Consider the following 121,896-nt stretch of genomic DNA (forward strand, 5'->3'; position numbering starts at 1 on the left):
CTCTGTAGAGCCAGCACCAGGTTCACATCATTGTGTTGATATGCTAATCTCTCAAAACTGTTATTAGCTTCATATACTAATGTCAGTTTCACCTTCATTCATATTGGTAAAAATAAATATTGCTATTACAGCAAATTAGAGAACAGCTTGAATTCTCACCAATGAGAAACTAAATCTTACATGCTAAAATATACTTCCTAAAATTAAAAGTTGGAATTTTAAGATGTTATATTTGTTCATTTTGTTAAATAGTTTAACATGCCTGTCCAGTATTTCTTTTTTTTTTTACACTTGGTCATCACTTTTGACAGGTGACAACAGTTCATGTTTCATTTGCCACCTCTTTTATATGTTCTGCAATTACATCTTCTTATGTTCTCTGTTTAATTCTTGCTGCTTTTTTCCCCAAAACCTGCACTTTTTCCCTTAAAATCCATTGCTCTGTTGCTGAGAATGTTGTGTTTCTTTGACACATTATATCCTATTTGGCAGCAAAACAGCTTCACTTGCTGTGGATCTTTAATATGTATGATTTCATTTACATGTGAATGTCAACTGGCTCTTGCCTAGAATACAGGGAAAAATACCGCAGCATAAAAAAGACACTGGTGTGCTAATCAACACCACGGTGACTTTATATATAGCTTACTGTGCCACACATTTGCATGATTTTTATGAATCTGACCCAAAATGTGGCATTTTTTTGCACAGGTTATATTTTGTGTCTCTCTTTCCCACCACAGACACTGAGTGAACATGCTCAATCAGCCAAAGGAACAACTAGATGTGACGTGGCCAGTGATGTGGGGACACTGCACGGGGCTACAGCTGGCCATTAATGCTCACCAATAGCGTGTTGGCATCTGATGATTGACACCCGGAGTGGTGTCTCAGGATCTTTAGACAGTTTATACCTAGAACTTAGGAGACTAGATAGCATTACTCAAATACAGTGAGGTCCAAAAGTTTTAAACCACATAGAAAATATCATTTTTGTAATTTTGAAAATATAAAAGAAAGAAAAGCAAAAAAGTAAATAAACTAAAACAATATTCAAAATTCTGCACTGTTTATAGGTCACTACTCAAATTTAAGCAAATTTGTGACACTGACCATGCTAAGACCATTGTACAAAAAGGTCAGTTTTTTGTCATTTTTAGACATTTTTGATCTACTTATCAGAGGCTTTTGCACAAATTTATAGAGTCTACACCAAAAAAGTAAATTGTAAGAAAATTCAATTATGCCACACATTTTCATTGTTACATCAGACAGAAGATTTCAACATAAAATTGAACTGTTGATGGAGCAGAATTGAAACATTTCAGAGCAATTGATTGATTCCATTTAATTGAAATCATATTCTCCTTGGCTCAGCATAAACAATTATAATTTACTGTAATGCACTATCACTCATTTTGGCCCATTTAACATAAATCAGTGACTTAAGGACAACACATTCAATGTCTTTATTGTTGACATATTCTCCTTCTCCTCTCCTTGGATCACCACCTTATCGTGGTGGAGGGGTTTGCGTGCTTGAATGATCTTAGGAGCTATGTTGTCTGGAGCAAAAGCTCCTGGTAGGGTCTCCCATGGCAAACTGGTCCTAGGTGACAGGTCAGACAAAGTGTGATCCATAATAACCCCTATGAAGACACAAAAACAGGACTTGTGTACCCTGCCCGGAACAGGGTTACCGGGGCCCCACCCTGGAGCCAGGCCTGGGGGAGGGGCTCGCCAGCGAGCGTCTGGTGGCCGGGCATTTACTCATGGTGCCCGGCCGGGCCCAGCCCGAAGGAGTTACATGAGTCCCCCCTCCCATCGACCCACCACCAATGGGAGGGGCAGTAGTAGGGGTTCGGTGCGTTGTGGATCGGGCAGTGTCCGAAGGCGTGGGCCTTGGCGTTCTGATCCTCGGTTGCTGAAACTGGCTTTTGGAACTTGGAACGTTACCTCACTGGTGGGGAAGGAGCCTGAGTTGGTGCGCGAGGTTGAGAGATACCGGCTAGATATAGTCGGGCTCACCTCAACACACAGCTTGGGCTCTGGGTCCAATCTCCTTGAGAGGGGCTGGACTTTATTCTTTTCTGGAGTTGCCCATGGTGAGATGCGGCGGGCAGGTGTGGGCTTTCTCATAGCCCCTCGACTCGGTGCCTGTATGTTGGGGTTTTCTCCGGTGGACGAGAGGGTAGCTTCCCTACGCCTTCGGGTTGGGGAACGGGTCCTGACTGTTGTCTGTGCTTATGCACCGAACAGCAGTTCAGAGTACCCAGCCTTCTTAGAGTCCTTGGGAAGGGTGCTTGAAAGTGCTCCTCCTGGAGACTCTATTGTCCTACTGGGGGACTTCAACGCTCACGTGGGCAATGACAGTGAGACCTGGAGGGGTGTGATTGGGAGGAATGGCCTCTCTGATCTGAACCCGAGTGGTGTTCAGTTTTTGGACTTCTGCGCAAACCACAGTTTGTCCATCACGAACACCATGTTTGAACACAAGGATGTCCATAAGTGCACATGGCACCAGGACACCCTAGGCCGCAGTTCAATGATTGACTTTGTAGTCGTGTCATCGGACTTGCGGCCATGTGTTTTGGACACTCGGGTAAAGAGAGGAGCTGAGCTGTCAACTGATCACCACCTGGTGGTGAGTTGGATCAGGTGGTGGGGGAAGATGCCGGTCAGACCAGGCAAGCCCAAACGTATAGTGAGGGTTTGCTGGGAACGTCTAGCAGAAGAACCTGTCAGATTGATCTTCAACTCACACCTCCGTCAGAACTTTGACCAGATATCGGGGGAGGTGGGGGACATTGACTCAGAATGGGCCATGTTCCGTTCCTCCATTGCTGAAGCGGCTGACTGTAGCTGTGGCCGTAAGGTAGTTGGTGCCTGTCGGGGCGGTAATCCTCGAACCCGGTGGTGGACACCCCAGGTGAGAGATGCCGTCAAGCTGAAGAAGGAGTCCTACCGGGCATGGTTGGCCTGTGGGACACCAGAGGCAGCTGGCAGGTATCGACAGGCCAAGCGATCTGCGGCTTCAGTTGTCGCCAAGGCAAAAACCCGTGTATGGGAGGAGTTTGGTGAGGCCTTGGAAAGTGACTTTAAGTCGGCTCTGAAAAGATTCTGGCAAACCGTCAGGCGACTCAGAAGGGGAAAGCAGTGTGCCACTAGCACTGTATATAGTGGAGATGGTGTGCTGCTGACTTCGACTGAAGACGTCATTGGGCGGTGGAATCTGGATTGGCAGACTGGGGTGGTGGTGCCTCTTTTTAAAAAAGGGGACCGGAGGGTGTGTTCCAACTACAGGGGAATCACACTCCTCAGCCTCCCTGGCAAGGTCTATGCAGGGGTACTGGAGAAGAGAGTCCGGCTTATAGTCGAACCTCGGATCCAGGAGGAACAGTGCGGGTTCCGCCCTGGTCGTGGAACACTGGACCAACTCTTCACCCTCTCCAGGATTCTGGAGGGTTCATGGGAGTTTGCCCAACCAGTCCACATGTGCTTTGTGGATCTGGAGAAGGCATTCGACTGTGTTCCCCGGGGTATTCTGTGGGAGGTGCTTCGGGAGTACAGGGTACATGGCTCTTTGCTACGAGCCATTCAGGCCCTGTACAAACGAAGCTGGAGTTTGGTTCGCATAGCCGGCAGTAAGTCAGACTCGTTCCCAGTGAGAGTTGGACTCCGTCAGGGCTGCCCTTTGTCACCGATTCTATTCATAATTTTTATGGATAGAATTTCTAGGCGCAGTCAAGGGATGGAGGGTGTCCGGTTTGGTGACCTCAGGGTCACATCACTGCTGTTTGCAGATGATGTGGTCCTATTGGGGACATCAGGCCGCGAACTTCAGCTTTCGCTGGATCGGTTTGCAGCCGAGTGTGAAGCGGCTGGGATGAGAATCAGTACCTCTAAATCCGAGACCATGGTTCTCAGGCGGAAAAGGGTGGAGAGCCCTCTCTGGGTCGGGGATAGGCTCTTGCCTCAAGTGGAGGAGTTCAAGTATCTCGGGGTCTTGTTCACGAGTGATGGTACAAGGGAGCGGGAGATTGACAGGCGGATTGGTGCTGGGTCAGCAGTGATGCGGGCTCTTTACCGGTCTGTTGTGGTAAAGAAAGAGCTGAGCCATAAGGCAAGGCTCTTGATTTACCGGTCGATCTACGTTCCCACCCTCACCTATGGTCATGAGCTTTGGGTAATGACCGAAAGAATAAGATGGCGAATACAAGCGGCCGAAATGAGTTTCCTCCGCAGGGTGTCTGGACTCTCCCTTAGAGATAGGGTAAGAAGTTCAGTCATCCGGGAAGGACTCGGAGTAGAGCCGCTGCTTCTTCACGTCGAGAGGAGCCAGCTGAGGTGGTTCGGGCATCTGGTTAGGATGCCTCCTGGACGCCTCCCTTGGGAGGTGTCACAGGCGAGTCCACCTGGGAGGAGACCCCGGGGAAGACCCAGGACACGCTGGCGCGACTATATCGCCCAGCTGGCCTGGGAGCGCCTCGGAATCCCCCTTGGAGAGCTGGTGGAAGTGGCTGGGGAAAGGGAGGTCTGGGCTTCATTGCTTAGGATGCTGCCCCCGCGACCCGAACCCCGGACAAGCGGAAGATAATGGATGGATGGATGGATATTCTCCTTCTGTAAGCCCAACAACTGTTGGGTAATTTTTTGACTGTATGCCGGCTCGAGTGAACAGTGTCTTTAAAGTGAAAGAAAGGCAAATTAAATACTAAGAAATTCTGAAATCCATTACATATTTCAAATTGTTATGCTGATCATAGAATTTGTAATGAAAATCTTTCTAATACATTAGAAAAGGATTGAAAAATAAAAGCATTTTCACAAGTAGTCTCAGACTTTTGGACCCCACTGTTTATACATTTTTATAGTACATTTTTAGGAATTGATATTTTTTACTGTGAGTGGGATCAAATATGAGATTCAAAAATACAACAGTAAAGCCAGACTGTCATCTATTGCACATTGGAAAAAGACAAAACCTGTTCATCAGAATAAGATCCATAAGCAGGTCATAGTTTCATTTTGATATGCAAATGTGGAAAATGACCATATATGAGTTACCTTTTTAAATTCTTTTAGATCATGCTGACACGTGATAATAGATAGACTCTATTTCAAGTTTGAATAATTCCATAGCAAGATAAACAGATCAAAGAGGATAACAATCACACTATGGGAATTATATTGAAAGTTAGAGTTTATAGATCTCTAAATCATTCAAATTTAACTTGTATAGTCCATTCTTTAGGTTTAAGTGTACTGAACTTTGTGAGTAGCACCAATGACTGTATATATTTGTAAGGAAACCTGGTAAAATATGGTTAACGGTCACTATAGGCAAATTCACCTGATTTGTTTCAGAATTTTTTCTAATGCGGCAAAGATTTGATCAGATTCACAGATTAAATCAAGATTGTGACTATTTTGTTTTAACCAGGCTTTGCGCCCTAGCCTCAGAGGTTACTTCAGGTTTAGCCTCAGATGTTACTTTAGCTCTAGCCTCAAAGATTACTTCAGCTCTAGCCTCAAACATTGCTCCAGCTCTAGCCTCACAGATTTCTTTAGTTCTAGCAAAGGCCAGGCAAGGCAAGTTTATTCAAAGTGCTTTACGGATGAGGAAATACAGAGATAAATCTAATTAAAATTTTAAAAGATGGAGAAACGAAACGTGGGTTCTTCTAATGCTCTTGGTCAACTGCTTTCCTTCACTGTTAGAAATAAACGTACTATGATTCATTCATCAAGGTTCAAACAGTGTAGGTGTACCCTCAAAGGTACAACAGTGGTTTTAAGGTCCAATGTTGTACCTTACATGAGTTTTTCCTAGTGGAAAAGTATGTATTTGTACCTTTTCAAAACCAAATGTTTTAAAACACAACAATAGAATAAAAGGCATGGAGACCAGACAGGGTGTGTGGAGTCAGTACAGTTGAGAAAATATAATTTCAGTGGATTATGGTATAATTATGTTCCCTGACTAAAGGTACTGGGATGTACCCCTGAGGGTACCACCACAGTGACAAACGTGGTACTGCCCCAGTGACAGTGTTTTTTTCTGAGAATGTTTATGACCAGCATAGGTCCAGTTAGTTCCAGGTCTATCTGACTAGTTCCTAATGATTTCAGAGTTCTGTTCAGCTCATTTCACTGCAGCATATCAGATAAATGCTGCTCCTACACCAGTAAGCCATTAATACACCAGTAATAGCAGCTATGTATCCTGTAACATACAATAGGTATGGAAATAAAGTAATTGACAGTTCGTTATATTCTTTGTTTTTAGATTTCTCTTTACTACAACCCCATTTCCAAAAAAGTTAGGATGCTGTGCAAAATGTAAATAAAAACAAAATACAATGTGGTGCAAATCATTTAAATCCTATATTTCATTGAAAATAGTACAAAGACAACATATCAAAGTTTGAAACTGAGAAATGTAATTTTTTTTGTAAAGTATTTGCCCATTTTGAATTTGATGCCAACAACGTGTTCCAAAAAAGTTGGGACGGGGGCAAAAAAAGGTTGATAAAGTTGTGTAATGCTAAATAAAACACGAGGTGGTTGATTGGCAACATGTCAGTAACACGATTCATTATGAAAAAGCAAGGCTGAGTCCGAAGAAAAATGGGGAGGGGGTCACCACTCTGTGAAAGACTGCATGATCAAATAGTGCAACAATTCAATAATAACATTTGTCAGCATAAAATAGCAAAAAGGTTTTGCTTTTCATCGTCTATGGTACATACGGTACAGCATTAACAAAGGTGCTCAGAACAAAATTGACAAACTTATTAGGAAGGCTGGCTCTGTTGTAGGAGTCAAGCTGGACTCTGGACTGGAGGTTGTGGCAGAACAGAGGATGCTCAACAATCTGTTAGCCATCTTGGACAAGACCTCACACCTTCTGTATGCTACACTGGATAAACGGAGAAACACATTCAGTTGGTGTCTGTTGCAGCTGTGCTGTGTTAAAGAGCACTGTGTGAGATTTTTCCTACCCACTGCTATAAGGCTCTACAGCGAGTCACCTTACTGCAGAGACAGTACTGATCTCCTGCTGCCTGAACTGTGCTGAACCACATCACCGCATCTCCTCTATGAACAATACACACTGTGCAATATATCATAACAATTAATGTAATGACACTTTTCACTATGCACTTTACACTACAATATTGATGTAACTCAGAGCTTTTTGTGTCTATGTTTTTTTTTTTTACCTCATACCACTCTGTGCCTGCTGTCTTGTAAATACAAGAAATCTGTCTCATACAATGTGAAAATGTGTATATATACTTTTATTTTATTTCCCTTGTACTTTAACTTATGTGTAGATTTATTTCTATTTTTCTGCATAGTATATGTAAGGTTATGTGCAATCATATGTCTTGCTACGGAAACTGCAATTTCCTGCTGGAATCAATCAGTCGTTTGTTCATTTATATCTATCTAATTCTCTCTCTCTCTCTCTCTCCCTCTCTCTCTCTCTCTTTCTCTCTCTATCTATTTACATATTTATGTATCTATCTATCTACCTACCTACCTACCTTCCTACCTAATACCATCAAAGGAAAAATCTCTGTACGCAAGGGAAAAGGCCAAATACCAGTATTTGCTGACTATGATCTTTGGGCCCTCAGTTAAAAACATGTATGATTCTATAATGGAAATCACTGCATGAGCTCAGAAACACTTCTGAAAACCACTGTCTGTGTAAACAGTTTGTCCCCGCATCCACAAATAAAAGTTAAAACTCTAAAATGCCCAGAGGAAACCATATAGAAACAGGGTCCAGAAATGCTGCAACCTTCTCTAGGCCTGAGTTCATTCCATGGGGAAATGGAAATGTGTCCTGTGGTCTGACAAATCAAACTTTTAATTCTTTTTGGAAATCATGGATGCTGTGTCCTCCAGGCTAAAGACCACTCAGCTTGTCATCAGTGCACAGTTCAAAAGCCAGTATTCATGATGGTTTAGGACTGCTTTAGTGCACATGGCATGGGTGCACAAGGCACCATCTATGAAGGCACCATTAATGCTGAATGATATATACACATGTTTTGTCAACATATGCTGTCATCCAGATGACGTCTTTTTCAGAGAAGGCCTTGCTTATTTCAGTAAGACAATGTCAAACCACATTCTGCATGTATTACAACAGCACTGCTCCATATTAAAAGAGTCTGAGTGCTAAACTGACCTGCCTGCAGTCCCAACCTGTCACCCACTGATAACATTTGACTCATTAGGAAATTAAAATATAACAAAGGAGAGGTTACTTCAGCTCTAGCCTCATAGGTTACTTCACTTCAGCTCTAGCCTCATAGGTTACTTCACTTCAGCTCTAGCCTTAGAGGTTACTTCAGCTCTAGCCTCAGAGATTGCTCCAGCTTTAGCCTCAGACATTGTTGCAGCTCTAGTCTCACAGATTTCTTTAGTTCTAGGAAAGACCAAGCAAGGCACATTTATTCATATAGCATCTTTTATATGCTGCAGTCATTCAAAGTACTTTACAAATGAGAAAATACAGATAATTCAAAATATAATTGAAAAGAAATTTTGAATAGAAATAGAAATAGAACATGATTAAAGCATGATTAAAACAACAATTCTAAGATTCCTAATCCCTTTCATGTCCTTTTGAGGTTCTGACCATGCCATTAATCACTAATACTCTAAAAAGAGGTCCTTCAGACAACTGCAGCACTGGGCCAACACTGCCCATCACTGCACTGAGTTTTCCAATTCCATTTTGCAGTGTTACTTTTGGCCTACAGCAAATAAAAGAAAGGGCAATCAGCATTCACCCCTTTCAACTTACACCATGTTCAAAACTCTACAATATGAAAATGATATAATAAGAAAACTCAGCATCTAAAGTGCTCTGATACATATATTTTAACATTTCACTTGGTCACTTGTTCCCAGTTTGAGCACAGCTGGGACTCAGCTGATTCTACAAATAGGTAAATGCTGCCATCTGCCATGCACTTTGGCAATAGCAAATCAAGATGGGTCATATCACCTCTTCCCTACATTGTGTTGGTACTCAGAAACATGAAAAAGAAGGGGAGGTAATTTGGAAAATTGTTTACAGTTGGCTTATGGTAATATCTGTAGAACGTATTGTATGTATGTGTATTTCATGTATTTTATACTATCCTTGAGCCCTCATGCATACTGGTGCCCATTATGTGAGATTTCATGGAGGGATTCATACTACTGTAGAATTGCTACAGTAGTATAACAGGAGACAGTAACTAGTTTATTCAGGCAAACTAGTTTATTTGCCTACAGGCAAAACACTAAACTCTTTTAATGTTCTTAACTTTTGATGTGATAAAATCTGCATTGTTCCTCCTGAACCTCAAATTTTGCCCTGGCGTTGGAACAATGGACGAGCATTTCACCCTCTCACTGATTGTTGCGGGGGCATGTGACTTTGCCAACCCAGTATACATGTGTTTTGTGGACTTGGAGAAGGCTTACGACCATGTTCCCAGATATCTTGTCAGAGGTCCTCCGGGGCTACTACTCCAGGGCATTCAATCTCTGTACTCCTGGATTGAGAGCTGTGTTTATATACTCTGCATTAAGTCAGACTCTTTGAAATCTGCCAGGGTTGTGCCCTGTCTCCACTCCTGTCTGTTATTCACGGAGAGGTTGTCAAGGTGTAGCCAAGGTCAGGAGGGCATTATGTGTGGAGACCAAAGTGTTATGTTAAGTGTTAATGTTTCAAATCATCCATCTAATTTTAATACAAGATAAATACAACACAAATAAACATAACATGCAGCTTTTAAATGATTCCATTTATTGAAAATGAAGATATATTCAAAACCTATATCACCTATGTGACAAAGTAATTGCTTCCCTAAATCCCTAAAGTGTGGTTCACCATTTGTAGAACTGTCTTAATTCAGCTACATTGGAGGGTTTTCAAGAAACTGCCTGTTTAAGGTCTTGCCACAGCAGCTCAATGGGATTCAAGTCAAGACTTTGACTGAGCCATTCCAAAAATGTTATTTATTTTGAGCCATTCAGAGGTGGACTTGGTTGTGTGCTTCAGATCATTCTGGCAGTGTCCACAATGCCAGGAACAGGCTGGGCGGCGTCCACAACACCAGGAACAGCGTTGCTCTAACCTGGAAGAACAAACAGAAACAGGGCCCTCTCAGCTGCCCTCAAGGCTCACCTGAGCTATGGGAATCTCGCAGTGGTGCTTCAGAACGAGCCGAGTACCATAGAATGGGTTATCTGAATGTTCTTTCCATCTCACCTCGTCTTGCACTACAGGTCGCTCCGGATCCAAGGCACTTACCTGAGCTCTAGTCGTCATAATACCAGACGGGATTGTCCGTCGCCTTTTTTCAGTAATGAGACGCTTATGTACCCTCAGCGCCAGGGGATTTGCTGTCTCCAGTTTGGTGGCATTGGAACATGTCTAACTCGGGCTTGGAAACAGCCGGAGTTTCATCCCAACGGAACCATCACATACCAGAGTCTCGTTTTCTTGCTGCGTCCTTGGTCGGCTGGTCTTTCTGTAACGAGGAGCGATGTGGAGGCAGATGCTTGTGCAAAGACAAGCAAGATTTATTCGGGGCAAATCCATACTCAGGGCCAAGATGGTCCAGGTTCAGGTTCAGGTAGCCAACACGAAGAGATTGGGGTACAGACAGGATAACACAGGAATACAGACTAAACAAAAACAGAGACTAGAACAAATAACAGCGGCCAGAGGAGCAAACACCAAACAATATCAAACACTACCAAATGATACAAACACCTTAAACATATCAAACAAAAACCAGCACTAGACTAGGGAAAACACAGGGCTTAAATACAAGAGGGCTAACAAGGGATTAACAGGACACAGGTGGAAAACAGGTGGCAACAATCAGGGGCGGAGACTGAAAACAAGGGGGCTGGACTATGAAGATATCAAAACAAAGAAAGCACATAACAGGACTAAAAGGTACACAAAAGCACATGAGTGGGAGGGGCCAATCATGACAATTGTCAATGCAGCTTATAGCACTGGAGGCTAGTTTGCTGATTAAAGCTATTGCTTAGCAGCAATACTAACATATCAACTGTTTAGTGGAACTTTTTCTTTGTGAAATAAAAATAAACCTTCTTGCTTATCAATTGTGATGTGGTTATTTTACCCAAAGCTACCATCAATAGTGAAGCTGTGCTGTGATTTCAATACATTGAAGTCAAGCTGTACAGTAAGAGAATGTCACTGTGCCCACGCAACACCACCAGTGCAGAGAACAGCACTCCTTCTAGTGCATCACTGCATACATACCCTAATGCATGCATCTTTGCATACTAATAGCAAGCTCTGAGTTTGGAAGATGTAAGGTTACAGGCTTGCTTTCACTGAGCCAGTATCAAAAGGATGAATTTTAGAGAGCAGTCTGCTCAACAGTGAGGTAGGTGAAGACAGTGAATAATACATCTAATACAACACACTTTTCAAAACATATACAATGGCAAAGTTCAAGAAGCTTCACAGTGAACATATAAAAGCTTTGTGGAGTAAAGTGGCTACAAAACCAGGCTAAAAATAATTTATTACAGGAAATTCCAATGACATTTTTTATTTTCTGCATAAATCAGAGGTTGAAATGTAAACAAACTCAGATTTCTTATTAGTGGTGGTGACAGGAACCAGAGATCACAATGCCTACATACACAAATTTGCTTTTTCAAGCACTCTAATAAATAAATAGAGCACTCTATTGTTATCTCTCATACTTCTTGTACTTCTTATTCTTCTTCCACACTTTTCTGCGAGTAATACAGCCCGAACTGCTTAATGTACAGACTAGTTTTTAATAAAATTCAGTTTAAAAGTTTGAAACCTCCCCCTTTCACATTGACCCCCCCCCTCAAACACATACAGCTCTCTCACCCACACACACACACACTTGCAGCTCTTTTCAAGCAGTCTTGCAGTTCAGGAAATGCACATCTAGTTTTATTTGCTGTCCTAAACATTCACTCTCAAACTCACTCCAAATTAGCCAACTGCAAACTTGTCTTAACTTGTAATAAATTACACTGTAAAATGTATATTATGTGCAATACAGCCTAAATCTAGCAGTTTCAAAAATGTTTTATTTGATTACACACATTGGTTACACTGAAATGCTTAGCAAACAACATAGCACAGTGTAAAATATTGTCATTCTTTTTTGTTATTCTTTTTGTTATGTTAATGTTCATCACCAATGTCACAATAAACGAAACTATGCAGACTCATACTTTGTAGATTCTTGTAATGTTACCCTATGTTAGTTGACATGGTTCTTTCACATCTGATGTTATCTTTGCTGGTTCTGTATCCTTCAGCTCGTCAACAAATGCGCATTGCACAGCTGTTCAAGACGGCGTCTCAAAGCGCGATTTGACAGTGGCGTAAAAAAAAAATACACTCCACAATTGTAAAGGAAGCCTAGTAGCCAAAAATACCTGTTCTTACATAATGCTGTTTTAATCAAGTAGAATTTTTGAAAGGATTGGTCACACTTTATTTGGATGGTCCCTTGTAGCTTATCTACATATACTTATGTTGTTAACATTTGGTGATGCTCAGTTGACTACCAATAACATCTCAGTTAAGGTTATATTTAGGGTTAGGGTTAGATTTAATAGAACGTTTCTCGCCCAAATTCACGTTCAGTTGCATTTAGAAGATATTTAGTTAAACGTCATTTAATGATAGATCGAGCATCTACATTGGACTTCCCCTTTAAGCAGAAGGGAAACTTATTGCGGCAAAAGAGCATCTGATATCTTCTGCCAGATAACATTTTAACACTAGAAGCCCCAGAGATTTCAACCTACCCCCTGAAGTCCTGAAAGTGGGTCAAAAGACCCTTAGTCCAAACTGATGGCTCTGATGGCTCCAATTAGCATCCTTTCATTTGTAAATGTGGCCATTACCTGAGGAATCTGCAGGGGGACCCACAGCCTGCCTACACACAAACACCTCTCATCCCCCTCTGCCCAAATTCTACAGACAGGCCTGAGTGAGCTTGTTTCAAGAAACATACAGGAATTGGCAGCAAGATTATTCACAGGAAAAAAAATCTTACAAAATCAAGACACATTGCAACTTACATATATGCATTTCTTACTTTATATACTTGAATTCTATTTACTTCATATCTTAGTCCTTAGTCAAAAACATGAAAAAATATTTCTCATTTCTCCTTTCTTTTTGTTTTTTTTATTACTCAACATATTTTATGCTCACATATTCTTTCCCCTTTTGTTCTTTTCTTTTTAAAACATACAATCTTTTTCAAGAAATATGCAAAAGTTTTTTTAAAAAGATGTGGAAGAAGTGGGTTCAAAATGACAGTTTAGAAAAAGAAAACAAATTAATTGTGTTGATCCACCTCAACCTCTTGCAAAAGGGTGTAAGCAAAAGAATGTAAGTTACTCCTGAGTGTCTGTCCACCCCCCAGCTGCATTGTTGTGCAGGGGACATGCATAAGGTTGCTAACACCTTAGCAAATTTGCATGCAGCCTTTTGTGCTGTGGGGGATAAATAGGTGACTGCTATTCACCTATTTTGTTCACAAGAAACAAAATGCAGAGAAGGTTCACCACTCAACAGGCATTGGAACGGATCCTGAAAAACACCAACCCTTGTGACTCAGATGGAGAAGACTTTTGTATTGTAATACTTGGAGGCCTTAAACAGCTTTTACAGAATTAAAAAAATAACCCTAGCAACACCACAGTGCCTGATACAGCTGTACCAGTGCAATGGACATTACCATGCCAGTGTTGCTGCTGTGCTGAGAACCACCATCCACCATCAAAATGATGTTTGCAGCAGGGGCCCTGTAGAGGAGAGCTGATAAATTGTGCAGCAGATGAGCTACAGTCAGTAACTGCATATCTACACCATTCACACAGAGCACTGTGAAAAAGTCTTAGGCACCAAAAACTATTTTTAACCCATTTATCTGTATAGAAATTGTGCTTGTGCCAGTAAAAACACCACACAATGTTAGAATAAGTACAAGTGAACATAAATATAGTCAGAATGAATAAGAATTTAAGGTGTTGTGAGCAGGTTGGGTTCTAGATTTCTCTATGATGCCCCCAGGCATCATATAGATTTGTTAAATTCTACCACCAGAACTGAATTAGCCAGTTAGCCCGTATAAATTATTCAAAACAGGTGCTGGATGATAACTACAACTAATTTGTTTGAAAATGCTTACAATCTAACTGGAGGTGCTTCAACTTTTATACAATACTCCATGCAGTGAAATGTGATTTGTAGTAGCATAGCCATAGCCAAAGTGATCAATCAATAACTTTTGGTGTCAGCTAATCCCAAAAGAAAAAAAAAAGGCAAAATCTTTGAATATGGAACCTCTGCATCATACATACAAGACGCTACCAAGCATACAAGGATTGATGATTAAGTATAATACAACCTCAATTCCAATAAAGTTGGGACGCTGTGTAAAACATAAATAAAAACAGAATACGATGATTTGCAAATCATCGTATTAAATTCAAAATGAGTGAATATTTGCAAAAAACAATAGTTTATTCATTTGAACAATAAATATCCTGTCTTTTTAGTGTATTCAATTGAATATAGGTTGAAAAGGATTTGCAAATCATTGTATTCTGTTTTTGTTTTACACAACGTCTCAATTTCATTGGAACTGGGGTTGTACATGTTGCTATCTGTACTGCTATATGTTATTTTGTCATGTTATACTGCTGTTGTAGTTTACATATATTTGTACAGTTCATCCGCTCAGGCACTCTTTTGCTTCACTCATTCTTATACTTTGGACTGTGTGTTTCATACCATGTTGTGTTTCTATTTTTGTATTTTTTTTTTTTGCTGTATTTATTGTTGGGCTTTGAGCTTCTGCACTATATTGTGTGGTAACTGGTGTGATATACTGCACTGTCTTGTGGTAGATAGCAGTGTTTGCAAATGACAAAACATTCTAGAGGGCTGTAATTCAACTCCAGCTCACAAAATAACATTTGTGAAACAGTAACATGGACCATTGTGGCTGAAGCAGCACATTATGCACTGCTTTGTACATACATCAGGTCCATAGAGTTGAAAACTACTGGGAACCTTAAAGGCCTTCAAGGCCTTCAGAGAGGGTCTATTGATTTCTGAGAAAAAAAAAGAGTGAGAACAGAGACTTGGATACTACATTTCAGGGTTATGTATGTATGCTAATTTGGTCTATATTCTGACTCAAAAAAATGGCAACATTTCACTTTTACAGCAACTAAAAATATAATTTACTGTAAGTTGTGTAAAACTGAGCCCACCTTCAATGGCAGCTGACTGCCATGTGTAAGAACCTAGAGAAACTACAAAAAGTAAAAAAAAAAAGTAATTTTTCCTCAAAATTTAAACATTTTTAGGTCAATAAAACAAATCTTTTGGAAGATCCTCAAGCTGGACAATTTAGAAAGCTCAGTTTTCTGTCTTTTCCAGTGGATGGATGTTTATGAAAACATTGACGTTTGCACACAGGTTTGTATGTTTTTTTGCATGTACTATATACTTGTATACTATATGGTCCAGAGATGCCCAAAAGAGGAAGCCCTAAATAGGCTGGTATCAAACACAATCTTGTGTTTGATACCAACCAGTTCAGATACGTCCATAAAAGGAAGCACTAGAACAGACTGTTATCAAACACAATCATGTGTTTAAGGCTGTCATCATAATCACCTCCATCTTGCAATATTTTAGCAACGTTTACAGATTGTTATCTATGCTGAGGTTTTCCAGCTAAAGGCCTGCTGTTGTTAACCAGGCTGCTGAATGAAGGTGAAAATTCTAGAATACAGCAATAATGTACCAGATCAGAACCACAAAGGCTGATCAGAGACATTTTATGCATTTTTTGTTTGTATAATGTCTCTCTCTCTCTCTCTCTCTCTCTCTCTCACACACACACACACACACACACATACACACACACGCACACGTGAACACACATTATCGTACATGAAAGTTTGAACACCTTCAGTCAAACAACGTTTTGTTGTTTTCTAAGTGAAAATAACCAAATACATCCTCTACAGAGAACAAGCAAACATCTTTCTGCAAATTTTAGTGCAGTTCTTATTTGCTGAGTTTAAGAAGTTGAAAACATTCACATGAAAACAGTCACTTTTCAGTTCAGTAAATAAACAATACTTGTGTATTAAAATGGGCAGAAGTTCTCTGTTTGTTAAAAAATAAATAAAAAACAACTGTCCATAGCACAGCTAAGTTTGCAAGATAGAGGACACAGAGCAACATAGCTCTCCATATCCTGCAAAAGTTCAGTAAAAATAAGTTTAATTGACATAACTGGTAGTGTTGCACTGAAGTTACAGTGCTAAAGCAGCTAACAAGTAATGCAATTCTATAGCACCTAAATACAAGAGAGGAGATACAAGTCGGCTCAGGTCCAGGTTCTTTCCCTCCACAATCACTCTGCTGAACTCCACACCTCACTGATAACACTACCGCTCATACTGCACACAGCGGACTATGAACTCTGCCTTTCATACTACACTCACCAATCAGAGCTGTTGTTTTATTCATCATTATTACCATCGCACAAATCTAACATTCTACTGCCATGTAAATAACACATCGCAACAGTTATTCAATACAGTGTACATCTCCAACATGTTCATGTATATATCTACACACCTATAATCTATTTTTTTTGCATATCTATAATAGTAATTTATTCTATATACTGTAATGTTGCACTATGTCTATTTATTGCACACTTGCACAGTCTCTTTTTGCACTATTTGCTACTACTTGCACTTCTGGTAGATGCTAACTGCATTTCGTTGCCATGTACTTGTACTGAGTAATGACAATAAAGTTGAATCTATCTATGTATCTATCTGTGTATCTATCTATCTATCTATCTATCTATCTATCTATCTATCTATCTATCTATCTATCTATCTATCTATCTATCTATCTAAATCTTTAGCCGAAACGAGCAAACTGAAGGCCACCACACACAGTCTAAACATTTGAAAACATTGTTTTTAACAGAGGTATTGCAGCACTTTCCACTCTGTATTTTGCCATTACTACATTTAACTAAAGCCAGTTCCAGACTACAGAAAGCCACAGTAGATAAGAGGAAAGAGAAAGGTAGCCAGTCTTTTAGAAAAACACACAAATGCTAATGCTTACCTCTGGTAATGTTACTAGGCTAGCCTTTTTGCACCTCCTCTCTGTCAGCTTGACAACAGCAAGCTTGTGAAGAGTTAGTAAAGTGATGGTAAGCATGATGTTGAAAGTTTTATTTCGGTTAGTTTATTTGAGTCCAGTACTAAAATTAACACAGTGCATCTGGTGTGTGGTGGCCTTTAAGATGCCAAGCACTTCTTTAATTTTACCCAACCGTACTGCAACCGTAGTTGGTACCTTACTTGCCCATAGAGTGTCTGATAACAAAATAAACATGTTTAAGTAATATATTAGCCTCTGTTTTTAAATAGCAATTGGTTTGGTTAATAAATCACCGATACCTTATGATTACCTTAAAAACTAAAAAATAGTGCCAAAAATGATGAAGATGGAGTTTGTCCCACCTTCCATGTAGTAACAGCCTTTACTGTTGTGTCAAGGTTCACACTAAATTATGAAACACTGCTGCAGGCATCCAGTTCCATTCATCCACAAGAACATTAGTGAAGTCTGGTACAGATGTTGGGTGATGAGGCCTACATTCCATTTCATCCCAAATGTGTTGAATGAGTGAGCTGGTGGAGAGAATACAAAGCCCTTTGAAGCCTCACCAAAGCCTCCTCCAAACTGTGAAGCATGGTGGAGGGAGTATAGCAGCAAGAGGTTGCTTTACTGAATCAGGAACAGCAGAGTAACTGAACTGTGAATTACAAGCTTGTAATTCAATGGGAAATTCAACAATGTAATAAAAACTGTTTTGCAGCACTGAACAGAACTGTGAGAAAACCATGCTGGACACAGTTTGTAAGAGAACACTTTGCCATTACAATGGTCAGTCTCTGTGTTCAGAACCAAGTAATAGCATAATCTATAATTGCCAAGTCAGGGTCCTGTTTTCAACCTCATTGAAGTGCTAAAATGAAGCAGGCCATTTAAACAAACCCCACCAAGTAGTTCCCTAAACAACCTTTGAATAACAGGTGGATTTCTGGATTTAGGAGCCTAGAATGACACAGCAGCATATTAGTTCTAAAAATGTCCAGTTTGAAACTCAACATGCTGTATTTCGATCAGTTAAGCTTTTTGATTCAGCTGATAAATGTCACACTCTTTCGAGTATGTGTATCACATGGCAAAACCACATCACAGCTAGCACTGCAAAAGTGATGCAAAGTCAGATTGATGGTGAGATAAACATGACAGTACAGATGGATGACACAATGACATTTCTTGCATGCAGAAATGCTGAGGCTATAGCAGAATTCGTAAGAAGAGCACCTACACCTTTTTGGCAAGTGTATGATAATGCAAGCTGTGCGAGAGGGCAACAGGGAGGTGCTAATATGCTTACAATCATAGTGGTAACATGCTCTGTTCATCCATTATCATTGCCACAAATTAGACCTGGTGGTACAAAACATTAACAATATAAGAAGCATCTCCTGATTCTTCTCATTACAGTTTTAACCATCCATCCATTTCTAAGCCGCTTCTCCGTCAGGGTCGCGGGGGGATGCTGGAGCCTATCCTAGCAGTCTTCGGGCGGAAGGCAGGATACACCCTGGACAGGTCGCCAGTCCATCGCAGGGCAGACAGACAGACACAGACAGTCACTCACACCTAGGGGCAATTTAGCACGTGACTGCATGTCTTTGGACTGTGGGAGGAAACCGGAGAACCCGGAGGAAACCCACGCAGACACGGGGAGAACATGCAAACTCCACACAGAGAGGACCCTGGCCGCCCGGCCGGGGAATCGAACCCAGGCCCTCCTCGCTGTGAGGCGATAGCGCTACCCACCACGCCACCGTGCCGCCCTACAGTTTTAACCTCGCAACTAAATCAAATAGCATTGCTTTCTTAACACTGTGATCTGTGATTTGAAATTAAATTCTGTATCGACAGGTTTGAAAATGCAAAATATCAAGGTTTGTTGATACAGAATGTAAATCAAATGTAATTGTAATTGTATAATTGCATTTAAACAGTATAGATAAGTGACAGTAATATTTCTTGAAGTCTAAGGGTTTAACATACAGCAAAGACACCAAAAAGTCCATTATAACAGATGCAAAGTTATGATTTCTTCTGCATTCCCTGTCAGGCTTTTAGGATTTCCTGATTAGAAGTAAAACTGAACTGACTGTGAAGAGTCTGATTGAGAGGTAGTAGAGGAAACAATAAAATTCAGTCATTCAACTTGGAATAGCACTAACTGTTACCATAATATCAATACTTTTTATCGATGGAACATAAGGTCAGGTGCTGCAACAGATCAAAAACACCTTACCAAGCTATACTGTCAGATAAAATGATGCTGTCCAGGCAAACTTTGATCCCCCAAGGTGCAAACAGCTTAAATATACCCTCAAATGTGTCCTTAAGACAGGCCCAACATCAGAAGTAAAGGAAATACAAGACTAGCTAAGAACATGCAAAGAGAGAAATGTATGGTAGGTCTGCCCAAAGGAGCCACACATTCAAGAATGAATCAACACCCTCATGGCTTTCAAAACGTTCAACAAAGACCTACTGGTGTCTGGGAACTGAAAAATACATGTCAATAATGTTTAGTTCATATTTATACATTAGACTTGTGCTCGCAAACTCTGCAAGTATTACAGTACTATTCTTTCTTTAAGTTCCGAAAGGAAACAAAATGGTTAAAACCTTCAAAAGCCAATCAGGAATTGGCCAATCAGAAATTGTTTTTTTCCCCCTCCATGGTATTTAGGCGTAGCTAAAAAAATCTCTCTTATTGGTTAGGACTTCAAGAGCTGAAGGCCTAACATATTAATGTAACTGCCAGGATAACTATGAATTGACAGTGGAATCAACCAAACACATTTCCAATAGGTAGAGAGAAAAAAGTCAACCTAGGCCTTCTAATAGTCCTAAATATGTCATTTACTGTGAATACGAGCTGCAGCATAATTCAGTTACTTGTTAGAAATGGAAAATAGCCGTGACAGCTCTATAATAAAGCTCTCTATAGAAAGCGTCAGTGTAAAACTGCTTCAAGATAAAACATATGCTAATATGTATGCTACAAGCTTCAAGCAAAACATGGAATGTATTTTAGAAGCTTCAAATGTCTGTGTTTAAAAAGCAAGGGGCCATGATGACTGGTTGGTGGGGCACTAAATGACTCCCTGTGTTACTAAAGAGTTACTAAAAAATATTACCGGAGGAGAATATGGTACAGTTATGTGGTACAGAGGACGTTCCCTCAAGGGTACCAACACAGCTGGTAGTGGAGCAGTTACTCTTGACCTCCCTTACTCTTGGCCTTCCTAGTAATATTATCAACTATGCACTGACACTTGTACAGTATTAGCTAAAGCAGTTCTTATGGCAAATTAAAACACTTTGTAAATATTGCATATTCACCGAATCATCTATATCCGGGCACATATACTGAGTGGTTTACTACCATGTGCTGTGCTGATAATCATGCATGATTCAAATAATTTCTGATCAATGGTGGTACTACTACTCTTTCCATTAATGGACAGGGTAGGGGGGTGGGAGTGCTGATAAATTGTGCAGCAACTGATTGGCTACAGTCGGTTACTGTACATCTATAAAATGTACCTGTAATTATGCTTCTGATAAAATGGCCAGTGATTGTAGGGACAATGTATATATACCTAATATACTGCCAAATTTTGGACAATTTCATGCTCCCAACTTTGTAGGAACCATTTAGGGATGGGCCCTTCCTGTTCCAACATGACTGCAGCACAGTGGCGTGGTGGGTAGCGCTGTCGCCTCACAGCAAGGAGGGCCTGGGTTTGATTCCCCGGCCGGGCGACCGGGGTCCTCTCTGTGTGGAGTTTGCATGTTCTCCCCGTGTCTGTGTGGGTTTCCTCCGGGTTCTCCGGTTTCCTCCCACAGTCCAAAAAACATGAAGTCAGGCCAATTGTGTAAAGTGATCAAATTGTAAGTCGCTCTGGATAAGAGCGTCAGCAAAAATGCCGTTAATGTAATGTAAAATGTTAATGTAATGACTGTGCACCAGTTCACAAAGCAAGGTCCATAAAGACATGGATGATCAAGTCTGGTGTTGAAGAACTTGACTGGCCTGCACAGAGTCCTAACCTCAACCTGACAGAGCACCTTTGGGATGAATTAGAACGGAGACTGCAAGCCAGGCCTTCTCATCCAACATCAGTGTCTGACCTCACAAATGCGCTTCTGGAAGAATGGTCAAAAATTCTCCTAAACACACTCCTAAACCTTGTGGAAAGCCTTCCCAGAAGATTTGAAGCTGTTGTAGCTGCAAAGAGTGGACCAACATATTAAGCCCTATGGATTAAGAATGGGAAGCCACTCAAGCTCACATGTGTGTGAGGCCAGAGGAGCAAATACTTTTGACAATATAGTGTATGTTTGCTATTATTTGAATTGTGAGAAACAGAAAATGCAACCAACATCTAAGACTGAATGTTGTGGAAAAACATCCCTCCAGATTTCTCTTGAAAAAATTGGAAGCTGTAGTGAAGACAAAAGCATGGACATTTGATGAAAAGCATGAAACTTTGATATTATATTTAGTTGCTGAGGCTACTGTGTAATTTTCTGTTAAAAATGTGTTCAAAAATCTTTTTTTCTTGATGCTTAAAAATTAATAGCTTGAGAGGAACTTAAACAATGACATGTGGTCTCCACCTTCTGCACAGAACTGTGTAAAGTGCATGATTGTAAAAGGAAATGCAGAGTGATCGAGACACACTGTACTACTTAAACTTCTCTTCCTCTCTGAGCAGAACTCACTTGCTCTGTTGTGCACCATGGTGTTCATCTGCCTGCTTCTGTTCGCCGCTCTGCTGCCATGCCTGGGCCATTCTGGTATGTATCCTCTGACTCCAGGCCTCTTCCTCCTGTGTCTTATGATCTTTCAGTTGTATCAGGTATCCATTTTCAGAAATGAAATCATGCATGTCATTTAATTTTGCTTTTGAGCTGCTTAGCGCAGAAACAAGGCAGTTACATTCATTTTAGTCTAAGTCTAACCAGGTTGGCTTCACTCTTTCTCTCTCAGCCAGCATTAATGTTGGCATAGTGAATGGCACAGAGGCTGAACCTCACTCCAGACCCTACATGGTTTCTCTTCAGGAAAATGGTAAACATGAGTGTGGCGGCTTTCTAGTGTCTGAAAACTTTGTCATGTCGGCTGCGCACTGCTGGAAGAAGTAAGCTGTTTTGTTTTTTTTCTCTTTTTTCTTCCATTCAATGTTTTCTCACTGTGTTTTGGCTCTAAGAATGATCTTTATCCGTGTGATCATGTGATCTGTAACACTGAGGATAAGTACACTATACTATCACTGCAGGCAGTGATAACGTCAGTATCACCGAATAATGAAATCATATTTATCTCAAACAGAGACCGTTTTGATCAGAAATAGCCTTGGCTTACATGCTGAGTGTAAGTGAAAAAGTGAAAAACGTGAAAAAGTGAAAAACGACTGAATTTAGCAGATTATGAGCTAATTTTATTCATACAGTTAATTAAAAGTCTTAATAGTGTGTTCACTGCTGCATCACTGACATGTTGTTGATGTTATTGAGAGTCTGTTGAGTGTTTGTTTCATCTAAAAAGGACCAATCAAAATAAAGCCTCACCAGCAACAGCTGTAACACGACAGCATAACACAAGCTTTTGCTTACTTGATGACATACTTTTCTAAGAATAAGAAAATTGACAAAATTATCCAGTGTCAATGAACATTTCACGCTCAACTCAGTGTCTGATATACACACACACACACACACACACACACATTTTCAAAGCTGCTTCTCCCTGATAATAAAATAAAACTGTAAATAAAATTCAACTCACAACATGAAACATGAACTTACTACTACTAATAATCATAATAATGATAACAACTTTGTTTATAGAGCGCTTTTCATACCAGATACTGGTGGCAGCTCAAAGTGCTTTACAGACAGGAGTTAAACCTTAAGAGTAAGAGAAGATATCAAAGTTGAGTTTTATTTTCTTAGATTATGGATGATGTTCGACAATGGCATTTTTAGGAAAAATAAATGAAAGTTATGAGTATACATTTTAATTAAAAGCTAAATTAGAGATACATTTTCAAATGTTTCTTCAAAGTTTACTGAGAATCACTGCCTAATGAAGGATGGAATTCCACAGATTAGAAGCCCAGTAAGTATTAGCAAAAGGCCGGATTCTGCAGATCTAAGATTACATGCTAGAACACAAACAGACAGTCTGTCAGGTATGCTGATGCTTTAAGGCCGGTTGTTTCTAAATGAGTGTAATATAAGCTGTTTTTTTGTTTTGCACTGCTGTGCTTGGTCGTTATACAGCATGTGTTGTTTTGTAAGGAAGCCCAGTAAAAGAGCCTTACAGTAATCAGACTTTGACAAATGCATTGACAGGTTTCTCTGCATCGCTCTGAGGTAGAAAAGGCTGAACGTTATCAATATTTCTCAGATTTTACTGACTGTGTTTATATGTGGAATAAAACAGAGCTCCATGTCCAAGGATATGGCCAGGTTTCATATGTGATGCAAAAGAGCTTCTCTCCTAATTTTAATAACAAATCAGTATTTCAGTATTTTCTATTTGGTTTTTTTCCTATTTAAAATTGTGACATCCTCTGAGAAATATCTGATACATAGTTGGAAATCTTGTCAACAGAGTGCTGATTTAGCAGAAGTGAAGGAAATCTGTCAGCATAATTTTGAAAATGGACTTTTTCTGATTACCTAGACGCTACATGTCCAAAGAGAAAAACAAAGATCCTAAAATTGAAACTTGTTAGGTAAATTAACTTACTAAAACCTCACATTTTAGTGGTTATAGCAATGTGATTTTTTTTGTAGTAGTAGAACAGCAGGCTGTGACTGCAAGAAGCAGCGAGTGCACACACAGAACTGTTAATGAAGTCCCTATTATGTTGCTGGTGTATAATTATCACCAGTGTGACATGCAAGTTACATGGTAGTGTAGTGTTGGAATGTAACATACTAGTATGTCAGTAAAGAGTCAAGAGTCAAAATACACTATATGGACAAAAATTTTGGGAAACCTACATATTGCACCTACAGGAGGTTTTATGACATCCCATTCTAAATCAATAGGTCTGGCTAGCAATCTCTGTTCAAGTTCATTCCGAGAGGTGTTTCAGTGGGGTTGAGGTCAGGACTCAGTGTGGGCCAGTCAAGTCCTTCCACACCAAACTCACCCAGCCAGGCCTTTATGCACTGGGGCTCAGTCATGCTGGAACAGAACAAAGTTCTTCCCCAAACTGTTCCCATAAAGTTGGAAGCATACAATTATCCAAATTGTCTTGGTCTGCTGAAGCATTAAGATTTCCCTTCACTGGAACTGAGCGGTAAATGTCAGAAGAGGTTTGAACTCTGCAGTTATTGAGTCAGCAGAGCATTGGTAACTTTTCTGCACTATGTGCCTCAGCACTGAACAACCTGCTCTGCAACTTTACGTGATCTGACACTTCATGTCGGAGTTGCTGTGGTTCCTAAATGCTTCCACTGTTCAATAATTCAAGTCACAATTTATTGTAGAATATCTAGGAGGGTAGAAATTTCATGACCTGACTAGTTGCAATGATTGAGTCCTGTTACAGTACCACGCTCAAATTTACTGAGCTCTTTAGAACAGCTCATTCTTTCACAGATGTTTGTAAAGGCAGACTGCATGGCTAGGTGCTTGATTTTATACACCTGTGGCAACAAGACTGAAACACCTGAATTCAATGATTAAGAGGTGTGTCCCAATACTTATTTCATATAGTGTAGGACGCTACATGTAACCTAAAGTTACTGTGCACTAAATGTATGTCATTAGACTAATTGCATTCTGATGCCAGAGGCACTATAATCCTGCTGCACCATTTAACGTGGAATGGGAAAATAAATCTGGAGAATAAGAAACTAACTTGTGTGTCATAGTTTTAAAGCTAGGCGTATTTTGGGTCCATGATGAGATCATATTAAGAACTCAAATTAGTGGTTATTACATATAAATTAGCATGAGAAGATGTTGGCATAATTAAAGGATTTGAACACTTCATTACAAAACAAAAGTCATCAAGGTACTAACATGTGATTCCTCTTAACAGTGGGGTGAATCTGACAGTGGTGATTGGCGCTCATGATCTGGACAACTATAACTATTTCCGCATACCAGTGAAGTTCTACCACGTCTATCCTGGTTACAGGCGTCTGAAAAATGACATCATGCTCCTGCAGGTAAACAGACTGACAATCAGTCCCCCTCATTCATTTTTTTACTTGTGTCTATCATTCTGTGAGAAGTGTAGCATGTACTCTGCATTATTCCATAACTGTGATCTTATTTCAGCTTGAAAAACCAGTCCAAAGGAGCAGAACTGTTGAGTGGATCGCCATCCCCAAAACAAATAAGGATGTTGAGGCTAATACCATTTGCAGTGTCGCTGGTTGGGGAAAAATTGCATTTGAAGGCCCTTATAGTTCCCGTCTTCTGGAGGCAGATGTCAGTGTCATAGAAACAGAAACATGCAAAAGGGACTGGGGAAACTATTTCTCAGAGTCAAATATGATGTGTGCAGGTTCCGGCCGTGGATTTTGTCAGGTAAAGTGCCCAACCACCCCCCCCCTCTCTCTGTCTCTCTGTAGCTACAAAAGCTACTGAATATGCTTTACAGCAGCTTAATGAGGGGTCAGTTACACAACGCACTAACATAAGTGTTTTTTGCAGGGAGATTCCGGAGGTCCTTTGGTGTGTAATAATATCGCAGTCGGAATTGTGTCCTTCTTTGAAAACGGGAACTGTGACAAACCCACCGTACCAAACGTCTACGCAAAGATATCGCAATTTCTTCCCTGGATCAAGGAGATCATCAATGACTTACAATGAAACAATGAATAAACAAAACATTTTGCTTTTGCATGCATTCATGATTTTTTTTTATTTGAGCTGTGCTTTGTCATTATGAAAAATTAAAAAAAGAATAATTTGCAAATCACAATTAAACTGTCCTTGAGTCATTGCAGTTGACTGAATTTTTGGAATATAGCTGTCCTTCCTGAGAGTTAACATTGTGCTCACTCGATTAGCTCAGAGTTCCAAAATAACATCTTATATGTATACATATGTATATATATATGTATACATACACACACACACACACACACACACACACACACACACACACACACATATATATATATATATATATATATATATATATATATATATATGTATATATTCAATTGAGTAGACTACAAAGGCAAGTTATTTAATGTTCAAATGGATAAACTTTATTGTGTTTTGGAAATATTCACTCATTTTGAATTTGCTGCCTGCAACATGTTCCAAAGAAGTTGAGACAGAGGCAACAAAAGACTGGGAAAGGTGAGAAATGCTCAAAAAACTTGGAAACAGGTGAGTGTCATGATTGTGTATAAAGGGAGCATCCCTGAAAGGCTCAGTCGTTCACAAGCAAGGATGGGGTGAGGTTCACCACTTTGTGAACAACTGTGAGAGCAAATAGTCCAACAGTTTAAGAACAACGTTTCTCAACATGCAATTGCAAGGAATCTACCATCCATAATATCATCAAAAGATTCAGAGAATCTGGAGAAATCTCTGCAAGTAAGCGGCAAGGCAGAAAACCAACATTGAATGCCCGTGACCTTCGACCCCTCAGGACATCATTCTGTAACGGATATTCCCACATGGGCTCAGGAACACTTCAGAAAACCACTGTCAGTGAACACAGTTCGTCTCTCCATCTACAAATGCAAGTTAAAGCTCTGCCATGCAAAGCGAAAGCCATAGATCAAAAACACCCAGAAACGCTGCTGGCTTCTCTGGGCCCGAGCTCATCTAAGATGGACTGATGCAAAGTGGAACAGTGTCCTGTGGTCTGACGAGTCCACATTTCAAACTGTTTTTGGAAATGATGGATGTCGTGTCCTCCAGGCCAAAGAGGAAAAGGACTGTCTGGATTGTTATCAGTGCAAAGTTCAAAAGCCAGCATCTGATGGTATGGGGGTGTGTTAGTGCCCATGGCATGGGTAACTTGCACATCTGTGAAGGCACCATATATATATATATATATATATATATACTGGAACTGAGTGTGGTGATTTTGACTGGTTGCATGCGCTGCACTTGATGGAAGATTTATTTATTTTATATATATATATATATATATATATATATATATATATATATATATATATATATATATTCACTTATTAATTTATTTTATATCAATTAATTAATTTATTCATTTATACTGGAAATCCAGTTACTTTCAGAGACTTTTCATTAATGACTTCTTAATTCACACAGTAATTTATTACCTTTACACTTGATTTATATCTAATTAGTCACTTGAAACTATCAGGCCTTACCCAGACCCAACATATCACATGCATATATAAAGTTGCATGTAAAGTTTTGGCCACATCAGGCCATCATGTTCTCCATAGAGAACACACTTCTGCACGTTTAATGCACAGTTACTGTTCATTTGCTGAATTGATCTTGTAGGGCAAACAGTTAAATATAAAATGTGGCCTGTGCAAAAGTTATGGCACATTTATTGCTTAATGGTTTATTAAAATCAGCAAATAAACAATAAATTGTCTATTAAAAGTTGTGGGGAAAAGGCCATATTTGAGTTTGTTCTCTGTAGAGTGTGTGAATTAATTTTAACTTATAAAATTACCAAGAAATAATCTGAACAGCAACTTTTGCGTTGTCCTCACTCCAACAGTGACCATATTTTAGCTTGAAATGACAATATGTCACATCACTGGTCAGGGAAATTTAAACAAATGTTGATTTAACTATGTAGGTTTTTTGACAATCTTCCCAGAACACCTAAAAATGACCATGTGTGATTCTACCAAGTAGGAGGAACATGCATGATCTCCTTTTGAATGTGCACCAGTGCAAGGACCCATAAAGACGGATGTCACAAAGTTCTATAGCTTTTGTTAAATTTTTGTGCTGATGAAGCTGTTTACGTTTAACAAATTATTTGGAAACACCACATGATCTTAAATATGTTTTTTTATTACCAAAGAGCTATAGTGCTATATCTGCTCCACTAGGCCTCTCAGTGGTTGGGAATCGTTGGTGCAAAATATAAGGGGGAATCCAGACCTGATCTAATAAAAAAAATCATTCTAGGATTCAGTCCAACAAGTTATTTTCATCCAGTTTCCCCTAATTTTAGTCATAGACAACTTCCATCCACTGCCTAGGACTCACATGATGCCACCAAGTTGGAAGGTGAAGATTAGCACATGCTTCAAGATACGTGAAGCACATTTTGGTAACTGCTGCTAATGCAACCTTTTTAATAATATAATAATAATACATTTTATTTGACGGCGCCTTTCTGACACTCAAGGTCACCTTACATAAAATGAGACAATAATAGTAGTAAATAAACAAGTAAAACGATAAAACACAGTAAAAAACACAGTAAAAACCAAGAGCTAACACTCAAAGTATAAAATAAAATAAAATAAATTAAAATAAAATAAAAAATTGATAAAATTAATAAAACAGAGTGAATGGAGTTAGGAGTTATATGCAGATCTAAAGAGATATGTTTTGAGACCCGACTTGAAATGTAAAATAGAGTCAGAGTTCCTTAAGTCAGGAGGTAGAGCATTCCATAGCCTGGGGGCAGAGGTACTAAAGGCCCTACCTCCCATGGTGCGAAGGCGTATAGTGGGTACAGACAGGTGGATAGAGGCAGATGATCTCAGTGATCGTGAATGTGAAGTGAGATTAATAAGGTCAGAAATATATGGAGGGGCGAGGTTATGAATTGCTTTGAAAGTAAGCAGTAATATTTTGTATTGTATGCGTTGAGTAACCGGGAACCAGTGCAGCTGATGCAAAACAGGAGTGATGTGATGAAAAGATACATGCAGCAGAGTTCTGAACCATTTGAAGTTTGTGTAGTGATTTTAGGAGGAGGCCAAAAAGGAGAGAATTACAGTAATCCAGGCGTGATGTAACAAGACTATGAACCAAAATAGCAGTAGTGTCAGAGGAAAGAGAGGGTCGCAAGCGATTAATATTTCTGAGGTGAAAGTAAGCAGATCGAGTGATGTTATTAATGTGGGATTGGAATGACAGGGTACTGTCGAGGATGACACCCAAACTCTTTACCTGAACTGAGGGAGAGACAGAACAATTATCAATAGTAAGAGAAAAGTTATTTGTTTTGGAGAGGTTTCATTTGGTGCCCACAAGTAGCAGCTCTGTTTTATCACCATTTAATTTGAGGAAGTTGTGAGAAAGCCAGGTTTCAATTTCAGATAGACAGTCAATAAGGGAGGGCAGGGGGAAAGTGAAAGTGGGCATGCTGGAAAGGTAGAGCTGGGTGTCATCCACATAACAGTGGAAGTTGATATTATATTTGCGAAAGATTTTACCTTGGGGGAGAAGATAGACTATGAAAAGAAGGGGTCCCAAGACAGAGCCCTGAGGAACACAAGTAATAACAGGAGAAGGTTGAGAAGTGAAAGTTTTGAGCTGGATAAACTGAGTACGGTTTGAAAGATATGATTTAAACCAATTTAGTGGTGTATGAGTTATCCCAATGGAAGACAATCTATGAAGAAGAATGGAATGGCAGACAGTGTCAAAGGCAGCGCTTAGATCCAGAAGGAAGACAAGATTTGACCAGTGTTGTGGGGAGAGGGTCCAGTGTGCAGGTAGATAGCTTAGTATTAGAGATGAGATCAGAAAGTTCAGAGATAGGAGGAAGAGAGAAAGACGAAAAATAAGTTGAAGAAAGGGGATAATTAGAGGTTGAACTAGGAAGTGTGGGGGTCAGTAGGGGAAAGTTAAGAGATTCAGAGACAGTTGTAGATAAAGGCTGGGTATTAAAGCTCTTATAAATATTTTCGATCTTCTTATTGAAAAAAGACATAAGTGAGTTACAGAAGGTAGTAGTACACAGGTACGGTGGAATAGAGTCTGGAGGTTGAACAGTTTTTTTATAAAATGCATAGAGTGATCTAGAGTCACCATTCATAGAAATAATTTTCCCACTATAGTAGTTTGATTTAGCTTGAGATAATGAGTCCTTGTAATGTAACATGTGGTCCTTGCACATGTCCTTGTGAACAGACAAACCAGTTTTGCGATGCAATCGCTCATATTGTCGGCCCTTAGTTTTCAAGAGCTGAAGCTCAGGCGTGAACCAGGGAGCTGAGCGTGAAAAGTGAACTGTACGTCTCAGTTAAACAGAAAAAGTCATACTTGCGGTCCATAATTAGATCCTGAATAATACGTTTTTGGTTCCAGTTTTTGGACAACTGGAAAGAACACTGTCACTTATGTCACATTAGCTGACAGATGCCCACATTGGCTAGCATTGCGCTAACCAGCTAAAATGTTCTTATGAACCGGTGTTGAAAATCGGTCAAAGTAAGGCTCTTTGGGGTCAACAGTGATGAACATGAACCTTAAACCTTGAACATGCACATCTGATTTGAGAGAAAAAACAATTATTTATGCACTTGAGGTAAAATTCCATTTGAAAAATAATCTGCCATGGCCAACTAGCTTATCTTGTATGCTTTTCTCATTCAACCTGTTTTCCCCAGATCATACAGGCCTGTGTTTGTTGTAACTGCTAAATAAAATGCTTAAAAATACTTGTATTTGCTAACGTCAAGCATAATCCCATGGGTTTGTGAGTATTTAAGCAAGTTCTTTACACACTGCTATCTTTTCTGAAGATCTTGCACCACAAACTCTCACACTCACCACAAAGTTTTTTTCCCATGCTGTTCAGTGTATGTGAATATGCCAAAATACAGCACATAGTGGACAAGAATCAGAAAGGTAGTCAACTGTCATATAAGCATCTGAAAATGCCATACTCTGCATATTTATACAAAAAAATGCACAAAATAACTAACACAAGCAACATTACACATATAAAACAACACAGAATACTGTGACAGCTCCAAACTATTTGTAACTTTTAGAATAAAACAAATGTGATCACATTCATAATTATGAATGAAAACTGTTGCCCATGAATAGGTTTTCAATGATTCTACTGTTTCCCAAGAGCAAATATGGTTTGGTGCACCTTAGCTGTTGACTCTGGGCTGCTTTCTGTTATTTATTTATGCACCAAATAACTGCATGGAATACTTTGGGCACAAGTAAGGTCATCTCTCAAACATCAAAAATTAGTCTTGCTATATGTTTAATGTCACACATTCCTCCCATCCTGACTGCTTGGCAAATTCCACTTTCAAAAATCTTTGGGGCATCACATTACTGTCACACCACCAATCGTTGTTCACCCTTGCCTGAATACTGATCTGATTCACCTGTCTTGTTTGTCATATGGCTAGTTGTAGTTAGTATATTAGCCCGGGCTTTACTGCAGCTCTTTGTGAAGTATTGCTTCTGTCACTAGAGCTACTGAGTGGTTCATTCTGTGTTTCATGGGCTGTTACTGCGAAAACTAATGAGCTTTACACTGTAACATTGTTGAAAAGGCAAACACATGTGGCAGCTTTGAAGCACAGAAGGGCCTTTAAAATGACTAATATGTGAGAACTGAACAGAATGGCACATTATAAACAAACAGAAAGGCTCTTTTGCATGTTACAAATCTATAAGACAACCATGACTGATTAATTGGTTATCTGTTCTGTTATTTTGGACTAGCTTTTCTCGAGGTTGGAACAATGCACACTCTACAATTTGAAAGCAAGCATTTCACAGAGCCTAACATAAGCCAAGGGTCAGATCCATCAACTTGCTGACATCAGGCATGTTGTCTGTTACAGACATTATCTCTGTGAAAATTAACCACTATATGATGAACAGGAAAAGCAAGGTTTTTGAGGAGGAGCACTTGTTGCTTGATTCTGGTGAACTTACCACACCCACTGTGCTACATATAATCTTCTCCCTCACTGAGGTGAACCTTCATTCTCCCTACAGTACCATGGCTCTCATCTCTCTGCTCCTTCTGGCTGCTCTGCTGCCACAGCTGGGCCACTCTGGTAAGTATCACCTACACATAGCTTCTGTCCATCATAGCCGGTGAGCACAACCCTGGCACTGACGTTCTATTTAATTCTAATCTAAATCTAACACGGTCAATGAAGGTCCTCAGGGACATCAGAGTTTTTGACCCAGATGTGTTGAACCTAATATGATTCCGTATGGGTCACATTAAAATAATTAATTAAATTAAAATATCCATCTTTGTCCCTTTCATTTGCTCCACTTAACAGTACTACAGTCTGTAATTGAAAAACTACAATTACAGACTGTAGTCCATCTGTTTCTCTGTATGTTATGTTAGCCCCCTTTCACACTTCTTCAATGGCCAGGACCACCACAGAGCAGGCATTGTGCGGATGGTGGATCATTTTCAGCGCTGCTGTGTTACTGCTGGACTGAGAATAGTTCACTAAACAAAAACGTACAGCCAGCAGTGTCCTGTGGGCAGCGTCAGCAACAGATGAGCTACAGTCTGTAACTTTACATTTTAAAGGTAGGCCAAACAGGTAGGTGTGTCTTATAGAGTGGACAGTGAGTGGACAGTGTCACTACACGTCAGTGTCTCTGCAGTACTGAGAATGATCCATCACCCAAATAGTACATGTTCTGCGATGGTCCTGATAATTGAAGAACAGGGTAAAAGGGGGCCAACAAAGTATCAGAGAAACAGATGGACTACAATCTGTAACTGTAGAACTACAAATTGCTCCTATACAGTAAGTGGAGCTGATAAAAGAGACTATGCTATGGCTGATTGGTGTATATTTTACATATATTGCACATACATATTTAACCTTATCAAATATATATTTCTCTTCCATATGGGTCACATTAAGACAGTATTAGATATGTTTTAAATTCTGTAAAAAACATTAAAAAAGAATCACTGTGTGCTTTTAGGATACACTATATGCTAGCTATTAATTCGCTTAGAATGATAAGAGATTTTTTTTTTTGTACCAAGAACTGTTAATACGCCATTTCCACAGTGAGTGAATGAAGGTGATACTGACAAACATCTTTTAGGCTTTATTTTAAGACAAGTTCTTATCTGGCTTCAATTAAAATACAAATATTTAACAAGTTAATCATTTTTTTTGTTCTAAAAAGCAGAAGGAGTTCATTTTAATGAACTAATTACTGCTGTTTAATTGCTCAATTGAAATATTGGGGTTTACTGGGGTTACATCTGATTTTTTCCCAGTATTTTAAACTCAGAATATAAACAGAAACTATGTACTTAAGCGCCATTTTTAAGTTTGTTCCCTTCACTTCAAATCAACAAAACATTCAATTTAACCAGAAGTGACCAAACTTTTATGTATGTCTATATGAGTTACTGTTTTATTATTTTCTTTGCTATTTCCAGCTCATGATGTATATTTAAACATTTTTAGATGTCAGGACCAAATTATCGTTGTTACAGTAACTTAATTATTTGTTTTACATGTAAAAGAAAAATTACAATATATCAGAAAAACTGATACAAGTGTGTTCACTTTAAAGTCTTATTAGTACTCAATATAGTTACACAGTTAGGACTTTGAAATGTGGGATTTGAGAGTTTTTTCCTTATATACTCAAAAGTGGCAAAAGCTCAATATTCACCCATTTATGAAAAATATAGTAATAAAGTTAGTCTATAGCATTAATGTTTGTATAACTAAGTATAATCAGTTTGGATTACTTTCTTGTTCCCAGCCAGCGTTCATGTTGGTATAGTGAATGGCAAAGTGGCTCAATCCAGGCCCTACATGGTGTCTCTCCAAGTACGAACACAGCACTTCTGTGGTGGCTTCCTTGTGAGTGAACAATTCGTCATGACGGCTGCGCACTGCAAGTATAAGTAAGCTTTTGATTGTGTTTGTTATCTTGCTGCAGTCTTTAGTTGGTTCTTTGTTGTGTTCTGAATGGCTACAAACATTCTAAAGTAAGAAATTATTTGTCTTTGATTAGGGAGTAATGACATGTTCTCCCCGTGTCTGTGTGGGTTTCCTCCCACAGTCCAAAGACATGCGGTCAGGCCAATTGGACATGCTAAATTACCCCTGAGTGTGAATGTGTGAGTGACTGTCTGTGTCTGTCTGTCTGCCCTGCGATGGACTGGTGACCTGTCCAGGGTGTATCCTGCCTTCTGCCCGAAGACTGCTGGGATAGGCTCCAGGATGGATGGATAGGGAGTAATGATGCAGGGCTATAGGTCATCCAGCACTAGAAAAAATACTGGGTAGAAATAACATTTTCACTGTGTTACTGTCACAGTGTCTAATGCAGGCACTATCAAGAGCAGATCTTGCATGATATGCCTTAAGCCGACAGTCATTTAATAAAAACTCTTAAATTGAATGGTTTTGATGTAAACAAAGTAATTCAGAGTGGTTTGGTGTAGAATGCTCCATTCTAGAGAAAGTGAGTAAGGATTGTGAAGAGAAGAATGAAGATTTGAATGCCTCATCAAATGCAGTTATTACATGAACATTTAAATACTTTGCCTGAAGTCTGTTTTACAACAGCTTTGAAAAAAACATTTAAGCTAAAATTTACATGTTTGTAAATCTATTAATGGTAGAGGAGCACATGGGGGGGGGGGGGGGTATTTTACTTCACCGTTGGGGGGACAGTACATAGAAAAAAAAATTCAAGAGCAATTGCTGGAGGGAACACACTCTGTAATGGTACTGAACGCAGTTGGCCAGCGATGTTGACCGCTCCAAAATGGCAGCTCCAAAATGGGCTGAACCCATAGCAGCATCTGTGTGTGTGTATGTATGGTTCAGGGATGAGAGGCAGGCGAGCACTGTGAGGCATATGAAGGGGGGATGATGATCTTTCAGAACTTAAAAACGAGTTCTTTAGAATTATATAGTTATGTTTACAATGATATATTGTAGGGGATAGGGTCGCTGTTCTTCCCTGGAAAGGTGGGCACAACCTCAACCATTAAACTGTGAAAGATGCATGAAGACACAGGAATTCCCCTCCGTATAATCTCCGTAACTCAGTAAATTGTTCAGTAATTTAATTAGTAAGGATTTAAGGGGTTCAGAGCTTTAACATCTTTTTGAATCTGTACAGACAGGCTTACGTTTGCTATCGTGTTTTTTTTTATATAATATGATGATTGCCATACATTATTATTCATAATTCAACACATTTCTTTTTTTCAAAGACATTGAAACTCAGCTCAATTATTTCAATATATCATGAGCACATTTATTGCACAACAATAAGGTGTTACCTGTTGGTTCCTCTAAACAGGGGAAAACCATGGACAGATGTGACAGCAGTGATAGGAGCTCATAATCTAAAGACCAACAGCTTTCAGCGCATACAACTGATGGATTCCTACAGCCACCCAGACTTTAAAATGGACCCAAAATACCCAGAAAATGACATCATGCTACTGAAGGTAAACAACCACTCCAACTATTTTTGTTTGAGTTTGTTAATCTGTGCATGGAAAAATTGCTAAAACATGGTGAAATGTTTAAGGTAAACGCAGTAAGTACACAAACAAGCTTTTGCTGTGTTACTAAAATAAAGCAGAACTTCAAACTTCCACTTTAACCTTCAGAGACCTTCTGTTGAAAATGGCAACAAAAGCCTAAAGCATTTCATTTGTGAGTACATCTTACTAAAGGTCCCAAAAACGACGTAACCCAGCAGTCCTCTTTGAAAAAAAACATTTCATATTTTTGATGGTTAAGTTTTACTTTGGCGTGACTGGTGATATTTTTCAGGGGGATTTTGGGACGGTTCTGAAAAAAGCTCTGCAGTGTAACAACCTGATCAATATGCATCTCTTGTATTGATCATATTCAGTTCTGTTCACTGGATTTGCTAATAATTATGATGATTTTTTGCAGCTAGCCAAGCCAGTTGTAAACAAAAAAATTCGCATCCCAGAAAAAGACGAAGACTTTAAGGAAAACATCACTTGCAGTATAGCTGGTTGGGGACGCATAGGAAATAATGGACCTACAAATGATGTTCTTTTGGAGGCAGATGTCACAATGTTAAGTAGCAAGAACTGCAAAAATTGGTGGAACTTCAACAACATACTGTGTACAGACAGTCATCATGGTGGATTTTGCGCGGTAAAGATTTTCTTAAGATTCTTAAACTGTTTTTTGTTAAATCAGGCAAAGAAGATCAAGCTTGTGAAATGTGTCGAATGCACTTTTGCATTCAGTGTTCAATGTTTTACATTTAGCAATTGTAGCTTTTAGCAGTAGCTTTATAAAGGTCAGCTCAGCAGTGTGCTAAGATTGTACCTGTTTGTTGCAGGGAGACTCTGGAGGTCCTTTGGTGTGTAATAATACTGCAGTTGGAGTCATTGCCTTCTATGAAAAGACCTGCATAAATCCCCCAAGACCATATGGCTACACAAAGATTTCTGCATTCCTGCCCTGGATAAAAAAAATAATGGGTAAATAAAATAATTAGGATTGTGAATGGTTCATTGGGGCTGACTTGACCTTACAAGTGTGGTTCATGATTCACAATAAATAATTACACTGTGAAGAGGCTTCTGACTGGCTATACAAGTTTTATGTTACTTTCATGTGTTACTTTCTAGAGAGTACATTGTGTCTTGTTGCACATGTGAAATGATAAGACGATAAAAGTTTGAAAATTAACCAAATATGGGAAAAAGATTTTTTACTCATAAGTAACACAGCATCATCCACCGCCTAGCACATCTACCCGTTACATCTTATGTGTTTTAATATAATTCATATACTTCCAGAAATGTGTTCTTTTATTAAAAATAAGGCACTTGATTTGCAATAAAAAATCTTCACCAATTCCTTCATATAGATACTGACACAAATGTCTCACAATTTCTTTACAACATATCTCTCCACTTAGCTCCCACCAACACTACACAGACAGCCCTGATGTCTGATTATGACGTCTTACCAAGCATCTCATCCATGATAAGCATTTTCAAACAAACCCTTCACAATCAGTGCAATGCAGGTCACTTTGTGTATATACAAATAAATCTGTACTATTCTCTTTAATACATTTCAAAGAGGGATACACATACAAAAAACATTTCTGACATAAATTCAGGATCGTTCAGAATCAGCGTTTCAATTGGTCTTGGAGACGGCTGCCATATTTCTTTTTGCAGGTGAGGTAACATACAGTGTTCATCCGATTTCCGAAACTTTTTTAGGGAAATTGAGCTGAACTGGAAGTGAAAAGTCAATGCTCGCTGGTTTTTATGCTGCATTGTGAGAACTTTCAGATAATTAAATGTTTAGTGAGGACATGGCTCAGAGCAGGCCACTGGAGTTCATCACACCATGTTTTTATGGATCTTGCTCTGTGCTGAGGGGCACAGTCCTGCTGGAACAGCAAAGGGTCTTCCCCACTGTTACCACAAAGTTGGAAGTATGCAATTTTCTTAAATCTCTTTGCATGCTGTAGCGTTAACATCTACATGCAAAATACACCCTGGTATTTGGGGGGGGTCCCATGTTGGCTGGCTGCTAACTCACACGCAATAGCCCCACTGATGCTAGCTTTAATGATTGGTTTAACAATGCTTTAACAATTCTTCTTTTGAAAATGTGTTTTTCCAGTTTCTTAGTTCTTAGTTAAACTGTTTCAGAGGTATCTTGGGCATAGTTACACGTAGTCTTTAGGCTATGAAGGACCAATCCAATGAACCAATTTGCAACAGTGTCACCCTGAGGCAGAGCAGTGCTGTAGTCTAAATTAGGTAAGAATATCAAAGACAGAAGCTCAGCAGTTGTAGGTGAAGCAGCTAAACAATGAGCTTTCTCTAAGTTCGTATTTGAACACCTGTTTTTCCCGAACTGATAGCATAACTTAATTGTAAGGTTATTTTCAGGCCCCCCCAGAATTTTAATTTTGAGACATTTGGGGGGTCCCAGAGGTTAATTGCCAGGATCCCCTGTATTTCCCAGCTTGTTTAACATTACTCTTCACTGGAACTAAGAGGCCGAGCCCAAACCCTGAAAAATAGCTCCAGACCATTATTCCTCCCCCAGCAACTTTGGCACTGTGCATTCTGCAAAGCCAGATTTGTCCATCAGACTACCAGACAGTGAAGCCTGTTGAATTACTCCTTAGAACACATTTTCACTGCTCCAGAGTTTAGTAGTGGCATACTTTACACCACTCCAGCAAACCCTTGACATTCTGCATAGTAATATTAGGCTTGTGTGCCGCTGCATGGCCATGGAAACAGCATTAAAAGAAGTTCCCAACCCAGTTCTTTTGCTAATGATGTTTTCTGACGCAGTCAGGAACTCTGTAGAGTGATATAACAAAGGACAGGCAATTTCAGTACTTATTGCTTGAGTTTACATGGTCCTAGATGCTTCCATTTTACAATAATAGCACTTACAGTTGACCGTGGCAGATCCAACATGGTAGGAATTTTTTTTATATACCTGTACAAGTCAATAAATAGGAAGGGTGTCCACATACTTTCGGCCACATAGCGTACATTACATTTAAAAACAAACTGAAAGACAAACAGTGACACAGTGACAACTCACAACCATTCACAACTTACTCCCATTACAGTGGCTTAAAAGGATATCATACAAGACCAAATATCCTACTTTATCTGTATATTTTATTCCTTTACTTGAGGTGCACTTTAATATTGTTTTGCGGTTCTTTGTACCAAAAACAAATAACATATTGCTAATTTTCCATACTACAGACCAACGTATACACTCTGTGTGCATGATGTGTACAGATGAGTCACAGATGGGCAAAGTGCTAGACTAGTGCTAGCCATAAACTGTCTTTTGGTTTGAGGCTGACTTGCACATTTTGTTTAGGAAGGTTACACGACATCGCTGGAAATCATTCAGCCCTTAAGCTCCAGTTTTAGTAGAGTAGTTTACCAGGCTAACTTACTACTTTACCTCACTTTAAACAAGCCCTGAGCTCTGCCTATATGAATGACTCACATGGCTTAATTTTGCTGTCTTTTCTATGAACTTTGATCAGCATGCTTACTTTGGTTTCTATTTGGTGTGTAAATTTAGTCATCTATTTTCTGTTCAGCTAGTTAGTGTCATGTGTCACATAGAAACAAACAATTTTTCACCATAATGATTTATTTAAGTGCATTGAAATTCATAGAACTGACCCTTGGTTTGTATTGGGCAACATGCTTGGTAACACTGACAAGATAAGCTTCTCTGTTATCAGCTAGAAATCAAAGCAATTCTGCAACCAGATAGTTATGGGAACATCTGTGGTGTCATGTTCAACTATAAAGCTTTTTTTATTTCCCCCCATTGTTTTTGTTAGTTTTGATGTGTTGTTGTCCCAATACTTTTCTCCATGTAGCGTAGATCAAATAACTTCTCGATGGTGGTTGTTTATCCACCATTGCATTTGCTTTTTCTGAAGCTGTTCAATAAAGACAGGGAGCTTGACAGAGTGAGAGCATGCACAGGCATGGTGGAGGGGGGGGCCACATGCAGCGTCTATATAAGCAGTGACTGACACTCTGAAGTGCAGACTGAGCATCAGAATGGGGAAGAAAGGGGATTTAAGTGACTTTGAACGTGGCGTGGTTGTTGGTGCCAGACAGGCTGGTCTGAGTATTTCAGAAACTGCTGATCTACTGGGATTTTCACACACAACCATCTCTAGGGTTTACAGAGAACGGTCCGAAAAAGAGGAAATATCCAGTGAGCGGCAGTTGTGTGGACAAAAATGTCTTGTTGATGTGAGAGGTCCAAGGAAAATGGGCAGACCGGTTCGAGATGATAGAAACTATATTTATGGTTAGGGAGGAATAATTGTCTGTGGCTATTTTTCATAGTTTACACTCCAAACCGTAGTTAAAGCAGTGGTGGAAAAAGTACACAAATCATGTAGTTGAGTTAAAGTAGAAATACCCAAGGTAAAATATTAGTGCAATAAAAGTAGAAGTCCCTCCCTTTTAGACCTCCACTTGAAATATAAAAATACAAAAGTATTTTCAAATGTACTTAAATATCAAAAGTAAAAGTACTAAAAGATTAATTATGGCTCTGATGTCCTGTTATCATTTTTGAAACAAGACTCGCTTTATGAATTCATTTTATGAAATCCTCCAGTGTCTCTCTTAAAAAACAGTCTTTTAATAGAACGTCATTAATTAGTGACACTGACGTCTATTAAAATGATCATAAGCACAAAACACTGAAGGCAAACAGTTTCCATCAGGGAGAACCGAATGGCTCTGAAATCACTTTTTACTAACAAGCAAAGTTTCAGTTTAAGATTTATTTGCAACTTAGTTACAAGTTTAAGTTTAATAAAAACTGGCTTTAAACTCAGACCAACAGGTCAAAACAAGCTCAGAACAAAGTGACCGCTGTGCCCTGATTGGTGTTCTTGCTTTGCACTTCTTCTATGTTTTTATGCATAAACCAAAAGGAACGACAGATTTCAGAAAATGTAATGGAATAAAAAGTAAGATATTTGATTAAAATGTAGTGGAGTGAAAGTAAAAAGTCGTCCAAAATGGAAAACCTTCAGTAAAGTACAGATGCATGAAAAAATACTTAAGTACAGTAACATTTACTTCTTTACTGACCACAACTGAGTTAAAGTGTTGGCTTCCAGCTTTGTAGCTTGAGAAAGTACTTAAGAGAAAATTCACCAATTAAGGAAAAAATATAAGGATACATGAAGATGTTAAAGTAAAATTACACTTAATGTTTTATCCAATTTGGCCTAGGCCTTATTATTGCTTCAACATCAGTACTCAGCCACCCAGTTTCCAAAATCACATACAATTCCTTGATTAAGGTTGTTATGGAGTGAGTACTTAATGATGTATGGAGTGACTAATAAACATTTAAAAAGTAATGCACAAACCTGAATCTCAAATTTAAGACCACAGTCACATGTTGCAATATATTGCTTTATCAAGCACAGTTGAGTTATCAAGCACATTTCCTTCTAAAGAAAATGTTGTACAGCATTTTACTGTTCCTCCCTCACACCACCTCTCATACACATCATTGCTGTCATTACTCAAACTCGAATGTCAGTGGTCAATAAGTCAGTGGTCACAATTTTAAGTGAAACATAAGTGAATGACATTAGTACTGATTTTACTCTGGTTTCTTTAGTTAAACTCAATAAAAAGCTGACACAATTTTATTATGACCACTGACAACCATATGAATAATGTTGGTCCAGAATATCCAGTCTACTGTTTGGGTCTTCAGATTTCTTAATGGCTGGTTCATGACTAGTCTGATTGTATCCATCTTGTTGGTGACTGTTCTCCAACTCTTTTACCTTTAACTGTTCCAAACATATTGGTCTTTTCCAATTAAGCGCTGATTGCAAAATATGAGAGTTTGGTTGGCTGGACTTTACGAGAGAGATGAGATATGAACTGGTCAGGGATACATTTGTCTGACATCCAAAGTCTTCGCCAACACCAAAGTTGAAAGTCATCAGTATTTTTCGCAGCTTTTCTATTGCCCAGTTTTGACATCCATAAACAGCCACTAAAAAGATCAAAATTCTGATCTTTGCTTTATAGAGACACATCAGTACATTCAAAGACATTTCCTTTTTCCTATTTTCTTTTCTTCTTCATTCTTGTTCTTGTCCTACAATTCTAGATGCACATATTCCGTATTTCTTTCCGTTGTGACTGTCATGTCTTCTACATATAGGTTAATGAAGTTTCTTCTAGATGAATACTTTTAAGATCACATTTAACTGACAGCCGATTTGGTCAGACTCTGAAGATGAGACTACACTAAATTCCCAAACTGTCATCACCACTGAACAGCTTTTCAGTCGGCAGCTGTGACAGAAGAACAGCTAAACAATCTGGAATCAGCCAGAAATGAACCAAACACCATTCGATTGTAGTCTGATCTTCAGAGTCTGACCAAATCGGACTGAGCCATAAAACTGACACAGTAAAAAACATAAAAGCTGCTCTGTGGTGACAACAGTTTGGGAATTTAGTGTAAGGAGCTGGAGAGCAAACTGTCGGCTGTGCAGCAAGTGAACAGAGCTCGTTGCTCTGACATAGCAACAAACTGCTTGTTAAGGAACTATAATTTGGCAGAAGGAACTGAACATTAAAACATATTAAATGCTGCATTAGGTCTTTTTGCTCTTTACTTTTGCTCAGTGGATTTCTATCTGTAACTTGCTCTTTGGTGAAGTTATGTCTGTAATACATAAAATATCATAGCTGACTTACATTCAAAGCTACAGGTTTATATTTTACCATGATGTCTTTTATCCAGATGGTAAAATAGACCTAAAAAACTGTGCTCCATCATTAATACTGTGGAACTTAAGAGTCGGCCTGGACAATCCCATGGATTTTATAAGTATGTACCCAGGGGTTTCAAGCCACCAGGGGGCCCTATGAGCAATAATGAGAAAATCGAAACAGCTGTTTTGACTCGCTGTGGGAAATTTGCCAGCAGCACAGCAAAAAAATGAACTAATTTCAAGTACAATATGTCATTGTGTTATGGCTGATTATAACCTGAATGCTGTTCATGTTTCTCCTCAAAATTCACTTCATTTCCTCCTCCAATCACAGTGGTTCCACTATCTTCTATTACCTCGATCATACTTTCAGGAGTTTCAGTAGTAAGATATTTAAAAGATAAATGCAAGGCCACATAAGCAGAGGACAGGATGACTGTTTTCCAAAACCAAACACTTTCACACTGTAAAAGTGTGGTGTGTAAACTAGCTCCACTAATCTATGCTGCCTCCCTTTGGTAAAAACCCATCACTGAGTTTGAGAAGCTAGTGTTGGCTCTCTTGAAAAAGAATGCTATTGAAGAACCAGCTTTCAAAAATGAACATCAAATTTAGAAAATGTTTTTTGGTTATATAGCAATAACGTTTTGTAATTCTGGTGAATATTCTTGCAGTGATTTGTGTACGCATTAATCAGTGTTTATTTAGACAAAATATGAGCTTTTATTGACATCCATTGTCAAATAATTGATCTAGTTTATCCCAGATAACATTGTAATCCTGTGCAACTTCACAGCAGGACACTTGGAAGCTTTAAATGAAAGTAAAGACAAGTCAAATGTGTGCAGAATGATGAAGGCAGCAGACAAGATTCTAAAATGACTGAGGAAGCTGTAGCATCGAGAAAAAAAAAAGTTCGATTTAAATTAATATCCAGAACCTATCTCATTGCAAAAGTGGAGCTCAAATCTAAAAGGCAGATAACTTGAGAAAAATGAATGTAAAGGGATGATGGTGGATGAGTGTATTACTTATCATTACTTCACTCCTAGTTTACAGAATGCCTGAATTTTGTATGAAAGCTCTAAAATACTTTTTGTTTACATCCACATCGAATAAGCTGTTATTGTATGTAAAATATTTGTAAGTATTTTATTACTTTTGAACTGAAGTTACTATCAAAAAACTATTTTTTTAAGTGGCAGGTCAAAATTACTAAGACTTTACATCTTACATTAAAATGTATCTCACAATTCCAAGTAATACAAGCAATAGCTGACAATATTGCGAAAATATGAATACTGCTGCCATCTAGTGGCAAAATAAGATAATGACTTCCAGAATTTGCATCACCTTCAGTACTGCAGTACCGGTTAACCTGAGAAAAACGGGCTGTAAAAAAAAAACATTTTTGTTGCTTATTATCTTATTGCAAAGCCTGTGGGCAGAAACTGTACAGGTGAAAACCAGACAGCTATGTTTAACCATGGTTAGGCTTTCAATGTACAGCTGTTTTTTAACTAATAGAAAGTGCAGCTTGTATTAAAACCAGACTAATCTGTTCTGAACAGTAAATATAAGCACACTGACTTATTAGCACATGCACAAACAAATGCAGAGCCAGTAGTCTAGCAACCCATTACAAAGTCCTTTTACATCGGTAGAAAGCAACAAAGTGGAGTGATGTTTGTTCAAGCTATCATAATGTGTTTATCTGGAAAAAAAAAATACCAGCTTTTATTGACATCCACGTCCCATAATTGATCTAGTCTATCCCAGATAGCATTGTAAATCATTTGCAACACTTGTTATGTCTCAAATAGATCAGTGATCTGGCTTACCAGATTTACTAGGTTGATACTGTGAAGCTTAACTCTTCAAAAAGGATCTTGAGCATTATATAGACTAGGTATTAATTTAGGCAGGCATTAGCTTATTGCTTTTATCACTGACACAGTCAAACACTGTGAAAGTCAGCAGAAAATCACACAATTACCATCATGCACATTATTTGGCCAAAAGTATGAGGACACCTTTAGTGACCGGCTCCTTCACCCCAAGTGTGTGAAGGAGCGCTATCGCAGGTCCTTCCTTCCTGCTGCTGTGAGACTGTACAACCAGCATTGCTAACAGTAGACCACATACAATATACACTTACATTCAGAATGCAAACATTTTCCTTTTTCATTGTGCAATATGCTAAGTGCAATACAAATTCCTATGCAACTCTTATTTTATTTTATTTTATTATTATTATTATCCTTATTTTGTTGTAAATAGTCTAGAAATTTAGCTTTAATTTTTATTATTTATAATGTTCATAATGTTTACACTGTTTCCCATTTCTATTATGAGTGCCTTACTCCTGTTACTCTGCTGCTGCTGTAATACTGTGAATTTCCCCGCTGTGGGACTAATAAAGGATTATTTTATCTTATCTTATCTTATCTTATCTTATCTTATCTTATCTTATCTTATCTTATCTTATCTTAAACCTCGATATATGACATTGTAATCTACATAAACGACGTGGGCTGGTGTAGGACAGGAGATGCAAATACATTTTAATCTCTATTAAATTAAATTAAGGTGAATTTTAGCATTTCCCTGATAGCAACAGAATACTGGGCTACTTTTGGCGGTCCCATGGTGTTTTGCTCAGCGGCCCAGCGGCGGTTAAGCAGACTTTTAGACCAAATTCCACTTATCATTTTCCGCTCACAGTCCAATTTACTTATTTTTTCAGCCAGAGGACCACATATGCTTGCTGTCTAGGCTCACAGACCCACTGGAACGTTAATAAAAAGGAAATAAAATGGTCAAAGTAGCGTATAAAACAGCTGGATGGCACACAAATGAAAAACAAACATGAATGTATTATTAGATGTATTCTGTGGGGAACGACGTAGGTTGTGCTTTATTTATACTAAAATATTTATTTATTTACAATAAGAAGAAAAATGAGCTAAAATTCCGGGTGCAGTAAAAATATAATATCGTTTTCACAAAAAGAGAAACTCTATGGTTTCCGCCTTTCTTTATAAACTCTATGTTGGCCCGAAGACCGCACTCTTGCTGTTTTCCACCTTAGCGTAAGCCCCTTTAAGCGGAAACCGGGCTCTGTACGTCATTACGTCAGAGACAACGACCGGCGCTTCGGAACCGAGTCGCTGAGGAGCGAGTCCGTCCAGTTCTCTACCCTGACAGGGCGGCAGAGAGAGACCTCTCAGCCTGGCGCTCCGAGAAATGGGTAAGACGTGGCTGTGTTTGACTGTGGTTTCGTTGTGTTTTAAACAGACGTAGGTTTTCTAATCCGAGTCGATAGTTTTCAGTGAGTTGTGATGCCCGTTAGACCACAGCAGACTATGCTGTCTGACTAACTGATCTAGTGAATAATAGGAAATGGTAGAACATTGATCAAGCATTGTGGGTTCATGGGGGCCAGATTCATAGAAATGTCTTAAAAAAGAAAATCTTCTTAAATGTGTTTTTTTAACTTCTTTTTATTAACTTATAGTGTTCAAATAGTTTCTTAAGCTTGATCTTATTTTCTTGTCATTAGTATTTAAGAATATTCTTATGAATCTTTCAGTGTTTTAAGAAACTTTGCAAGTTTTTTCTTAAGAAAGCTTTCATGAGTTTGTCCCCTGATTAGTTGATTATTTCACTTACACTTTTTTCAGTTTTCTTCCATCTCTGGCCTTTTTTGTTGTCCTCAATCGTGTTGTTTCTTCAGCTGATATGGTCTTATGAAGTTAACTAGGATGTTTCTTTTTATTTCTCAATTTTCTCCCCAAAATACATCAGAGCTATGTTTCTTATGCTCACAAGGAATCACAAAGTTTTGTGGCTCAAAAAAGATAACTGTTTTCAGGCTAAATCAGTCCTGGGCTGCGGGTTGGGGAACCAGCCTTGTGACTGGAAGGTTGCTGGTTTGATCCCCTGAACCCACAAGACATTACTGAAGTGCCCTTAAGCAAGGCACCGTACCCCAACTGCTCCCCAGGCAGTGGGCACTATGACTGCCCACTGTTCAGGGCAAGCGTGTTCACAAGTGTGTGTGTGTGTGTGCTTCACTGCACGGATGGGTTACATGGGAAGGTCAAATTCCTCTGAGTTCAAACACGGTTGGTCAAATGGTTCTAAGTGTTTCTGCATTGACTCACTTTTTCTTGGAACATCTTAGGTGGGCCTATATCTCTCGTTATGTCTGAGGAACAAAGTTACAGGTTTGAGAAGGTTTATCCAGTGTGGATGGCAGGTGATCGATCGGACCGTAGAGGATTTGAGACAGGGGTGCGCAGCTCCAGTACTGGAGGGCCAGTTTCCAGCATAGCTTGGAAGTTTTCCTGCTCAAACACAGTCACTAAACCTGGTAATTAACAGAGGAGTAAAATCATGTGTGTTTGAGCAGGTAAATCACCAAACTGTACTGGATGCTGGCCCTCCAGGACTGGAGTTGTGCACCCCTATTTTAGGAGAATGAAATATGTTTAAACCTTTGGGATAAAACCTTTGGGGTAAAACCATTTGCTTGACGGTCATTTCTCAATAGATGATTTCTATGCTGTTGATGGTTTTGCTGTCACCCCATTACTACATTATTAATTGTGTGTGTAATATATATTGTTGTGATATCAAGCTTGTAACAGTAGAATAAGCTTTTTTGGTGCTATATAGAACCATATACAACCATCAGCAGGAAAAGAATGCAAGTATGAGGGGCAAAAACATAGGAGTACCTTATCTCTGATCTCTGATCTCTGATCTCAATGTGTCTCTTTCATTGCAGCGCTAAAGACCGTGCTGATCATCTATGCCCATCACAGTCCAAGTTCATTTAACGCCGCTGCGAAGGATGTGGCTATGCAGACGCTCACTGCACAGGGCTTTAAAGTCATTGTGTCTGACCTCTATGCCATGAACTTCCGTTCCTCAGCAACAGCGGCGGATATCAAAAGTCTGTATGATGGTGCACTTCTGTGTCAGTAAATGCAAGCGCTAGCAATTAGCTGTTTACTGAAATGACCATAACCAGTGCAGGGCATCATCTTTGCAAGTACAAGATGTGCTCAGCTTACGTTAGTCATACAGTACCATGCACATGTCTGTGACCACTGTTATTCAGTTTCCAGTCATTCATTTTTCAACAGAGGCTTTAGGAGTTTCTGTCCCACAACTCATAAGTCTGAAAGTCAAGAAGACCTTACTGAGAAAAAGAAGTTAATAATTAAAACCAAGATGTTGGTGGTCTGACCAGCCCAGAGTCCAGACCTCAACATCATTGAATGTATTTGAGATAGCTTGGATCGAGAGAAACAGAAATACAACCAAATTTCAAGACTGAACTTTGGAGATGTGGAAAAATATCCCTCCAGATTTTTTTGTAAAACTGACCAAAACAACCATGTAGGATTTGAACATATAGGCGTAACGTGAGACTGCAGGACCTCATAAGCATTTCCTACTTCTGTCTCACTAGAATTGTTCAGATATTTTATCCATTAATGAGACCACCCTTTCAGATTAAAAGGCATATGTAGATACAACAAAGAGAGGGCTAAATAATGAGCTTGACTTTGTGCTACAGACTAACGCTATTGAAAATGTGAGGGAGGGTCTGAGAGTGACCCTTTCCAAGCTAGAGCACAATGTGCAACTACAGACTAACGCTATTGAAAATGTGAGGGAGGGTCTGAGAGTGACCCTTTTTCCAAGCTAGAGTACAGCATTGTGCTTTAGATTGGAAAAGAGAACAAGTCTGCTTTTCGACTGCGTGAAAACTCAAGGGTGACATTTTCATATGGTGCCAAAAATACATAAGAACTTAAAACATCCTAAACAGAGACCCATTATCTCTGGCAAAGAACCAGAATCCTGCTTTCAGATTAAAGACTTTGTCAGAGAACTCTCCTCTTTCATTTTGGACACTATGGTGTGTTATGTAAACTTTTGGACACTAGGTGTATTGCAGACTGCTGTCTTGTTACATGAGATGGTCCATTTTTAATATACCATCATAAATCACCAAGAAGGCCAAACAGTTCTGGAATACTAGAGGCCAAATGCTTCTCCTAATTTGGTTTTGTTCACACTTACAAAATAGACACTATAATGTTAATTATACTGTTTTTATTCAAGTTATGTTTTGCAGACAAGTGAAAGGCACAGATATGTAGCAGACTATGCCAACTTATTTGTTGGTTACTGGGCAAAAGAACTTGGCTGTTGTCGGAAGAAAACCTTATATCTCATTTTTTGTCATTTTTCAGTTTTTGCCATAATTTGAAAATGCCTGTTGTCCTTTACACTGTGTGTAACTTGTACGGTGAATGGACTAAAAGAACCAGCCCAAAATGACTTGGGGGCAGGGGGAGGGGAGTCTGGTTCCATTGACTTACATTAAAAGTAAAGGATGTTTTTTCCTTCTCCTGTAAAGTTGCCATTTTGGAGAAAAGCTTTTGTTCTGACAATAGTGACTTGTCTTATGTGGTCTAAAAACTCTTTATCATGATAAAATCTTGTATTGGGGCCAATATGGGTGACATTGTTGGAGCATAAAATCTAGATTATATGAACATGGCTTTTGTCTGCTATGATTAGTGAGACAGCAGCAAAAGCTTCAAAAATAACAAAAGCGTTTTTAAAAAAAATAAAAAATTCAGTGTACTGATCTATTAAAGAAAAAAATGTCACACGGGTTCCAATGATTCTACAACTATTTTGTGATGCAGCATAACCTTCAGGGACAGAAAATTAATTATTAAACCTAATTTGACATTAATACATAGTGATCCAGTCTTTACTGAGATATTTCCCAGTGTTACAGAGGTTGGTTTTAAGCAGTTATGGGCCTTTACTGTAAACCCTATAGAATTGTATGTTAATCCAGATCATTTGTAGTGATTTTTTTTTTTGGGTCTCTTATTTTGTCAAGCTACATTTGTGCGTTTCTCTGTAGGTCAGTTGTGTAGGCAAATTGAATGATTGTCACCTGCTGGCCAAAAATCTGAAATGCATTTTTTGTTTTTGTTTGAAAGATTGCACCCTTACGAAGAAACTTTATTCATGATGTCTAAAACTGATTTGGTGTGAAGTTAAACATTAACATTGGTATATACAACCTTGTTACCCAAAAACACCTTAATAACTCTCCATGTCATATGTGGAATAAGTCATTTGAGTACCAAATAGCTCCACTTTGCAAAAAAGTGAAGTTGTTCCAGTTTCAAACCATTGTTCCAGTTACAAAGTAATCAAACCAATTGGGGAGTTTTCCACATCTAAATATAAAGCAAGGCAGGTCACATCTTGGATTTTCCTGAAAAATGCCTTTCATTTAATTTGGTATGATAGAAGTAAATATAATATATATATATATATATATATATATATATATATATATATATATATATATATATATATATATATATATATAATATAATAATGATAACATGAAGCCGGAATATCGACTTTGTTATACCTGTCTAGGTAACCTGAAGAACCCTGAACACTTCCTGTACGGTGATGAGACTTTTATTGCCTGGAAGGAGGATAGACTGAGTGATGACATCAAAGAAGAGCAGCGCAAGGTGGCTGAGGCTGATCTCATCATCTTTCAGGTTAGACGTTTTGATGGTTCTTTCCATCTTTTTATATATGCTCTTATTGCTGTTTGTTTACTCTCATGTTATCTGCATTCCTTAGATCGTTGCTCTCATGAAGAAAACCCTTGTATCTCAAAAATGGCAATGTTAAAGGAGAAGGAAAGAATGTTCCTAACTTAGCATCAGCTAATGTTACTTTAGAAACTCTAAAAAATAATGCTGGACCTAGAGCGGGCGATAAAATGATAGGTATCGCATTATAACACTCCTTGATAGAGCGATAAGAAATGTTCTATAAATTTTATATTATGTTGTAAATATAATACACCATTCTCACACTTCCACGTTTAGCAACAGCCATGGTGGCGTTTTCTACTGCAAGGAAATCGACACTAGGAGAGGGCACTCTTCCTAAAAATAATGTTTTCTTTCTTAAATTATGAATATTACAAAAACTGCAGCCATGCTTTTCCAGCTTGTAAGCTCACCAGACACTTTCTCCCACTCTGCCATGACAGATTTGTGAAATGTTCCACCGTTTGTTGAGTGTTTGTTGTGTTCTGAAAATAGAGGATAGTTTAAAACAGCAATTAACCACTCAGGAGCAAAAATCAGCCTTCAAACTTGAAAGAAATAATGATTTGACCTTTATCGCAATATGTATCGATATAGAATGGTATGAATTTTGTTTATCATGATAACATTTTTGGCCATATTGCCCAGCTCATTTCACCTCTTTGTTTAACAAGAAAAATGTATATATTTCTGCTATGAGAATAATGGATGTATTGTGATGTCAGAAAAGTAATAAATGTAATTATTTGTAATGTATTTTGCAGTTCCCACTCTACTGGTTTACTGTTCCTGCTATAATGAAAGGTTGGATGGAGCGAGTGCTAACTCAAGGGTTCGCCTACACTCTGGAGAGCATATATGACAATGGCATTCTTAAGGTCTGAAACATGAAACAGAAAAGTCAGATAGTTAAAGAAATATTAGGATTTTTGGAGTGTGTGTTGTATCCTGTCTATTCTATAGAGCAGTGTTTCTTACTGCTTTGCAGATTTCCAACTGTTTCCTGCTGCAACACACCTGTTTTAGCTGAGGAATTGCTTGATGATAGTTGTTGAGCTGGAACAGGAGTGTTGGGGCAGGAAATAGTTGGAACTGTGCAGTGCTGTGGATCTCCAGGGTCAGGATTTGGAAGCATGTCTATCAGTATACAAATTTGCTCCTTTGGCTTTTAGCATGAACTCACCCATGGATTCCACAAATGCTAGATGCAAGAGTGCTGTACCATGAGGAAATTATTGTCTTGCTGCAAATTGGGCACCTGCACAATCTTGCTGTGAGAAGGCCTTTCCACCTCAACCCCCAGATACTGAGCTGGATTGGGATCTGTGAACCATTTTTTTGTGAACCATATCTGATTGACACCCTGTCACCATTTAGTGATGACGCATGCCTTGTTATGTGGTACATTATTGTGCTGAAAGTGTCCATCCAAGCATAGATTATCTGTAGCCGTGAAGGGATGAGATTGGTCAGCAGTGATATTCAGATGATATGCTGTTCAGACATTCTGATCTTGCTTGTACCAAAATCAGCATGACAAGATGGGCACACTATATCATGCTAACTAAGGGGTCTATGCCTGTATGGCACTGCACCAGTCCCCCTTGTTGGACCTTGCGGGTGGTGGGCCCACATGGTCCCCCCACGTTGCCTTTTCAGGCTGAGCTCGGCCAGGTTATGTGGGCTGTCTGGCTCCAGTGGTAGGTCCTGGTAACCCTTTCCCAGGCTGGGTACACGATTTCCTGCATCCCTTAGTCATGGAGGATTTTTTGATTTAGTTACTCTAGGTCTTTACCTATTTGCCTTGGGTGACCCTACAAGGAGCATATTGCTCCAGAGGACTTGGCTTCAGAGATCCCTAGACAAGACAAGCCCTTTCACCACAGCAAGACTCCAATCCAGGAAGGGTAAAGTCTGAAAGAATGAGGTCACGAATACAAAATAAGTGGAAATAAGCTTTCTTTGCAGGGTGGCAGGCTACACTCTACTTGATTGGGTGAGGAGCTAGGTCATCTGGAAGGATCTCAGAGTAGAGCCGCTACTCCTCCGCATTGAGAGGAGCCAGTTGAGGTGGTTCAGGCATCTGATCCGGACACCCCCTGGATGCCTAACGGTGGGGGTTTACCACGCACGGCCTACTGGGATGAGACTCCACGGTCAACTAATATTATGATCTCAAGATTACAAGTTGTTGTCTTGATATCATAAGATAAGTGATGATCTCAAAATAATAACTTTTAACAAAGTTTTGATAACAATCCAGAAAATTATAGCAACAGCCCATGGACTTGGGTAAATAAGTGGTGATTATCTGCATGATTGACAGTTGCTGTTTGCTTTACACCATTCTCTGTAAGCTCTCAAAAGAGTTGTGCATGAAAAGCACAGGGTGACAGACACACCTTGTACCAATTACATTCATTAAGGTCACCTTTTTTGCCTATTCCATTGCTGAAATGAATACTAACTGATGATACCTTTTATGCAAAAGTGGGTAGGTATATCTAAAAACTCTACAACTCTGTATCTTAGACAACAAAGACAACAAACTCAAATAGCTAAAATAATATGAAGGTTCTTGTTGTGTTTAATATTCTTCAACACTTTGCAGTATTTTACAGGATTACCTTAAATTTCATGCCCATTTTGCTCTGTAGGATAAAAAGGCTGTGCTGTCATTCACTACTGGAGGAATGGAGTCTATGTACCTCCCTGATGGCCTCAATGGAGACATCAATGTTATGCTATGGCCCCTACAGGTGAAACGAACTATTTTGTGTTGAGGAAATTTCTGATCTATTAGTTGCCAAAACAACTTAAAAAAAAAAACATCTGTGTCTTGATGCAGAACGGAGTTCTGCGCTTCTGTGGTTTTCAGGTTCTGGCCCCGCAGATCTTCTGGTGTGTTGCAGATGCACCGCCCTCTGAGAGAACAGCTATGCTAGAGGCATGGCAGGCCAGACTGAAAGGAATGCTGGATGAACAGCCTCTGTCGTTTGCTCCCACTAAGCTCTTTGACCTCAGCGTCCAGGGAGGGTTCCGACTGTGTTCAGATATGAAAGAGGCGTATGCCTCTCAACCCTACGGCCTCACCACAGGGCAGCACCTTGGTAAACCGCTCCCTCCAAACAACCAGATGAAGGCTTCTCCACATGACAACCATTAGAGGCACCCTCACAAAAGGATGCCTAACAACCGAATCAAGCCTGAAGTTTGAGTTTATCGCTGAGTCATTATGAAATGGCTCTTTGCACTAATGCTGAAATGTGATGACGTATCCAAGTGTACTTAAATGTAAATCCAGATTTACATGCACTCAAATCTAAGTTTAACCTCTTTCTGTATCTACAATATTTCAACCTTTGTGGCAGATCTGTATGTTTTCAATAGCTCTAACTGTCAATTCTTTAATCGTTGAAGATGTTTAAGATTACAAAACTATTAAAAGTAACATTGACATAATTCTTCCATAAAGCCTTGCCTGCCCCAAAATGTATCTGTGTATTAAGTCATTGCTTATTGTAAAGTCTTCTTATAAACTGTCAGTTAAACACCATACTGTGAAGTGTTATGTATGCAAAGTTTAATTTATTGGAGTTATGTAATAAATACAGAAAGGCCATGTTTTGCTTGATTTCTATGATTCCTATCCTCCACTGATTATCAGCACGCAGGAGTTTTCACCCTGTAGGCTAGGGTCGGCAACATGCGACTTTTTTCCTGCCCTGTTGCAGTTCTACAGCAGAATTAGATATCTAGGTAAAAATAAAAGAAATCTTCCTTTGCAGTAAAATAAAGCTCTGCTGATCGTTCAACACAATCAAGTATAGATGGTTGTAAATGCTGAAGTTAATGTATAACTGCTAATTAAGATTAAGATACCCTTATTAGTCCCACAACGGGGAAATTTCACCTCCGCATTTAACCCATCCGTGAAGTGAAACACCACATACACACTAGTGAGCATACACACACTAGGGGGCAGTGAGCACACTTGCCCGGAGCGGTGGGCAGCCCAATCCGCAGCGTCCGGGGAGCAGTTGGGGGTTAGGTGTCTTGCTCAAGGACACCTCAGTCATGTGCTGTCAGCTCTGGGGATCAAGCCAGCGACCTTCTAGTCACGAGGCTGGATCCCTAACCTCCAGCCAACGACTGCCCAGTTCATCCTTTAACCCTGAAGGTTGGCGCCCAAACTGCTGTTCACACAACACAGACAACAATCTTGCCTAGTTAGCATCTAACAAAATATCAAAGAGAAGATTTTAAGACGAATGTTGATAATTTAGAGACGGATGGACTTATTTGCATTTATAATCACTCTAGTTGGTTTCATGATACGTTTAATCTGCAAAAAGAAACTGTAAAACACTATGAAGTCATGAAACTGAAGTCAGCTTCTCGTTCTAATTTTCATGTTCCACCTTAAATGGTGCAAGGGTTAGCAAGCAAGCAAAGTTTATTTATATAGCACTTTTTACAACAGGTGTTGTCATAAAGCTTTACAGAAAAATCTGCGTCCAAGCCTCCATGAGCAGCAAGCCAGCGGCGACAGTAGCATGGAAAAACTCCCTAAGAGCAAGAGGAAGAAACCTTGAGAGGAGCCAAGACTGAAAAGGGGAACCCATCCACCTCTGGTTGACACCGGACAGCAAACAGTGTTAGTATAAATTATTGTAGTACAAAACGGGGAAAACGGGTGGAGCAAAGGTTAATATAATTAGTTTTAGTTTATGAAGCAGCAGCCAGGAGAGTTAGTTCATAAAGGTGAGGAATGCACAGCGTTGTACAATGTGAAGCTTAATGGTGGTCAAGCCAGTCCAGGTGGCTGGTGAGCAGTGGGTACCTGATCAAGGCAGAAGAGGCAACAGCATCAGAAGCACAGAATGGGCAGCTGTTCAACTCAGCAAAGAAAGGAAAACACACAGAGTTAGTTCTGTAATGAGTGACTGATCACAGATTACAGTATTGACAGAGTAGCAGAGACTCTGGCAGGTCTAGCTAATACAGGCCTTTACTAAAAGGAAGAAACCAGAAGGTAACAGAGACATGAAGGCTCCCTGAGATGTCAGTGCCTCTCTGCTCCACCATCAGCAAACTTGACTGAATACATGAGAGCTGCAGTAGCTACATTAGTTATATTCTGGCACCTCAGGCATCATTTAAGGTGATACGGGAGAATTCAAAAAGCTGGGACATTGAGACATTTTACAAGAAAATTCTTTTTTCTAGTTTGCGAAAAGGTTTCTTGCCATAGATGCAGGAAAGGTGGCTATACCTGAGTTAAAGCTTGAAGCAAAGCAAAGTAAGTCTGTTTTTATATTTACAGCCAAGATGGTGAACTGTTACTTCAATACATCCATCCATCCATTTTCTAAGCCGCTTCTCCATCAGGGTCGCGGGGGGGTGCTGGAGCCTATCCCAACAGTCTTCGGGCGGAAGGATACACCCTGGATGGGTCGCCAGTCCATCGCAGGGCAGACAGACAGACACAGACAGCCAGCCACTCACACCTAGGGGCAATTTAGCACATCCAATTGGCCTGACTGCATGTCTTTGGACTGTGGGAGGAAACCAGAGAACCCGGAGGAAACCCACGCAGACACGGGGAGAACATGCAAACTCCACACAGAGAGGACCCCGGTCGCCCGGCCAGGGAATCGAACCCAGGCCCTACTCGCTGTGAGGCGACAGCGCTACCCACCACGCCACCGTGCCGTCACTTCAATACAATGGACATAAAATGTTGTGGCTCCCAAAGTGGTAAGACTTTTGTTGAAACTTGACAAAATGCCTCTTATTAGCATTTGAGTTGCAACCACTGCTCTAGGCCAAAGCAGAAGCTTCTTTTAAGTGCAGCCCAAGCTCTCTAGGCTCTTTTCTCTTTCTACATTTTTGCTTTCACTTCCTGAATCGCACCAGATCATGACTTTATTTAGTAGAAAAGGAAAAACATGCTGCATCATTTAAAAGTCAGAGGTGTCAGGTCGGATTTTAGTTTTAGTTCTGAGGCCATATCAGGAACCTTTCTTCCATCCAGTCTAACACCCTATAATTTCCCATTGCTGCGATCCATTTCTCATGACGAAGTTTATGCAGTCCTCACCACCACTCCATCTCCTCGCTCATTCCTCAGTCCTACCACAGTTAAAAAGAGAGTCCGGCCTCCTACTTCTAAGCAGAAGCTGCCCAGAACTCCAGCCAACAAGTCTCCCCTCATACTACCACCACATGCTAAAGTCACGGTCCAAACTTGCAAACATTTGAAAAATGTAGAAATGAGGACTAGATCCACTTGGACCAGCATTATAGAGAAATATTCTATATGGTTGCAGGTGCAGTGAAAAGCATTTGTAAAAAGCAAATAATTTACAACAGAATTGCAGAATCACCTAAACGTTCTGCTCTTCTGATGTACAATAAATACATTATCAAAGGGAAACATTAGCTAGATCAGAGTGGTTTGACAAAATGGTAATGTAAGAGAAGCTTACCCAGTCTTCTTTACAATGGTGGTGATAGGACCCATTGGTCCCAATCTCTATGTAGCCCATTTATTTACTATACAAAATGACCTGTGAACCTGCATGTGTCTTCTGAGTTTTTATATAATGTTGAGAATGGAGAATGGTAACTAGTGGTAAATCTAAAATAAGGCATTCTTTATGTATTATTTTGCCTTACAATGCATGTATCTCTCTACCCTGCATGCACTGTATTTTTTTCTCTCTCCAAACTTTCGTAACTATTTTGTGTAACTGTTTTCTGCAGGGACACTTTAAGAGGCATTAAACACTTGGGACTTTTATGCCACTGTGAACAATTCTGTTTCTCCAAAATGCCACATTTTACATCAGACTACTCTGAATTACTTTACATTTGTCTAATTTTGCATATCCTTTTTTTAAAATGGTGGAATTCCCCTTTAACAGAAAATGAACACAGGCCCTGGATAAAATCCAGCTCCACCCTTTGGTCATGTGCTTTAATTGCATGGACTAAGACCAAGTTTCGCCTGGGTGTTGACCACTGTTGTTGAGTACACACATGGTTCAGTCTCTTTATTTGTTTCTGTAAAGTAACCAGATGTGTTGCATGTGCCAGAAGTTAAGGGTGCAGCCAAAGCAGGTGGAAAAGTGTGTTAAAGGTTGATGTGAGCGAGTCCCATTCCAGAGGCTTGCAGCCGTGCATTCAGTGCCGTCCAGTGACTTAAGAGGCAGGTGAAACCAACCAGTGCTTCTCAGCCACGTCAAGGCAAGAAACTCTTCTCAAAGCGTTTTACTCCTTTTCTCTGCTGTGGAAAGACTGCTTAATAAGGAGGGGGACCCTCTCAGCCTGACATACTAGGAAATGGGTAAGATTACAAAGCAACTCAGATAACATTTGCTTTAGCAGCAGGGTGTGATTTTTGTTTTGATTTGAATGGGCCTACAGTTGTGGGCACCCTTGGAAAATTACTGATTATCAATTACTTTTTTTATTTATTTACAGTGCAAAAGTTATAGTTCATTTATATACATGGTAAACCGCTCTTTTATGCTTTTCTCACAGCTGTCTCTTTTTCTTTTTTCTTTCCTGTATTTTCTCTTTTCAGATTAGAGTCATTTTTAAGCGCTATATTTCATAATAACTGGAAAATCTGTATCGTTTTTTAGAGGTAAAATTGTGGCGACCCTGGGCCCTGCATGGTTGCAGCTTATGCAAATGTCCAAGGAGCCTGCTGTGGTTGCCAGCAGTAGTTCCCTCTGATGGCTCCTCTATGTTTCTAGTCCTTTGGCTAACCACTAAGCATTAGCACCTTGTGCTGTAAGTGTGAGTTGCTAAGAAAGAGCATTCCATTGGTTAAATCAAGAGTATCCTGTCCTGCTTTGTTGGAATGAAAACCACTATTACCTATAACCCAGACAGGCAAAGTACAGCTCTACAACACACCACCTCAAGCTGATTTCACTTGAATTTCAAAGTTTCATTGCCGTCTTCAAGACGTGGCTGTTTAAAAGTGCATTATCCTGATATTCTCAAAACATTCTAGGACTTTCCTGCAGCCGGAATGTAGGAAAACCATGTTGATGGCCAGTAAGATGCTTGTTTGGTGCTTCCTCCTCCAGCAACAAATAGAAATGGAAGAATTGATGGTACCAGTCAAAGTTTGGGCACATCCTAGAAGAGTTTTAGTTCTTTGTACTATTTTCTACATTTTAAAACAAAAATGGGGACATCAGAACTGTGGAATAACATGTATGCAACCAAAAACTGTGTCTTTTTTTAGATTATTTTAGAAATTAGGCACTGGTTGACTCAATGCAGCTATGAACACTTGATCATTTTCTTAAGCAGTTTTATGAGGAGCGACCTGAGGTGCAGTTCCAGTTCAACTGAAGAACATAAACATACGCTGGCCTCGTTGATGCTGTAAAACCATATATTTTTTGATGATTTCATGCATAGGAATAACAGTCACTATTTGTTTTTGTCTTAAAGCAAATTTATATCACATTTAAGCATTAAGCCTTTGGATCTTGTCTCCTTGCAAATGCTGTTAAGTGTGCCTGGTAGTGTTGCACCTTTAATAGGAATAACGACTAGCTTGAACATTATAAAAGTGTATTTGGAAATCTAGTGAGTGTTTTTTTGTTGTTGTTGTTTGTTTCATTTTCTTTAGTTTCTGTTTGCACTGAAATATTTCTGTGTTTCAGTTCAGAATGAATGGTTTTCCTCAAGCATTCAATTAATAGGCTTTACAGCGCTCACATCAGCAAACACACAAAATGTAAAATATGTAACGTTAATAAGAGGTCGACTGGTTTGAATATGGCTGCACTCATAACTCTGTTTGCTGCTGCAAACTCAAAGTGCTTTCCTATCTCTGTGGATGATCTCCTTTTGCTTCTTATGTTGCAGCGCCGAAGACCGTGCTGATCGTCTATGCCCATCACAGTCCAACCTCGTTTAATGCTGCTGCAAAGGATGTGGCTGTGCAGACGCTCACTGCACGGGGATGTAAAGTCATTGTATCTGACCTCTATGCCATGGGCTTCCATGCTGTTGCAACAGAGGCAGATATCAAAGGTCTGTACGGTGGCGTCAGTAAATTTAAGGGCAGTATTTTTATGCTGTGTATGTGACTGACCACGACCAGTGAAAGGAAACGTATTTCAACAAGAGCAAATATTATCCATAGACAAGTGCAGCATAGCAACATTTGCTACTTGGTTTTAACTCCAACACCTACGGTTTCCCAGATCTTACTTGAGCTTTCAGTAGGACTGTGTTCTATGGTCAAATGAGAACAAAACAGAGCTTTTTGGCAACAAACCCAGAGATGGGTTTGGACTAGGGTTGGGAACCTGTAGCCTAGGGTATGGCAGGTTAGGTCATGTGTGTGCATGAAGTAAAAAATCACCTATAATCATCTGTCTAATTTGTGCAATCACGCAAATTTTCAACTCTGTGGCCAAAATCCTTTTTTGTTATGATGTTGTGAAAGTTTGTATTATTGGTACTAAATGACAAATATCAAGTGTACATTTTTACACAATAACTGAACTGAAATGTGCTGCAGTGGCACAGTGGGTAACACTGTCGTCCTCCCAGCAATAAGGGCCTGGGTTTGGTTTCCTGTTCCATGTTCTCCCTGTGTCTGCTCCGGTTTCATCCCACAGTCCACAGACATGCAGCCAGGCCAAATTGGACACACCAAATTACCCCTAGGTGTGAGGGTATATGTCTGTCTCTCTGCCCTGCAATGGACTGGCAACCTGTCCAGGGTGTATCCTGCCTTCTGTTCAATGACTGCTGGGATAAGCTCCAGCTTCCCCCATGACCCAGAAGGATAAGCAGTTTAGAAAATGTGTGTGTGAACTTTGCTTAAATATTAAATGGGTATAAATACAACACTTAATTATTATTTCATTTGAAATCAATTGGTTTCCTGTTTATAATTTCCCACAGTGGAATACATGATTGAAGGAATGTGGACTGTTTGCCTTTAAAATGTAATCTTTCAGTCTACTTTCTAATTTATTATTACAAAATTAAGGTTTTACATAGTGCTCATGCTTTTCTAACGCACATGTAAATGATTCATTTCTGCATTAAATATTTAGCCCTTTTTCACAGCAGCCATGAAATGCAGCCTGTTTTGCAGATCCATCAGCCAGCAGTTTTTGATTACAGTTGGATTTTTAAGAATATTTTAATAACATTTTAATTATACTTTGGTTTAGCATATTTTATTTGATGATATAGATATAAATATCCAACAACTCAGTTCCTATCCTGCCTATCTGGAGCACAGTTTTGAAGTTGTGCATTTTTGCTTGAATTAAATAATGTCACGGAAATACATGACTTAGCTTACCAGGCCCTGTGGCTGTTATAGATGAACCCATATCAAAAATAATATTAAAAAATGTGATATGGAAATTTCTGGTCCTATATAGTCCTGTTTATGCTCTATGTTTTGCATGTCCAGGTAAACTGAAGAACCCTGAACACTTTCTCTATGCTGAAGAGACCTTTACTGCCTACAAGGAAGATCGACTGAGTGATGACATCAAAGAAGAGCACCTCAAGGTGGCGCAGGCTGATCTGATCATCTTTCAGGTTTGATTTTTAAAATTTCCCATTCTCATTCTTTTTAATTAACTCATGCTGTAACATCTAAGAAACAGCACGGTGGCGCAGTGGGTAGTGCTGTCGCCTCACAGCAAGAAGGGCTGGGCTGGATTCCTTGCCTGGGTGATCAGAGGTGACCTTTCTGTGTGGAGTTTGCATGTTCTGTTTGTATGGGTTTACTCCAGTTTCCTCCTGCAGTCCAATGACATACAGTCAGGCCAATTGGACATGCTAAATTGTCCTTGCCACTGGTGACCTGGGATAGGCTCCAGCATCCCTCTGTGACCCTGAGGGAGAAATGGCTTAGAAAATGTGTGTAAAATCTAACTTCCTCATGTACAATATGTATGTATTTTATCCATCTTACTGGTATGAGAATAATAATAATACTAATAAATGCAGTCTGCCATTAGAAAATTTATTAAAATATTCTGAATGTTTTATGCAGTTCCCACTCTACTGGTTCTCTTACCCTGCTATAGTGAAAGGCTGGATGGAGCGAGTGCTAACTCGAGGATTTGCCTACACTCTGCAGAACACGTATGACAATGGCTTGTGCAAGGTCTGAAATGTTAAGGTCCCTGGTCCATGTGTCTGCCTGAACATCAGTATTATGTATTATATTAAAGAGATTAGCCTTAAAAATAATCATAAAGTAAGTATACAAAAAGAGTTTAAAGCAAATTATGCTTGATTCACTCTGTAGGATAAAAAGGCTGTCCTGTCATTCACTACTGGAGCACCGGAAACTAAGTTCCAACCTGATGGCATCAACGGAGATGTCAATGTTCTACTATGGCCCTTACAGGTTACAGATGACCTATTTTATATTAAAGTAATTATTTCTTTATTTAAAAAAATGAGGGACAAAATAACAAACTGTTTGTGCCCTGGCGCAGAACGGTGTTCTGCACTTCTGTGGTTTTCAGGTTCTGGCTCCTCAGATCTTTTGGGGTCCTGCACACGCTTCTCCCTCTGAGAGAAAAGCCATGTTGGAGGCATGGCAGGCCAGACTGAATGGTCTGCTGGAGGAGCAGCCACTGTCCTTCGCTTCTTCTAAGCTTTTTGACCTCAGTGTCCAGGCAGGGGCCAGACTACGGCCTGAGGTGAAAGAAACATATGCCTCTCAACCCTACGGCCTCACCACGGGGCAGCACCTTGGCAAACCACTCCCTCCAAACAACCAGACCAAGTCTCCTCCGAATGACAAACACTAGACAAACGCTCACAAAAGTAAGCCTAGCTTGAAGATATGGGGGAATGCACATGTTCTGAAATGTGAAGGCTTTAAAGTCAAGTTTCCTTGAACCCTTTAAACCTTCGGCTTATAATTCACTTATTAATCTTAGGACCTATTATTCAGTAACTACTTTGGTTTATATAGTAGCTACTATAAAAATAATAAGTTGTGCACTTATGAGAGTGAGGAATTGAAGCGTGGGCCTACATACGGATCCTTTGGAGTTTAAGGGGTTCAATTACTCTGCATATCCCACCTATTACTAGTCTACTTTGCTTAAACCTGTTACCACAAAACATGGATTTCTAAAAAATGCTATGTACTCTGAAGTGGTGGTATGCCGATTTTTATTTTTAGTACTTTTAATACTTTTTTTCTAGTTTAACTTGTGTATTGATGCTCTCAATTTTACTGATTCTCTCTTTTTACCTTATTGATCGTTTCTTACAAATCTAACTCTCAACTAACTGTAACTCTAAGCTAACCCACAGACACATGATTCTGAAAATAACAATAAAGAAACTCAATCCCTGGCAATTTTGTGGTCTGAGGAATTGTTTATTGTAAAGTCATCTGGAAATATACAGAATACCATCCTGTGAAGTATTCTGCATGTAAACGTTCATTTAATTGAGTCATGCAACAACTCAACTTTGGATCTCCATGATTCCTAAACTCTTTTTTTGAATCTTCACCAAGAGGCAGCCCAAAAGTTCAACCTCTCTCTGGACTGTTTCATCTTTCTACAGTTTTGCATTCACTTCAGTGATTTTCTGAAGGCCTGCCCTCACACAAAATCCTATTATTCACTAGTACCAGCTCTAATAATCAATATTGCATATCCATGTTCTTATTACTGAGCTTGAAGTGTGGTTACATCCTTTCCATCGGCTGATGAATTTTTATATCAAATTTGATGGCTCTACTCTGAATTTTAAATGGTAATCTATCAAAATCAATTATTCTTGATAGGGGTGGAAGGATGAAACAAAATTGTAGCAGGGTTAGATAAACTGTCTGTATCAGCACGAAATGGTGGGTCATCAGTTGTTTAGCTCTACCAAGTTTGATGGTTGTAACTAAAAAATTCAAGGAGTAGAAAAAGTCTAAGAGAAGAAGAAGGATGAAAGAAAGAATAACAAGGTAAATGAATGCTATTTGTATGAAATGCACTGCACTGTTTTGGGTCATCATTTACATTTTTATGCCAAATGTGATGGTTCTAGCTAGAAATTGTAAACAATAGGTCTCTACGAGGGGATAAAGGGATCAATGAAAGCAGGTACCAGCGCTATCTGGAGGAACCTGTTTTTATAGAAATGTTAAGATGAGAAAGGAGAGACTGAAAAAGTAAGAGATGTTACCAGCTACCACAGTACCAGCCAATCCTACCACAGGTGAAGAGCTATTACCAGCCAATCTTAGCACAGGAGAGGGCACAGTACCAGCCATTCCTAGCACAGGTGAAGAGATATTACCAGCCATTCTTAGCACAGGAGAGGACGCAGTACCAGCCAATCCTAGCACAGGAATGGATGCAGTGCCAGCCAATTCTAGCACAGGAGTGGATGCAGTACCAGCCAATTCTAGCACAGGAGGTCCATCCCTGCACAGCCCTGACCACAAAGCTTTCCATAGTGCTGTATAATACACTGTCAATTATTTCTTGCATCGGCCAATCAAATAACAGATGGACTGTCAATCAAAACTTGCATTGGCCAATTGACACAAGTCTGAATGACCTGTCTCTCATTTTAAGCATCAGCCAATGGTTTGAAGGAAAGTGCGAAAAGGCGTACTGTTCAGGCAAGCGGAAGTGGGAAAATAGTTTGACGTTGCCTTAAACATCACCTAATTTCTTATTTCAGATCAATACATTATTATAGCTATTGTTTCACTTGTATTTAACCCTGTGATGGACTGGCGACATGTCTAGGGTGTGTTCTGCCTTCTGTCCAATGACCATTGAGATAGGCTCCAGCAGGAGAAGCGGCTTAGAAGATGAGTGTGTGTCTGTGTATATATACATATATATATATATATATGTATATGTATATATACACACATATAATTCGTTTTAGTTTTTTCATCTATTTTTACTGAAGTATTTCTATGTTGGCCGATTTTTTACTTTAACTCCACTTCATTTCAAAGGCACATCTTATTTTTTACTCCACTGCATTGTGTGAAATCTGTCATTCCTGTTGGTTTATGTGTGCATGTGCACCTGGTTATATGTACATGCTTAGGTCTCTTTGACAGGTAAAGCAGGACGGAGTTCATGCAAACACTGACCATCACACATAAAAGCATTAGTGAACTGATAGAACATGTTCTTCCTGACGTTGTGGGTAAATACATGAACACCATATAGAAATGTGCAGTTCTGACCGGCACGTGACTTTTTCTCAGTTTATACAAACACTGTTTCCACTAAACTTTGCTTCTTCATAAAAGTTATTCTATAACCACGTGGTTCCTCATGGAAACTGTTTGCCTTCAGAATTTTGTGCTCATGATAATTTTAGGTCTCCGGTCTGCAGAACATCATCACTTAACCCGTTTTTCGTCCATAACACAGCTAGAGGACGCCATTTAATACCTACCTGTTGAAAAAAGTCATGGAACCCATTAAAAGTGTCTGTCGGTTCCTGGTGGTTTTCATTAGTCGCTAATGGTGTTGTGGGTTGATATCGCAGTGTAAGGGATTCAAATGACTCAACATACAGTTCTTCGTTTCCTAATGGTCTATAACGGCAACCATCAAGCCAATTCCCGTTAGGAAGTAAAACCATCTGGTTTTATTCCTAACGGCCCTCATCTTCAGCGAGGCTTTCATGAGTTTCAGCAGTAGCCTGTTTGTTTTTTTCTGCGAATGAACCCGACATTGTTTTACCGTCGTGGTTTGTTTTTGAAAGTTTCCATATTAAACTACATTATAATTGGTCTGACAGCGTTAGTGCACAGTCAGGGTTACTCTTGTTGTCCAGCAGTACGTGGTTCGCTGTTTTTCCCTCATAAAGCCAACAAGATCCCTCGCGTGTCGGAGCGGCGCTGACGGCGTTAACAGGCTGGCGGTGCAGGTCAGGCAGGTCTGTAGACTGACCCTCAGATTGGCTAATGCAGAAAATGACGGACAGCTCGTTCTAATCTGCGGTTGGTCAATGCAAAATGTGATTGACGGCCAAAGTGTGATTGACGGCTCCCGCCCCCCAGTTCCCTCCCCTTTAGGGCTCCGGTCTGCACCATTCCCCGTCTCAAAAAATCAGGGAAACATGAGGTGGGCGGAGGGGTCCGTGCGTGCTCACGCAGGATGCACGCGCCGTCCGTACGCGCTTGTGTCATGGCTGCGCCAGCGCGTCATTTGTTCCAGCGCAGTCACCGGCGCGCACGGGGCTCGACGCGCTCCTCCCAAATCCCGGACGACTCCGTTATCTGCCCCGTTATAGTCCTCCATAACGGAACTTCAGCCGCCGCGACCGAGAGCGTTCCCGGAATGTGACGCCGACTGAACAAAGACCGAAAGCCCGTTCAGCCCGTTCATTCGCCGCAGCAAGAAAAGCCTGAATGGTATGTTGTGTAGCGACTCCACAGGACCGAGAATTCAGTCTCACTGTTCTTTCTTTCTTTCCTTCTTCTGTTCAGTCAGTGAGCCGCTTCATTCAAACCGAGAGCCACGCCATTAATCTCGTGAATTCTGGAAGCATTTAGTTGTTGTTTACTGTACCGACAATTAAAAGCGTTGGCCTTTATTTGGTGCTTTATCATACTGGTAACTCACTCAGTAGTCTGGACCTATGGACCTAGACTCTCATGCTGTAGCCTACTTGTAGAAATACGCACACACGCATTGTTAACAATAACTTCGGGCTTTTTCATTCTGCCCAGAAGTCAAATCACTTATCAAAAATGTTTGCTCCTTAGTATTTAGTCCTTAGATGCTCAGAGCATCATGGAAACCTGTACTGAACCCTCGTTAGATTAAATGTGGCGTTTGAATTCCTTACTGAGGATGTGGGAAGAGAATATGAGTTTGTTTCATTGCAGATCTCTCTCTAAAAAAAGGCCACACATTCCTTGAATTCTTTCAGACTGACCAATTTATTAGGGATTAGGATTGATTAAGTGTAACGCAGTGCATGAAACGCAATACAATCACTGTGCGCACTCTTCAAAGGTTCTTTCGTAAAGACGATGGTTCTTTGTAGAACCATGAGTTCTATGCAGAACCATTTCATGCTTGAATGGTTCTTTGCATGGTGATTTGGTTCTTCATATTGATGGAGATTGTGTTGTATGTGGTTCTGTATAGAAGCTTTTTGAAAATAGTTCTTTATAGCACCAAAAAAGTCCTGGTACTGTTAGTATCAAGCGTGGTATAACAGAAGAACCCTTTTTGGTGCTATATAGAACCATGTGTTAGATAGATAGATAGATAGATAGATAGATAGATAGATAGATAGATAGATAGATAGACAGACAGACAGACAGACAGACAGACAGACAGACAGACAGACAGACAGAAAGAAAGAAAGAACTTTATTGATCCCGGAGGGAAATTACGGTAAGACCTATAACTGCACATAAACTTACATAAACTATGCAGAAATACAAAATATACATAAATCTAGACATAAATTAAAGTACAAAAGAAATAAAATAAAGTATAAAAGTATATCTATTTACATATTTACATGGCATATGAGACAGATTCGCTTTGTTTACAAGACAGCAGGCACTGAGTGGTGTGAGGTAAACTAAAAGCACATATTATAGACATGACTAACTGAGTTGCATCAAAATTGTAGTGTACAATAAAGAGCACAGTGAAAAGTGTCGTTACAGTAATAGTATTCATCAAGTGATGTGGTTCAGTACAGTTCAGACAGCAGGAGATCAGTACCGTCTCTGCAGTCGGTAAGAAAGATCTCACACGGCGCTCTTTGTGTGTTGTTTAGAGAATAATGTTCAACACATTCTCCATCAATCTGAGGAACCATTTCACCTTGCAAAGAACCCTTTAAATGAGTTTCTAAACATAACCATTGCATTTACTGAAGAACCCTTGAAGAAGCATCTTTTTTAAGTGTGTAGTTTTTCATAGTAATTTTAAAAAGTGGTTGTAATGTAGGGGTGGGCAATATGACAATATTTTATTGTTATGATATATCACATGCTTTTCTGAGCATATTGTGGATATTATCAATACCAACTAAGTGCATGTTTCATTAAAATAATTTAAAAGTTTAATTGGATTTAGTGCAGTGCAGTTGGTAAAACACTGAATAAAATACTGGTTGTAGATATTTGTAAAATTGAATATCATAATACTTGTCCTGTAACGTGAAAATGTCTTGAAGTATCATGAAATTATATTTTTGCCATATCGTTCTTCTGTTCCACCTTATCAAATGTCAGAAAATGAAATATTGCGATACAAATCATGCATCGTAAAAAAGTTTGGAAAGTATCTTGATATATTTTTGCCCACCCCTATTAGGGCTACATGACAATATCGCAATTATATCAGGAGGAATTTAGCTGCATTTGTAACCATGCGTGTTATATTTCTCTGCAGTGACAATCCAGGTGGATCTAGACACAGTTTCCACATTTTATGAATGTTTAAGAATTGGCATCAGTTTTTAAATGGGCAGATATGTTCACAAAATATAACGGGCATTATCGTCGGCTTGATTGTTTGTATGTGTGACTCACGTTTCAGACTTAGTCTTGAAATGTGACCAGAACGTTAGAAGAAGACTGTTACCATGTGGTTAACATAACTCATAGTTAGTGTAGAAAGTCTGGATGCAGTGATTGTGAATATTTATGGAAGATTTTGATTTCTTTACAACCATAGTTGTAAAGAAATAAGCAACCAAATAAGCAAGTGTGCTTATTCCAGGTTTGGCCAATTGTGCATTCCTAATATAAAGCTCTCATGAATCAAATCTGGTGATTTAGAACAAGAAACTTGATGCCAGTATTTAAAGCCAGTGTGAAATATGTGCTAACACACCTGTGATACACAGTTATGAGCACACACATCAACTGAATTCTGTATTAATGCACTGAAATGTTAGAAAGTGATAGGTGGCGCCAGGTATGAGCTATGTTAGAATATGTTAAACATACCCTACATAAGGGCCTGGTTTTGTTTAAACTGAGGGATGTGACCAAAAACTAAAAAGTTGACAAAACTACTGGAGTGTATAATGAAGGTCTACTGAAAGTTTTTTATTCTTAAGTTCTAGATATATATTTTATGCTTTTGTAGTTAGTTAAAGTGTACATGACTGCCATGACTGGGTTTTGGCTCAGTTTACCTCAGTAGCTCTTCAAAGCTGTTGCTGTCCATCACGTCCTTCTTTATAATATTTTTTTTTATTTCTTTCATCACTATACATCATGTTTTCTCTTGGATAACATGGGTGAAAAAGTTGTCTGTCCTATTACTTGCAGATGTTTGCTTTTGTGGTAGTACATCATGGTAGTTGTGCTCTCATTATCTCGAAAAGTGCTCAACACCAATTTGCATCCTTCAATTTTATAGGCCTTTTTAGTGGAACCAGAAACCTATTGCGCTCTTGTACAGTCACAAGCATTCTTCTCTGCTTGATTTCCATGAATTGTCAAATTCTGCAATGGGGAACTCCAGTACTGGAGGGATTCTTGCATAATGTGGTGATTTTCCAGCTCAAGCACGCTTGACTCAACTCATCAGTGAATTACCATGGATAGGTAAGGTGCTACAGCTGGGAAATCATCAAACGGTGTGGCCCTCAGTTCCCACTTGGTCTCGCTGGTGCATACTAATTAGTTCTTATGAAATAATTTTGGTTTTTAATCCGATGTGTCACATTTTTTTCTGTCAGCTCTCAAAGTGGTGCAGCATCTGTTCTTTGGCGGACAGGTGTGCAGTGTGGCTTGACTGAGGCGTGCTTGCTGCGATGGTGCTGGATCTGGGGGAGAACTGTATGGAGCGGGCTGATGGGGAGGGCATGGCCACTACTGGCGCAGACGTTCAGGAGTCAGAGCCCATTTTGGAAAAACCCAAACCTGTCCGGGCCAGAGCCAGAACCAGCAGCATCACCCAGAGGGACAGACTGCTGCACAATGGGCCTCAAATTCAGACTTGTACATCCACCCTTGGCAATACGAAGTTGGAGCAAAGGGCGAGGTGTGCAGTGGGAGGAAACAGCAGAGGAGCTGAGCCATCAGATGGACCCCGAAGGCCCCTGAGCCTGGAGATCAAACCCCAGCGCCTTAGAGTCAATCATCATCAGCCTGACAGGAAGGTTGTTCAGCCACCATGGCGTTGTGGTGCGCCCTCTCCTCCGGTACGAAGCCTGACAAGCCCCAGCCTTGGCCCTGGAGGCTGGATGCGCCGCAGCGAGAGCACTTGCACAATGAATGCCACTGCACCGCCTAGAGCAGGAAAAGGACGAATGCGACCAGCGACTTCCTTGCCGCACATCGCCAGGGGAATCGGGGCCACTCCACTTCCGACACCTTCTACCCCACGTGGACCCTGCCTGCTGGTAGCTCTGCGCCCCACAAATCTCGAGCAGGAGCGCCAAACCTTTTTCCAGTCGGACTATAAGTATGAGCCTCAGTTTGAGTACACGTCCCCAGAGCCCAGCAGCGTGCTTGAAAAGTATAAGGAAGGCTCAGGTCTCTTTCTTTCCCAGGTATGTGTATGTAGTAATTGCACATAAGACTCTGCTGTTATTTACAGCATCATTTAAAATTGTGGTGACACCACTGAAAAAATTTTTTAGTGTTTAAAATGATTCTGATATGATTGCCATGTAAAGCTTCACAAGTTCCAAGTAATAAGTAGTAAAAAAGCTAATTTCAAGGGAGAAACGACATTGTAGACAACATATTATAAATAGATAATAAAAGCATTTTGTATAAAATACAAAACTTGTTTATATAGTTTAAGTCTACAGTACTGAGAAAAAAGTCCACCCTTCATTTTCTTTTTTCATATTTCCAGTCAAAATGGCCATTACGTGCAAGTTATTCATCTGTCAATGTCAAGAAAAGGCCGAAAACATAAATTTAACATAAAAATCAGTGGATTTTTTAAAAGATCTGAAGCAAGAGTTGTGCTCAGTTTTACTCTTTATCAGTTTTGGTGGTCACCAAGTTTTGTAGGTGTTTGTTAGGATTTCTCAGATTTTCTCCGTACCTTTTAATCAGATTTTGAACTCCAGTTTTGGAAACTCCTATTTTTTATCACCTACTTTCCTATTCATTATGCAAGTTGATTGTTTTTTTATCAATTCTTTTCCAGAATATTTCCTGAAAAAAATACATCTTGTACTTAATGGCTTTTGACTGTAGAATAAATACATTTAGACTGGTCTCTGGCTTTCATGCAGTACTACATATTGTAAACACTGTTATTCTGTATAAAACAACAGTTTTTAAAATACCATGTGATTCTAGACTTTCGAACAATGGTGTACCTTCTAAATTATGTGCCCATCACTTCCTCCAGGCAGTTGGTATAATGGAGTGTGTATTGAGGAAGTTTGGTACTTACGAGAACTTTGAAGAAGTTACAGGAGGAAGTGTGCTGCCAAAAAGCAGAGTGTGGTCAACAGCGCGCAAGTACTTACAAAAAGAGGGCTGTGTGGGAGAGGTATGTGTGTTTCTGCTTCTGTTTTGTGTGTATGAATGCAATAAATATATTCAGTGTCAAAGGTTTTAGGACCCATCATGTGAGTGTTTTAGGACCATCAAATGAATGTTTAAACTAATTATTGTTAAGAATATGTTACATTAGGAATAGGTCACTATCATGAAAAAGGATAAAAAATAATAACTGATGTATCTAGAACCTATTAATGAGAGACTAATTAAACAGTCGAAACACTTGTGGTATGCATAGACGGTACACACTGTACACTGTTTTGAAAATGTGCTCAGCTACTTGTATATTCAAGTCTACTGAGATGCTGAGTTGGTTAATGAAGAACTGGTTTTGTGTGTGTTACACTCCTCTTTACACTCACACTTTGACTTTAATACTTTAAAAAGTTATAGGACTGAGAGAGAGAAGTGGAACAACAAGGCTAGAATAGATAGATAGATAGATAGATAGATAGATAGATAGATAGATAGATAGATAGATAGATAGATAGATAGATAGATAGATAGATAGATAGATAGATAGATAGATTGATTGATTGATTGATTGATTGATAGATTGTTACAATATCTGATTGTGTATATAATCAAAAAGCATGTCCCAGCTACATTTTTATCACAAAGATTTGATAGGTAATTTAATTCAGTGTAGCACTGTATATGTTGAATGTAAATCATTAAATGTTTTTGCTAGAATATTTTTCCTACTTATCATACAAAGTGAAAATCATGTTTTGTATCGTAAAGTTTTGCTATATCACCCACCTCTATGTTAGAGTAAGACTATGTAAAATGTATCCTGTTGCACCGTCCAGGCACCGGACAGCGGAGCTCAAACTCTCCACTCAAAACCTGGACATTTATTAACCTACTTAGATATACAGACATAGAACTACACATTTAGATGTAGAAACATTTTTGGCGGTAAATAAATCTGCCTACCACTAAACTAGCCATGTAGTCATTGCTAACCATCTAGCATTAGTCTTTTGAATGCAGGGGAGCTAAAGTCTGCGGTAGCTGGCAGTGTTTTAAATTACCCCAGGAGGTCTGCTGAGTTTACCTCACTTTTAAACATCCTCAACAGTCTTGAACATTAAGCAGAAAGTGGTGCTGCTCCATCTGCTACAGTAAAGAAAGATGAAGGATGCTGACTGTGTACGGACCGCATTTTTGATGAAGTGTAAAGATTTAAAAATATGGATTTAAGTCAAAGATTATCTTTGCTTAAGACATACCTGTTAAAAATAATATAGTTAAAAATATGGATTTGGTCAAAAGTAACAACCAAAGGCAAAGCAAATTATACTCCACCACACACACATAGATTTGTGCCTGTGTTTATTTCATCACAAATGAATTTAAATGTTTTAATTGTTGTTGGTCTTCATTGTAAGGTGGTGGTGTGTCTGTCTGACGAGCTGCTGTCCCAGGCTGTGATGACGGTGGAGAGCTGTAGGCCAACACTAACAATCAACTTGTCTGGAGCAAGGCAACACTGGCTAGAAGGGATGCTGAGACATGAGATTGGTATGACCCAAACCTTTCCACTACTATTTGGAGTACATCTACTAAAGAAAGGCTTCCCAATTCCAGTACTGAGGACCTAAGACTAGACATTTTTGTGTTTTTCTTCATGTAGCACACTTGATTCAACTCATTAATTTAACAAGCCTGTCATGTATTATGAATTATGATTACAATAAACAATTCTTGTTTATTGTAATCATAATTTATTATACTTGTTCATTGTCTGGCAATGTACTATGTTATTTATAAGCTAGGCATAACAGTTGGCTGTTAATGGCTTTTAAACAATTGCTGCATTTATATATATTGAGATGTATACTGAGTTCAGTGTTCACAACGTAAAATCCCCATTTTTTTAAAGTAATTTAAAAATTACTTTTACACCTCATTGGTTGTGCCTTTCTGCACTTTGTGTTTCAAAACAACAGATGGCTAAGAAAAACTCCCTGGACGAAGATTATGAGCTCAGCACTGGACTAATCAGTTTCTCTGTTCAGTTGACTCTTAGTTTAGAGCTTACACAAATTAGCTTAATCTTATTTTGCTTAAACTAAGTTTGACAGTTTGTGTAAAATGCCTTTATAACCATGCAATTAGCATTTGACTATATGACTTTCTGCCAGTGTATTTGTATACGGGAGGATACTAACTAGATAAGAAGGTGGCAGAAATGTTGTTAGTTATGGTCTTTCTTCTGAATGTCATGTATTCCTTATTTCATATTTCTTTTTCGTAACTTGCAACCTGTACAATTTCGTTAGAAACTGTTTTGAAATTATATACTAAGTAAGGAGTTATATTGCAGGTGAAATACTAAAAAATAAATGCAGGGAGTATCAGATAAAGGACAAAGCACAGATAGATTTTAACTTTAATAAGTTCTAGAAGCAAACAATTTATAGCATTTATATTCAAAGCTAAACCATGTGAGATTTGGGGATTTGAAGACATCTCTGGTAGTAATGTGTAAATACACAAATAGAAGAACATTTTATATTTATATTATTATATATACATTTTAGGGATTTTTCAACCTCTACAGTGAATTATATTATCAAAACATTCAGGAATCTGGAACAATCTCTGTGTGTGAAAATAAAGCCCAAAAAACTATATATATATATATATAAAGAGTCTGTCGTGGTATGTTGGTTAGTGAGTCACATGCTGCCTTTTAGACACATCTTTTTCAGGAAGGTCAATGAGGTGATGTAGGACAGTGGTAAAAAGGCCCCTGTCCTAACTTTTTTGAACATGTTGTAGGCGTCATAATGGGCATAACATTACAAAAACATAGTTTAAGTTTACAGGTATAGACACAAAATGTATCATGTTGTCAAGTCCTAAGGCAATATGCATGGTTCTTGCTGATCTGTTATAACTCCCATTTTCAGGTACACATTACTTACGGGGTGTGAATAACAGTATGCAGCCATGGGCCACTGCTGTTGGAAGGAAGCAATTTGGACTAAAGCCAGCCAATCCTACAGAGGAGGGGCTGGCCAGCCTTCACAGTGTGTTGTTGCGGAAACAGCCATTCTTGTGGCGAGCTGCTCTTCTGTACTACACTGTGTACCACGCGGCCAACATGAGCTTCAGCCAGCTTTTCAGCCATATTGCTCGCTTTGTCCAGGATCCTGCTGTACGCTGGGAGTACTGCCTCCGTGCCAAACGGGGACAAACAGATACCTCTAAACCAGGTATACAAACACAGAACATGGTCTGTGTCTATAAAACTCCATGCTTGTTCCAATGCTTTGTCTAAGGCTGTCACTGTCAGTGATGGGTAATCGAGTCCATACAATAAATACCAAACAAGAGAAATTAACCTAGAGGGGCATTAAACCATTAAGATTTAAACAGTCATTCAGAGTGGTTTGATATGAAACGTACCCATGATATGTGTGATGGGAACCAGATGTCTGAACTGTTAAGTGCCTCTAAAAGCTCCCTCACATAACCTATAAGAACTCAAATATTGCCGTTGTCGAAAGAAATCCTTGTATTTCCATTTTTGTTGTTTTTCAGTTTTTGCCATAATTTGAAAATATCTGTTTCCCTTTACAAGTGTGTGAACATTTTATGTTAAATGGACCTAAACAAATGGCCCAAGATGACGTGGAAAAAAGTCTGGTTCCACTGACTTCCAACAACAGCGATATAAGGTTCTACATATAAGCTTCACTGGTTGTTTTGGAGCGTAAATAAATTGGCTATATTTGTGTTCTTGACCCCTGGATCTGGTCATTACCACTGTAAAGAAATCAGTTGGCAAGTTTCTCAACAATGAACCATTTTATATCAGACCACTCTGAGTGTCTTTGTTTACATCTTAACAACTAAATTATGCAACAATTTTTAAAACATCTATGTTTATATTTTATTATTTTATTTTGCACATTATATCTGTAGAATTCACTTTTAACTGAATTGCAACAAACCATCCATAGCCTATTTAAAGATTTCAGAATACTTAAATGGAAAGTGATGAACAGAAAAGCTTTTAGAATAAACTGTATATACAAAACACCATGTGGAAAAATGTTTAGAAATGGGAGCCCATCACCCTCTGTTTCTTATTGTTAAAACTCAGCATTTTCATTGTACAATGGATTTCTGTTTCTATTGTTAATTATTATTACTACTGTTAATTATTATAATTTATTGTAATTGGCAGCCCTGGTTGTGTCCTAATCATGGTATTGTGTCCTGTAGGCTGCTTCAGTAAAGATCAGGTTTACCTTGATGGAATCCTTAGGATTTTACGCCACAGGAGAAACATAGATTTCAAGATGTTAACCTCACTGGGAAAGGTAGGTCCAGTTTACGTTAATGCAGTGCGTTATCTATTCCTGAAATGCAAAAATAATTAACACAACAGCTGCACTTGTATATTATTTTATTGTATTGCACTGTAGATTGTAGTTTATTGTATTGCATTGCATTGAATGGCACAGAGTTCTGTGCTCAACTCTGTTCATTTTTCTCTCAGTATCTACAGTGACTTTTTGTTTCTAGCAGTATTTGAGCTCAGGACTGTCTTTTCTCTAAGCTATCGGTAACTAGCAAAGATACTTTCTCTAGATAGACAAAGCACTTCTTGTAAGTCACTCTGGATAAGAGCGTCTGCTAAATGCTGTAAATGTAAATGAAAACAACAGAAATCTCATGTGTAGGTGTCCTATGAGGATGTGCAGAGACTTCGTCCTTTCGCAGTTCTCCACAAAACGAAGATTCCTCACTTCATGCGAGACCAAGAACGTTACCTGCAGCAACTTGACCACATTGTTACAGTGAACGAACTGAATGACGCTGAGCTGCAAGAATTGATCCCGTGAAACTTCGGGTAGCTGGCTGTTTTGGAGAAAGGAGTCCGATTTGAACGTCTGTTCCATTGATTTTATAAACACATTAATCACATCAAAACTGAATTGTTCTGGACAACAAAAAAAAAACGTTTTATTTTGTGCCTGGATTATAATCAGCAGTCGAGTATCACACATAAAAATATCATGCCAGTACCATATCCACACATCTGACAGTTATGTTGAATGGAAGGTCGTTTTGGTAGTTTTTTCATGTTAATATCACCTTCGTGTTAAGTCTTCGTTAAAGCTTTTTAAGTGCCAGTAAGTAAACACTTTATTTGAAGGCTGCCTACATAGACTTCAAAGCAGATGCATAAGTATTAATGTATTTATAAAGCAATGCTTGAATACTTATGAACGGCTTTTGCCAGTAATTGCAAGATGACATAAGACATAAGGGCCCTTCAGCTAAAATGATGTGTATTTTTCGCATTTCTTACTGTTATGAAGCATCATTCACAAGCAATCAAACTAGGTTAGGACCTTGTAAGTCCTGTTTGTTACAAGGTGTAGTCACCATGGATCGGACTTTTTGTTCAAACACATCCCACAGATGCTCAATTAGACTTTGGTCTGGGGAATTTGGAGGCCAGGGCAACACCCTGAACTCTTCATCATGGTTCCTCAAACCATGCCTGAACAATGTGAGTAGTGTGGCGGGATACTGAAAGATTACCATTGGAATACCATTGCTGTGAAAGGGGTGTAATTAGTCCACAGCAATGTTTGTGTAGGTAGCACAGTGTCAAGTTGACATCCATGTGAATGCCCAGACCCAGCAGAACGTTGCACAGAGCATCACACTCCTTCTGCCATCTTGTCTTCCTCCCACATTGCATCCTGGTGCCATCACTTGCTCAGGTTAATGGTCCACATGATGTAAAAGAAAATGGGACTCATCAGACCAGGTCTTCTTCTTCCATTGCTACAAGGTCCACTTCTGATGCACGCCCATTGTAGGCACTTTCGAGAGTTGACAGGGGTTGGCATAGGCGCTCTAACCAGTCTGCAGCTACACAGCCTCATTCGTATCAGATTGCGATGCACTGTGTGTTGTGACATATTCCGCTTGTAGCCGTCGTTGTGACTGGCCACAGTAACCCATCTCTCAGCCCAGACCAAATAGGATGGCCTTCTTTGCCCTTGTTCATCAATGAGCCTTGGGTGCCGAACACCATTGCCGATGGTTTCTGCTTCTTCATTAAGTATTCACCACAACTGAACTGGGGCATGCCACAAACCTTGCCATTTTGGTGACACTTCAAATCGTCGCTATAATATTGTGTCTCGTCAGTCGTTCAGGTTTTCACTTCTGCTCATTAATCCCACATCCAAAGTCGACTGTGAGAACCAGCTGTTTGCTTACCATCTGATATATCCCAGACCTTCACATGCACCACAAGATTATTCACTTCATCTGTGAGTGGTCATGTTTTTGCTCTTAGCATATATTCCTATACAGAAATATGTAGTGATATATGGTGTAACTAGGCCTCTGTCTTATGTTACATTACTTGATGCCACAAATATTACATTATAACAGTGGAATAAATTGGGGGTATTAGTTGTCCATACTGGCATTAGTTTTGATTACTGGCATAAGCTGTTCATAAATACTCTAGTACTGATTTATAAATATGTTATTATGTGCACGTGTATGTAGGTAGCCTTCACATGGTGTTACCAAATATGTTTACAAATAGGGAGATCATCAATTTCTCAGAACCCTATACTTTTATCACGCGTTTGGATACTCATATGGTCTGAAACCATATTTACATAAACAGAAAAATTATATGCATATAATAGCCTGATTATTAGAGGCTAAAGGAGGATCAAAGGTATCTTAACTGCTTTGGCAAGGCTTTTCTTTTTATATTTTGGTTCTCATAATATTTAAGCGAAAATTGTCACTGACAAGCCAGAAGTATTAAGCACTGATTTACATATCTCTGGCCACAATGTATTTGTAAACACTTCTTTCCCCACTTGTGATCACCGCCAACAGAGCACTGCATTTAGTGTAGTTCCTGTGATGCTGTTTTAGAACACTGCTAGTGCTTTTTAAACCACTGTAAGTATATAAGTATTTATGCAAGTATTTATTCTTATTTATTTACCTCTCGTATTCATAATGAAAACTGAATGTTTTTGGTTTTAGCTTTATAAAACTCCATTAGTGGAGTATGTCGTTGTACGCCTTAGTATTACAAAAGGACACCAAGGATGTTCAACAAAAAGCCCCAAGGAAAGTGTCCAGATGGCCACACGAACTATGATTGTTCAAATAGTATAAAAAAAAAACCCACCACCAAGTGCAATTGACTTTTGACCGTATTGAGACACTATTTTATATTATTTAAGGACCTAGAAGAGGCAATTAGATATAGTTAAATAAGGATAGACAACAAGACTGTTCTTTTTGGAGCACCCTTGGTGGACTTCATTACCCGCTGTAATGTGACGTGACCACCCGTGTAGGCCAGTTACCACTGCAACCTCTGCTCTCTATGCCTGTACAGAACAGCCAAAACTGGCCGGTCGCCTGCAGCTCCCTAAGTGTTGTACATTTCTAACGGGAGAATGATGGACTCAGGAAGAGATATGGGGAGGTGATGTGGATGTGCCTTAGATGGGTTGAGAACTCATCTGTAGTGGCTGTTTGTAAAATGCTTGAATTTACATATACAATTCTGTAGTAGTCATCTTCTATACTGCACGAATATTGCACAGTTCATGTTCCTCAAATAATTGGAAATCTTCAGTTATTAAAAGTGGTATACTAAAGTCACCATGGTTGTCTTTTGTTTGAGATAATGATAGTAATATTTGAGTTTGTTGAGCAAGCACAAAGAACACAAAGTCCATCTGTTTCTCTGCATACTTTGTTAGCCCCATTTTACCCTGTTCTTCAGTGGTAAGGACCCCAAGGACCCTCACAGAACAGGTGCTATTTCCATGGTGGATCATTATCAGCACTGCAGTAACACTGACGTGGTCTTGGTGTGTTACTGTGTGTTGTGCTGGTGCGAGTGCATCAGACACAGCAGTGCTGCTGGAGTTTTCAAACACTGTCCACTCACTGTCCACTCTATTAGACACTCCTACCTTGTCAGTCCACCTTGTAGATATAAAGGCAGAGACGATAGCTCTGACTGCTAGTCTAGTCTTTCATCAGTGGTCACAGGATGCTGCCGACTGGATATTTTTGGTCGGTGGACTATTCTCAGTCCAGCAGCAACACTGAGGTGTTTAAAACTCCAGCAGCACTGCTGTGTCCCAGCGCAACACACACTAAAACACCACCACCACATCAGGTTTACCATAATGCTAGGAATGATCCACCACCCAAATAGTTCATGCTCTGTGAGGGTCCTTGGGGGTCCTGACCACTGAAGAACAGGGTAAGAGGGTGTAACAAAGTATGTAGAGAAACAGATGGACTACAGTCTGTTATTGCAGAACTACAAAGTGCACCTATAAAGTAAGTGGAGCTGATAAAATGGACAATGAACATAGAAACAGAGGTGGTCATAATGTTATCTCCACCTCAGTCTTAAAAGCTGGTTGCATTTTCTGCTTCTCAGGATCCAAGTAATCCCGAACACATTCAGTGATGTTGAGGTCTGGACTCTGGGGTGTTCAGCCCATCATTCTGAAAACAACAGTGTCGTTTGATTTGCCCCTATTTCTCAAAGATGAAAGCGTTAAATACTGCTTATCTGATGGTGACACTTTTGGGATCTATCAGGTCTTGCATAGTTGCTAGAGTCCCATAAACATGTTTCATTCCCACTTATTTTCCTTCTTTTTTCCCCTTGCTTATGAAACTGGATTATCTTGTGTCTAATGTCCTCAGAAACATATCCTGAATAATGAATAACCCCTGCTTAATTGCCATTCTGACTGGACATTTTACTAATGAAGGGTGTTGACTTTTGCACAGTTCTGTCTGTGTGTCATTTTATGGCCCAAAATAAAATTACTGGTCTATTTTCAGACATTTATTTTTATCTATGTATTTCACTACTAAATAGTTCCTTAAGGCACATTATTGTTTTCAGCATATTTCTAAAAACAAATGTGAATCATGCCAAATCATACTGAATCAAAGTGAAATTTGATATTTTATGATGCACAAAATTGTTTGCACCCCTTTTTACACCCCTACTTCACATGGTCTTGTTCCAATATAACCAAAAAGGCAGTATATTACCCTTCATCAGACAGGAATCACCTTGCTTATGTAAAATGATCATTAAACGTCCCAATGTAAGCAACATTACTGACTCTAATACTGTCTAGCTGGGCAGTACGCTAACTTTGGCTTTGACAACGAAAATTCCTTTTAGATCAAGGACTAAGCTTAATTTAGGTCCCAGAAAGCAGTCAGGTTTATCAGTGGTAGCACAGCTGTCCTTAATATTTAAAGCATCCACAACACCGCCAGTGATGGAGGAGGTTAAAAATACACACTCACATACCAAACTGGTTAAAAATTATTATCTCTTGTTTAATATATCATATTTTCAATAGATTGCAGAAAAGCCGCCATACCCAATAATACTATAATTTAGAATCTGCGCTCATTACAGCAGGGCAAGTCACTGACCAACATAATCTTCCACATAACGCAACCTGGATCCTGAGCCCACATCAGTCATATAGAGCCTGAGAGTCACAGGGAAAGAGCAAGCATTCTTTCCCAACCACAATATTGTTTAACTTATATTTAAATGTTTTTCCTTCTTTTTTTTAATTTTTTTATTTTTTAATTTTTTTTTAAAGAGAGATGTTCAACTTAAAACAAGTAGAGAAGGGGGACATACAGAATACCAGTTTTTGGTATCTGGGTAACTGTGGCAAGCAGCACTAATACAAAGTGAATGAAGGAGAGGGAACTGGCCAGCCCATTGTGTGTCCATTCTGTACATATCTCGTGTTGTTAAATGACTTCTTGCTCCAGTAAAGTGAAGCTTTACACCTGAAACGCAGGGTCTCTGCCAAACACTGAGGTAAAAAGGTTTTCCTGTGAAAGACAAAAACACAAGGCAGAATGTAAAACATTAATATTTCTTCATCAAACATTATTGCCGTTGGTTATAAACAGTGTATTACCTGCTTTTAGCTCATCATGTTGCAGTCGAGCTACTTATTGCCAGAGTGCCATCTGAGTTAGAGAGAGACTGTCCTTTCAGCACAGGATCTACAGAGAAACCAGACCATATGCAAGTGCCATGAGACCAGGCTTATTCTGATTTTTGGGAAAATGAGTAAAAGGAGAACTGCATGCTATTAATACTGACAAAAGGCTACATAATACACTACAAACAACATACTAACCTATGTTTACATCACGGCATAAAGGTGCTAAAGCTGAAATACACTGCCTACGTTCTTGATACCAAGTGTTTACAGAAAATTTGAGAGGATGTAATCCAGTCAAGCATAAAATGTTAAAGAACTCCTCTAACTCACAGAAGTAGGGGTGTTCCATGGCCTCTTGGGCAGTCAGTCTCTGCTGATGGTCATAACGCAGCAGCTTATCCAGCAGGTCTAGAGCCTCAGGGCTCACCAAGTGTTGATTCTCCGGCTGAACAAAGTGCTCCCATCGCTTTCGCGTTTGTCTGAAGGGATTGATGAATGAAAAATGAATGATGAATTACTTGATGATACAAGTTCAAAGACGACACTAGTTGTAATTCAAAACATATATGCCATACAAGAAAACTGCATACAGAACATTTGACTAGTTAACTAAAACTCACTGTCCAAGCAGGTCTTTGAAGCGTGTGTCCAGTTCAATGTGGTATTTATTAAGGTAGCTGTAAAGCTCTTCGGTCCCAAGAACCTTAGCAATACGAACAAGCTGCAACAACAACAACATTTTCAGTCACTACTCTCCACAAAAACAATCCTTTAGAAATATTAGGGCAAGCAACCATTATCTTATGATATTACCTGGTCATAATTGTCCTGGCCATGGAAAAAGGGCTCCTTCTGGAAAATCATACTGGCCAGCATGCAGCCTAAGCTCCACATGTCTAAACTATAATCATACATCTGCAAAGCAAGTGGGAAATTCAACTGGTAAGCCAACAAGTATCGGGAACAATACAACTAAATAAATGTATTTTTTGTACAGTACTGTAGAAACACTACACCTGATAATCAACCAGCAGCTCTGGTCCCTTGTACGATCTTGAAGCCACCCTTACATTATATTCCTGTGCAGGATGATAGAACTCCGCAAGGCCCCAATCTATCAGACGCAACTAAAGGAAGGCACACAAAGAAAATGTGTTAGGTTACATTTTACTACCAGTTGAAAATACACCTGAAAATATTAAAATATCAGTTACCTTTCTCATTTGGTGATCTATCATGACATTATGTGGCTTCACATCCCGATGCATGATCCCCATGCTATGAGAGTAATCCAAAGCCTGTAGAGGAATCATATACAGGCATGTAATAGAGAAAAACAACAACACTGATTCTGAGAGTCAAATGGTAATGTAATACTCTTACCTTTAGAAGTTCATACAAGTAGAAACGAATATCAAAATCTGTTAATCTCTGGTAGAGATCCTACAAGAAAAAGAACGTAAGGTAAGTCAACTACATCTTCACCCAACAAACTGTATAGTAAACCATAGTATCTGTATATTGTTAATGGAACATTGGTGTAACAAAACAGGCTCTAGCCTGTAATCTGGGAATCTTACAGAATATTATGACTTTCCTTACAACGTCAACATATAGTGAACTGTAGTGCTCAGTTTATACATTTCAAGGGCTAAACATGATGACAGCTGTCTAATGGTGATACTCGTACCTTGAAATCTGTGTTGTTGATGCACTCAAAGACAAGGGCTGGTGTTCTAGACTGCATAAAGTACAGACAACATTCATCAACATACAATCAAAACACCAACTGAAAAGTAAAACCAGATGTGCCACTGTTTTGCTCAAAACACGCTTGTCTGCATCTTGCATTGCACCAACATTTGATCTGAGCCTTGCAAGCCACTCAGAAACTGTGCAATGCCTCATAACCTACCACAGGATCCTTCACTGTGTCCACAAGGCGAATTATGTTGGTTCCTCCCCTTAAGTTTTCCAGGATTTTGATCTCACGCTTGATCTTCTTTTTCTTTACAGGCTGGAGAAGCAAAGGCATGGAAAAATGAAGCTATACACACTAAATGTACCTTGTTTACGTGCTGAATAAACTCACACCTCACCTTGAGTATTTTGACTACAACCCTGTCATTGCTGTTGATGTTGATGGCTTCGAACACTTCGCTGTACTTGCCTCTTCCAAGCTTACGAACAAGCTGATAGTCATCCTGATTGCTGAATGAGAAAAGAGAGAGAATGAGACAACTGGACACTTGAACCAAATGGGTCAAATACACATACAATTAAAAATGTGTGTGTATATGAATATATATATATATATGAATATATGTATATGAATATATATATAAAATGAACATATATACATATACCTCCAACTAGGCACATGTGCTTCATAATCCCAATAATCCTTGCTCTTCAAAGTGTTGACATCAGCATACACCCGTGCTTTGCTGGCCGCCGGACCAGGCATGGCGGGCATGGGCGGTAGAGCTGTTCCCCCCCCACCGACCACAGCACTCCCAACGCAAACCTGCAAAGCTGAGCGTTTCTTCTCTTGGGTTTTGCAGCAGCAGCAGGCTGGTTCAGAGCAGGAATTCACCACAGATTTGTCCAGTAAAGGCCGGCTGCAATGCAGCGGGGACCATGACCTCTCTTTAACGCTCGCAACGGTGAAGCGGTGCACGAATCTGATTAAAAACAGCCTGTTTGTCCGCTGACAGAGCGCCAGTTTATTAACGTTCAGTCAGTAACGTTGGGGTTTCGCTATAAGGCGACGTAGCATGGCTTGGAAACCAACCAGCTACGCGATAAACAGACGTTAACAGCTAGCTGACTGACATAAACATGGGTAAACGCAACATCTGTGAGGCTAGTTGCTCAGCCTAAAGCACAGATAACTGGTTAATACAATGAGTTAGAGCTTACCGTAATACGGTGAGTGGATTCAGATTGGCCCCGTCTAGTTAGCGTGTGAGTAACGTAAACGCTAACGTTAAAGCTGGCTAGCCAGCTAAGAAAAAAACTGTAATGGCGCTTGCCTACTACATACGCAAAGAGACATTGGCTAGCCGAACAGGATGGTCTGGTTTTTCGATGCACGGTTGCTAGCTAGCTACATTTACTACCGATGGCTGTGAGCATGGTAACAGTTCGGACCTCACTAGCTAACCCCTCCACTTTTACGGACACCTTCAATAGCCTGCTGCAGGTTTGCTCTATTCGTCTCGTCAGCGACGTCTATCGTCAACCAGCCAACCTAACTGACTGACGACGATACTGAGGTGTTATTTTCGCAGAGGGCCTCCACTTTTTACGCTCCGGTTTGCCCCTACTATTTCGAAACACACCCAGTTTGTCCCGAGTCAAAATATTAGCCCCCACGGCTGGGGGAATAACCCCAATATTCCACCTCAAGGGGCATACGGCTCCCCTGAGCTAACTATGTTAGCCTCGTCTGTTTCAGCTGCACAAGCAAAGGCTCCGTTGATGGACAAACTGGGCAGCGGAAGCGCTCGATGCATTTCCAGATCGTTAGCTTTCCAAAGGAAAAGCACGAGTAGAGAGGTTATCACAGGCTGGTTTTAGCTTTTAACACGGGATTTCAACCCCTTAGAGCGATGAAATGTTGTCAGTACTAGTTTAAATGGTCAACTTCACTAATGATTAAGTTTTTAGCTCCCATTTAGCTGCCATGTTCAATTCGTTTCAATGGTACATTTTTATTAGGATCATTTTAGCATGTTGTGGTAACTAATTTTTCACAAGCAGTATAAAAATTTGACATGCTCAGATTCCAATAGATGTTAAAAATCTTACTAGTGAAAACTGAAGTGCTACATATGCATGTTTTTTTTTCAGTTGTAAAGAACGTTCATGAATTTGACGCAATTCCCACCTTAGCATAAAATTTCACTCAGGCTAATAAAAACCACTCCGTTCATCACAAAAAGCGACGATTGCTAACCAAAGTTGTACAAAAATATCATTCATAAGTTCAGTTTTGACATGTTAGATTTAAATTTTACACGTTAAATGTCATTTTTACTAATATTAAACTCATTCAAATCGAATTTCTCATATAAACACGGTGGGTTAAACGCTTAAATTGCTCTCCATACAAAATTCTCTGGAGGCGTTCAGTTACTGAAATCGAGTAACTATGGGTGGCCCTAAAAATGTCAGTATTTATAATAAAAAGTGATTCACAAATTCATCATGTGTCTTTACAAACATTTATTGGTTAATGCCATGTAACCTAAGGTCACAATACACTTGTGTGAAGACTTGTGCATGGATAGGGATTTTTTTTTGTTTTTGACATATAGGGCATTTACAAACTTCAGTCCTTCCACCATCTTCAAAACAGGTACATCTTAAGGGAGTTGGGTGAGCAAAGAATAGGGATGGTTGTACTGAAGGGACGGTCAGAGGCTGTGTCCCCTTTGGTTATCCATTACATTCAAAGTTATTAAAACTAGCAATGGACTGTGAGCTTTAATGAAGAAAAAAATAATTATGGGAGTCAACAAATTTGCATTTCATACATACTCATGTTCATACAACAGACTGCGTCTATACAGACTGCTTGTCTAATTTTGGTGTGTAATTAATCCTAATAATTACGGTCAACAACCAAATATATTAAGGTGCAATTCTTTCTAAATTTAGACCTTTCTTAACAAACTACTCTGTAGTATTATTTAACACAAACAAGGTGCATTTGAATATTTGTTGACCAAATTGTTTAGCAATGGGACACAAATAAAATTTTAATGGAATGTTGCCCACCAACCACTCTTCAAAGGCATGGTGATTCATAGGAATAGGTTCATCAACTAAATCTCGTGTAGGATGCAAACAAATAAATGGTGTTGCTTATAAAAGGGAAATAATCATACTAGATTCACCGTAACAGAGTAATACCTGTCCTCAGAGAGGAATGATCACTAACACACAGTTTACAGTATGGTGCAGATACACAGACACTAAATTCTACCACTGTACTCAAGTCATAGCATTACAAAACATCCATTTCTGAACAATATTGCAGATAGTAGAGCATTGATGAGCAGTAACACAACCTTCTCTTTGATTTTTTTCTTCTCCACACAGTAGTACTTAATGATTGTGACAGACATGCTGTTACTGGGCCGCTTAAAAGTAAAAGTGTTACTGTAAACTGTATGCATACCAGTGTATTAGTGTTACTGGTAATTGTTTAAACTCCCATGATAGCTACAGGGATGAAATCACCACTTATGCTGATCACATACAATTCCGACACTTCCGAAGTAACGAACCGCTTCTTACGTTGCCTAAAAGAGAACATACAATTATGCACCAGTGACAGTTTACAACATAAAATATTAACATACAAATATTAGGTTATTCATGCATGCACGTACCCTGTTACATCATGGGTTAGGCATTGGGAGTTATACGTTACAGATACATAGTCACTATACTGAGCAGGTTGCCTTATATACAAGAACTATGGCTGGTAAGAAGCATGAGGTTGTACAGGATCAAAAGGCAACCAGTTTGTCCATAACAGGCCCCCCCGATAATTTGTTCCAGCCAGTAAAATCCAATTTGAAAAAGTGTCTCATGTACTTTTAGTCAGCCTTGGAGATGACAGCACTGGGCCAAAGTCTAACAGACTGATGGAATTAAGTTCAGTGATACTGCAATAGTGAAAAACAGAATGCGCCACAAACACTTGCAACAGCACAAACAGAATTTTAGATATATTTGTGTCTCTTATTCCGAAGATTATACTTAACATATAATCAAGTCATTTTGACCTATTTAATTCCATGATCTAGAATCATCTTCTACTTTACACCGTCCACAACTTTTTTTTTTGTTTGTTTTCTTTTGTTTGTTATTTTACTGTATATTCCACCTAAGTGTAGCATGTGTAGTTACAATGATAGGCAGGAGTCCTTACCATGTAAGGATGTGTCACTAATGTAGAAAAAAAGTTGTTCAAACCATTATGATGACTTGAACATTACTGTGCTGCAGCTTTGTGATTATGTTCTTATCCAGGTTAAGCTTTTTAAGGCCTGGCTGGAAGAGAGAATACTGGTTGTATTGTTAAATGCATACACTTGAGGAAAGGAGAGAAAAAAAAAAAAAAAAAAAAAGCTATCACCAGTCTTGTATTTTGTACTTGTGTCAAATGAAAATCCATTGTAGCAGAATTAGCATACTAGCAAGTATCATATTTCTAAGGTAAGCACTATCTATACGTGGCTTCAAGAACAGATTGAGAAGCTAGTTGTACGCAGGGTTTTGAGGTGCTACTGTATGCAAGGCGCTACTGGATAGCCCCCTCCTTCTGCAGTGTGCTGAACCGTGTGCTCTTGTAGAGCCCCCAGCTCCCCAAAGCACTCGCCACACCAGACACACTTAAACTGTGCCTCGCGTGAATGGACAATGCCGTGTTTGGCCAGGTGCTCCCGCTGCTTGAATCCCTTGTCACAGGTAGGGCACTTAAAAGGTTTCTCCCCCGTGTGGACACGCCGATGTCTCTGGAGCTCAGAAGAATATTTGAAGCGCCTCTCGCAGTCCGAGCACTTCATCGGCTTCTCGCGGGCCGGATCGCAGCGGTGCTGCACAAAATCAGATGAAGATTGAAAGCGGCGGCCACATAAGGAGCATTTGAGTGGCTTCTCGGTGCAGTGGGAGTTCTGGTGCCGCTGGAGCGTCGATGACTTTTTATAACCCTTCCCACACACGTCACATTTGTATGGCTTCTCGACAGCATTGGAACTGGAGCTGGACTCTCCGCACTTGTGCCTCAGCAACTCACCAGACTGTCTGAACCCCTTCTGGCAAGCTGCACACTTGAACAAGCTCTCAATACCATGGACATGCTGGTGGTACAGAAGGTGAGAAGGCTGAAGGAAGCCCTTGTCACATTGGTTACACTTGAAGGGCCGGTCAGCGGGGTTCTTATGCGTGCGACGATGGCGCACAAGTGCGTACTGCTGCTTGAAACTCATCTGGCACTCCTCACATTGGAAGGGCCTGTCCTCAGAATGTGTGCGCTCATGCTGCCGTAGGTCCGACGGACGTTTGAAGCTCTTGCCGCATGTGGCACAGCGGAATGGCCGCTCGCCTGCCGGCTGGCACTGGTGGTGGAGCAGTTCAGATGACTCCTTGAAGTGAAGCTCACAAAGGTTGCACTTGAACAGGTGCTCACCGGAGTGAGCGTACATGTGCCGCACAAGGTGCTGCCGATGCTTGAAGGTCTTCTCACAGACTGCACATTTGTAAGGACGGTCGGCACTGTGGGTACGCTGGTGGTGTGCCAGGTGAGACGCCTGGCTGAAACTCTTCTCACAGGTGTTGCACTTGTAGGGTTTCTCGCCCGTGTGCACCCGCTCGTGGCGAGAGAGTTCGGACAGGTGGCGGAAAGCTTTGGAGCAGACTGAACACTTGTAGGGCCTGTCAGAACCCTGGAAAGCAGTGGAGGAAGAGGAGCCCATAGCTGCTCCGCTACTGGAGGACTCTCCAGTGGACGCCTGTTGTGGGTTAGAAGAGGATGAACCAGGCCTGTAGGTTTTCTCACAAATGGAGCATTTCATGGGGTTGTTGCCATTCGTGTGCTCATTGTGATGTTGTGCCAAAGAGGTGAGAAGCGAGAATCCCATTTTGCACACCCCACAGACGAAGGGTTTCTGTTCTACCTGGACACACTGATGCTCTAGCAGGTCAGTGGCCTGATTGAATATCTTCATGCACTGGGTGCACTGAAAAGAGCGGTCCTGGCTCACCATGCACTGATGCTCATGCGGGTTTGCCAGATGTGAAATATCATGACCACAGGCTCCGCACTTATGACCGCCCTCACTCCCGACTTGTAGGGAGGGCTGTTGGGCTGGTACAGGGTGCTGCTGGGCATGCTGACCATGCTGGGTCTGCTGTAAGGCAGGGTCAGCGGGCAGGACGATGCCATACACAGCACTGCCAAGAGGATTTTCAGCCCCTTGGAGGAGGGGATGAGCAACAGGAGGGGGGGCCACTGCATGCTGCTGCTGCCATGCCTCGGTCATCCTTCCGCTGTACATGTATGGATTCACAACAGATACACAATAGGACTGTGGGCAGTTGTGGTAGGCAGTTCACAAGAAACGTGAAGAACTGTCCTGTGGGCGTGGTGTTGTTTTTTTTAAATAGAGTATCACTCCAGTTACATTATACGAAGTCCCACAGAAGCTCACACCATGTGTATTGCAGTTGTGTGCCTGCCAAGACAGAGATAGCAGAAGTTTACTTCAAAGTGCCATAAATATTTTTTCTACGTTCTGGAGTTTTATGCACTTGCTTGCATTATTTGTTGCAGATATATTGATCTAACTTGCATTTTATGCACAACACTGTCAAGTGAAATATTTCAACTTTTTTTTTTATTAAAAAAAAAAATTAAAAAAATTAAAAAAAAAACAGACACGCCTGGCATTTACAAATACACTGCATATAATAGTCCGGTCAGAAACAGCACACATAATGTCAATACCATTGCACATAATGGAATATTAGTTCAGGTAATGAAAATATAGGGTCTTAAATAGCTGTTAGCCACTGTAGCCTACAGGAAAATAGGTGAAATTAGTTTTTTTTGTTTTATCCTCCTAGCCTTAGCCGTTGCATTGCCCAAAATAACGAAAACAACGTCGATATAGCCACCAGTGTGATACATATCTGCATTCGCTTGCAAAGTGCTGATTAAACTCACAAATTAGCATTTTTCGCAGTTTCTGAACGCCAACTTAAGCTAACCTAGCTTCCTAGCAATGTTGGGCTAGCTTTTTTACTAACTAGCTCGGCTAATGCCCTTCCTCCCGCCGTCTGGACAACGACTAGCGTCGGCAAACTGCACAAATTGAGGGAGGAAGACGCAAAAAATAGCGAGGTCTAGCTCGAAGCATTCACAAAGCCTCGCACAATGGCATCCCGATAACAGAAATGGCCAGAGCTATGGCAGCTCCGTCCCTCCACTGTGTGGCTACACCGCAGCTAAGTACACCCATAGCAGGCAACCCTTTCGCAAACATGTCGTTAGCTGTTTTTTCTCCGTGGCGCCTCGATTCAGTACCTTAGTTTTCGGCGTGGTCCAACAAAATTAAGACGACGTTGCTTGAGGGAAGAAAAGAATCGGACGATACCTTGCCGGTGGGGTACAGAAGGCCCAAATAAATGTGACGCATCGGACCTCTGTGTGCAGCCCCCCCGAGCAAGGCTGCCACCCAAATCATATGGGCGGATTCAAAGCGAAGGGGGAAAATAACTGGATCCGATTTCCCAAAAAATAACACCAAGTGTTCTTTTGATACTGACTTTCCTCAGGCATATAGTCGAAGGACGCATTACTAATAGCTGCACATACGCACAGTCAGTATATAATGTAATTAAGCCAGCGTGGTTAAAATAGAAAACGTCGGAAACTCGTAAACTGACCAGGTTTTAATAGCTAACATGCCCACAACAGAACTGCAGGGCCGTTCTCTGAATACACGAACGAAACGACACGCAGTTGAACGCAGTTTAAAATAAATACAGTTAAACATTTGGCACTCAGCTGAAATCTGACTCTGGCTGCGGTGTCGCAGAATAAGACATCCACTTTCCTTTCTCTCTTTTTTTTTCCTTCTTTCTTATTAAATAACCCCCAGTTTATTATTGCTAGTTGCTACTGATATTATAGTATAAAGTTGCAGAGAACTGTAGAAAATTACCATGCAATTCACAATAACATTTTTTTTTCAAAATATTAAAACCATAAACTATTTTAAAACATGATTTGCAATGCACAGCCAGTGACATGCAAATCTGTCAAATAGTGATATGTATAGCCTGCTTGTATGATCAGTTTGAGAAAACTATGGCAACGTACAGGGATCAGCCATAACATTAAAACTCTGTTTTAATTAAAACGAACTGTTTTACACTCATTGCCCATTTTATCAGCTCCTTTTACCATATAGGAGCCCTTAGTAGTCCATCTGTTTCTCTGCATATTTTGTTAACCCACTTTCTCTATGTTCTTCAATATTTTGGTTCTCATAATATTTAAGTGAAAATTGTCACTGACAAGCCAGAAGTATTAAGCACTGATTTACATATCTCTGGCCACAATGTATTTGTAAACACTTCTTTCCCCACTTGTGATCACCGCCAACAGAGCACTGCATTTAGTGTAGTTCCTGTTATGCTGTTTTAGAACACTGCTAGTGCTTTTTAAACCACTGTAAGTATATAAGTATTTATGCAAGTATTTATTCTTATTTATTTACCTCTCGTATTCATAATGAAAACTGAATGTTCTTGGTTTTAGCTTTATAAAACTCCATTAGCGGAGTATGTCGTTGTACGCCTTAGTATTACAAAAGGACACCAAGGATGTTCAACAAAAAGCCCCAAGGAAAGTGTCCAGATGGCCACACGAACTATGATTGTTCAAATAGTATAAAAAAGAAACACCACCACCAAGTGCAATTGACATTTGACCGTATTGAGACACTATTTTATATTATTTAAGGACCTAGAAGAGGCAATTAGATATAGTTAAATAAGGATAGACAACAAGACTGTTCTTTTTGGAGCACCCTTGGTGGACTTCATTACCCGCTGTAATGTGACGTGACCACCCGTGTAGGCCAGTTACCACTGCAACCTCTGCTCTCTATGCCTGTACAGAACAGCCAAAACTGGCCGGTCGCCTGCAGCTCCCTAAGTGTTGTACATTTCTAACGGGAGAATGATGGACTCAGGAAGAGATATGGGGAGGTGATGTGGATGTGCCTTAGATGGGTTGAGAACTCATCTGTAGTGGCTGTTTGTAAAATGCTTGAATTTACATATACAATTCTGTAGTAGTCATCTTCTATACTGCATGAATATTGCACAGTTCATGTTCCTCAAATAATTGGAAATCTTCAGTTATTAAAAGTGGTATACTAAAGTCACCATGGTTGTCTTTTGTTTGAGATAATGATAGTAATATTTGAGTTTGTTGAGCAAGCACAAAGAACACAAAGTCCATCTGTTTCTCTGCATACTTTATTAACCCACTTTCTCTATGTTCTTCAATGACCAGGGCCCCCACAGGACCACCACAGAGCAGGTATTATTTGGATGGTGGATCATTCTCACCACTGCAGTGACACTAACATGGCAGGGTGTTAGTGTGTGTTGCACTGGTATGAGCAGATTAGACACAGCCGTGCTGCTGGAGATGTAAAGTCAGAGACGATAGCTCATCTACTGCTGCTGCACAGTGCACAGTTGTGTTGCTCATCCTCTAGTCCTTCATTGGTGGTCACAGGACCCTGCCCACAGGACGCTGTTGGCTGGATATTTTTGGTTGGTGGACTATTCTCAGTCCAGCAGTGACACTGAGGTGTTTTAAAAACTCCAGCACTGTTGTGTCTGGTCCACTCATACCAGCACAACACACACTAACACACCATCACCACGTCAGTGTTACTTTAGTGCTGAGGATGACCCCCCACCCAAATAATACCTGCTATGTTGGGGTCCTGTTGGGGTCCTGACTATTGAAGAATACAGTGAAAGTGGGCTAATATAGTATACAGAGAAACAGATGGACTACTGTCTGTAACTGTAGAACTACAAAACGCACCTATATAGTAAGTGGAGCTGATAAAATGGACAATAAGTGTAGAAGTTTTAATGTTATGGCTGATCCCTGTATATTTCTGCTATATGCAATATATGCAAATTAAGACTCAAATTTGGAGGTGGGAAAATATCCCAGAAAAAAACTGAAAGGAATGTTATCTGTAATAAGAGCAAAGGGTGGGCAAAAAAAACAAACAATAATTTGTTGAGGTTTCTGTGTCATTTTTAGTCTTTTTTCATGACACTTAAAAAAAAAGAATCAAAAACAAGAACTTGTACTTAACCCTCTACTGCACGCATTTTGAGAGCAATTTGAAAAATATATCCAATTCACTTTTCTTGCATAAAATTGACCTGATTATTGAATTCAAATCATTTTTTCAATGATAATGAGTGCAGGGTTCCTTTTGGGGTATGTTGCCTTGTGACTGGCTGAATCCATTTCACTTTCACACAATGTTGCTTCTAGGCAACAAACATATTTCTGCAATATCACATAACTGAAAAATGATACTGAATGTTGAAAAGAGGTTTGAAAGTGCCTACTAAGAGATAATTTAACCAAATGCATGCCTTTTTACTGACTTACATATATATATATATATATATATATGTCAGTAAAATGACTGGAGGTTAAATAATGAAGGGTAGTTTCACTGGTGCAAATATATGGACATATTTTGCTAAGCTCGTATGTAGGTGAGATATATCAACAGCTCGATCTTGAAAAAATATTTATTTTAAACATTGCTCCCGTTCTTCTTGAATTCCATTTCTTTTAATGACGCATGTTCACAAATTCTTGTTCAGTGAAGACGGCACAGAATATTATAACCTCAAACATTTTATTAATTTTCCACATAACTTGGAAACAATCTCATAAATCATTGCGTAAGAAAGGGCATGCTGGGGCATGCAATGATTTCACAACATGATGATGTCACTGGATGAGTAGTATAAAATATACAGTAGCAGTTTATCATTCATTAATTTAGATGATTTTTCAGTCGGGTCCCACTGAGAAACATAAGCTGGCATTTTTTTACACTGCTTTCAGTCCCTATTGTCACCTAAAGTTGCTGGACAGAGAGACAGGCAGAAGTTCACACAGAATAACAGCAGAAGAAAACAGGCCAACAAACATGCTGTAAAAATCTCCACAGGCTCAGTGTTCTAAAGCCAACTCATTCAGTTCAGACGTGGGTTGGGATAGACACAGACTGTTCCATGCCTCTGTATGTGTCGTCACTTATACAAAGCCTGCTTGCTGGGATGATTTTTCAATTAAAAAGGCACTCAGCATTATCAATGATATCTTGCAAACTGTTAAAAGATACTAACTGTTCAGTAATATAGAATATATATATATATATATATATATATATATATATATATATATATATACATATATATATATATATATATATATATATATATATATAGAAAGCAGTGGTCAAAGGGTAACAGTCTCAAACTTTACAGAGCATGAGCCGGAATAGTCAACCACTGATGCACCTCTGTTGTGGTTCATGTTGTATAGCAAGTAATGATGTGTTTTACAAAGAAACAACTTATTTTCTTTAGTAGCGAGTTCGGCATAGAAGTGTATAGCTAGTGAACATGTGTTCAGCGTGAAATAAAACGAACTAAGCGACTGACTGAATTGTGCTGACATTCAGTGACGATGCTTAAGGGGGATTGTATTGGTGAAGGAAGAATGCGTCAGGCTTACCCCATTCACTATACATGAGTGTGTTTGGATTCTGATGAAAAGGTATCATGATGAAGCCCTTTAAGATAGCTCTTACCTCAGACTTACAGAGAATGCAAAATCTGGGTATGGAGATGAATAAACGTATGAGCGGTTGCAGCGGTCCAATAGGGCTGTACCCTGGGATATTAGTGGGGGGGTGTATAGTCTTAGACTGGCTAGTTACATATCGGTGCCTTCTGCACTTGACCACCTCACATGCGCTACAACATCTTTGTACATGAAACCACAAGACCGTCTCACGAAACTACACGCAGTCTTACTGCTCAGAAAAGAAACCGGGCCATTAAAAAAAAAAGAAACAACTTTGTAAAAGAGCTGATAGGCATGATTAAATTATATCAGGCAATATTGTATCTTCAAAACCTAAAGGTGTGCAATACTTGTAGTCCTAAATAATACTGTGAATGGGCTTTTATCATGGATAAGGAAAAAAGTAAGCAAATATACCTAATGGATAACAATGGAAATATATCATTAATGGAACCACAAAATAAACTTACAATTTACATGGACTTGTCCAACGTACATGGACTTGACTAATGTAAATTCTTGGTTCCTTACATAAAGAAGTGGTGCTAAGTGTGCATCATGTGCATATCTTACTTTTTCGATAATAGTAAGTGCTGTTATTAACATTCTCTAGGCCATTATGTTTAAATAAAGAAATGAACGAACAAAATGGCTACACCAATGTTGAGTAAAATCACCATGACCACCAGGACAGAGCTGGAGCCCTGAAGAAAGAAACAAGGAAAGAAACATAGAATTAGTTTTCCATTAATCATACACTCAGTATAATACCAGTGCTAATCAGGGTATGCTAGCAACTGTTACTAATCAGTTTTGATAATATGTGCCTCAGATAAGAGCCTACATTGCAAATGCAAAATGAAAACTTCAATCCTTTGACCATGACCATGTACTTACTGAGTTTGCTTTGATCAGGTTCAGATGCTCTCCGTCATGTTCCAGTGTGATTGGAGAGGATGTTAAAGGGGGAGACAGGGTGACATCTCTGTGCAACGGCCATTCCTCCAGATCCACCCCAACATTCAGGCTGTCCAGCATCTGCACAGAGTCCATGGACCCTTCTCTGGCCACAAGGCTCCATTCCTTGCCTTCGTGGTTCCGCTGTCGCAGTCTCTGCGAATTGTGCCCTTGGAGACTCGGACATTCCGTGCCTGAGCCAAAGTGCTGCTGGGGGATGGAGTCTAAGGGCTGGAACCTCATTTCCACCCGATAGTCATCCAGCTTTTCTTCCTCTTTTTCTGGCAGCTGTGAGTGGCAGGGGATCCACTGGGAAGAGTTCTCAACAGTCCATCCCAGAGAGGAGCTATTGGCTCCATGCTCTGATGGCTGGTAGTCATTCAAGCTAGATTCACCAACCATATGGTTGGTAAAGGACTGGCTTGGTTTGTGATTGGAGTGGACATGCTCGTGTGATTTGCGATAGGAAGATACATGCTCTCGAGGGTTGTAATGGGAGGACACATGGTCTTGGGGTTTTGCATGTGTGGAGACATACTCCTTTGGCTTGTGATTGGAAGAATAATGCTCATGGGTTTTGTGATTGGACAAGGTATGACCCAAGGCCTTGTGATTGGAGTATGTGTGCACCTGTGGTTTGAGCTTGGAAGATTTGTTGTGGTCCATAGAGTTGTGACTGGGTGGAATATGCTCCCATTCTCTATGATTGGACATTGCATATTCCCTGGACTTGTGGTTGGAGGATGCATGCTTCCAGGGCTTTTGATTGGAGGACATGTGATCCCATACTTTATCTGAGGAGACATGCTCAATGGACTTGTGATTGGAAGAGCCATTCTCCCATGTGTGATGAGTCGAGTGTTGAGAGTTTTGCTCGTGTCCATTGATGTGAACAATCTCCTCCTCAAGCAGGGATGGGGTAGTGGAGCGGCTGCTTTCTCCCTTGCTGCCCCTACGGTTAGGATACATGTCGGCAGTCCAACTGTTGGTGCCACCTCTTCCATTGTCTATACCTCTTCCTTCCACCAGAACCTGAATCTCTGCCCCTCCCTGTTCATCCACAGCACTCTGGCGCATGAAGCAGGCGCTCCTGGCACGGTGGGATGGTGGGGTACAGGGAGGTGAGGAGGGGCTGCTGAGGGCTGGGCTCAGGTCTGGGGTCTGGGCTGGGGGAGTTGTGTCTGGTGTGCAGAGCTCAGGGCTGTCTGTCCCAGTGGAGATCACTTCCATGTCTTTCTCTTTTCTGTCTTGACGCTTTGGTCTCTGGCACTCCAGTCCTGGAGGATGGGAAGGATTGCTTGTTAGTTGTTTTGACTTATGCATAATGAAAACTTTGTACAATTTGTTAGCGTTTTTCAACTATGCCTTGCATAGTTTAATATTTCCCTATATACTGGGGTGTTTGGAGAACGGAAAACTCTAAAATGTAAGGCAGGGTGTACCGGGACCAAGATTGAGAACCCATCTGAGATCAAAAGGCTGAAAAATGAAGATTTGTTTCTTGAATTTAATTACATGGTCTCCTGAACAATCCTTAAAAATCCTTTGTCAAGAAGAGACCTATCTCTCAACTTACCATTTCCATAATGATGGAAGGAAGGGGAGAGTTCTTTGGCAATAATCCGGGCCAGACGACACTCCTCCAGGGCCCTCTGTGCAACTCCCTCAGCAGCCTCAGCTTTTCCCCGGGCATGACTCGTCCTGCAACAGATGGCATTCTCCATATAACATTACTTTTCCTTATAATGTTACACCTTTGATATCTCTAGCTGGAAAATACAAGCATTCAACAGATGTGTTACTGCTGCACTCTTAAAATAAAAGGCTCCTGAATGGTTTTGGGTGTATGCTATGAAGTACATTATGTATATTATACTTTACATTATGTAGACGGTTGCTTAAACCTTTAAAAGTTTCTTCATACTTACAGACCTCATTTACAGAATGGTTCCATCAAATGTTCTTTAGTGAACCAAAAGTGGTTGCTATATGGCATAACTTCAGGGGTGTCTTTTGGTACCTAAATTCCACTGTGCAGTATGCAGTATGGTACAGCACAGTACGATTACAAGTCCAAACCCAGAACTATCTGGACTCTGTCCATTTCCCATAGTATAACATAACCATAAGAGTACGCAAATTTCTCTTTAGCATTGGTCACAAGAAATCTACCATTAACAGTAAGTAAACACAAACAACAGTAGCAACAATGGAAGAGCTTCAAGTGCATTTGCTAATGTCCATGGTTTGCACCATTATTAACTACACCCACTTGGCACACCGGCAAGAAGTGTGAACAAATTGAGGCCACTCTGGTATGCAGTGGCTTACTTGGCAGTGGCGATGACAACAAAATGCTTGATTACAGATTTGTAACTATACCGTACCACACTGCCCAGTGGAAAAATGCCTTTAGTGTAATGTGTCTTTAGAGGGTGCATAGTAAGTCAAGGATTTCAGGGGTTTACAGCGTTTCATGAATTGGACCCTACTGAGTCTACCTTGACAGTGCAATCTCTGCCTTCTGTTTGGCAATTTCTGCAGCCTTCTCAGCAGCTTCCACAGCACGGTCCACCTTCTCCCGGATTTTGCTGGTGCGCAGTGGTATTAGGTTCTTCCGCTTGCCACTCACCAGAATGTTCTGCTTGTACTTGCCTTCCTCCTTGGTCCCATCAGGGAAAGTGGTGCAGCCATAGCCGTGCCGCTTGTTCCCAAACCACTCACCCTCGTAGCGCAGGCCATCCGATCGGTGGCTGATGCCCCAACCTGTTCGCATGTCATTCCGCCATTCGCCTACATATGTCTCAGTGACAGTGGCGTCCACGCTGCCTCCCATCTCCACGTCACCCAGACTGACGTTGGAGTTGATGTCTGATGCGGCCGAGCTGACCGTGCTCATGCCGGCCTCACTGCAGAAGGAGCTCTGCTTGCTTAGCTGGCTTGCTAGAGAGCTCTTGGACTCAGACCGCCGCAACTTCAAGCCACTCAGAATGGACTGCCGGAAGCGCCCTTTCCTTTTCCGCTGTCTGTCTGCATCACTTTGGGCACAAAGCACGAAACCTCCACGGCCCACTGGAATCCCAGCCACACCGCTCACAGCAGAGCCATCGTCAGGCGTTGGGGCTCCCTCACTGTGTTCAGAGCGCAAAGAGTTTATGGAAGTGCGCAGAGGGGAAAAGATGACAGCGGCCATGCCATAAGGCACACTCTGCCGCACACCATAGCCATGGCGCATGCCACTCAACCACTGTCCCTGGTATGTACCTTGTAGAAAGACAGAACAGAGTGAATCAGAAGGTTCCACAAGAGGATAATTCATATGTGCACCTGTGTCTACTTAATTTAGAATTATTCAGGTACACCTACATACAGAAACATAAAGGGCCATGGATTTGCATGTTTTTCTGTAATAAGTTATTTTCATTTGTTCCAGTTATTTATACCACCACGACACAATGACTGTTTTCTCAAGATTTCAATATAATTATAACATTATCACGACATATTAAATGTTAGTTTTACTGTTTCTGCACCTACATTTCTTATTTTTACATTTTTTATCACGTGGGATAAAATAGCGTTTTCCTTTGCTTAAACATCGAATGAATTTCAGTCAAACCTTTGCACATTTTTTGAATGTCATCATAGACACATTTCAGATGGCATATACCCATGAATGAGAATGAAAAATAAATATAAAACCTAATTCAGTTCAAATATGTCAGTCTACTGTTTAAAGTTTGTATGTTTGTAAACGTTTTGTGGAAAGGTGGTATTGCTCGTGTTATTTTCTGATAAAATTGTATTATTATTTAATGTACTGTTTATACAGGCATTATTAAAAAGTCAGCATAATTAGAAAAATACAGATCTTTTTGTCTATAGTAGCAAATTAACATGGTTAAATGGTGTATTTAGCTCTGGATACAGGTTTATATGAGTAAAATAGATCAACAGGACTGTAAAGCTAAAGCTGTGAAACTGCCTTGCTGAAAAAAATCCTGGAAACCATTAAAAGTGTTGGTTGGTTCTTAGTGGTGTCCATCAGTCAGTAATGGTTTTCCTACCCTGCTCCAGGATATCGCTGCTGTCGGAACAAAACCTTGTATGCCTGTCTTTAGGTTTGTGACGTAATTTGAAAATGCCTGTTGCCGCATTGCGTGTCAATTTCATGAAGAACAGTCCAAAAGAAATAGCCCAAAATTATTTGGAAAAAAAGTCTGCTTCCATTGACTTACATTAAAAGTACAATAAGTTTTTTTCTTCTCCTGTAAAGTTACAATTTCGCAGATACAAGGTTTTGTTTCGACAGCAGCATATGCTGTGTTTTGGATACTGGTATGCTGGTCAACCAGCAGGATCGTGCTGGGTGACCAGCTAAACCAGCACCAGACAAGTAATAGACCAACATGAACTAGCTTGGACCAGCATGTAGCTCATCCAGGTCTACGCTATTTTCTTTTCTTTTATTCCTTTTCAGAGGGCGATGGGCTGATTTCACAGTGTAAATGATTCAAATGGTTTAACAGGTGTTCTTGGAGTGATACCAGATGCACATTATGGCATTTCTTGCTGGTCAAAGCTGGTTTAGCTGGTCACCCCAGCAAAGTCATGCTGGTTGACCAGCATACCAGCATCCAAAACACAACATATGCTAGCTTTGCTGGTAACCACAGCTAAGTAGTGGTCTCTAATAGTAAATAAGCCAATTCATATTAGAAAGCAAAACATTCAGGTTTTAATCTTGATGGTTATGTTTTGGGTTTTTTTTCCCAGCAGGGTGACATCAGGCAAAACGAACCGTAGCAATCGATGTCATGCATTTCAACGTATTGATTTTTTCACGCCGTTACTTTAGTTCTTCGTCCGTCGTCAGTCGATAAATAAGCACTGAGAGCCACCCAATCTAATTACGCTGTTTGTGAAACAAAGGCGAACTCGCTGAGGCTCTTTTTCACCGAGTGACGTGAAATCACGGCGTGAACGCCAGTCACTGTCCAGGGTGCTGAAGCGACACAATAACAATACGCGATATTCTCACAACAGCATCATTTAAACGAGCGGGTAGACAAAACATGCGCTGTCTGATACACAGTAATCATCTTTATTTCACCATTGCGTTCTGTAATTCCAATCGATCGAGAGCCTGATGTTGTCTTGGGATTCGTAAACATAAACGGGTCGTACGTACAGGGATTCATTTTAGTGAGAAGATTTTTTTAAAGCCCCACGCATGTCCTAATGTAACCCGGGCTGTAGTATTAGGGCTATTTTTGCGTCTTTGTATACGAGCACATGAATCACAAAAGAAATCCAATCAGGTTTGAGTGCATTAGAGTCTCTGGTGACACAATGACCCGCTGTCTTTGGGTTTCCATGGCGATTTACTGTACAGAGGCGTGAGTGGGGTAGATGGAGAAAATGGGCTGAGATGGAGGAGTGGTGATGCACTTCAGGCATCAACTACAGGCCCATCATTTCTGTTTTTTGTAAACAGAGTTGGTGTATAGAGACAAAAGAAGATTCGGTTCACATTAGGAAATCAAATCCAGTTCACACTGCAGTGTTACATAATTGCCAAGAGCAGCTTTTACTACCTTACTACTCACGTAATATAGGCCCACCCTGCATAAAATAATCCACTGAATGTTGGCCTAGTCCTCCTTAGTTTGGTTTAGCTACAAATGCATGAAGATAATGTCAAAAAAAAATCTCAAAAGCAATTGCCTTTAGGTTTGAGAAGTATGAAAAAAGGTCAACATTAATACTAACTGCATTGTACAGTGACATAGGTCCATATCTGCTAAGTCTACTCTACTTGACTGAAAGGAAACATGTGGTTTACAACCATTACCTCCATCAGAGTAGGTCTCAGACCCATATCCATCCTGTAGACCATTACTCCAAGTGCCTTCATAACGTGCCCCACTGCTGGTGCTCTCCAGCCGCCCATAGCGCCCCTTGAACCCTTGCGTCCACTCCCCCTTGTACTCCCACCTGCCTTTGGTCTCCACGCCGATGCCATGCCTCTTGCCCTGTGCCCATGTTCCTTGGTAACTGTTCCCACTGGGCCAGGTGTACACTCCAAGAACCTCAAATCCATGACTCCAGGCCCCTGCATATTCCCCCTGGCCCTGGGGGCCTGTGCAGACCCCTCGGCCATGGGCCTTGCCCTGTTCCCACCCTCCACAGTACGACCCCCCATCATCAAAGTCAAACCTGCCTCCAGTGGACATGCATGAAACAGGTTTTGGCAAATCCAAGAATGTCAAGGAAGCCAAGAAAGGAAGACTGTGATAAACAGAACAGGAAATGTTAAAGCAATTCTTTTATCTCCCAGCCTTCAAGTTTAGCTTGTCATTCCAATAAAAAAAGAGGGAAGGGAGCTTTACAGGTAATGTTAAAGGGATTTTACTCCCAGCCTTTAAGTTTAGCTTGTCTGTGTAATAATAAAGAGGAAAAAAAGGCCCATTAGAAAATGCTAGAGCAATGTTACCTCCCAGCCTTGAAGTACAATAAGAAAGGCCTATTAAAGTCCATTCAAAATAGCCAGAATAACAAACTTATTAGGTTCTTATCCCAGTGTTTTAGCTCCTCTGTGTCTGTGCCGGGCCTGGGGAAATGGACGCCTTTATTATGCCTGCTTCTTCCCATGGGCATGCAGATGGTGTGCTTCTCCTTCGTTCCCAGCACGGCCCCGCTGGCCATAAGCTCCCACCCGCGCGCCGTTTTCCTCTGCGTGGAGATCAGGGCGCAAACAAGGCCTGTTTTTTTTTCTCCCACAGATCCACACAGCAGCATTAATACGCTCAATCAGACATTACATCTCTGCCTGCCCCCCCCTACAAATGTGCCGCACCGGCACACAAAAATGGATGGACAGCAATAGTAGACCATCAGGAGCCTGAAACTGTGGAAGAGATCAAGGCCTCCCCTCTAAATCATGCTCTAAATACAAAAATACAGCATTCCTCCAGTCATGCACCTAATAAGACCTATCTGGCACAGCATTTCTCCCATTGCTCCTGCTCCTGCTTCTCTCTCTGTTCCCTTTCCGTGCTCCTGCTGTGATGTAGAGGTGAAGCTGCTTCCCTGGAAGACTGGTAAAAAGATCAAAAATAAATCCAAATAATCCTGCTCCCTCTCCAACCCCCTCTTCCTTCAGATTTAAATACAACGTCCAAAGAAATTGATCTTATATTGTCTTAAGCCATATGATGCTCAAATGTGCTCATTACTGGACTGTTCCACCCCAGCCAGTACCCCTCCCCCACCTCATGCTCCTCTTGTCCTTGTTCTTAAAGGGATAGAGGCTGAGAAAACACTCAGCAACCACACAAGTGGCGTAACTAGGATCTTATGGCCCCCTGTGCAAAAAAGAAAAATTGCTTTTTGTTGATAAACAGTCAATTTTACTTGCTATTGCTATGTGTCAACAAAGTAGGTACTCTAATCTTAGCCAAAGGTTGAAGAATATTATTGGTATGAGTGTAAAGTTGTGTAATTAATGAATTTTGCTGTTAAAATATGAAATGCTGTCTTTTCAGAAGCAATTTGATAAGTGCATGGTACCTATTGAAGTTTGTTTTTACAGTTTTACTCTTGTAAATAAGTCCAGTTGGTCCATAAGAGAAAAATACAACTGGAATATGGATACAGATATTTTAGACAATTTATAAGAAACATGAATTTCAGAATTTCTTAGTATTTGATAAATCATTTTAAAGATCCCTAAACAATTGCACCTGATAATCGTCTGAACACAGGATTCAACGGAAGAGATAAGTCTACAAAAAATGTGCTTAAATATTAGTAGTGACCTTGAAATAGTGCAGAATCCTGAACATTTCATTTTCAAAAAAATTCTTAAATGTTCACTTTTTTATTTTTAACACACAGACAGATAGTGTGGATGGATGGATGGATGGATGGATGGATGGATGGATGGATGGATGGATGGATGGATGGATGGACGGACGGACGGACGGATGGACAGATAGATATTACAACACATCAATATTACATACTGTGCAAAAGTCAGAGATACTAGTAATTTCAACAATTCATTTTTTAGTTTTATTGACTGAGATATGCCTCTGACGTCATGTTTCCTTTATTGTCATTCAATTAAGACCTTCATAGTCGTACAGCAACACCTTTCCTCACAATACAACTGTTCAGAAATGTTTAATGCCTTTAATTTTGCACTGTGATATTGGAATTAACAACTCTCACTAAAGGTCACTGAATCAAACACAATAAGCAAAGACGTCATACTTACAGTTAACAGTTCAGCCACAATCAGTTTCATTTCACCATGAAAGCATTCAAGCACTGTTTCCAACAACCAGAACCACAACCAGAATAAAGCAATAAACAAAATAAATAAATAAATGTTATTTCACTATATATGAGACAATTATATAATAGCACAACAGAAATACTACCTTGTAACATGTTAAATCAGTATCAAAATATAAAGGCATTCAACCAGTGATATGCCACATATTAGAGGCAAACCACTGCAACTCTTCCCATGTTCCATGATGATTTTAATCCCTTTTCACAGTAGCCAAGCCAAACTACCATTTCCACATGTTTTAGAGAAGGTCCCTCAGTTGAACTCTGCATGTTTTTTCTTCAATATTGTTAATGGAATATATTTTTATGGATATATGTATGATTTCTGCTTTTATAAACATTAGTGAAAGAATGGGTCGCTCTCAGGAGCTCAGTGAATTCCAGCATGGTAGCGTGATAGGACGCCACCTGTGCAAGTCCAGTCGGGAAATTTCCTCACTACTAAACATTCCACAGTCAACTGTCAGTGGTATTATAACAAAGTGGAAGCGATTGGGAATGACAGCAACTCAGCCACAAAGTGGTAGGCCACATAAAATGACTGAGCGGGGCTACAGACGTCCAAGCTTTATGTGGCCTTCAGATTAGCTCAAGAACAGCATAGAGAGCTTCATGCAATAGGTTTCCATGGCTGAGCAACTGCATCCAAGCCTTACATCACCAAGTGCAGTGCAAAGCGTCAAATGCAGTGGTGCAAAGCACCGCTACTGGACTCTAGAGCAGTGGAGACTGGAGTTCTCTGGAGTGACGATTCACGCTTCTCCATCTGGCAATCTGATGGGCGAGTCTGGGTTTGGCTTGCCAGGAGAACGATAATTGTCTGACTGCATTATGCCAATCGTAAGTTTGGTGGAGGGGGGATTATGGTGTGAATCTGAAAAATTAATAACCTTGTACCTATTGGCTGTTTTGACTGCAAGTTAAAGAAATGAAAGGGTGGTCTCTGACTTTTGCACAGCACTGTAATAGTAGGCAGCCATTTGACAATATCTAAAAGTCCTTACATGCTCAGTTTTTCAGGGATTCTGTAGTAAAAACAATGATTCAAAATATACAGAACCATTTATTACAAATTCTGCATCAATCTGAAGAACCACTTCTCCATGCAAAGAACCATATGAGCATGAAATGCTTCTATACAGAACTCATGGTTCTAAATAGAACCATTTACTAAGGAACTTTTGATGAAGCGTCTTAAGTGTGTTTGATACATGTTTCCCAAGACCACTTCCAGGTAAAGAAGACTTTAATTTCATACTATGAAATATATGTGAAATATATTCAAAAGAGAGGACGCCCTTTGAGACACATAGCTAACGCCTGCAATGATGTTCCAGCAACTGAACAGATTTGGAATTACATTTTTATAGAAATCACAAAACAAACACAAAGATCAAATAGCAAAGAAAGCCAGTGGAACAAAATACCCTCACATAAATAACTGGCATTAACAGAAAACATGAGAATTCCGTACTGAAAATGTAAACAGTAAACAAATCAAAGATCAAGTATCAAATGTCAAGGAATGTGCAGTGGTGTCGAGAGTTGTGGTGATCAGAAGCTGCTTTAAGTGAGGATGTCATGGGCTTGCTGCTCCACTAACACTGCCGTTTTCTTCACATCCTTACACCACAATTCAAGTCGCTCGTTCATGCCCTTAATCTAAGACAAAAAAACAAAACAAAAGAAAATGAATAAGTAAATCTCTGAAAGCACAACTTACAGATTTGTAAGAGTGTAAATATGCATCATAGTGTATCAGTCTGACTGCGGTGATTGGAATGCACTGAATTTGGAATGTTAGAATAAATTATTATTTTACAATATTACAATTATAATAATATATACACACACATTTTTTTGACCAAAGCAAAGTTATTAATTTAACGAAGAAACTATTTTTATTCATTTCAATTTCTGTTAAGTCAAGTAAAAACATTTTTTTTTCTTTTTACCCAGTCTTCCCTCCAATTCACTCCTTGCAAACTCCACCCACTAGCCATGTCACCCCATTACACAATGCTACCAAGCTAGGAGGGTGAGGGTTAGTATGTGCTTCCCCCGAGACATGTGATGTAGTACTATCAGTTACTGACAGTTTCTATCTATCGACTGTCAATCTAGCTGAACGATTTAAATTGTCTGAAATCATGGTGTCCACACCTTAAAGATGCACAAAAACAATTACATTTGTTTGTGAGCCGTTTTAACAAAATTTTTTCATCTGTAACATTACTCAATGTCCTGATCTGTTATTTGGCTTCAGAACATTCTGTAGCAGGGCAAGATAGATCTTTTTCCCTCAACCACTGTTTAAGCCGATAAAGCCGTGCCGCAGCCTTCCACTTATGGAATGGCTTCTCTCATCGTAGTGCATCATAATTATCTTGGACATCACAGATAGTCATGCTTAAACAGGTTGGTGGAGAAAGGTAAGGAGCAGCCTGTGGTCTGTATTTACAGCTTTGGCTTTTTGCGCACACTGAAAGCAACTTTTTGGTATAAAATTCTTAAGTCTTCTTCTTCTTCTTTCGGCTGCTCCCTTTATGGGTCGCCACAGCGGATCATCTGCCTCCATCTTGCCCTCCTCTACTTTCACACCAACCATCTCCATGTCCACCTTCACTACATCCATAAACCTTTTCTGAGGTCTACCTCTTCTCCTTCTACCCGGCAGTTCCATCTCCAACATTCTTTGCCCAATATATCCACTGTTCCTCCTCAACACATGTCCAAACCATCTCAACCTGGCCTCTCTGGCTTTATCTCCAAACTGCTCCACCTTCACTGTCCCTCTGATATGCTGATTTCTAATCTTGTCCATCCTTGTCACTCCCAAGGAAAATCTCAGCATCTTCATCTCCACCACCTCCAGCTCAGCCTCCTGTCTTTTAGACAGAGCCACAGTCTCCAAACCATACATCATAGCAGGATACACTACTGTCTTGTAAACCTTCCCTTTCACTCTTGCTGCTATCCTTCTTAAGTGCTGTCTATATTTCACAACTGTGCAAATTGTTCCACCAGTAAAATGTATTTTCAGTGTATCTTCAAATAATAAGCTGAACAGTATGAAAATGACCAAATCATGGTGAAATTTAAGATTTTGTGATGTACTCCTAAAAGAATATAAATCAAACTGAATATTAAGCTCAGACATTTACATGCCTACAGATTCTAATTAAAATTATGTACCTGGTGTAAATCCAGTACTCTTGGTTGGACCCATGTCATCTGAACTGTCTGGTCCACTTCATCTATACTGCCTTTTATCAAACCAACAGAGAGGGCCTTCATCACAAGCAGCTCCACCTAAACATGCAGTTGAAAAGGTACACAAATTCTGTCAGACTGCTGAAGATATAATAGAACAAAATATGCTTTCAATGATAACACTTTAACAAACAAAAACCATGAACAGAGAAGCAGATGCTCAGTTAATGTCATGTGGGTCACATTTCTCCACTAGTCCATGCATGCTGTTTGATCACCTCATTCACTGGGATTTGAGCACTTTGTGCTATGTCTTGGAATGTCAGCTGTCTGTTATTGGTGGGTCGTGTGAAAGTCATCTAGAAGGAAGAAAAATCACATTAGGAAAGGTATTATTGTACATACAAATCTATTAAAACAGAGAAATATACAAAAAAGACTTAAGAGAAAACATTTTTTTTTAAAAATCACCTCCATCACACAGAGAAGCTGTATCTTCTGCATCAGTTTGGGCTCATGAGCTGCAAGATCTGGCTGTAATGCACATAAAAAGGCTTATCCATTACTTATTGAAACAGCATAGGATTCTTTTTTCACAGCTAAAGAAGCAGCAGAGGAAAAAAAACAGGCTAAAATATGTTAAAGACCTGAAATAATAATTAAAGATTCGGAGGCGCCTGGTGAGGATTCACGGGAATTTTTCAGACCACACCATACGTCTTTATGCATCAACATCGCACGCACAGAATCAAAAGCAGGTCCAGCTCGACGTTTAGGTCTCAAGCGCAAAGTCAACATTATGCGGATAAAGATATGATAACAATAGTACATAATTCACTTCCATCCTTGGAAAAGACATCTTTCACCAAGCTTTGACTGAACTCTCTTTGAATACTCTTTCTATGCACTCATTAAAAATGAGTCACTGATGTAGTCACAGGGTGTAAGTACACATTTCCACCAGTGAGGTCTCCAAATCCCCAAATCTTACATAATGCAGCTTTAAGGAAGTATACATGAATTTGCATAGGCCTTCACAAGATCTCTCAATTGTTGCATTTCAATATTGGCCTTTGCAAAACGAGTGTTTCCCACACTTAGGTTATGCTTTGTCAGTGTGCCAGCTATTTGTATACTCACCAAAGTATATTTTAGACATTTTTTAAAAATGCTAATGTTAATTTGTTTTAGAAAAAACTGATTGCTACATGAATACAGCTCATGGCATGAGTCATTAAACTACCTTTAGGCCTAACTGAAATATGGTCAGAAGAAATGGCTGAGAGAAGAGCAAATTTGTCATTTCAGTGGTCGATATTCAACTAAAAGATGTTCGAATCACATCTCATTCTCAACAGGTGTTTAAGCCTCTTCGCTAGCTATTATGGTTTCTGCTCTCAGTCATAAAACACTTCAGCTCACTGTTATTTTGATGTTACAATGCATGAAAACTGTCCTACGGGACCTACGCGAGCAAAAAGAAATAGATCAGCTCAGATGCCAGATAAAAACTGAGGCAGGCAGCAAAGTCTTATATGCATGACAGTATATAATTTCACAGGAAAAAGAAAATATGTCTTTTGTGCTAAAAGAAGACAAAGACATAAATTAAGCCTGCAACGAGTCTGCAAGCCTTAGGGTTATTCACTTTTGTATTTAACTGGCATTGCTACGTCTTGTAAATCTAAATTTATTTTTGTTTTAGAGTCTCCTTCCACCTTTCAGACTCCTCGCTTCAGCATCAATGTATATTTCAAAGCTGAGAGAAACACTTAATACTGAAATCAGAAACAGCTGCCATATGCAAGCGAGCCATCTAACCAATCACAAACAATGGGTGTTTGTGAGGGTGCTTTGACAAAGACATTCATGTAATCCAACGAAGATCAATTACTTAGGTCAACATAATGCAGATCAATTATTGCAGGCCATCTATTATAGGTCAATTACAAGCCACTAATGTCACATTATTGTTTTTAAATGTACTGTAAGTCACCTTATGGAGGAATGTGGTCACAAAATGCGTCCAAGTTGTGAACTGCTAACATACACCACAAAATACAATGTCATTTTGACAGTTTGTCAAAGTTTTACAGTTTGGAAGACGTGCGGTCATACCTGCTGGCCCCAGGCTGATTTCAGAGCCTGGAACTTGACGACATTGCCACTGTTGAAGGCGTACAGTGTATCTATGAGCCACTGCTTGTCTGTGTTTCTCAAAGACTCCAAAACTGGGTGCATTAGCTGACAAAGAAACAGGCTTACATCATACTCATATAACAAAAGACAGTGATAATGATCGTCCTCTGTGGAATAGAGGCAGGGTGAGAGGGCCCAAGAGACTTACGAGTTCTCCAAAATTGTAAACTCCCTCTCCCAGCAGTCCTGCGAGGCCCAGTGTAAAAGCTCTCTCCTGTTTTTCTGTTTCTAACAATGGAAAAAAAACAAGATAAACTACTTGATGGGGACAAGTACAGCACAAAAATACTGCAGCTAAGGAGTTTGATTGGAACAGGATGGATTTTATATGCATTTAATGGTCATAGAAAAACAAAAAGCAACTAGTTACATGTGCACTAAATACAGTAAAACAACTACATTACATACCAGACAAGTCCTTCACATCCACACAGCCGAGATAGCGGAGGGCATCCCTGTAGTACAATGCATGGTTTCCCACGAAGCGATAGTACTTGCTAGACAGATCATAGAAGCGACCGTGGACTGATGTTACACCAGGCAAATTATTCAGCATCTCCTCAGCCTCCTCTATCAGTTTCTGTAAACCATAAACACAACTCTGAATCATTAAACTGTAGGACAAATGTCATGTTTTTGCTAGGTAAGGCTTGTTATTAAATATGTTTAACCCTGATCATGTAAGGTTTTGTAGGGATATATTTTCCCAGCAACAGGATGTGTGTTAAAGGGCTCATCTTCTATTTTTCCATTTTTTTTTTCATTTTCTTGGGTTTATGTACTAAAAACAAAGTCATAATTCATTTTACCTGACTATTTTCTAAGCTCACTTTATCCCTTATAATTAAAACATGCTGTTTTTGTTACTGCCCTGTGATAGACTGGCGATCTGTCCAGGGTGCATCCTGCCTTTCACCCAATGACTGCTGGGTTAGGCTCCAGCACCCGCCCCGCAACCCTGAGGGAGAAGTGGCTTGGAAAATGGATGGATGGATGTTTTTGTTACTGCCCTGCGATAGACTGGCAACCTGTCCAGGGTGTATGCTGCCTTTCGCCCAATGACAGATGGGTTAGGCTCCAGCACCCCGTGCGACCCAGAAGAGGAAGCAGCTTAGAAGATGTGTGTGTGTGTGTGTTTTATGTACTTTTAAGGCAGATATATGTAAATGAGCTCTGTTCTGACTGGATGCTCTACATTGTGCCTCTTAGGCTGAAACACTGTATAAGCATTAATGGGTGGGGCTAAACTAGTGCAGGTTGAATAAGCAGACACATGTATATGCAGATACATACAGTGTTTTATGTATGTATGTATTATATCACACACACAAACATTTTATATATATACACATATACATACATACACACACACACACACACACACACACACACAAACATACACACACACATATATATATATATATATATATATATATATATATACACACACACACACACACACACACATACACATTTAGTACAACTGTAGTTCTCTGAAATTTATTGTGCATTTTTAAGCTAACTCTCACCACTACAGTGTGTGTTCCTTGTTACTGATATTTATAATTTTTTTATATATAAAAAAATGTCATTTAATAGATTCAATAGTTTAAAAAAAAACAAAACAAAATTTTACATGACAGAAGTACACTGAAAACGCTTGATGGCTATCAATGTATTATGGTACTGATATAAATTTATAAAACACTATAAAACTTGAACAAGACAGAAGTTGATCAGAAATGTGTTCAAAGTTTGAACTGATGCAAAATACTGGTTTTATTTATCCACGTTAACATTTTTACTTGTTATTTCATTCAAAGTATTTATTTGAGTTCTGCAAAACATTAGGTATTACTTAATCTAATGTTTTACAAAAAAGATTCCAAACCTTTCTGTACAAGGAACTATATTTTAAAATACAGAGGCTGTATTTTAAAAATTACCTTGAAAATTCCCCTAGATTATGAAATGAACAATAATAGTTTCATTCACAAAAGTGGTCCTACCTAGTGAACGTGTGCAGGATCCCATCAGCCGAGCTCCACTGTGTTTGTTTACTTTTTACTGGTGAATACATTCATTTGTTACAGTCTAGATTCCATCTGTGGAATCTGTTTGAGCTAAAGCTAAGCCATCCTGTTCTCTTTCACCTTATTCAGTGTGTCTGGTGAGCTTTCTAATCATTAGACTCATGTGTAGCGAGGGTCCAAATCAGGGGTCAGCAACACGCAGCTCCAGAGTACATGTGGCTCCTTTACTGCCCCTTGTGGCTCAACAGCAGAATTAGATTTGTAGGTAAAAACAAAATAGTCCTCCTTTTCAGCAAAATAAAACTCTGCTGATCACAGTTTACTGTTTTAACAGTAAATGGTTCTAAAATGATGGAATTAACGTATAACAGCTAATTCACCAGCCTCCAGCCTTCTGGTGATTAGCCAGTCACAGTGATACACTAATTACTGAATGCAGTGTCATCAGGCTCTTAAAACTAACTGGTAACTACACTGATGATATGATTAAAATCATATTATTTTATATATATATATAAAATATCTCTTGGGTGTGTGTGTGTGTGTGTGTGTGTGTGTGTGTGTGTGTGTGTGTGTGTGTGTGTGTGTGTGTGTGTGTGTGTATCTTGTCATTGTACTGTTTTTGTTCAAATACAGGTCAAAGTGGCACCTTTATCTACTATCCAAACTTTTCTGGATTTCAGTTTGTAAATAATGAGCCACTTAAATGTCTGTTACATGCTTCAAATATTTATGTTTAAGCAGAGTTGGTTTAAGCAGCTGTAAAACCCTCTGAACTCTACATTAACAACAATCCTAATATAATCAATAACACTTGTGGGACAGTCCTACAAACTTTTATATACATATATTACCTTTGTTGCAGTGAGCTCACTGATCTCTAATTTCAGACTCCCAATAGTTGTTTTGCACAGGATGACGGCCTCTTCACTGCTCTTCACCTGTTCACACAATTTTAAATATGAACCATAACTGCAGTGAGAATCCTTCAGCTCTGTAAGATATTCATTAGCCAGTCACTCACCTTTTCTTTAGTCTTCTCAAGGAAGGTGATGGCATTGTTCGGGTCTGCCAGAGGATGAAGTGTTTGATGAGTCAAAAATAATAAATCATGGCTTTAACCTATTTCAGTTGCGGAACTATGACTGACTGGAGAACAATCTCACGGTATGGCATAATAACAGAATTTGGTTCTTTTATAGATCAAGCAGCAACTTTATGTACCATATTATAACACCATAAGTTTTATTCATGTTATATGTTATTGTGTGTCATTGTCAGCTCATTTGTCCATTCTGCTCCTCGGCTGAAAAGGGTACATTACCAGAAATATTTACTACGAGTCAGCACTGACCCTGTAAATGTGAACTGAATAAAGTGAAGCCAAAAAATGTGAAAGCACTGAGCTGCATTGCGATTAGTCAGTGAGTCCGAGATTCTGTAGAATCAAACAATACCTGAAACTACAAGTATCGTTCTGAAATATGGGCTTTACATCAGTCTGGTCCTGCTCTGTTCACCTTATGCTTACCTGTCATCTGTCTGACAATATAGAGAACAATTTCCACCAGGGAAAGGGGGTTGATCCTGGAAAGATGTGAATTATGAACAATGAGCAGACCAGCAGACAAACAAGTAAAAACATTACTTTTAAGGTGTTATTTTTGTCTGAAGTAAGAAATGTCCCGCTTACCTGTGCTCAAAATCACATATAAAGTTTTCATAAAGCTGGAAAGAAAAAAAAAAAGAATGATTAACATACACAATGTTATGGCATGTGGTAAGCTATATAGAAATATATAAAATACCTGTATAATGCTATCACCGGTTTCGAAGTAGGGGTCTTTAACAAACTCTGACAACTTCAGAGTCAACTGATGCCACAACCTGAGAATAAAAAAAAGTACAATCAAAATATATATGCTGTACACATAAAAGACTTCAAACTAATTTTTCAACTAACTGCTAAACTAAAGTGTCTATAAAACTGATTTACGTCAATTAATAAAGCATCTATTTACACCAATTGGCCAATTTCTATGCTCATTGTTCATTTTATCAAATCCATTTGGTGCACCTTGTAGTTCTACAATTACAGACTGTAGTTCATCTGTTTTTCTGCATATGTTCTTACCCCCTTTCAGCCTGTTCTTCAAAGGTCAGGACCCCACAGGACAGGTACTATTTAAGTAGTGGATCACTCTCAGCACTGCAATCGCACTCATGGTGGTGGTGTGTTACTGTGTGTTGCGCTGGTCTGAGTGGATCTGACACAGCAGTGCTACGGTCTTAAATCGCTGTCTTCTCACTGTCCACACTATTAGACACTCCTACCTTGTTGGTCCACCTTGTAGACGTACAGTCAAAGACAGCGGCTCATCTGTTGCTGCACAAATTGTGTTGGCCCTCACCAAAAGTGGTCACAGGACGCTGCCAACAGAACGCTCCTGGCTGGATATTCTTGGTGGGAGGACTTTTCTCAGGTGTTTAAAAACTTTAGTGCCACTGCTGTGATCTCTGATCCACTCATACCAGCGCAACACACAACAACCACAACAGTGACACTGCTGAGATTGATCCACCACCCAATTAAAACCTGCTTTGTGGTGGTCCTGTGGGGGTCCTGACCATTAAAGAACAGGCTAACAAGTTATGCAGAGAAATAGACTGACCACAGTCTGTAACGGCAGTACTACAAAGTGCACCTATAAGGTAAGTGGAGCTGATAAAATAGACAATGAGTGCAGAAACAAGGAGGTGCTTTTTAATGTTATGACTCGTGTATAAAGCAACATTAAAATAATCAATGAGGAAGCATTAGTTGGTAGAGTAGCCCTTCAGACAAGATCACAGAAAGCTAACCTACAGTGCAGACACTGACCTTACATGAAGCTGACTTAATTATAATGAACTTGGCTCATGCTAGCCAACTAGCAGCATGACACAACTCACTTTTTGGTGTAGAGCTCTTCAAGTTCATGCCACTGAGCCGCCATGTCGGGAGTAGCGCTTTTGCTCTGCTGAAGAGACAGATATCCGGGCACATCTTTCATCCTGAACGTGTCCTGTGTTAATCACTACAACTAGCTGAAACTGATGGATGGACAGAGCTGACCACTTCTCCCCAACAGTGAATCTGCAGTTCAACTCTAGCAACTTCCTGCACTGTGCCTTAAATTCTAGAATAAAAGTCACTAGACGCTGACTCAGCCTGAAAGAATTTTTTATCGATTTTTATTTTTTTTATTTTAGTTTACTTGAAAATATATATGTACCACATAGAAAATATATGATGTATAAACATGGTTTGTAATACAAAAAAGTATTCATATTTTAGTTTATGGTAAAAAATGTGTTACCATTAAATCAATCCAAATCCAAAGTATTCTAAACATCGCGCATAAGAAATTTAAATCTTTTATAACACACTTTACAACAGAACATGCCATTAATTATATCGTTAGATGAAATTCGTAAGATTATGAAACATTGAACTATAATTTATATGTGAGTATATGAGCGTCTGAAGCCTGTGCGTCATTTGCGTAGACTGGTTTGATGGTCATGTATTGGTATATTACGGTATTACACCCGTGCACGTCAATGGGTGAACTTTACCCCTGAGATGGAAGCGCGTGTATTTTGTTATTGTTTACAGTGACTGAAATTTGGAAAAAATGTATTTCTAACACAATTTGTGAGTTTTCAGTTCTCTGAATGTATTTAAGACCATATCAGTTATCATTCGCCGGTTCGGTCAAACAACATGACGTCCCTGCTTATTTTATCGAGACGTTTTATGTTTGCTACGGTAAACATAACAAATAATAGATTAACTCTATTCCAGGGAAAAGGTAACTTAGCTCTTTACGTATTTCCCAGTTCTATGTTTCTAAATCCTTTTTAGTGGGTGGATTACAGTATGTAATGGATTACAGTAGATGGGTTAAAATGGCTAACTAAACACTTTGCAGGTCTGTCAAGGACATATTATGCCAGTCTGCAGGTCTCTGCTCTTCACCAGAAGCTGTGGCTGCTTTCACTCTGTCAGTAAGTATAGGTTTCTGATGTGCTATTTGGTACAACGTCTTGCAGATTTCCTAAAAGCTGTGGCTCCCATATAGGAGAACATTTCACAAATGCTGTGGAGAAAGAGGACTTTTCGGTGGGGGCCGAGACAATGCCCAGAAGCAGCAGACCTTAGAGGACATTGCGAAAAGCATCAGAGAACGAGAGTGCAAAAGAGTAGTTGTGATGGCTGGAGCAGGAATCAGTACACCGAGTGGAATTCCAGATTTTAGGTCAGAAATGCTTTCAGAATGAACACATTTTGGGTTTATTTGTTGACTTTGCATTTCTGTATCACCTGCCTAGGGTCTGTCTCTAACAGGTCACCTGGAAGTGGTCTTTATGACAACCTTCAACAGTATAACCTACCATATGCTGAGGCCATATTTGAAATTAATTATTTCCACCACAACCCTAAGCCTTTCTTTGCCTTGGCGAAGGAACTGTACCCTGGGAATTACCTGCCGAATCTGACTCATTACTTCATCCGGCTACTTCATGACAAGGGGCAGCTACTCCGGATGTATACTCAAAACATCGATGGACTGGAGCGAAGTGAGTCTGTAGTCCAGATGTTTAGATTTCATACTGTTGTATGCAAATGTCTTGGCACACCTGGCGAAATGACATGTTTTGATGATTTGGTAAGTGGAAATAGGTTAACACCTAACATCCTTTACAGGAAACACACTTTGCATTTTTCTGTAAAACTAAGTGCACAGTTTCTATTTATTTGCTGACTTATTGGAAGGATGAAAACAACTAAATGGAAATTTCACCAGTCTATAAGAATTTCTGAATAATTTGCTCTTTGAGATGTAAACAGAGTCATTCAGAGTGGGTGAACCTACAGATGTCTTCTGAGTTTTTATATGTAATTTTGATGATGGTAAATAATGGTATATCTGTAAAAATAACTGTCCTTTAGGGATTATCTTGAATTGTAACAACTTGCATGTACCCCTTTGCCTCAAATGGATTACAGTAGATGGGTTAAAATACATTTTAAGCCAAAACTATCCTATAACACTGTGTCAGGCACCGGACAGCATATAGGCTAGTATCTAACCACTTCATGTAAAAACTTTATCTCTGACTCAACAAGTTTCTATAGAACAGAGTATTTCACAACAAACCACTCTGAATGACTTTGTTTACATCTCAACCATTTCATTATGTATAATTTTTTGAGAAATTGGTGGAGATTCCCTTTAAATGTGCATTAAACCTTTAAGTACGCCGCATTTAATGTTTTCTTTTTTGTCCAATATGTTAAACTCAACAAGTAAACAGTAATACAGTGTACAGATGAATGTTTACTTATTTTCACTTAGAAAATCAACAAAAAATGTATAAATTTATGGCCACCGAATGTAATATCTACCAGCAATTACTAAATCCAGAGTTCTCTTACATCTTCAGATCCTTTTACGGAACCTGTGCAAATTGGTACATAGTGTATATATAGCACTTGTTTGTGTCTTTTAACTGCGCTTGTATTTTATAATTCCAGTGGCAGGTATTCCACCTAAAATGCTGGTGGAGGCGCACGGAACCTTCGCCACGGCAACCTGTACAGTTTGCCGCAGGGACTACAAGGGAGAAGAACTGCATGTAAGTGTCTGTGCACCTTAGAAAAGTGTGATCATGTGATTAAAAAAGTTAGCAAGAGCTGAATATGCGTATTTCATGCTGAATCATGTTCTTTGAGGAGATCGAAGGCCTACCGCTTCATTTTTTTTTCATTCTTTCCTAGAGTGATATAATGGCAGGAACGGTGCCTAATTGCCCTCACTGTAAAGGGGTAATTAAGCCTGACATTGTGTTCTTTGGCGAAGAACTGCCTCAGCACTTTTTCCTATACCTCACAGACTTCCCAATGGCAGACTTGCTAATTGTAATGGGAACATCTTTAGAGGTGAGTAAAGCCTGTGTATTACATGAAGCATACTACACATTATATACACTCACCAGCCACTTTATTAGGTTTATTAGCTGTTCAATTGCTTGTTAACACAAATAGCTAATCAGCCAATCACATGTCCGCAACTCAATGCATTTAGGCATGTAGAGGTGGTCAAGACAACTTGCTGAAGTGCAGACCGAGCATCAGAATGGGGGTAGAAAGGTGATTTAAGTGACTTTGAACGTGGCGTGGTTGTTGGTGCCAGACGGGCTGGTCTCAGTATTTCAGAAACTGCTGATCTACTGGGATTTTCATGCACAATCATCTCTAGGGTTTACAGAGAACGGTCCGAAAAAGAGGAAATATCCAGTGAGCAGCAGTTGTGCGGACAAAAATGCCTTGTTGATGTGAGAGGTCAGAGGAGAATGGGCAGACTGGGTCGAGATTTTTTTATCAACATTTTACAGATAATCTCACATGAGCCACGTAAGCAAAACTGTTCATTATTGCCAGAATTTTAGGATATTTAACACAAATTTTCCACAGTAAAAATGAGCTAATTTAAAGATATTTTCTATAATAACATAGCAAATTACATTTTAAAAAAGTCCTACTTGAGATATTATTTGCATGTACAGTACAGAATATACTTAATTATTATGTTGATACTGTTTATACATTGTTAATTTATCAATTATAGGACTGGTAAAATTTAGTCATTTTTCATTTGTGCATTGACAGTAAACTACTAGCTGCTGAGTTGCATTACATTTACACTGGTTATGTACAAATGCAGAGGAACACAGGAGAATTTGCATCACAGTAATTTTGTGGTCCAGGTGAATGTGAAGTCACAGTTTACAGTTGCATTCCTGTGAAAGTAATGCAACTAGTAGCCATTCATTTACTGTAATTTCACATTGAAGTCTATTTCAGATAAAAATAAGGCTTGAGGCAAACATGATGATTAAGCCATGCAGTTTGCTCAGTGCTAGTTGGTGCCACCATTGCTTGTTACCAATATAAGCATCATAGCCACAGTGCAAACTTCAGACATGAAACATGAATGACTACATTTGTAGTTACTTCTGTCAATCGATTGCTTTGACTTTTTTGTCTAACTTATGAGACTTTATTTGATGTGTGTCTTCTCAACGCGAAAGGGCAAATTAAAGGACCCAGAAATGTTATTAGTGACTTTCACCCACAGATGTCACTCTCGAGTCAGTTTTATTTGCTGGAATTTTCGGTCTGGTTGTCTGCAGGTGGAGCCCTTTGCCAGCTTGGCTGGAGCAGTGAGGGGTTCTGTGCCCCGCCTTCTAATAAATCGTGATCTGGTGGGGCCCTTTGCCTGGGGGCCTCCACGTAAAAATGATGTGGCAGAAATAGGTGATGTGGTCAGTGGAGTGAAGAAACTGGCAGAGGCCCTGGGTTGGATGCCTGAACTGGAGGCTCTTATGGCTGCTCAAGGACAGCAGGTTAGTAGAGTTAAATCATATTGGTAGTATCAGTTTATTTTTGTGCTTGATTTCATTTTTTTATTTACTTTGATCTCCTGAAACTTCTTATTCACCCGTTATGCAGTGAGGAACTTTAGTGTGGGCCCACTTATGGACCCTTAAAGTTAAGACATTACCTTTTTCCAGACTATTAGCACAATTTGTCAGGCCTTTACAACTCATTGCATTTGGTAAGGTGACATTAATGACCATTAAACAACCAAAAGTACTGAGATGGGATTAAAAACATAAATGTACTGCTTAAAATTCTAGCCATCAGCGTTCTGTAGGATGAGGGTGGATCCTTGTGATGGCATAGAGGCTGCAAAACATCTTTGTTCTCACAGTCACAAAATATCAGATATCTGAGTGAATATCAGAGGATCACATCAGAGAGTGTGCAGTGTTTTGCCTTTTCTTCTGCAGGCTTCAAAGGACAGAGAGGAATGACTGGTCAGTCATGAGAGATGAGCTTCATTTCATACATCCTCCGAGACGTTTGGTCATCTGCTGTGTGATGTGTTGACTCAGTCAAGGCAGAACTTAGACACAGCACTCATGGCTGTGTAATGGTCAGGGTGTAGCTGGAGGACTGCATTACACTATGAGCCCTGTTGTGACCACAGTGCTCTGAGCCCCAGCTCACTGCATTAGTCTTTTTTTGTTGCTGTAGTGGTTGTGTTCTAGGTTTCCTGAAGGTTATTAGGGAATACTTAATGCATAATCAGCCAGATACACGGTATCCCTCAGGACTTTGGCTGTAGGGCCTTTTAAGGTTTTCCGGTATCAGGGTAAGGAAATGTTCTCTATAAACTCTCTTATCTATTGAATATGTAAAGAAAACTATGTAATGCCATTTAACTTAAAGTCATTAAAGTAATTTGTTTTATTTTATGTCATCCCTGTGTGTTTTCTTTTGCCCCACACTGTGTGTGCAGCCCTGTTTGCCTCCATTATCAGGCCTTTAGAACTCGTTGCATAGTTGTGACATACATCACATATGCTCACATATGAATTTATTTCCAAAGCATTCTAGAATTTAATAGACAATCCACCCACATCAAGTTATTTTCAACACCAAACAAGGTCTCATCATCTGTGGAGCTTCTTCCATCCTGTTGGAAAAGTGTTCCAGGTGGTTCCTAGGAGTGTACCAGTTCACAACATTCATAATTTGGTCCGATACGATGCAGTGGTGTCTCGATTCAGTGCATATTTTGATACAGCAAATGGTACCTTATTAAAATGTCAGTTTTTTTGTTGATTGGAGCATTCAACATTAACTGTTACAGGATAGCTGAGTGGATGTTTAAAAACACTGGAAAACGGGAAGTTCCGATGCAGGAAGGTTTATTAGGTCCACAGCAAAAAGTGCACAGTGTACCAAAATCCCAAAAATAATTAATTCAAAAAGAGAAATGAAAATAAAGGGAAAACAAAACAACATAAACTGATCAACTTGATACCAACTCCTATCAAAAAAATATGCCTTCAACTATGGCCTTACGAACAGAACTGCACACCAAGCTAGCTTCACCCTCACTCTCCCCAAACATGCGAGTTCTCCATTTTATAAACCCCTTAACCTATTGGGTTCAACCAACCACAGGTAAGTTTGCAGGTAAGTTTTAAAATGTACCAATTCTTTATATATATAAATTTTACTTTAGTTAATCTATTATTTAATCAATATTTTAACATAAATATAAAACATTTAATATTAAAACATTCCTACTGCAACTACTATTTGGAACCATGAAAGCTGGTCCCCCTCCCCCTGCTCAAGCATGGGAGATGGAACATTCCACTTATAGGACAACCCCAAGACTACATAACCCACAACCCCCCTTGGCTCGGATCCTTTGACCTGCAACAGGCTGCTGCCATGCTGGAACAAACAGGTAAGTCAAACTCATCACAAAACAAAGTTATTTCAAATAAATAGAATAATCGATAAATTGGTCATTCTCTGCACCATCAGTTGACCACCCTGAACAGTGCAAGATAAATCACAATTGTTTTGATTTGCAGAGTCTCAAAAAGGTCCGCCTGGTGTTTGCCACTGCAGCCATGTGGGTAACAATAAAAGAGTCTTTAAAACTTGGAGGTTGTCTTGTGTTTTCTAAAATTTCATGGAACGGACGAGAACTCCGTTACAATAACAAAAGTACAGTATTTTACAATTATGACATACTATTATATTAGCCCAAGCTAATATACAACTCTGCTTTAATGCCCTGCTCTCAATTTTAGAGTAAAGTGGAAGATATTAAAGGACGTTGTAGGTTTTGTTGTATTGTATTGTTTCATTTTTTTTTATCATATTTAAAATGCAATACAATTAGTATAAAGCTGAGTAAATTATTTGCTCATTCTGATGAATGTACTGTTGTCTGAACTGAATCAAAAGGCATACGTTTATAATATATGTTACACTCCTAGTGGTTAATAAAGCTGCTAAAGAGAAGGCCACATCATGCCGAAGATGCCACCTTGAAGAATCTAAAAACAGATTTATTTAGAATTTAATGTACACCTGGTTGATCACTGTATAATTCCACGTCTTATTGTCGAACTGTCTCCAAACTTCTGACTGGTAGTGTACATTTCTCTGACAGGGTTGCACACACACACTGTTGCCCATGATTTTGGTGTATCATTATTGTTACTTATCACTAATAGTTTCACAGTTACATGGACTACAATTAACTACGCCATACCAAGACCAGACATAATACTTTTCAAGTCATTTCAGTTACAAATCTACTTTTAAAATTCTGTGCATGGACAAAAAAGGTGCTCTGCTGGTGGAATATCTCGTACACCCTTCGTTCTGGTGTCCTTTTCACCTAATAGCAATTCACAACTGAGCCAGAAACAAACTATTCAAGCATTGAATGTTTGTTTTAAGGTTAAGTCAATATTAAAGGAATGAAATGTTGTGGTTATCGTGTAGTTTCTTGTTCTTTGTTTCCATGTCATGTTCTGTGCCCATATTTAGGTTGGACTAAGAAAAGAAGCTTGACAACAGAGAAACGTCCCGTGCTGGCCTAAAAAACCAAAATAAACATAACTTGAGCTACTTCCGTCACTAGATGGAGCTAAGCAATGTAACAAGGTGACATGATGAGACAAATGGTGGGCAACAGGGATGCATTAATCACTTCTCCTCCTTAATATGCCATTGTTTCTTGTGACTAGAGGGCACATTTTATTTTGGAGCACTCATATTTCTCATATACAGTATGGTGCAAAAGTCAAAGACGGGTGGTTTCATTTATTTTACTTGCAAAACAGCCATTAAGTACAAGTGATTCCTTTTCCTGAGGAGATTAGATATACGATGATATATTCAAAAATGATATAGAGAAAATGGGACTCATAACAACAGTGCAAGACCTGGTAGACACCAAAACTGTCAGCATCAG

At 39.7% G+C, this 121,896-nt stretch overlaps 9 protein-coding genes across 11 annotated transcripts; 5 read left to right on the top strand and 4 right to left on the bottom strand.

The window, feature by feature from the left end:
- Nucleotides 1–21,967: 21,967 nt before the first annotated feature.
- LOC108412778 (prostasin-like) lies at nt 21,968–36,816 on the top strand. Its single transcript, XM_037545425.1, has 10 exons — nt 21,968–22,084; nt 22,278–22,428; nt 25,351–25,480; nt 25,593–25,844; nt 25,971–26,122; nt 32,106–32,284; nt 33,990–34,134; nt 35,547–35,697; nt 36,155–36,385; nt 36,576–36,816. The coding sequence occupies exons 1-10, from the start codon at nt 22,027–22,029 to the stop codon at nt 36,723–36,725; spliced, it is 1,599 nt and encodes a 532-aa protein (XP_037401322.1). The 5' UTR covers nt 21,968–22,026; the 3' UTR covers nt 36,726–36,816.
- An 8,841-nt stretch (nt 36,817–45,657) lies between these two features.
- LOC108412782 (NAD(P)H dehydrogenase [quinone] 1-like) lies at nt 45,658–53,640 on the top strand. Of its 2 annotated transcripts, XM_017684986.2 has the most exons (6): nt 45,658–45,783; nt 47,326–47,493; nt 50,025–50,155; nt 50,980–51,093; nt 52,873–52,974; nt 53,064–53,640. In XM_017684986.2, the coding sequence occupies exons 1-6, from the start codon at nt 45,780–45,782 to the stop codon at nt 53,379–53,381; spliced, it is 837 nt and encodes a 278-aa protein (XP_017540475.1). In that variant the 5' UTR covers nt 45,658–45,779; the 3' UTR covers nt 53,382–53,640. The 2 variants fall into 2 exon arrangements, with proteins under 2 accessions (XP_017540475.1, XP_037401407.1); XM_037545510.1 differs by lacking the exon at nt 50,980–51,093.
- Nucleotides 53,641–57,216: 3,576 nt separating this feature from the next.
- LOC108412776 (ribosyldihydronicotinamide dehydrogenase [quinone]-like) lies at nt 57,217–62,606 on the top strand. Its single transcript, XM_017684980.1, has 6 exons — nt 57,217–57,566; nt 59,114–59,281; nt 60,687–60,817; nt 61,278–61,391; nt 61,536–61,637; nt 61,729–62,606. Exons 1-6 carry the CDS (start codon nt 57,563–57,565, stop codon nt 62,044–62,046), a joined length of 837 nt encoding a protein of 278 aa, XP_017540469.1. The 5' UTR covers nt 57,217–57,562; the 3' UTR covers nt 62,047–62,606.
- A 2,804-nt stretch (nt 62,607–65,410) lies between these two features.
- Nucleotides 65,411–78,422, top strand: LOC108412780 (uncharacterized protein KIAA0895-like). The gene is made up of 7 exons (XM_017684983.2): nt 65,411–65,639; nt 68,948–69,763; nt 70,582–70,725; nt 72,131–72,263; nt 73,658–73,963; nt 74,979–75,076; nt 75,440–78,422. The coding sequence occupies exons 2-7, from the start codon at nt 69,023–69,025 to the stop codon at nt 75,599–75,601; spliced, it is 1,584 nt and encodes a 527-aa protein (XP_017540472.1). The 5' UTR covers nt 65,411–65,639; nt 68,948–69,022; the 3' UTR covers nt 75,602–78,422.
- A 1,698-nt stretch (nt 78,423–80,120) lies between these two features.
- Nucleotides 80,121–84,282, bottom strand: csnk2a2a (casein kinase 2, alpha prime polypeptide a). Its single transcript, XM_017684985.2, has 12 exons — nt 83,146–84,282; nt 82,879–82,990; nt 82,695–82,796; nt 82,470–82,520; nt 82,163–82,222; nt 81,994–82,077; nt 81,796–81,906; nt 81,593–81,694; nt 81,400–81,500; nt 81,110–81,258; nt 80,750–80,837; nt 80,121–80,660 (listed from the first exon to the last, which is right to left on the bottom strand). Exons 1-11 carry the CDS (start codon nt 83,253–83,255, stop codon nt 80,764–80,766), a joined length of 1,056 nt encoding a protein of 351 aa, XP_017540474.1. The 5' UTR covers nt 83,256–84,282; the 3' UTR covers nt 80,121–80,660; nt 80,750–80,763.
- A 709-nt stretch (nt 84,283–84,991) lies between these two features.
- LOC108412779 (zinc finger protein 319) lies at nt 84,992–90,284 on the bottom strand. Its single transcript, XM_017684982.2, has 2 exons — nt 89,883–90,284; nt 84,992–89,031 (listed from the first exon to the last, which is right to left on the bottom strand). The coding sequence occupies exon 2, from the start codon at nt 88,852–88,854 to the stop codon at nt 87,082–87,084; it is 1,773 nt and encodes a 590-aa protein (XP_017540471.1). The 5' UTR covers nt 88,855–89,031; nt 89,883–90,284; the 3' UTR covers nt 84,992–87,081.
- A 4,527-nt stretch (nt 90,285–94,811) lies between these two features.
- Nucleotides 94,812–102,442, bottom strand: si:ch211-146m13.3 (junctophilin-3). The gene is made up of 5 exons (XM_017684990.2): nt 101,044–102,442; nt 97,691–98,453; nt 96,766–96,890; nt 95,130–96,466; nt 94,812–94,936 (listed from the first exon to the last, which is right to left on the bottom strand). Exons 1-5 carry the CDS (start codon nt 101,423–101,425, stop codon nt 94,856–94,858), a joined length of 2,688 nt encoding a protein of 895 aa, XP_017540479.1. The 5' UTR covers nt 101,426–102,442; the 3' UTR covers nt 94,812–94,855.
- A 2,336-nt stretch (nt 102,443–104,778) lies between these two features.
- On the bottom strand, nt 104,779–114,150 carry LOC108412783 (26S proteasome non-ATPase regulatory subunit 13-like). Its single transcript, XM_017684987.2, has 13 exons — nt 113,948–114,150; nt 112,804–112,882; nt 112,689–112,723; nt 112,527–112,582; nt 112,020–112,063; nt 111,850–111,936; nt 109,371–109,542; nt 109,111–109,190; nt 108,882–109,007; nt 107,235–107,297; nt 107,042–107,122; nt 106,746–106,862; nt 104,779–105,212 (listed from the first exon to the last, which is right to left on the bottom strand). Exons 1-13 carry the CDS (start codon nt 114,046–114,048, stop codon nt 105,117–105,119), a joined length of 1,137 nt encoding a protein of 378 aa, XP_017540476.1. The 5' UTR covers nt 114,049–114,150; the 3' UTR covers nt 104,779–105,116.
- Nucleotides 114,151–114,599: 449 nt separating this feature from the next.
- sirt3 (sirtuin 3) lies at nt 114,600–119,362 on the top strand. Of its 2 annotated transcripts, XM_017684988.2 has the most exons (8): nt 114,600–114,849; nt 114,970–115,045; nt 115,120–115,296; nt 115,386–115,618; nt 116,577–116,677; nt 116,820–116,981; nt 118,235–118,447; nt 118,895–119,362. In XM_017684988.2, exons 1-8 carry the CDS (start codon nt 114,762–114,764, stop codon nt 118,916–118,918), a joined length of 1,074 nt encoding a protein of 357 aa, XP_017540477.1. In that variant the 5' UTR covers nt 114,600–114,761; the 3' UTR covers nt 118,919–119,362. The 2 variants fall into 2 exon arrangements, with proteins under 2 accessions (XP_017540477.1, XP_037401018.1); XM_037545121.1 differs by lacking the exon at nt 114,970–115,045 and having other exon boundaries at nt 115,091–115,296.
- Nucleotides 119,363–121,896: the final 2,534 nt, after the last annotated feature.

Source organism: Pygocentrus nattereri, chromosome 15 (assembly GCF_015220715.1).
Source record: "Pygocentrus nattereri isolate fPygNat1 chromosome 15, fPygNat1.pri, whole genome shotgun sequence".
In the NCBI taxonomy this organism is placed as follows: Eukaryota; Metazoa; Chordata; class Actinopteri; order Characiformes; family Serrasalmidae; genus Pygocentrus; species Pygocentrus nattereri.

Coding starts and splice junctions, on each gene's coding strand:
- sirt3 (XM_017684988.2), top strand. CDS start 114,762: ATGACGTCCCTGCTTATTTTATCGAGACGTTTTATGTTTGCTACGGTA. Junction 116,678..116,819: donor ACAAGGGAGAAGAACTGCAT/GTAAGTGTCTGT, acceptor ATTCTTTCCTAG/AGTGATATAATGGCAGGAAC. Junction 118,448..118,894: donor TGGCTGCTCAAGGACAGCAG/GTTAGTAGAGTT, acceptor TTTCTTCTGCAG/GCTTCAAAGGACAGAGAGGA.
- LOC108412783 (XM_017684987.2), bottom strand. CDS start 114,048: ATGAAAGATGTGCCCGGATATCTGTCTCTTCAGCAGAGCAAAAGCGCT. Junction 106,863..107,041: donor CTCAAATCCCAGTGAATGAG/GTGATCAAACAG, acceptor CTGCATGTTTAG/GTGGAGCTGCTTGTGATGAA. Junction 105,213..106,745: donor GAGTACTGGATTTACACCAG/GTACATAATTTT, acceptor TTTTTGTCTTAG/ATTAAGGGCATGAACGAGCG.
- LOC108412778 (XM_037545425.1), top strand. CDS start 22,027: ATGGTGTTCATCTGCCTGCTTCTGTTCGCCGCTCTGCTGCCATGCCTG. Junction 25,845..25,970: donor CCGGCCGTGGATTTTGTCAG/GTAAAGTGCCCA, acceptor TGTTTTTTGCAG/GGAGATTCCGGAGGTCCTTT. Junction 34,135..35,546: donor GCTGCGCACTGCAAGTATAA/GTAAGCTTTTGA, acceptor TCCTCTAAACAG/GGGAAAACCATGGACAGATG.
- LOC108412780 (XM_017684983.2), top strand. CDS start 69,023: ATGGTGCTGGATCTGGGGGAGAACTGTATGGAGCGGGCTGATGGGGAG. Junction 70,726..72,130: donor AAGAGGGCTGTGTGGGAGAG/GTATGTGTGTTT, acceptor CTTCATTGTAAG/GTGGTGGTGTGTCTGTCTGA. Junction 73,964..74,978: donor AACAGATACCTCTAAACCAG/GTATACAAACAC, acceptor TGTGTCCTGTAG/GCTGCTTCAGTAAAGATCAG.
- LOC108412779 (XM_017684982.2), bottom strand. CDS start 88,854: ATGTACAGCGGAAGGATGACCGAGGCATGGCAGCAGCAGCATGCAGTG.
- LOC108412782 (XM_017684986.2), top strand. Junction 47,494..50,024: donor AACAGCGGCGGATATCAAAA/GTCTGTATGATG, acceptor ATACCTGTCTAG/GTAACCTGAAGAACCCTGAA. Junction 50,156..50,979: donor CTGATCTCATCATCTTTCAG/GTTAGACGTTTT, acceptor TGTATTTTGCAG/TTCCCACTCTACTGGTTTAC.
- si:ch211-146m13.3 (XM_017684990.2), bottom strand. CDS start 101,425: ATGTCCACTGGAGGCAGGTTTGACTTTGATGATGGGGGGTCGTACTGT. Junction 98,454..101,043: donor TGAGACCTACTCTGATGGAG/GTAATGGTTGTA, acceptor TCTTTCTACAAG/GTACATACCAGGGACAGTGG. Junction 96,891..97,690: donor GCAGAGATTGCACTGTCAAG/GTAGACTCAGTA, acceptor CATCTGTTGCAG/GACGAGTCATGCCCGGGGAA.
- csnk2a2a (XM_017684985.2), bottom strand. CDS start 83,255: ATGCCCGCCATGCCTGGTCCGGCGGCCAGCAAAGCACGGGTGTATGCT. Junction 81,259..81,399: donor TTCAAAGACCTGCTTGGACA/GTGAGTTTTAGT, acceptor CAATCCCTTCAG/ACAAACGCGAAAGCGATGGG. Junction 80,838..81,109: donor CATGGAACACCCCTACTTCT/GTGAGTTAGAGG, acceptor GTTTCTCTGTAG/ATCCTGTGCTGAAAGGACAG.
- LOC108412776 (XM_017684980.1), top strand. Junction 60,818..61,277: donor CTGATCTGATCATCTTTCAG/GTTTGATTTTTA, acceptor TGTTTTATGCAG/TTCCCACTCTACTGGTTCTC. Junction 61,638..61,728: donor TTCTACTATGGCCCTTACAG/GTTACAGATGAC, acceptor GCCCTGGCGCAG/AACGGTGTTCTGCACTTCTG.